The sequence below is a fragment of the Dipteris shenzhenensis genome, chromosome 16, assembly GCF_047967505.1.
Source record: "Dipteris shenzhenensis isolate YYH24624 ecotype China chromosome 16, Dip_SZ_1.0, whole genome shotgun sequence".
In the NCBI taxonomy this organism is placed as follows: domain Eukaryota; kingdom Viridiplantae; phylum Streptophyta; class Polypodiopsida; order Gleicheniales; family Dipteridaceae; genus Dipteris; species Dipteris shenzhenensis.
In genome coordinates, this window is record NC_141611.1 from 24,826,018 (window position 1) to 24,967,096 (window position 141,079).

A 141,079-nucleotide genomic window follows, 5' to 3' on the forward strand; every position below is an offset into this window, starting at 1 on the left:
CTAGCTACTCCAAAAGTGTGCTGAGATGTTCAAAGTGGACGTTTCCTTCATGTTGCAGTGTGCATAGAAGATTGGCATAGACCACCTTGGTATGTCGTTGCACAGACGACTCACCCTCCATAGCCCCCTCAAAGTCACAAAAGGTAGTTTTTCTAGAACAGGAACCCACCCATAGGCGAACTTTGTTTCTAGTTTCCTCGTCCTCATGAGATGGGCCATAGTGAGTTGGAATGTGCATGGGCTCCATGACCGTACACGTAGCCAACCACAGTACCTGATCCTTCGGTAAGAGTTGAAGAGGGCAATGGTAGGGCAAGTAGTGGACTTTCTTTTGATAAGGAGCACATGTTCTCAGCATTAGACATCAGACGGCGACACCACCTTCTTCTTGGCAGAGGATCAGAGGTGTGGTCTCATGCCATAGGACAGAGTGGAGGGGTTTGCATCTTGGTCTCCACGTAGGTGGACCCAAAGGTCTGGTGAGCTTATCCCAAGGCAAGTAGTTTGGATGGGTGAGTCCAAGATTGGGTGAGTAAATGTGTATGCCCCAGCTTGCAGACAACACTATCTGGCCTTTTAAAGGAGTCTGATAGAGTGTCTGCCAGATGTTGATGCTTGGGTTGTTGGAGGAGGATTCAACAACCTAGAGTTTGGGGAGGACAAGCAAGGTGGTGCCTCCTTTTTTGAGATGCCAATAGTAGAGCAGAGCATGTGAGAGTAGTTCATCTTCACGATCAGTGGCAGTGACCCGTGGTAAGAGCTAGAGTTCAGCAGGATACCTAGCAGCCTCCTCTTTGCATTAGGCCATAGGACACATGATGGACAGCTTGAGAGGCTGGATCACTTCTACATTGGGGACTGGGCACCCCACAAAGGCGGCTCCATAGGGATTCTACCAAGCACCACGATGTTAGACCACTCTCTAGCAGTACTCTACCTAGAGCAGTCTCACTAGGGTCTTTCTTGAAAGCTATTCTACATTCCAGAGGACCTCCTGTAGGATGAGGAGGTTCAATAGTTTATGGTAGAGATTTGGTAACAACCACAACCAGCACCCTGCGAGGGTTGGGCTTCATGGGTGGCAGATGAGATTCAGAGGAGTAGTGAGAAGTTGCAGTCTCATGCCCTTAGACGGAGGAGGGCTATTCAAGAGCACAAGAGTGCACTACGATGAGACCTTGCCTCCATTGAGAGGCCCAAGGAGTAGGACCCATGATCCCAGTGGCTTAGTGACAGACATGAGAGCGCGTGCCTTGAGCTCTAGAACAAGGAGGCTCGACGAATTGAGTTTTCCTAGCACTCCACCCGGGGCTATTGGTACAATAGGGGGACAAGATAACTTTCATGCCACTAGGCTTACCCATAGGCCCATGGTTGGAGCAGATGTGGATGGAGGGGTAGTGTCATTGTTGTTATGCTGGATTTTTGAATATGATCTCTCACTGCCTCTGGAGCTGTCATAGTGCAGTGAGGCTGGATGGGAGCCCTCAGGATTATGACCCGCATGCAAAGCCTTAAGAGGGACTACACCTAGGGGATGGTGGCTTGGTTGACTGAGGGAGGTCACACATTCCAGATTGATGAGGTCTCTCCAGCTTATCAGATACAGGTTCAGCACATTCAGAGGACAGAGCTCCATGAGGCAGCCCCTACTGATATCCCAGGTCCTCATTCCCCTCTAGAAGATAGCATGTGGGAGGTAGTAGCTAGTATCATGGCATGGAACATTTGGGTTGCTTGCTGTAGTCTAGTGTTAAGTGAGCATCCGGCTCCACCCTCGGTTACCTTGGTCACCATCTGGCAGGATATCATCTACACACTATGCTCCACCTGGGAGCGGGGGACCCCTAGCTCTAGGGCAATTGTCGCCAGGCACGTTTCTACAAGGCTTGGCTTGCAAGAGTTTTCTACATATTCACTCCGCGAGGGATTTGCTAGTTGTATAGTCCCCCCACCTGGCTGTTAGCCCCTGTACTAGAGATTCCCTAGGTAGTGAGTTGGGTTGCTCTTGAATAGGCGGGTTTTCTTCTTTCAACCTTTATCCCAAAATTTTTCCATACTTGCCACCTTCGGGGCTGCTATTTTGTATGAAAGTTTTTCAAGCATTTATAGAAGTTTCCTTTCTTTGCAAAAAAAAAAAAAAAACATGGAGGTTCATTACAAAGACAACACAAACCAAAAAACAGATGCATTTTCTACAAGTCAAAATTCCAGCATGTAATTCAAAACATGATGCAACATGCCTATACTATAAAGTAAGGAATGTCACAAGCACCATAAACTTTGCTTTTTCCCACACACTTTTCAAATATTCATGTGTTCCATATTCAACAAAACATGAAACACCAACAACCACAAGCCCTTAAAGATCCACTTGAATGTTGTGCTATGAATCACATGTACAATCATAAAAAACAAAGTCAAAGTAGCATCTCACTATGAGTCATATGGGTGCAACCGCATACTCATCTCCTCGTTTAAAGCATCCACTCGATCTCTCTTTGCAATAGCACTTTGCACAAGAGGCTCCACAATAGTCTTGATAATAGAAGTGTCACTATCAAGAGAGAAGGATGTGGACCCTCTGGTCAAGCATGCTCTCATGAGTGGTGCCACACCATAGCCCATCTCCATAGCTAAGCCACTTGTAGGACACAAGAGGCAAAAAATAGCCTCAACAAAATAGGATGAGCTTTCCATTGAACTTCATAGTGCTTGTGTCGAAGAAGGTCCCATTGCACTCTTGGCCATTGGGATGTAGCGATTCCAATGATCACACACGGGCTGAATTTTCAACCTTTGGAAGAGAGTTTTACTCTCTACATAAAATAATGGTGGTCTATGGCCCACCCGTCTACAATACACAAGCATACATGACCGCATCTACAAGAACATGACAAACATATTATAAGCATTTTAATCACTCACGTGAATTGAATGAATGGAAATATATCTTAATGCAACGCACCATGATATCATCCCCATCTTTTTTCTGGTAACTGTAAATGAAGTTTATTAAGTAATAATATATGACATGCCACCTCCAAATCTTGCGATGTGAATAGGCCACTCCATCCAAGAAATACACGGTTCTTCATTAACAAATCAAATATTTATATTTTATTCATTTGAAGGACCCAACAGCAAATACACCGTCCTTCATTAACAAGTCAAATATTTATATTTTATTCATTTGAAGGACCCAAAGGCAAATAGTAAAGTTGCATATAAATTCATGCAACAAGGACAAAATTAAAAAGAAAAGCTTGTGTTGCATACCTGCTAATGGACAAACAAGAGCTAGCCACCCATCACCTAGCGTGGCTATAGCCATAGCTATACCGTATCTCACATGCTGCTTTGTGAGCTTGTTCCATGTAGGGACCCCAACTTCCCCCTCCAACTCAAAGCCCGTTGGAAAGTCAAGTAGCACAAAGTTTGGCCACCCACTTGACATTCTTGCCCATCCTCTTATGGAGCCTGTCTTTTTTAGCTACCTTCAAAAAGAACTCATGTGCCTATGGTAAGCATCATTCTTCTTTCCAGCTAAAGTCCATGCCCATAGAGATATAGTCCCCAACAGTGCAAGCACACAATAAGCTATCTCGATGGCTAACCTCATCCATAGGAGAAGGAGGAGTGAATTGCTCCTTAATAGCAATTTCTGTTCCTATGTTTTCAACAATTACAATCAATGAAGCTATTTAGTATTACTCACACACTTGAAATGACATGCATTAAAAGTGTAACACAACAACTATGGAGGAGATCTTACCATGACCTATCTCAGTAGCATCCTCATCCTTATCCAATGGGGGCAACTCATCTTTTTGTTCGTCTTTAATGGGTTGAGTCAAATGAATGACTGATAGAAGCATGCCATATAAACTTTTATGATATTACCTTCTTTTTCTTTGCCCGAGACGTCCATTTGTTTCATTATTCTTCTCATAGGCCTGGGACTCTCTTTCTCCACAAGTTTATTAGATGTTGCAAACTGCATGTAGTTGTCCCTCTTTCTAGTCAACACCTACCCCTTACTGAAGTCAACCCACCAAGGACAATGTGCAAGCTCCCACTGTGATAACCTATGCATGGATTTGTTATACATGCATGTCATAGGGTTACCAATCTCTAGCCACCCCTTACATTACCTTGGCATGTCATGCAGTCTGACAAAATATGAAGAGTGGAGAGGAGAAGAGTGGAGATGAGGAGAGAGGGCACAGCTAGAGAGCACACCACAAATGACTAACTGTACACTAGAATTAGTTGAAAAAATAGAATATATACAAACCCTTTTAGGGTTAGGGTTAGGGGATCTAACCCTTTCCTTTATAGCACTCTATAAGGTTAGTGCTATGCACATATGATCACGTGATGGTGCTATGCACACATGATCACATGATGTTGAGCGTGAACTCTCAACACCTTCCCTCAAGATCAACATCATGAAGTAGGCCTTCCCTCAAGATGATGATTCTGGGGAATCGAAGAAGGACTGAGCATTACATTCCATCACACCCCTTTAATGGGAATGTCCTTCCTCTGCATCAAACCAAGAGCTAGTCGGTGTTTCTTGAATAGCTCTTTATCGAGTGGTTTGGTAAAGATGTCTGCAACATTTTCTTTGTTATCAGAATGCTGCAGTGTGATGTCACCAAGTAACACTCTTTCTCTGATGAAGTGCTCTCTGACATCAATGTGCTTTGTCCTGGAGTGATATACTGGATTTTTGGCCAATGCTTGAGCCGATTGATTATCACAGTATATTGTTGTTGGCTTTGACTCATCAAAGTAATCTGTTTCTGACAATAGTCTTCTGAGCCATATAGCCTCACATGCACCTGTAGTGAGTGCTCTATATTCTGCTTCAGTCGAAGACAAAGAAACAGTTGGCTGTTTGTTTGACAACCATGATATAGCACCTTGACCAAGGAAAAATGCATATCCCTGTGTCGATCTCCTGGTCTCATGATCTCCAGCATAGTCACTGTCACAGTATCCATGCAACCGTGGATGACTTCCTCTGTATTCTATCCCAAATTGTCTTGTACCTCTGATGTATCTCAAGACTCTTTTGGCTGCATTCTAGTGAGACTGTTTTGGATGTAGTATCTGTCATTGACTGTAGGCTTTTCTGAATCTTTAGTAAGTTTCAAACTCTGTTCCATGGGAGTGGCTGCAATCTTGCAATCTGCCATATGAAACTTCTTCAGGAGACTGTCAACATATTGAGCTGACTCATGAATGTGCTATCTGAATCTCTCCAAAACTCAATTCTAAGACAATAGTGCATAAGTCCAAGATCTTTCATGTCGAACTCTGCAGATAAGTCTTGTTTTAGTTTTCTGATGAAGCTATCCTTGCTTCCTGTCACAATCAGATCATCTACGTACAAAAGTGCAATAGTAATATCTTCCCCTTGAACTTTGTAGTAGAGAGTATGATCTGCATTGGACTTCATGTATCCCAGATCAGCAAAATATTTGTCAATTCTGCTGTACCAACTTCTAGGGGCTTGCTTTAAGCCATAGAGACTTTTCTTGAGATGGCAAACCTTGTTCTCTTTTCCTGGTTCAACATAACCGGCTGGTTGTTGCATGTAGACATCCTCGTCTAGATAACCATTGAGAAATGCATTCTTGACATCGAGCTGATACACATTCCATTTACTGAGTGTAGCTAGTGATATCAAGAACTGTATGGAATCCATCTTTGCTACTGGAGCATAAGTCTCATCATAATCTTGGCCATATTGTTGTGCAAATCCTTTTGCAACTAATCTGGCTTTGTATTGCTGAATAGTGCCATCTGGATTGTACTTCACTTTGTATACCCATTTGTTGGCTATGGCCTTCTTGCCTGGTGAAAGGTCGCATAATTCCCAAGTGTTATTTTTATACAAAGCATCCATTTCTTCATTCATAGCAGTTTGCCATTCTGGCTTATCTACTGCGTCTTCGAAGTACACTGGCTCTTCTGTAGCCATGATGGTAGTCATAAGAGCATAGTTGGTGGTTTCCACCTGAATTGCTTTGCCTTTCTGAGCATATGTCAATCTTGCTGGTGGTCTGCTTTCCCTAGTAGACCGTCTGAGCTGCTGTGGCACTGCTTGGGGTGTTGCTGGCAATTCTTGCTCTTCTTCATCAACCTGTTCTGTAGATGACTGTGAAGTCGATGCTTCTATCTCCGGTGTAGGTGAGGTTTTCCATTCTGAATTCTCATCGAAGATTACATCTCTGGAGATAATGACTTTGCAGTTGATGGGATCATACAATTTGTATGCTTTGCTTTCTTCACTATAGCCAACCATGATGCATTTGCGTGACTTCGCATCCAATTTCCTGCGATGATCATCATGTATGTGGGCATATGCTATGCAACCAAATATGCGGAGATGCCCAATGCATGGCTTGTGTCCAGTGAATGCTTCATAAGGAGTCATACCTTGTATCGGTTCGGTAGGAAGCCGATTAAGCAAGTAGTTAGCTGTAGCTATTGCTTCTGCCCAATACTGATTTGGAAGATGCTTTTCACTAAGCATTGCTCTAGCACTATCTGCTAAAGTCCCATTCTTCCTTTCAGCTCATGCATTCTGCTGAGGAGTATCTGCACATGTGAATTGTCTTCGAATGCCGTGAGTTTTGCAAAAGTTCATGAATGCTGAAGACATGTATTCACCTCCTCTGTCTGATCTCATGACCTTGATCTTTCTTGCTGTCTGGTTTTCTACCATGGCTTTGAATTCTTGAAATCTGGCAAACACTTCAGATTTCTCTTTCAGGAAGTAGACCCAACAATATCTGCTGTAGTCATCGATGAAGGTCAAGTAATAAAGTGAACCATTGATGCTGCGGGTCTGGGCATAACCCCATACATCTGTATGAATCAAATCAAGAATACCTCGTGCACGAGAGGTACTTCTGACAAAGTTGGTTCGCTTTTGTTTGCCGAAGCAGCATGCTTCACAAACCTTTCCAAGAAACTGTAGCTTTGGAATCCCAATTGCCATATTTTGATTCCTTAGATCTAACAAGTACTTGAAGTTGACATGACCATATCTCTTATGCCATTTTGCAGATAGTGGCATCTGTTGCATTTGAGCTGACATGGCATGCTTATCTGGTACTGTAGCTAGCATCCTGTATAAGCGTCCTTCCTTGACACCTTTTGCTACTAGCTGACCTCTTTTGGATTTGTCTCTGATAGTGCATTCATCACCGTCGAAGATGACTTTGTAGTTGTGTTCCGTCATTTGACCTACTGACAAAAGGTTCTTGCTGAGCTTCAGAACATAGAGCACATCTTTGACCAATCCTTTTGTACAAGTGAAATTATTCATAGGGATAACACCTGTCCCTTGAACCGGATTCGGTGTATTGTCTGCTGCGTAGATGACATTCTTTTGACCTTCTAATGGCTTCATTTCTGTGAACCATTCCTGATGATTTGTCATATGAGATGATGCACCACTGTCGATGTACCAAGGATCCTGTTCCACTTGGTCGACTTGATAGCTGAAATCCTCTTTGGGATTGAAATCAGTGTCTAGGTGCATTGTATCAGTCTGATGCAATTCCTCACTTGCAAGAAACATATTTCCATGTTCATTTGCAAAATGACTGTGACTAGAATGTCCACCACGATGATTTCCTCTTCCTCGGCGATTACTGCTGGATTGACCGCCTTGGTCATACTGCTTCTTGCGGTAATCTCTTTCATAGTGTCCAAACTTGTGACAGTAGTTGCATTGAATGTTTGACACATTGGTGGATGCATTCCCTCGTCCTTGGAATCTTCCTCGGTTGGAATGATTTCCTCTTTGCTGATTTTGATGTTGCTGAGGATGCTGCTAATGCTGATGCTGATTTTGACTTTGTTGATGATGACCACTTTTCTGATATGATCTACCTCTGTTTTTGCCTTTGCCTCTGCTTCTATCTGAAGCTGTGAATGCCTGATCATTAGAATGACCTTTACGTGCTTGAATGGCCTGAGTCCTAAGTTCTTCACCAAGTAGAACTGACTGAAGTTCTTCTAGTGTTGGAATTTGCCGTTGGATGGCAATACTCTGGACTAGATTCTCATATCCTTCTCCTAGTCCATTCGAGATTACTTGAACCATTTCTGCGGGATTCATAGTCTCTCCTGCTGCTGCAAGTTGATTGTTATAGTCTTTGATGCGGAGTACATAAGCATGACCGGTTTCACTGCTGTTGTGGAAACTCTGGTTGATCTGGTTTCTCAGGGTGAGAATCCTGGATGTGTTCTTGGACTCGTAGAGAGCTGTGAACATATCCCATGCTTCTTTTGATGTCTTGACTGTGTTGAGCTGTCCTAGCATGACATCTTGCACATTTTGCTTGATCAGGTGATAGGCATACTTGTCTTTCTTATCCCATTCTGCTTGAGCTCGGGCAATGGCAGGATCTGCTATTGGTGCGGAAACTGTTTGTGTAGATGTAGATCCCGATGTAGATCTTGTTGCTGGTGCTGTGACAACAGATGGAGTAGAGCTACTGGTGGCTGGATCGGCCAATGGTCTAGGTATGGATCCATCGACATACTCCCATTTGTCCTGAAGCACAAGAATGGTCTCCATTCGGTATTTCCATGTACCGTAATTGGAGTTGTCTAACTTAGCAGATGCCTCCAGATTGAGGTTGCTAGTCGACATGGTGCAAACAATGTACTCAAAAGTGTCCTGAAAAAACTCTGTATGAATCAACTGCAAATACACTTTCATTTTAAGCGATTCAAAAGTTCCACAAATTCAATTAATTCCACCTAAAAACTCTTGGAAGAAATGAGAAAATAAACTTCAAGGACTAAGTAATGCCCATGCTCTAGCATGAGCCTCTTATTCTCTTGCAAGGTCATCAATGAGATCTTTTCCATGTCCATGTGAGATTTAGAATATGCTCATAGTTGAGCATACCCCTTTCACTCACATACCTACACCTGACAAATGAGATAAATTTTTGAAAATTCTGAAAGGTCCACAAAGCTAGATAATTCCTCTTAAAGAACCCATTGAAGAGTTTAGGAAAAAGAGTTCAACGAATAATTGAAGTCCATGCTTGAACATAAGCCTCTTATTCTCTTCCAAGACCATCCAATAGATCCATTTCCATGTACTTGAGATCTTACACATGCTCATAAATCTACACAACCCTCCCACTCACATACATACATTAGATAATCAAGAGGTTTACTTTTAAACAATTCAAAAGTTCCACAATAAAATCATTGAAGGGATTAGGAAAAATAGTTAAATGAACAAACAAAGCCCAAGCTTAAGTCTCTTATTCTTTTGCAAGACCATCTAGAGATCCTTTTCCATGTTCATGTGATTTTTATTATCCGCATATCCCTCAAACTCACATACACACCAACCAAAATTGATATTGATTTTTTATTAAACTACAAGTTCCACAAAGCTAGATAACCTCAATGATGAAGATCAACCCATGCTTGACCATAAGCCTCTTATTCTTTTGCCAGACCATAAAGGGGATCTTCTACCTATCCATGTAAATTTTATTCATCTCCATAAATGAGATTAACCCTCTCACATAAATACATACAATTACAAACACACAATATCTAAAAGTAAAAGCAAAAACCAAAATTATAGATAGATTATATACTCAAAGTTCTATACATAGAGCCTCTTTCAAAAGGCATGCTCAAAAGAATAGAGAGATGATAACTAAAAAAGAAATGGCAAAGAAGAGGACCTACTTTGGATGCTACCGGGGGTGTAGCCAAGAACCTGAAGTAGTAAGCAGAGAGCATGTATTAGCCCTAAGTAGAAAATTCTAGATATGATTGTCTAGAACTCAAAGTTCACCAAAATGAATAGAGATAACTTAGCCAAAACTATAACCCAAAGATTGTTGTCTACATATACAAAAAGGCTCTTTCTTTATCTATGCATAGCATAAGGCCTTCTATGTAGCCCTACATTTTGAGATGACTGCATATCTCTAGAAACATAACAACTTGGAGAATATCTTTACAAATGTCAATAAGAGCACCAAAAAATATATATATATCCTTACATAAAGAATAAAGTGTTCTATTTTTTTGGCTGATTGGGGCCATCATTTCATGGTTCATTCACATCGCTTTGAATTTTCCAAGGTGTCCATAAATTTGTCCAAATTACCTCACAAAATTTCCCAAAAGTGGCGGTTTATTTACAGGAGGGATGCCTTGGCTGAACCCCCCCAAAAATGGGTCATTTGTACACTTCTACTAAGCATTTTAAAATGCTTAGTAGAAGTGTACAAATGACCTGTTCTTTGGGTGTCCTACTAGGGCATCCTCCCTGTGAAAATTTTCTATTTTTTTGGCACATTAGGACCCTTATTTCATGGTTTCATTCACAAGGCTTAGAATTTTCCAAGTTGTCCATAAATTGGTCTAAATTACCTCATAAAATTCCCAAAAGTGGTGGTTCATTTGCAAGGGGGATGCCCTGGTTGGACCCCCAAAAAATAGGTCATTTGCAGACTTCTACTAAGCATTTTAAAACGCTTAGTAGAAATGTGCAAATGACCCATTTTTGGGGGGTTAGCTAGGGCAACTCCCTACAAATGACCCCCATTCTTTTGGGAATTTTAGCATCCTTGTAGGGCTTGAACTGCCCAAGGATAGTTTTTTCATGCATTTCTATACAAATTTGAAAAGTAAAAGTTATGACTAACCCACTTAATGTGTGTGTGTGTGTGTGTTTAAAATATACAGCCTTTCGACAACACGGCACACAAAGCTCAGATAAGGGTGGATAAAAAATTATTTATTACATGGGTGTTCATAAAGTAAAAGTTGGTACAAAAGTGTAAACAAAAATAATAGCGCCGGTGAAGTCCTAACAAGCATCTTTTTAACTGAAGAGGGAAATCTGCATACCTGCCACCATCCAACAAGAAAACATGATAAGAACTAGGTTAACTTAAGTTGGGAAGATAGGTGTCATAAACACTCCTTCCTTGTTATTAGGGTATAAGGGTCATAATAAATTAGAAGCTTAGCCAAGAACTTAACCAACATTATGTAAAAAAATTCCTACGTGTAAAAGATGGGTATCTTTGAGTGTGGATTTGGTAAAGTATATTAGGTACAAGCTTAGGTTGAGGGGTTAGGTAGAAGGTAAAAGAAAAAAAAGGGGTGTATACAAAGAGAAGAGCGAGGGGAGAGAAAATTAAGAAGGGGAATTTTTTTGAAGGTAGTTAGAAAGAAGGGGTAGTGTAAAAGATTGGAAGGAGGTAGTTTGATGAGTAAAGAATTAGTGGGCAGGCTATTTTATTTGGGAAAGTAAGGGAACCGATAGCTTAGGAACAAATAGGTAGAGATGCATAATAGAGAAAATAGAGGTGGAATTTGTAGAAAAAAATAAGGGTGAGGAGGGAGCAAAATTAGCGTAATGGCATAAGCTATTTTGTAAAAAAAGATACTTAGGACTAGTGGGGGGAAGGTAGATAATTAAGAAAAGAAATAAGAGGGGGAATTTTAAGTAAAAATGAGGGGGAGAGGGGTTGGAAAAATTAGAGTGAAAATTTTATAAGGGAGACTATAAAAAAAAGGGGGGGCAGGGGGTTAAGAGAGGTGTATAAATTTAAAAAAATTAAGGGGGGAAGGAAAAAGGGGTTAAAAATGAGTAAAAAGCAAAAAGAAAAAAAGGGGGTAAAGAATAATCCAAATAAAAGAACCGGAGAGTAAAGCATTGTTGATGGAGGAAGGTACGGAGAGAGATAGTCATGGGTGTCATGTCGGGAGGCTGGAGCTATACCATAATACCACGGTGATGCCCATGTGTGTGCATTATAAGGAGGCGTTACTTAGGTGTAGTGAGGGGACCGGGTATTTCGAGGGCAACGCAGTAGCCGACGGCTTGGTTGGAGCAACAGAGATCAGCCTCAGGTCATAGCCAAGCGAGGGTGCAACGGTGTAGTCGAGGGAGAGGTAGCAAGTGCAGCAGGGTGGGGGACATTGGGGGTTTGGATGATACTATAGGTTATGGAGGCATACATCTTGCACGAGCGGGTGGCAAGGACAAGGTCACCTAGACTGCGGGTAGAAGATGCTGACTGAAACGATGCAATGGGAGAGGAGATGGGGAGCTAGGTCCTTTAAATAGGGGAAGGGGGGGTTAGTCAGGGGAGTTCGGATAGAATGATAGGGCGGGTTTAAGATCTTTAGAAAAATAAGGAGAGGTCTAGAAAAATAGATTTAAGAAAAAATTGGAAAACATAAAACGAAAAATTAGAATAGGAAAGAATGAGGGGAAAATAAGAAATGAAACTTAAAAAATTAGAATAGGAAAGAATGAGGGGAAAATAAGAATGAGGGAAAATAGGTAAAATAGGGGAATAATTAGGAAAAGTTTTAGAAAAAATAGGAAAAAATAGGGAGAAATAGGAAAAAATTAGGAAATAAATAGGGAAAAACTTAGGAAAAAAAAGGAAAATTTATGAAATAATTAGAGAGAAATAGGGAAAACTTAAGGAAATTTGGTAACATTTTTTAGAAAGGCGAAGTACTAATAAAAAGTAGAGGAAATTAGAAAGGAAATTAAATGAGAAAAAGGAATTGTAATGAAATTAGGCTAGAATAAGAAAAAATTAAAGGAAAAAAGAAAATACTTAGAAAAAAGTTAGGAATTTAGGAGAAAATATTAAAAATTAGGGACAAAAGGAAAAATTAGGGGGAATAGGAAAATTGGAAAAGAGGGAATTTAATAGGAAAGTAAAATTAAAAGATAGAAAAATAAAATTAAATAGTAAAACGAATAAGAACACAAGGGATATGGAAAAAAATATTAAACAAGAAAAGTGAGGGGAGTTTAATGAAAAAAATAAAAAATACAAATACAAATAAAACATTAAAAAAATAAATGGAAACTAAAAAATAGGAGAGAGAGAGAGAGAGAGAGAGAGAGAGAGAGAGAGAGAGAGAGAGAGAGAGGGGCCAGGGTCTAACCAAAAGAGAGGAAGGTATAGGAAGTGTGTGTACTAAAATAAATATTAAAACAAATAAATAAAACACCTATAGATAACAAAAAACATAAATAAATTAATAAATATTATGACTATTAATAACATATTTCATTCCATGTTAATATATAGTAATTGAGTATATTAATAAATTTATTGTATATTTCATCAAATAGAGAAGTGTATGTGAAATATATTATTAACTATACACCAATCCTTTTTTTATAAATTAATTTCAAGGAATTGAGATTGTCCTTTTTTGGGCCCCTCAATTTTGCATAGGCAAATATGGCATAATCTTACCCCATAGTTTAGGAAACATATTTTAGGAATGATGCATTTGTTATAAGATGCAATTCAAGTCGAGCACTATGGAGGAGAATTATTTAAAACTTTCTTATTTGGAAATATTGCATGCATATCTTATTTGGAATCAAGTTTCTTGTACTTTGGGACTATTTTGTAAATATATTAATTAATTAAAACAAAATTTGGACATTACACCAATCTCAAATAAAAGTTATTAAGAATGAAAATTTACATTAGATAATAATCAAAGAAAGGGAGACAGCAAGCGATGAAAATTTGTATTCTTGTCTACTAGGCAGGTATTTATTTGAACATTTTTTACGTTTTAAATCAATTTAAATTGGTTTAAAGGATTAAGATAATTAGTTGACCAAAAAATTTTAAATAATTAAGATGTGATAATTAGTTGACCAAAAATATACAATATCTCTTTTTTTTGCGTGGCGTATATTTATCACATGGTACTAAGAAAACCAGGATTTGATGAACACTTACCAATCCACCAACTACCAAGGGAAAAAAAAGCCTTGATAATCATTTTGTAAACTGATTTTATTTTAAAAATATGCATTAAATTGATTTAAATAACCATTTAAAATCAAACGATTTAAATCCCTTGAAATTCAAAATCGTTACAATGTCTAGTATCATTTACAAGTTCATTTCTACAATAAATTATCTACCAAATGGCCACTTCTATGTGCAAAAAAAGCCAAAAAGAAAGATTAGTAGAAGGAAAGAAAGAAACCAAATAAGAGAGCACGAATGCTCAAGTGCATGCCTCTATTATGGGTTAAGCATATATGGCTAAGACGGAAACTAACTAAATTTATTTAATTAATATTTATTCTCACTCTCTTTCTCTCTCTCTCTCAGACATACATCATAGCATAAGTGATCATTGTTTAAGCATCAAGTGCAAATATAACATAGGAGCACGTCCTATTGAGGATACTATAGGACTTGATGTTGATTTTATGATCAACCATAAATGAAAAAGTAAATTCATATGAAATATAGCATAATACAAGCTGTAATTCATGTTGGCATTTGTTGCTAGACTACTAAGCCATGTGATGTTGTGTCCCTCACAAGGCTTTAGGGTGTGATTTGGACACTTGTCAAAAGTGCATGCAAACATGCAAGTTGCAACGTCTATACAATAGGTGGATTTTCAATGGATACTTTCCTTTCTACCTCTTGTGCCTTTAGATTGGCTCGTGGACGTTCCATGAGAGTCGCCTCCTAGTGACATCCTTCAGCCACCTCATGGTAGCGTTATGTTGTTGGCTAGGTGACTAGTGTTGCTAAAATGACAACTTTTGTTACGGTGGTTCTCATCCTCATAAAAGGGGCGATGCAACAATTAATAAGTGTGCAATCTACAATAAGTATGAGATTATGAAGCTTGAGTGGACATCTTTAGTTATATTCTAGATATCAGGTCATGTGTAGGGAGTGTGTAGGTCTTTGTGACCATGGGTTCTTGTCCATTGTAAGTCACAAAAAGCCTTGTAAGGATGATCAGCGTGTCGCCTTGATTCTTTCCATAATAGAGTGTTCTTTTGTGAAGTTTTCTCTCTTTCCATATCATACAAATGTCATTTTATGTGATATTTTATGTGAGAAACCAAATTGTGATCATGATTGAAAGGAATAAGAAATTTAGGCGAGCAATTGTACTCTAGGTGAGCAGAACAGAGTAGTCTGAGTTCTTTTTTTGTATTAGAGCTCTAAGTATAGGGTTCAATGTTATCATTTATACACACAATTTATGAAAACTCCACAGTGACCATCTTCTTCATCACCATCTTCTTCTTGACACATAGAGCTTGGAGCTTGCCAGCTCAAGCCCCTCCCCTCCATCACCTCAAGCCCCACCCCTCCCCTCCATCACCTCTGCCTAGCTCGCCTCCCATTACTAAGCAGGAATTGAGAAGGCCTTGAAATCTTGTTGGTAGATGCAATCATCTTGACTGTGAAATTTCGGCAACAAATAGGCACATGGTGTCACCTGTCTCACATAAATCTATCTCCCTTAATGCACCCCCCTTGAGATGATTCTATGGTTGCAAGTGGTAGTTGCTCGAGAAATTCAGCAGCTCATCAGATTCATCACCAAGCTCTCCATCATAAGCAAGTTACGATAAGCAACACTCCCCTTCTAGACCCACAGTACCACCACCCGTAACCCTGTGGATGCAAAAATTCAAGCTCACGAATCGATGACACCCCATGGATCCCATGTCATTCCTCCCTCGGGATTCTCCTGGGTGCAGTAGCTGTTGCTATGATGATGGAGCTTGTTTTTGAGAGGATGGATCATGGCATTCGCACACAACGTCAGCGAGCAGATGAAGAGCTTGCATGTTGTGCTAGGATTTACATAGTAGGGAGCATTGAATCATGCCATGGAGTCCTCCTGGAGGAGGGGTAGACATTGATGGCAAGCAACAGCAACAGGAGGAAAAGCAACTGCTACTGGTAGTGATGATCGACCGAGGGATCATCTCCAAGGGGAAAAATTCATGGATTTGCTGCTATAGCAGCAGAGATCGGGTGCTAAACAAAAAATTTGGTTGAAGGCAAGGCCATTTGTGCCCGATGCAAATGGTAGGGCCCATAGCATATTTATTTATTTGGCTTTTTTTTTGCTTCTTTTTTTGCGGGGCTGGTCAGGCCGCCAAAAAAGGAAGGGACCAAGGGAGTACCAAAAAAAGGGGAGGGGGGTCGATCATGGGCTCACGCCCTTGACCAAAACACTAAGAGAGCAAAAACTGGCTAAGGCCAGGTACACATCTCTTTTAAGGAAGATCTCACCATCGGGGACCTCTTTGCATGAAGGTAGTTTCCTTCCTCTATGCTCCCTTCTTGCTGGACTTCATTTAATGTGGTGGATCAAGAGTACATTTGGAGCAAGGATCATCACTTGGGTGGAGGCAACATAGTTATGCAACTATGTCCTGTCCGAAATACACTTTCCAAAAGCTTGTTGATTGTATGGCGTTGGGTTCACAAACTCCATAGCTCATTCAAGCCCACCTAGGAGAGAAAGGAGCACACATACATGGCAAGAGGTGGAGATTCTATAGCTTGTTGCATGGAGAGTAAGGCCCCCATGGTGGGGAGAGGCATTTCATTGCATGCGTTCGCATAGAGTATGACTGCTCACCTAAACAGTACCCGCTCGCTTGGGTCCGCTCGCCTAAAAAATTTTACCTGATTGAAAGAATAGAGCTATCTAGCCTCTTTTCTAACAATTCGTATCAGAGCCAGGTTCCTTCCTTTTTGTGAGCTTGTGAAGCGAGTTGTGAGGGTCCTTAGGTGACGTCATTATGGAAAGTTAGGCTAAGACATCCACATCAATGTTTGGACTGCCAAAGACTTCCGTCGTGAAGTTTGATGGAAAGAATCTTCTATCTTGGCAATTGTTTGTACGGTTGTTACTTATGGAGAAAGGCCTCTAGGGGTCATTTCAAAAATAGAAAAGAAATATGCAAATAATTAGGGAGCAAAACAAATACATTGATTGGGAGTTGAAGAATGAGAGGGGTCTAGGGATGTTGGGAATAGCACTAGGAGTTGACTATTTTCATCCTATAGATGTGTCCAAGATAGCTACACAAAATTAACATATACTAGAGACTCTATTTGGGTCCAAATTAAAAAATTCAAAGGTTGTCTTAAAGCAAGAATTGTTTGGGCTCCATGCAGTGGTGGGCAATGATTCACTAGTACTCATGCAATCATTGTTAAAGCAGTTAAAAGCATTGGGAGCATGTGTTAAAGATGACGATGCAAAAGCTATCTTGCTAGCTAGTCTTCCACTTAAAATTTTAGACATGCCTACAATTTTGAGAATGAATTCAGATTCTCTTGACTTTAATGATGTGGTATAAATGCTAATGAGTGAAGAAAGAAGAATTGAGCTAGTATGGCCTAGAGGAGAGCCTGCATATACGATCCAGGACAAAGGGAAAGGAAAGAAGAAAGGTCTAGTTTGTGACTTCTGTGGGAGAGAAGGGCATGTGGAGAAATTCTACTACAAGTGTGCCTTTGACATCAAGCAGTAGGACTCGAGCAAGAAAGTTTCACTTATGAAGGATAACATGAAGAAGACTTAGTTGCACTTGCACAGACTGAGGTTGATACTCTAATCATTGATTGGAGAAAGGTGGCAATTATGCATTCTAATGATTTTTTTCCTACCTTTGAATTTGTAGTGATAGTTTTGAAGCTTGAGGTGCGGTCACAATTTTGTGTTTGTTTATTTTGTTCATGTGTTTTTTTCCCCTCCACAATTTATGGAGGGATTGTTGGCATTTCATGCGAGAGTATTAAATCATATGGGGGAGTGTCCCTCACAAGGCTCTAAGGTGTGGTTTGGACAATTGTCACAAGTGCATGTAGAATGCAACAGCTATACAATGGAGACTTTTCTTTCTACCTCCCATGCTTGTAGATTGGACCCTAGATGCTTCCATGAGAGTTGCCTCTTGGTGGCATCCTTCAGCCACCTCATGGTATCGTTAGTTGTTGCTAGGAGGGTGATCTTGATAGGTGGATAAGTGTTGGTAGGACGGCTCTTGTTAAGGTGGTTCTCATCTCCATAAAAGAGGCAATGCAACACTTGATATGTGTATAGCCTACGGTGTATATGAGCTTATAAAGGTTGAGTGGAAATCTTTATGATATTTTGGATATTAGGTCATTTGTAGGTCTTTGAGGATGTGGGTTTTTGTCCATTGTAAGCTCCCTGTAAGCTACAAAAAGCCCCATAGGGATGAGTAGCGCGTCTCCTTGGGTCTTTCCATAATGGAGTGTTCTTTTGTAAATTTTTCTCCCTTTCCATATCAGACGAATGTCATTTTATGTGAGAAACCAAACTATGAAATCATAGAGTTATCTAGCCTCTTTTCTAACCATTTGAAAGATCAAATTGCTAAATCCTGAATTCCTACTCTAGTGCATAGAACAAATGTAGTACAATCACAACTTTTAGAGCTATCTAGCCTATTTTGTATCATTTATGAGTGAAAGCATAGAGTTATCTAGCCTCTTTTCTAACAATTTGAAAGATCAAATTGATAAATCCTTAAGATTCCTACTTTAGTGCATAGAACAAATGTAGTACAATCACAATTTTTAGCTAATGAATAATATCCATAGTTTTCTAGAAAAATTTAATATATGGTTTCAAAAGACATATTTTCTAGCTCTCAAAAAAGTTTAGCGACTACAAAACTCTTTTAAAGTGTGTATCTTGAATATTTCTTGTCTTTTCCTATATTTTGTAGCTTGAGAACACTTTTTCTAGCTTTAGAATACTTTTTCAAAACTTGGGAAAGGCCTCCCTTACTGTTGCTACCCTGCATTAGTCTTGTTAGAGCAATCGTTGTTTCAATCTCCTACTATTGCTGCCAGCACCTCAACTTGCTATTTTTGGTATATCAAAGGCATTTTTCACCATTATAGATTCTTGTAAAAGGCTTGGAAATTTATATATATGTATTTTGGAACTTGCCCTATTATTTGCCCACAAGAATCATACAATATATGCTCATTTTGAGCTTTATATGGATGCTTTGATAATGAAATATGGTTAGATCTATAGTGCTAGGGTCAATTTGGGTCAACTCTATATGGACATTTTTTCTTTCATGGGCTACTAGGAAGAGATGTGCTGCCATGTGATGTTTTGGTCGATGCCAAATGTGATATGCTTGCTCTTTGGAATGTGGTCTCTTAAAATGTAGACAGGGTGTTCAGAGGACCTTTCTCTAACGCGATGACCTGTAACTGAAACTGAAAATCTTGGGGCATGAAAATTGTTGGATAAATAGGGTCAATGTCCACCTATTAGTGTTGGGTGTGAGGAGTAGGGAGAACGAAGAGTGCTTGCAAATGGATAATAAGAAAGTACATGTGGTGGCCTATCTAAGCCCCAAATTCAACCATAAGAGTTGTCTTATGAGTTCAACTTGAGGGTTGATTAAATCCTAAGTGGCATACAAGGCCAAATCATGGGGTAAGTGCTAACAAACCCCCCTCCATGGAATGGCTGAAGTATGCTAGATACATCTTAGGTATACCTGGGAACTATATCAAGGTTGCACATATTCATCCAAGATGGATATAAGACCTATGATAGTATAGGGAGATCAATATCATGTAACAAATGGTGCCATGTGGTAAGGCATGTCAAAAAGCCTCCAAGGTGGGTCATGGTAGAGCCTTTGTGAAGAGATCTGCTAAGTTATCCTCCATGGGAATGTAGGACAATTGTATATCTCTAGCTAACAAGCACTGTTGAACATAATGATAGTGCACCATAATGTGCTTGGTACACACATGAAAGATAGAATTACACGCAGTGGCCAAAGCACTCTGGGCTCTAAGTGTAGATCATAGTAGAGGAGGTCTGGCAGGCATTAAGATCTGCAAGTAACTTATGAATCATGTCCTACATTGTTAGCATGTTTAGCCTCATGTGTAGAACCCTGAATGTAAGTTGCATCCTGAAAAAAAATATATATCATTTTAATTTTATGAATCCTATTTGTCTCCACACTAAAAAATGGTCTTCACACATACATGTTCTAGAGCGTCCAATGTACTCCATAGTTCTGGAAGCTAGGATGGTTCTAGAGGTGGCATCACAAAGTGTCTAGCATCTTGGATTAAATCATTACAAGTGCTATGTTGCATTTGAAGCATCTATCCTTAACAATATAGGATGCATCAATTTATTCAAAGATATCAAAACATTCTATAGTGGCTCTAGGCTGCCCTATACTCAGCTTCACAACTCAAAGTAACAATTGTAGGCTACTTCTTACTGATCTAAGAAATGCATGAAGAGCCAAGCATGAAATAATTGCCACTATGAGACACCCTCATGTCGTAATACCTTGCCTAACCACTATTTGTGAATGCGTGCAATTCCAATGAAGATTGATCACTATAGAAAGTCCCAAATGTTGTGTGGCCTTCTACTAACGGGAGACCCACTTCACTGCTTGCCAATGCTACATGCTAGGGTTTGCATGTACCTACTTAATTAAAATATGACATACTATCTGCAAGTCAAGTCGGGTATGGCATTAGTAAATCACATAGCCCATAGCCTACTGATAAATAAAGAGTGGCATCACATGGGGCATTCCCATCTTTGGACTAGAAACAAATGCAAGTTCCAATGCAGTAGAAACAAGCTTACAATGCTCGAATTGGAAGTGTTTGCAAGAGTTGTCGAATATATTTGGATTGACTCATCATTGCGCCCCTCTCAACATTAGCAAATTGGATGTTCAAATAGTAGTCCAACAAGCCCATATTTGACATTGCAAATGATTTCTACCTTGAAATATGCAAGTTTTTGCATGTTATCCACATAAAGAATCAAAATCACAAATTATGGTTCACTCTTTTAGACATAAAGTGCCTCTATAGGGCTATTCTAAACCCACAAGCATAGCAAAAAAGAATGTATCTTGGCATACCATGCCCATGGAAATCCTGGAGGCTGAGTGACATAGAGCTCTTCCATTAAATCCGCATGAAGGAAAGCATCCTTAATGTCCAATTGATGGACCTCCCAATGGCTGTGACAATAACATGACAAATTGTCATAATGTGTGAACTGGGGGGAAATATCACCTCGAAGTCAATGGCTATTGTTGGGCACAAACTTTTGCAACAAGATGGCTTTGTAGCAGGCAACAGTTCCATAATATTTCTGCTTCAATTTGTAGATGCGCTTAGTGCCTATGGCACGCTTGCCTATTGGCAAGCCATACAACTACCATGTGCCATTTGCATGAATGGAATCAAGTTTAGTTTTCATGGCATCCATCCATTCTCTACTCTCAAATGCATCCCTATGATAGAGAGAGGTTTCCTTATTACAAGTAGTATCAATCAAAGCAACATGAAGATAATTTCCCTACATTTGTTTTTGTGCACCTCTGGTGCCCTCAACCAAGGGCTCAACTTGCTTACTGTCTTTAGAGTATCCAAGAGCCACCTTGGAACTCTTCTCTGTTATCTAATGACAGTCTACTCCTCATCAACTAGCTGATCAAGTGTCATCTGAATCTGCAAAGGGTGGTATAGAATTAAATACATCAAAGGATTCCATTGATGGCTATTTCTTATAGTCCAAACAAGATAGTGCCGCATGCTCAATGAAGTCACGTCTCTACTGAGACAATTACCTTGCTTGTGCTAGGCTAAAACAATTTGTATCCTTTGCTTTATGAGTTGTAGCCAATGAAAATACATTTGATGGCCTTATCACATCATCAATCTTATTCCTCAACTGAGGGGGTACATGTGCACATCCAAACACGCCTGCCCATGCTTTATAAGGGGTCATGGTCTTCAAAGCTCAAGTGGGTGCTGAGCAAATAGTTGGCACTCATAACACATCAAAATAGAATTTATTGTGGGAAAAGACTTTCCCTTAAGCATGCACCTACCCATTTCCATTTTTGTTTGAGTTTTAAGCTCTACAAGTCCATTTTCGTGTGGAGTGCATCACACTATGCACTGATGTATGATACCTCGGACTACTAAAAATTTAAAAAACTCCTCGAACAAGTACTCAATTTCTCCTATCAGTGTGCAGGGTAGATATTTTTCCCCCAATCTCATTCTTTGCTAAGGCAAGAAAATACTTGAAGATAGAGAAGCTATCCCGCTTCAATTTCATGGGATAAATCCAAGTCAATCTGTTGAAGTCATTTACAAAAAGGAATAAAGTAGAAGTAGCCTCCAAGTGATGCTATCCGCATTAGCCCGCATACATAACTATGTATTAGGTGCAACTTCCTAGATGCACAAAGGGTCCCATATTTTGGATATTGGAACTGACATGTTTTGCCCAACATCTCTCACATACATGTTTTGTAATTGCATGCATGGGTGGGAGATCTACCACCATGTCCTTTGAATGCATTTTCACCAACCTATTAAAGTTTAGGTTCCCCAATCTCTCATCCCATAAGTGAGTATCAAAAATCATAGATTCAGCAATGGCATTGCCTTCTATAATAGCCTGATTTCAAAGATATCAAGGTGATGCAACCCACTGTCAAGTGTCCCAGTGAGTACAATACAATTATCATACATGACACAATGATGATTGTCAAACATGACCTTGAAGCCATGTGTGGAGATGGTTGAAATAGAAATCAGGTTCTTCCTAATGTGGCTTACACTTGACTAATCCCTTCCTCAGAATAAGCTGCATTGTTTGCACAAGTGACAATTCCCTTGTGTGGAGCATCACGTAAGGATTAGAATAGAGATTTACTGGAGGTAAGGTACTTAGAAGCACCACTGTAAAAATACTAGGTTGACTTAGGATCTAAAATAGAGAAAGTTGAAGCATGCATCTTTGGATTGTAGTGGCTGGTCATAACACATGCCCACCCATCTTGAGCCAAGTTTGCTGCCTCATGAGGATGATCATGGTAGCTAGCAAAAGCATGTCTGACTATAAGTCCTTTTTGCGAATTTTTATTCTCCAAAGCAATGTTCTTTTGACATTTGAAGATGTAATGGCTACCTTCTAGCAATGATTACAACGGTTCCCCCCCCCCCCCCCATCAGTATAGGAGGAAGATGTCATGGCTAGGCGTCTTGCAATAATTACAACGGTTCCCCCCCCTTTTAGTATAGGAGGAAGATGATGAGGTACCAGATGAAGGTTTGGGTCATAGTAAGAATTTCCCCCCTTTTCTTTGCTCCTATGATTGGTGGCCAATGCCTGATCTACATGAGTAGAAGTAGTCTTGTTTCTATTTTGATGACTCTGCTCCTCTTGCAAAAGTAGAGAAATAAGCCGATCAAAAGAATAATGGTTGGGGTTACCCATGGACACTAGCCTTAATGTCGCAGTAGCAAATCCCTAGTATGAGTCAGAGAACCCACCAAGTGCCATACAGCTACCTCTAAATTTGGGACAATCTCTTCAAAATTGATGCACTATTCTCTAAAGTCCTTAATCTTTGTAAGGTAGGCATTCATGCTATCCCCTTTGTTCATCTTAACACCATCAAGCTACTTGCATAAATAGGCAACCCTAGCCTCATTCTAAATCTAATAAAGATTGGACAAAATATCCATGCATCCTTGGTTGTCTTGCAAGACCAAATGTGAGCAATAACTCCCTTTTATTATTCATAACAATCACTACATGTGCCTGTGCATGTCTCTAATCCCAACCAATCGATTCAGGTATAAGAAGCACTATGATAGGCAATGGTACGTGAACCAAAAGTGGTAGTTGTAGCCATAGCACCACTTGTAGTGGCTGTAATAGTAGCAGGTGCCTCTACTAGAGAGACAATTCTAGTCTCTAATCCAGATAGAATTCCCTAAAGATTCATGGATATCAACAAGTGGTGCACCAAGTTCGACCACATAGGATAGTTGGTATCATCAAATCTATCCTCAATAGCAAGCATTCCAAATTACTTATGGTCATCCGTTGCAAATGAAAATTCCCCAAAAGAAATTGCCCTACAAATGTCAAAGCCTTAAGGCTACAATGCAATGAGCTGGTTGCGAGTGTACTCCAAATTTGCAAGTGCCAACTCAAAAATATAATAGCAAGGTTCTACAAGTGTAAATTCTACAAAGGGCTGCTCGAACATGCAAAAGGCTGGCTCCAAAAAAGGTCCTACAAATATGGACTACAAAAGTGCAAATGCTTATCCAAGGAAAACACCCCCTGCAAAGATCTATCTTGCAAAAGTATGTCCTACAAAAGGCTTCTAAAAGAACACTAGCATGCAAAAGTGACTAGCCCAAACTAAAGGGTAAATATATGCAAATCTGTCCAATGCAAATGTGAGTACAATGTGCCCACAAATCATGGCAAAATGTCTCTGCAAAGAAACTTCTGGTGCACGAGAGTCAAGTGGAGTGCACGAGGCAAAAGGCCCCAAAATGTGAAAGAAAAACGCATAGCGCTTTGTGACCAAGGAATGTGCCCTTCCTTGGGTTCATAGAGCACATAGCACTTTGAAAAGTAGTGGAGGCCCACACAGAGGGTAAAATATGGTCATTGCATTACTTGAATATGTGAAGAAGCTACTGCAGCTCAATGTCTTTTGGGAAAAGAGGCTGCTTGTGATTGTAATTGATCAAGATGAAAATTCATCAAGATGTGGGAAGTGTCTATCGATGACCAAAAATGCATCCAATAGACCAAAGAGGAACAATGTATAGCTCCCACCCACATCCCGATACAATACATTCATAAACTGTAGGAGTAAAGAATGAATAAACATTACAACTTAACAATGAATTGGTGGAGTGTAGCATGGGAATTCGAGAAGTAGCTTCACCTTATGAGTGTAACTCTTCCAAGGGCACTATAAAGGCTCTACCAAGTCCAAGGTCAACAATCTTCAAAATCCTTTTTTCCTTGTCTACCAACAGATTTTGAGGTTTTTGCAGAAAATCATCAAAATGTGGAAACATGATTTAGGAGAAAAATCCCCTCCATAACCTCCACTTGCACATGCCTTGCATAGATGGCACATGAAACTCTGTTGTTTTGGCCAAAACGAAAGTCAAAAATAGCTATTTGAGAATCTAGGCTTGTACCCTAACACATTTATACTTGCCTAGACCTGCCATATCTAAGAACGTGGGGTTGGGGGGGCAAGCCTCTCCCCTATATAAGGCCCCATGGGGGGCTGGCTAAGGCACGTACACAAAGGTTACTAAAGCTCACAAGCTCACGCAGCCTTAAAAAGTGCAAGTCAGAGATTGAAAGCAGAAGTAGTGCTCCCCACAAGTCATCATGGCAGCTCCTTACCACCACAAGTAGAAGTAGCTATCTTGTATTAGGTTTTGGCCCACTTTGGCACAATATGTAGAGTTGTTTAGGCTATTCTCCATTGCTAAATAAGAGTTATTTTGGGTGTGCTCTAATGATGTCTTTTGCTCTAGATTGGATTGTTTGTGAGCTGGATTTTATGTATACATATTCTTTAAGTTGGATCTACATCTATGTTCCCCTTTTGTTTAACATTCTTGTATTGGTTCACCGTTCCCCTGTTATGCCTTGAATAGAGTTAATGACTAAAAATGTCATGGTCAATGAGAAGTCAAATTTGACTAGTATTCTATGTTCAAACACATTGAAGTGACTTAAATATCTTAGTCCTTTAATTTAGCACTTGCCATAAACTCAACTCAAGATGTATGTCAAATGATACATGGCATGACACATGGAAGGAGTAGCAACATGCTATGCTATATGACACATGGCAGCATATGACTAGAGGCAACACACACATGGCAGCATGCCACATAGGCCCCAAAAATTTTGATCGATCACATCACCTTTTGCGAGTTCATCTTTGACGCATAGCATCCATGTCACCTCATGAGCCAGGTGTCCATCCAACCCACTAGTTTTCATGAGAAATCTTCACAACTCTTCATTTGGGAAAGGAAAGTTTTCTTGAGGCCACAACCCACCAAAACAGGTCAACATGCTTTGCTAAGGACACCCATTTGCACTTTCTTTCTATGGAAAACTTGCCCCTTATTTTGGGGGGATACCCAACCCATATAAAGGGAGGGAGGGAGGCCCTACATCCCTTTACAACTCTCCTCCCTATTTCATGGAAATACCCTTTCTTGGAGCCCCCTTTGCTATGAGCAATCTCCCCTATGTTGCTGATGCTGCCTACTGCAAAGTCTGGCTACGTCTACCCTCTTTTCTTCTATTTCTTGAGCAAAATACAACCACTAATTGCCACCCTTTCATGGTCAAATATATGGCGACCATGGCATTCAAAAATAGAGGAAAATTTGAATCGATCACCAAAAAATAGCCAAACTTTGGTAGCCCATATCTTTTGATTACCAAACCAAAATGGGGTCGTGTTGCATATGAAATAAATGGCAAGGCATGATATACATGAATATTGTATTTGTTGCACCATTTAGCAATTCTATAATTATAAAAATACGCATTTTATGAGGTTATGGCTAATTTTCTCCATCAAATCTAGGGCAAGGTTGCTCATTTTAGGATATCATTTCTCAAGGGTTGGGATGGTGGGTGGATAGCCCACTTAGGTTATCCTTTTTCAAGGGGGTCCTCCCAAGAAAAAAGAAATGGTGGACTCCCTTGTTAAACTTTTTAATCCTTGTCATGTCATGACAAAACAAGGTGGTGGAATCATTAAACCTTGTTATGCATAGGTATCTATAATATGCGTAGCATTGGGTAGCTACTATGCGACAACAAGTCTCGTGTAACGAATAAGTGTATGAAGGCAAGATAGGTCTTAAATTTAGTCCAAGTGTTAGTATGAAAAACTTAGAAGGCAAGCTTGACCAATAAAAGGTTAAGTCCAAATGCAATATCTCACATACCATAATAAAAATCAATAATTCAAGGAAAAAAATAGCATCATCCCAAATTCCCAATATTGTGTTAATTATGACATTGCCTTAATTCTTTGTTAGGTCTAGTGCTCAAGAAAAATGTTTTTTGCAAAAACACAAACATCTTCAAGTCCACATGACATAAGCTTGAAGCATACTCCCCTAATGGCTCTCATCTAATTCCTCCATTAGTTTGCTCATCCATTGATTAATCCAAAAGGCCCTCAATCTCAACAAATCCCGTACGTATAACTTGACTTAAGGAGAATTTTTTATTAGACTTCATTTTTCAAGGGGGAAATCTAATTGATTTGTTAGGTGAAAAGGTGGAGATAAGCCAATTAAGCTAAGGTAAAAGAGAGAGCTTCACAATTTCATGCAAAGGAGAAACCTGACTCAAGACATCCTTTACCCACTCATTAGTCTTTCCCCTACATGAAGATGTTGCGAAAGAAGTGTACTAAAAGGGTGGTTTTTTTGTTTTTTTATTTTTGGCCTGCCCATAGGAAGGACTTAGTGAAGATGTGTGAAGAAAGGAAAAATAGGTTTTTTTTTTTTACATTTCTTTTTATTTTAAGGTGATTGGTCCATGTATGCTCCATTGAATTGTTTATAAGTTATTGTAAGGGGCTTTCAATGCATGCATTCAGTGACTCCATCTTCTTTGGCCTGGCCTCTGCCCCCCCCCTCCCTCCCCCGGCCCGTCTCTCTCTCTCTCTCTCTCTCTCTCTCTCTCTCGGCAGGCCACATGAATGAAATTCATATTGTTTTAATGAGGGGAGGGTTTTTCGGTCGGAAAAAAAAAGGAGGGGAGGGGCCCCTCCCTTATTAACAGAGGGACTCTTTAGTGTGCTTTTCCCACCCCACCCCTCCTTCCGCTTCCACTAATCATCAATACATTTTTGAATTCGAGGAACCTATTTGGATGTTTTAAAGTAAGTTTGCAAGGTTTTGGCAAATGTAACTAGGATAATACAAAATGTAAAGGTTTCGTGACCTCCAATAAATAAGCTCAAAGTACCCCTGGTGAACAATAGTTAGGTCACACTTGAATTGTGTTTTTGACTGCATCACTCAGTGTCTTTGGAACACTTAATAGCGTCTTTGGAACACTTAATAGCCATTGAAAGCTGCATTTAAGTGGCAATTCTGTACTCATCAGCAGGGCACCCCCCTTGTTCATTTTTCACCTTGCGCGCTGCTCATCTTTAATTGTAAACATCTGTTACTTCTCTACATCGTACTGAGGTAGGTTTCATTGTTGTCACAGTTTGACTTAGTCACAACAGAATACGATTGTATACACTTGAAAAATTAAATTGTTGAGATGTACGCTATGGAAATTGAAATCTTGATTTTTGTAAAAGTTTTTTTCTCGTGGGTTTTCAATGATCGGAAATAAAAAATATGCTTGAAGCTTTGCATTTGGAACTCAAACCTTCGTTTTTATTCCCACAGGAGTAGAGCATGGAGGTGGTAGAGGACAACGGTGATCAGGCCACTCATTCTTGTCCTCCTGACTGTTCTCTTTCGGCCATCTTCCTACTCCATCTCGCCCCTGCAACGGCTCTGGTGGCTGGTATCTGGGCATTACCCGGCCTACGCGGCCTTAATCTTGTTGAACACACTGTGGAGACGCTCAGGATAGCTCTGGTATTTCGTGTGTGTGTATGAGAGAGAGAGAGAGAGAGAGAGAGAGAGATGACGTTAATGATTGGAGACAAAATGGGGACTTATGAGACTGGTATTTTGTGTGTGTGTGTGTGTGTGGGTCTGTGGGGGGGGGGGACTGGTTGTGGGGAGAGAGAGAGAGAGAGAGAGAGAGAGAGATGATATGATATGATTGTATTACAGTTCTCTAAAGACCCTTCAGGATCTATGGGATTGGTGACCACTCTCAGAATGATTTTGTTACATCCAAAATTCTGAGTAAAGTTTATGTATCGCTTGCTATGCTATGCTGCAAACAAGTAGTTAGCTAACTGCTGCGCCCGACCGCAGACTTTGTTGCGGCGTCCTAGGATTTTCTTCATTTACCTAGCTGTTGCGCTGGCATCTCCAGGAGGGTTTTCAGGCTGGTGGAATTGCTACTGTATTTTTCCCTGCTGTGTGTGTACACTTGGCAATGGAGGAGCGTATGTTCCTTATTTTCAATCTCTCCTTTGGGACAAATTTTGCATGTTCCTGCATTCCAGGGGGTTTTGGGTCTTGTCCACTTACCCTTCTCCACCTCTAGTTCATGAGAGCTGGTCCTCAGTCTCCAAATTAAATGCCATTTGTACCCTGATATGTCCTCCCTGGGATTTCGATACCTGTCCATTTGATGGATTGCCCATTTGTATAAGTCCATTTTCGGCCCTGGGTCTTGCCATAGTTTCTGTAGCATTTTTTGCATGATCAGACTTCTGATTTCTTCTCCACTCTCTGGGATATCGGCAGCCAAAGCACCCCTCCCACCAATTCAAGACTGAGGGTCTTTGGTTTTGATTTAAACTCCTTGACGAGGCCAGGCCCTCACGATATACTGCCCATTTTCCATCCTTCCTAGCAACCTTGACCTTGGCTAATTCTATTGCCTTTTGGCTCAGTTGAGCTCGTGTGAGTGCTGCGGCTATCCATATCTTGGTCCCTTTCAAGTTTCAACTTGTAGGATTGGGCACTTTGGAACAATGTGACTAAATGGATATCGGAGGGGTAGAAAGGACCCCCCTTGGTGCACGCTTTGACACGTGGCAGAATAGGGACATGATTATCCCATATGCAATTGTGGTGTGAGATGAACCCTTGCACCTGTTGCACCCGATCTCGACAGATGGCACTCTTCCACGTTTTGTGACATGGTATCAGAGCAGGCACGGCCCAACAGACAATGTGATTGAACCACGCGGATCTTCGGCAGTGCATTGTGTGGACTTTGCAAGTTAACTGCTTGTTCGTGGTGGCTACTGGATCCTGATTAACAAAAAGGAAAGTAACAACGCGTACATGTGGGCAATGATGACCCGCACTTATGCTCTAACTATGGTTGTGTGCTGAGTTTGCAGCAGCCGGCTGCTCTATGGATTGGGCAGAGGTGGCAGCTTGTGTGTGCTTCGGCTGTAGTGCCTGTCCAGACTTTGATGGCGGTACTTTGAGTATTTTGTGGATTTGGTGGTGGCCTGGCTCTAGTGAGTGGTTGCATGTTGCTGTTGATTGTGACCTGTCGTGCGGCACCTGTTTGACTGGCCTTGCTGTTAGAAAATACCCAACAGAGGGTACACGCAGCGGAAGACTTATAGTAATGCCCAGGAGCTCACACAGTGTGCGGTGTGGGTGTGGAATCACAAACTTCTTTACTTATGTGCATTCAATAGATGTGCAGACTCATCAATAGACAATGAACCAGCCAGATAGAGAAACCACCAAAATATATATATTTCTGTCCAAAACTATGGACACAATACAAGAGAGACAGATCCAAAGTCCCACCAATGATGTGGTCCTCTGATCTTACCACAAGGTCCTTCTTCTATCTGCTGGCTATCTCTAGACTCGAGCCCACGTGCTCCACCTCGAGCGTCTGTAGACTTTCCGTCTAGTGTGTTCTTCTCCACCTTACTGCCTGTGAATCAGCCTAGGTAGGCAGCCCCTGCCAAGCTTTGTCTGCAGCATACAGGTCCCTGTTCCACTGCTCCAACCTGCTTGTGAATGGCTGCTCCAGAAGGTATGATGATCTGAGCACCTTGCTGCCCTAGGAGACAGCCAAGGTCCAGCCTCTCCCTAGAGCTAAGTCTGCAGCACCTGTTGCACTCTCTCACCTCATGTAGAACGGCCCAGAGAGTAGGCTTCCTGTTGCTCCTTTCTGCCCTGGAACTGCTGGCTGCTGGATGCTGAAATGAGGCAAGAGCCTCTCCTTTTATAGGCCTAGGGCCTTGCTGAAAAAACCGACCAGTCTGCCCTGACTGGGCCGACTGGACAGACTAGGTTGGCTGGCCCAACCGACCTGGTTGGCTCAGCCCAACCAGCCCTATATAAGGGCCCTAGCCAGGCCCTTTTGGGCTGCTGCTAGGCTCCCCTTTTCTGCTGCTGGAGACCCTGCTGCAGGCTGTATACCCGCCCATAGACCCCCACTATACTGCTCCTTTTATAGGCCTAGGGCCTTGCTGAAAAAACCGACCAGTCTGCCCTGACTGGGCCGACTGGACAGACTAGGTTGGCTGGCCCAACCGACCTGGTTGGCTCAGCCCAACCAGCCCTATATAAGGGCCCTAGCCAGGCCCTTTTGGGCTGCTGCTAGGCTCCCCTTTTCTGCTGCTGGAGACCCTGCTGCAGGCTGTATACCTGCCACTATACTGCGCCTTGCTGCAGCCTTTTGCCGGCGCCTTGTCCTGGCCGTACCTCTTCTGTACACTGCCCTGCAGCAGCCCGTACAGCTTTGTACCCTGCTCCGTACACATGCTGATGTCAGCGTGCCTTTCATAGGGTCCTGCTGCAGTCCACTGAGTGCCTCATGCCAGGCCTGATCCAAGACACTGTGTCCCCGCCATCTTCCTGCACATGAGCTGCTCCTGATGCAATCTTTCATCCTTGGGATACCCCACCAACCATGAATGCTCCAGATCTGTCCCAGATCCACACATCTAGGTAATATCTCTTTGGGCACATCTTGCCCTAGGTCTCCCTCCCCCACGCTCTCCTCATTTGGGGGCTTATAGATGGGGAGGTGACCTTTCCAACACTCGCTTTGTGTGTGAAGTATGGTTAGTGTTGATTGGTTGATCTGGTCCTTAGTTGGATGTTCAGCATTGGTTGGTGCCTTGGTTAGTCTAGCTCAACTTGTGGTGTTTGGACCATGGGGGGGTGCTGGAATGTGGGCCTTTGTGTGGTCCTAACCCAACTCGTGGCATCTTGGAACAATGTGACTAAATGGATATTGGAGGGACAGACAGGCCCCTTGGTGCACGCATTGACACGTGGCAGAATGGGGGATTTAATAATTTCATATGCCATTGTGGTGTGAGATGAACCTTGGATACATGAAGCATTGAGACCCTCCAGAATCTATCCTGTCCCGGGACCTTTTGATGACTCCTGTCAATGTTGCAAAATGTTTGAGCTTTGGTTAAGATACCTTATAATGCATTCAAAACTGTTACACACTCATTTTGTGTTGTAATTATAAAGTTGAAAGTGCCATCCTGAAGCTATTAACTATTCCTGAATACCAAGGGGGTAAGCTTTGTAGCAAAATAGCTTTACAATCACCATCTTCAACTTTGGAGCCAAGGGCATTCAACTGGTTAAGTAAAGCTTGCATTCTATTTAAATAAGTTCCCAAGCTTTCATCTTTCTTCATTTCAAGACTAAAAAGCTCATACTTCAAATTTTCTTTTGAATGTTTCAACTTGACTAATGTTACCCAGTTGTCAGCTGCAAATTTCATCATGTCGAGATGATGAAAGTAATGAGGTCTGAGTGTGTGTCCGATGATGCCCAGCGGTCTCTCATTCTTGCCTTCCCAGACTGGCACCTTGTCAGCTTCATGACTGCCAGACTTTGGTTTCTTTTCCGTCCCTGCCATCAGACCCCAAAGCCCACTTTGCATAAGGTATAGCCTTGTTGCTAATTGCCAGGAAGTGAAATTGCACCCATCGTACTTCAGAACAGGTCTTCTCCTGACTTTTCGTTCTTCAGGTAATCCATGTTGGCTCTCTCTCAATCGTTGAACTTCTCAAGCTCGCACACAAGCACCTAAGAAATCTTTGACAAGTCTCGTATTGCTCTGATACCAATTGTGAAAGTTGCAGGGCTTAACACTCATAAAGTTCATACACAGCCAAAGCGCATATATGTCGCAATAACAAATCAAATCAAATCCCCTAGATTCTAACTGCATGAAGTGTCAATGATATTGCATGTGATATGGATCAAATTCTCACGTCAAACAGCAGAACGTAATTAGCTGAAGATATGCAAAGCCAATGATCATAAAAGTCACTATATATTGCAACTGACAAACTCACAGCAAGACTATGGACTTCGTGCGCACCCCTATCGGGTTTGTTGCAGGTATACAAAGACTCGAATGACAAACGAGTCTCTACCGACCCTAATGAGCAGCTGCTCATACTACATACTACAGTATGTGGACGAGGACTCACAAAGCCTCAAGGGTTGAACAAAAGACCAAATTCCATGCCATGATGCGTATTTGTAAAATGATTGCTGCCGCATCAGTTTGCCACCTCAAACACTTGCTGCCGCCTCAGGTCTCTAGAAGCCAAGCCGCCGCATGTTTGTGCCACCTCAATGAGCTACACTTGGCAGCGATGTACCCTCTGCCAACAATATGAGCCCATGCATTCGATTCAGCGGCAAATGACCAATAACATTCAAGCAGTGACAGCGAATCAGCAAATAACTGACTTTGGATTTATCACCCTACCAATAACTTAATCTCCCCATGAGGATTACTGCCGCCATCTTATCTGTAGTTCAAGGTGGATAATGCCAATTGATGCTGTTTCTCCTTCTAGAACAGACGAGGTGTTAAGTGGGCACTCGGCACATCCAGGTCAATTGTCTTTGGATCTTTGGTTCTTTAGAATTTGACAATTTTGTCTTTCCGTTCATGTTCTTCTCTCCTTTTGAGGGACGCAGATCACAGGCCTTTTCTAAGGTGGTAGCATGGGCGTTGAATTGAGTGGTTGTGTTCCATTGAGAGGACCATATGAGCTATAGGGTGAGGATTTTAAGGGTTGGGAAGTATCATAAAGATACAAAGCTACCTGATTTCTTTAATGTTGAAATTCGAAGGTTGTAAAGCTTAGAGCTAATTCAATAATTCTATATCTCGATAAATTTTGGAATGTTCAAGTTGCAAAATGTTTAGGCTTTGTTAAAAATTATGCGTCCATTTGTGTGGCAACTATGAAAAGGGTGTATTGGACCTTTCAAAGCACCTTTTCTGTAGTTAAATGATCTCATTGAAGTGTTTTTATATTACAGATTTTAGAGCTCTCAACTGTCCTTATGGCCTACACCTTTGTGTCAGTGAAACAAAGGATTTGCTCATCGGTAAGGTGCAGTTGACTTGGATAAGCTCACTCCTTGCTTCTTTTGATGGTTTGTGGGCTTTTGTTTGCAAAAGCTTTTATTTTAAAAAAATCTTTTATTTTTATCAAGATCAATATTTTGATTGCCTTCTATCATGTGGCAGGTGCGGGAAGCTGTTGTGAGGGGTCTTCTTAGCCTTCCTATTGGTCGTTCCTATTATTGTACTTGCCTGTTTTCCATTCGCTTGAACCAATAGTATCTGCTGAGCAGTAGTGATTTGCTTCATATAAAAGCCAGCAAATAGTATTAATTTGCGTTACTACCCTGCATATCTAGCCCATGTATCAATTAACTGTGATACAAGGAAACTGTTTATGGTCGTGCTATCATTTCACTTTCGTAGTATGCATCATCTTAGCTGGGAAGTAAAACAAAGTAATAGTTGAATTGCTTGGTTGATTAACTGAATGCAGTCTCTCTTCTTAGTTCAGTCTATTATATGTGCTTTTGTTTATCATAAATAGGGCGCATTTTTGTTGTACTGCATGAAAAATAGTCAATTTTGAAGGCCTTGGTGTGTATGCATCTTAGCTAAAATCATTATTATATCGTTCTTGGTTTTGAATGCAAGGAACGATATTATCAGTATGTTTTAGAACATTTTGTTCTGGCAAATAAAGTGTATCAGAAGCTATTTATGTTGCTAAATATCATTGGAAGTGTAGGATGTGTGTAATGTTGAATCTGCCTTTTACTTGATTAATGTCTGTAGGTGTGTTTCTGTATAAGTGTCTTTGAATTAGTTCTTCTTCGACTTGCATGCTACATTTGTTAGGGATTCAGGTGGCCTTGTTAAAAGTTTGAGCAGCATTCATGTGAGCTCAATTTTTATAGACTGGTTGACTGGTTATGAATGATTGCAGGAACTTCTGTTGCAGCCTTTGGAGCAATTATTTTTGGGGCACCTTTGGCATTCAAGTAAGCATGCACATGCATGATACTGGCTTTGGAATTGTTAATTTTTAACGTATCTGCAATTCTGGTTCCTTGTAGGATGTGCGTTTGAGCAAGTGATGTAAGAAGCAAACTTCAAACTAAAAAAGAAAGACTGTTATGTTTGGACCCTGTAGGCCGAAAGAATCATGACTCTATTTATCTGAATGAAATATGGTGATTGGGTGATACATCCGTTAATATCCAGTAATGTCTTTTTAAAGGAAAAAGCGCTTTGCCTTTTAATTTTGCAGGTATAGTTTGAGGACCTTATATTGGGCTCAACTCTTGTCTGTTGTTTCGGTACAAAACACTACACTTTCTAGTAATCATTTTAGATTTTTGATACAATAAATTTGTGATTAGCTTTGTTGCTCAACGGGAAAACTGAAAAACTTGTATGCCGATTTGGATCAAATTAATGATAATTGTTATTCCTGTTGTATTTGTTGCTTTGATTCTGGAGATCAGGAGTAGATCTTGTCTGGTGAAATGCTCATTGTCATGCAAATAGTTTAAGTGTTACTATCTAAAATCCTGTTCTTGCATATCAGGTCTTGCCAGCTGCTATTATTTTGGGTGGTTCCTGGGCTGATTGGCAGCGGCTTTTTGCTTTCACCAAGTAAGTTGCAAATATCTCGCAGATGATTATTAGTGGATTGAAGCTTTGTATCTTTTGGAGTCTTGATGAGTGCTCTTTTATGCAAAAGGCTCATTTAGAAGAAATATATTGGGATTTTCTGATGATGAAAGTTCTAATAATATCCTTGAGGGTATGTTGCTTATATATGAGCAGAAGGACATGAGACTTTGAAAAGCCTTAGTGTGATTGATTGAGGCTTACATCTCTTCCCATAAATTGTCAATGTTCAGCTACAATTTTGAGTTGTGTTTTGTCCATCTAACCAAATTTCCCTCCGCCTTAAGCTTGCTTAGCCATTGTAAATGGGATTGGGACATTCCCATAGGTTCATTTCAATTGCAATTATTTTGGTGGAAACGTCGTTTCGTCAAGAAAAGGCCATATGTTTGTACTTTCTCCTTATTTTTGAATAGACACCCTGATGTGGTTTCTCCTATTGTCCCCTTCTCTCTCACTCATGCCTACACTATGTGGGCCTGTTTGGCTCTTAAGTTAAACCTCATTTGGGACATTCCCACAGGTTCATTTCACTTGCAATTATTCTGGTGGAAACGTCCTTTCATCAGGAAAAGGCCATATGTTTGTATTTTCTCCTCATTTTGGAATAGACACCTGATGTCGTTTCTTCTATTGTCGCCTTCGCTCTCAAAATTGTCTACACTATGTGGGCCTAAACGTCTTATGTTGCTTTCTCTTATCTTGTTCCCATGTCTTTTGGGGCACACCTTTTCTGGTGGAGCTTCCTTCGTGTTGAGGATAGCCTGTGGTGGCAGCAGTTGAAGCTAAAGGTAGAAGCCTTACATCCATTGCAGCTGCTGACCCACGTAATGTCAATACAACACAAAACAAGGTGACTTTGTCTCCATTCTTGCATTGAACTAGGTTGTTCTTGGAGTGTTGATTCGGAGAAAATTTGGTTGGTTGCTTGGCAGCAATGATTAATTTCCTTGTGGGATTTGGGTCTTGGAGTGTGGATAAACTCATTGAATAAAAGAGTAAGCTTCATTTGTAGTCGAACACAGCATCATGGGAAGATAGTACCAAAGTCAACTCGGACTTGCTGCTACCATGTAGAAAAGTGATTGACACCAAATCTGTCTTTCTTGGTGCAGTGGCCAAATTTAGAATGAGTCAATATGCAAGGATGATGCTTATTGAGAGCTAAGACAGACTTGCAAGGTATGATTTTGACCTCTCATACAAAGGGGCCTTAATGACAACACCCTTTGGACCTTGTTGGTCGTCTTATCCTTCACTACTTGCTTTAACCTTGAGCAAAACTCATGCCTTGCCTTTCCTTTCCTTTTCCTTTCCCACCCCCCCCTTCCTCTCCTTTCGTGGTGCAGCATTCTTGCACTATTTTCTATCCTCTGAAGTGTGGAGTCAAAATTGCATAACACATCATGAAAGCATGTGCACATGACATAACTATACGAAATGAAATATAAGGATACCATTTGTTAGCAGGTTGTGAGAGGATACATGCCATTTGTAAGTTAAAGATGCTATGCACTTGATAGCTTGTTTGATTCCATTAATACTGGCAATTGAGAGGTTGATTTTCAAAAGGATGAGGATGGATCTGTGGAGTGTATCACTTGCAGGTAATTATAGGGCTGTCCAAGAGTGTCATGCAGTTATTTATAAGAGAAAATATTGGTGCACTGGTATAGACTTCATCATTATACATAAAGGTTGTGGAAACTGGTTCTTGTACATCTGTGCCATTCCATGAAATAGTACATTGAAAGTGCCACACCTAGGCGAATCTCAAGTTTCGAATAGCATAAATATGAAGCAGGATGATACAGGCCTAGAAACATGAGTTGTTCAAATAAGATGGCTAATGTGTTTTTATTAATGTGTTTCTTCTGGTCATCTTTGAATAACTGAAGGCCAAGAGGAGCGCTAGAGTATTCAGTCTGTATACCTGCCCATGGAGCAGTCATAGGAGCATGGTTTGGTGCATGGCCAATGCCTCTGGACTGGGAGAGACCTTGGCAAGTAAGGCTTGAATCCATCTTTTGACTTTTGTAGTGAACAGAAACATTTACCAACGTATGGAAGCTTACAAGTCTCCACATACTGAGCAGGAACATGATTATTTTGTGATCATATTATACTTTGTGTGTTCCCAGGAATGGCCAGTATGTGTCACTTATGGAATGGCAGGAGGTTACATTCTGGGATCAATTTTATCCCTTGTACTAATATTGTTAAACACAAGGCTGGCTAGGAGCAAACAGGATTGAACATCCACGCACAAAGCTGCTTGACAGTCTCCTCCTCTGGCTTATGTTCTAAACATCTGCAGTTTCCAATGTGATACATGAAAACTGCAAGAAAATTTTGAAAGGGTGGCTTAAAGGCAGACTGCTTGGTTATGACGCTGCAGCACTTTACATGTATACTGTGTAGCTAGATTTGAAGGTTTTTGTAGGAATGTTTGCCATGTAAACCTGCACAACCAAATGAGATTATTTTGAACACAAGTGACCACCTACAAATTTCGTTTCTATCTACGATTTTTGGGAAGCTGACTTTTGTCTAGAGCGGCTTGAAATAAACACAACTAGTGACGGGTGGTGGCTGGGGTTGGGTTTGGATACTGTCGGAGGTCTGATGTCACCTAGAAAGAGAGGGCCTTGCTTGTGGGTGTCCCCGCCCAGTGTGATGCTAGGGTAGGATGAGCGAGGGCCTTGTGGGTGTGCCCGCCCCCGTGAGGTTAGAGAAGAGTAGATCTAACCATGCTGGCAGGAGCCTAGGCCCCAGCAGCCCCTTCTTATAGGCTGCTGGGTCGGCCCTATCACCAGGCCAGGTCGGCCATAGGCCGTGGGGGGGGGAGGGGGAGGCAGCTCCCTTGTAGGGCCCTTATAGAGGGCCCAGGGATCGGCCCTAGAGGAGGGCCAGTTGGCCCATATGGCGCAGGGGACCAGCCCCTTGGAGGGCTGCTACCAGGCCCTTATGTAGGGTAGAGGTGGGTCGGTCCACCCTCCTTGCTGGTCGGCCATCTAGGGCAAGGGGTCGGCCACATGCCCCCTGCTGGTCGGCTCTTTAGGGAGGGGCTCGGGGCTATATATAGGCCCCCCCTCAGCCCTCATTCCTTATCAGCTGGAGCAGTCCTTCCAGCCCCGGTTATGCATCTTGTGGAGCAGGTTGTGGAGCAGTTCTTCCACACCAGTGTGCATCTCCTCGTGGAGGTTGTTGAGCGGTTGTGTTCAGCTCTAGAGCAGCCTCTTGCGCATAGGTTTTTCCCCACATGTAGCGGGACTTTTTCTAGAGATTACTTGCAGTTCTCTTGTTTCCTTCTCTCCCTCTCAGTGTGGTGTGTGTGTGAGGCGTGCTCTCTCTCTCTCTTTTCTATTCATTTCCGCTGCACTTCTCACAGATACAAGCTATATTTCTTGCCTATCGTCAAAAAGACCTGTACATAAATTAGACAAAACATTACCATTTTGTACTGGTTAGAATCCTTAACAGCAGCAAACTTAAATCCCAAGCCTAGCTTCTCAATTCTGTTGCATTATGCCCTGATTTCCATGCAATGGGGACTCTTGAATCCTTCTCATATTGAAGCTGTTGCACACCCCACGAAGAAAGGAAGCCCCTAGTTGGTGGCAAGGCGTCTGTGATCTCTAAGCATATAGATTAACATCCAAGCAATTTTAGAGGCCATGTGACGTGTTCTTTACTATTAGTAGTTGAACGAATCATAGATCCCTGAGTGAGCAAGTTCAGATGAACACTACATCCATTCTTGAAGTTGTGCACTCCTTGTATGGGTCAATAATTGTAAGTGGGGCGGGTTGCTTGCTAGGCTCTTTTGGGAGGCCAAATTCACTTTGTAGAAGTTAATTGTAACTATGCTAATGTTTTGTCCTTTGTCGTCCATAGTTTCATGAAAGGAACTCATCTTTCCGAATCAAGTTTCAATTGAGACCTAACATATATTTGTAGAAGGATCCAATCAAATTCGACAACCCTTTCATATAGGAAAGTGTTTGTTGGGTTTAAATTTTCTTGAGAGAGATGGTTAGGGATATGTTGAGGGCATAATGGATGCTTCAATGCATTTGTTCATCTGTTGCATGTATGAAGCTTTATTCTTTTGGAATCTTTTTTTCGGGCTTTTGACAATAGCAATCCTTTCCGATCATTGAAGCATTTGTTCATCTGTTGCATGTATGAAGCTTTCTTCTTTTGGAATCTTTCTTTCGGGCTTTTGACAATAGCAATCCTTTCCAATCAAGGTATTGTGCGCCGTGTCCAAGTTCAATGTGGGAAGCAATTATTTAAATATCTAGGAACATGTCATCCTATGGAGTCTAATGTAGGGTTATTCAAAGTATCCTATGCATGTTGCTTTGCTCAAAACAATAGTTGTGTACATATCCTTCTTCCCTTATTTTTTCTAGCTTTGCATAGATATAATTGCTTTGGGATTTGAATCTATGGTAGGGAGCCTTAGAAGTCTCTTAGGGTGGCTTCCCACTGAGCCCTACTAGTTCTAAAAGGTTGGCTACTTTTAAGATAGTCATAGACTTGAGGCCTTACGGAATTAATAGAGACGTAGGTGCTTTAGGATATTGGATGAGACCAACCTTATGCAAAGAGTTAGGAATAATCAATAGTAGGTAAGGATGCCAGTAATGTTGCACCAATTGAAATTTCCAATTGTGGGGGCACAAAATTGGTAGGGATTTTGGGCTATAGCCTTAGGAGGCCACATAATCCTCTTATATCAATTTTGGGCCTTTTTGATTGGACACATGCATTATTGGGGTTTGGCATTCTAGGTCCCACTCCTTGCATCTGTGGCATATTCCAAGTATTGCCCATTGTCCCAGGCATTCCTGTCTACATTCCAAATTGCATCCCAATGTTTGAGTGCATCATATTGGCATTTGCTGGGGGCTTTTCACCCATCATAGGTTGCTGGAAATTTTGAATTCCTAGCTGCGTGCCGCCCATAAAGCTACCTGGCATTCCGGGTGCCTCTGCGGATGATGCCACCATTGCCTGAAAAATTGATCCCCGTCCGAAATATCATGGATGCATCGTGGGCTGAGGAAGGGCTTGCTATCCCTGATTGATTGAATGAAAGTTATTGGAATTACCTGCTACAGGGGTGATCGAGGGCATCTCTTACGGCTGTCCACCGAAGGAAACATGTTTAGGAATCTTCTTATGTTTCTTCAGAGATGACTTTTTGCTTCCAGGGGAAGCAACCATAGGAGAAGGAGCTTGCATAATCTCCGTGACAGCATGTTGCAACTGTGATAAGCCTCCCACGACACTTTGCATTTGAAGTAGCTGAAAAGGTGCATTGGGATCAAGCTAGCCTTGGAATAGTCAAAACAGACTTAAAACGGCTTAAAACAATTGAAAATAGACTTGAAACAGCTCAAACAGCTCAAAAACTGCACAAGAACAACTGAAAACGTCCTACACCTCTGGGAGAGTGACGGGAGAGAGATGGAAGGTGGGGGAAGGGCATGCATACACATGCATGACAAATGGCACCTCCTCCTTGCCATTTGCCCCTTCAATAAAGTCGTAACTCCCATACCAAGGACAACGTTGGTTGTCCTTGGGCCTAACTTTTAGACCCCTCTTTTAAAGCCTTTGCCTTGCCCCTAGGACCTAGTGATGCACCTAGACTTTGCCCTTAGGAACTTCTAGAAAGTGTGCATGTCCTCTAGCCAGTCCCTCACGGCTAAACCATTACAACACTTAACCATGGTTAACCCCAGGTTAAGTGCAGGTTGAGTTACGAAGATACTTTACATCACTTTTCACATCCTCGTGACACTAACACATGTAGGAGAGGAAGGGTGCCACATGTCACACTCTCGTATGGTTGGAATGGCTCAGAATGCGGGAGTAGTAATGCCCCCACCGTTTTTGCAGCCCCCCATTTATGACAATCTCACCCCTAAAGGCAAATTGAAAGATTACAAGGAGGGAGGGGCAACTGTCAAGTTTGAGACTTTCAATGAGATGCAAGACAAATTGAAGGCTTTGACATTCGTGCAACAGTTGATGCTCCCTACTCAGGTAGACACTTCACAGAATCCTCCAAAGTCCGAAAGGCAGCCACCTTTTTGAAGGGCAATGCGCTCCAATGGTGGACCAACCTCCTCTTGCAAGGCAGAGCACCTACCACTTGGGTCGAATTCAAGCAAGTTTTCTCTCAGCAGCATGGCTCACTGCCACTTTTGAGGTGGATATCATGACCGCTTGGTACAGGTTGGATGCTGCGAATTGCAGAAATTTGGAGGACTACAATAAGAAGTTTTGGGAAGCCCTACTACCACAGTGAATCTCATGAATGGTGGGATGGTGTGGTAATGGTAGATTCCTTGAGTTTTGTAACTATTTTCATGTTTTCATATTTCCACCTAATAGTTTATGACTTATCGGGCCAAAAAAAGGCTTTACAAAAGTAGAAAATGATTAGTGATGTGAAATGGGACCTAGTGCTCAGTGGTAGCTGCTTATGTGATGGCATTGTTGGTCAAGGATTCCTTTTCTAGTCTCGTGGCTTGCCCTAGAGCATTTGTAACACTTGTTGCTAGAGGAGGTGGGTAATGGCACCGTGTTATGCCTATTTGCAAAAATTGTGAGTGTACATGTAAGAAGGATGTGTTGTTTTGTCTACATCAATTATTGATTATAGAGAAGATGAACTAATTATCCAATGATATTTACTCCACCGCTCCATGTGCCGATGGTTTGTCTCACATTGTTGGCATTAGATTGTCTACATTTAAGGATGTTTTATGGGGAAAGGTATCAATGGTTATGTTGTGTAAGGTACGTTTGAAATGTGAATCGTAACCAAACTTATAGATTTACAACAAAATCATTCATTCATGCATATCGATATTAATGTCACATATGCAACTTTGCCACCTTGTAATTAAGGTCATTCAATACATTGCCAAATTAATTCTCAAATAGTTTAGTTAATGTATTATGGAATGAAGGAAATCTTCCCCCTTTTCTTAGCTCCTTCACGATAAGGAACTAGAATTGAGACAAATTCCATAAATTGGATTGATGAATTTGATTGCAAGTTTGATCAAAACTGTTGCAGGGTTGCCAAAACAAATATGTTGCACCTCTATTGATTGGTTGTCACAAAGAACTTCTATTGGATCCTTACTTCAACAAGATGCATCATAAACATATGTACTATATAAGTGATAATGATGCAATAGAAGTAATGTCTCTATGGATATATATGCATTATGTTTTCAAGTAAAATAGTTAAGAAATTTAATGATCGTGTATCAAAATAGAAATACACTAGAGTAAACAAATGCAAACAAAAATTTCTTCTATAATAAGTCTTCCACCAATCATTTATACAAAGAAAATGTATGGTATGGCACCACCCAAAATTTTAAACCACTTTGGTATGTAGTTTCTACCATTGCAAGTAGGAGAGGTGTAGTTTTTCTACTACCCACAATGAAAAGGGACCTTCTACTAGTATATGATGTGAGCAAGTAGGATTACCATTATAGGAAAAACCAAATTCAATATGAACCATCTCTTCTTCTTCTTTTTTGACAACACTTTTTGATGTATTTTAATCTTTAGCAAGTTTCATCTTTGAGCTCTAAAGATCAAGTGTTTTCCAAATTTAAAATTTCCTTTGAAATTTTTTGCCATTAGTCTTTATTTTGATTGATGCTTTGTTTTCCTTGATTCACTAGAACCGCTTAATCTTTCAAAACTATGTAGTCTTCCCATTCCACTTATTGAATTTACCATTCTTTCCTTTCTTGCTTGGCCTACCTCTCCTGATCCCTTTTCTTATGTTTCTTGTCAACCACTACATCTCTCCTTTGCCTTCAATGGCTTGTCCCAGTTTTTACTTTCAAGGTCTCAATGTATACTCACTTGTCAAAAGAAAACTATTGGTGTAATCAACATAAGTTTCTCTCAATGCTCTTTGAATTGGATGTCTTCTCTTGGAAACAAGGAAACGTCAACAATGCAATCATTCTCCTCTCCATTTCCCACTATGGGAAACATACACTAATGCCATAGTTGTTGTACTATTGATACATTGGGGATCAATTACAGTACCCTCCATCTATTAGGAATCTGCCTTCAAGGCTACATGGCACTTGAATCTCACAACCAACCAAAAACTCTTCCGATCGGGGCATCCTCCCCTTTAGTGTGTTTCTATGTTGTAAACTCAAAATGATGCATGTCCATGTGATGATGCAACTGCTACTCAAAATAATATTATGGTTCAATGGCCATATGCTTTTAGTACCATGTGGATATGGCTTATGCAATCATACTCTCACAATAGAAGTCCAACCATGTGGATGTGGCTAAAGTTATCAGGCCCTTGCACTTTTGCATAAGGCAATCCCATTTTTTGCATCCTCTAATTCATGTGCCATGTCCATCTTTATCTAAGTCCTTTATACTCTTCCCTTAGGGGAAGGTTTGGACAATTGTATTTGTAAAGTATGGCCACTACTTTAGACCCTCATACTCCACTTGTATCCCTTGTATCATCTCTGAAGGCTGACTCCCATGTGTAACCCGTTGACCAATCGTTAGTGGGCACTCTAGACTCTAATGTGTCTCTATGTAAAAGACTATGTCGTCCTGTGTATGACTATAAGAAATTCCTTGGATCTGACCATAAGGTACCGTTACAGTTTCAAATAGTACACGATAGGGTCTCGAGATCCTGAGTCTCATAGACCTAGCCCCCTTATGTGGCACAAAGGGCAGGAGCCTAATGGGGGTGGTCAAGAGTCTACCATCACGAAAAATAGCCCACTACCCCTCCTTGCAGGCCACATCTTGTTGTTGCATAAGGGCAGGTCGCTCCTCAATCTATAGGAGAGTCAGGTCCTCATCCATAGATATCTCTGGATGGTCTTATAGGGCCGATCTATGTCAAAGCATTGCTAGTCTTGCCTATGTGTCATGGAAGCAAATGACAAGTGGCTACTCCCGATTGGTATATCTCCCCACTCGCCAAGCTCCATCAATTGGATGTTGTGAGACCCCCAAAGTGGTGGTCACAAACGCATTCGCATCCTCCATGACATGTTGTCTGTGTAGGGGGGCCCTGTACTATGATGTTTAGGGCCTTATTGACCCTGTAGTTTTGCTCGAAGATAGTGGCCAAGATGGTTGCCTTTGCAGGTGCCTGCTTTGCCACATCCACCCACCTAGATGTCTCCTCGATAGCTGACTGCATTGTGGCTATTTGAGATCTCTTGGTGCTATCCTCACTGTGGTCACCTCCCCTCTGAGTTGCATAATATCAGAGATCTTGCATTGCCAACTTTGCAATATATTGAGAGGTGAATGAAGCTACTTTCTCTCCTCTTATGTAAGGGTGGATTGTATGCATCACTATATGGAGGAGGACCTATTTGCATGTATGCGCACATCAATAACAAAAGTATTTTGTTCCACTTTTTTCATGACCGCAGGTGATGACATCAATATTGCCAAAATATTTTGAGTGGTTGCATTTCAATGTCCTCATTCTTAGGTCTGCAAAGTCCCATAATTCTCTTTCCCACCAAGGAAATCTCATCAAACAATGAGTTGAACTTGTTCATATAGCGAGGTTAGTATGTCCAGTTTTTCTCTAGGAAGAGAAGTAAGGTTTTTTGTATGGGTGGGTAAGTACAACGCAGAGTGTATTGTGTTGCCATTGATGTTTCATGCTGCTTTTCTGGCATATGCTAGCATCAATACCTTTGGCAAGTTGAGATTGATATCCGGTATGTGTAGGTTGCAATAGCGAAGTAGTCCTTGCACTAGTGGAAGGAGCAAATATGTTTTCCCTGCTCCTGCCCCTCTTGCGAGGAACAAATTTATTTTATTAGAAAGGTGCAACCTTTTGTGTAGCATGATATCATCAAATAGTGATCTTTGCTCTTTATTCAAAGAGCAGAGCTTTTGGAAGTAATCATTGTTGTCTAGTAAAATTTGTTATTTTATGCTTATTACAAAATGGTCTTTTTTTGTTTAATTTTGCAATGTAGGCATGTCCAATCCAATGTCATAGTATTGTCTGTTACTTTCATTTTGCATCATGTATGGGATGCTATCACTATCTTCATTTTGTTCTATGTCATTTGTGATTTTCTCTTCTTCGATTTTTTCATTGTATTGATAGTTATATGTCTCTCTATTTTCTTCAATAGTTTGTAGGTTTGCGTAGTATGCTATTTGCCAGCTTTCATGTATTAGCATTTATTGGTTTTCATTTTCTTTGAAAGGGTAGTATAATAGTAATTGCTCTCGGTAGTAATTGTCTGGGTCCTTGAATTTATTAAACTTCACAAACCTTATTATCTTTGATTTCTTCCTTTTTTTGTAGGTGTGTTGTGAGTGGTTGTACTTTGCTGCTGTGAATGTTGCCAAACATATGTCGTCCATGTAAGATCTTCTTAAATATTTGTCAATTATTAACTTGTATGATATGTTTGTTGACTCGTTGGGTAGTTTTTGAAGAATGTCTTTTCGTTTTAGTAAAAAAGCTCTCCTTTGTTTCTCGTTTGTGTTGATGAATTGGAAATCTCATGTGGATCTATGCAATGGCAAAGATAAAGTAATGAGAAGGAAGCCAGTTGTGCACTCATTTGTTGTGAGTGAAGGAATGCATTTTTTGCATGCGTTCTTGTGTTAATGAGTTTTCTTGCATGCATACTCTCATTGTGTCTTTTAATTCTTATGTTATTGTGTTGTCCATTTTAGTCATGTATGATGTGCAATAGGATGTTGCTGCATAGGGATCCATAATGAATTGTATGTCCATGTATTGCCATAAGTATATTTTTTTGTTGTTGAAGGCATTAGTGAATTGTCTTTAGGGTCACGTTTCAGAAACAAAGTTGTTTTTGTAATGTTTGATTGCAAAGATTGAATATATGCTTGCAAGTCTATGTCCAAGAGCTCCAACCATTTGTTGAACGTCATTGTTGTGTTTGGTTCCAATTTCTGAATTTCGTCTTGTATTTTTTTGTATAAGTGTTGACATTTTCCTCTATTAGTATCAGCTAGAGGTTTGAGGATCATTGTCTCATTCAAGGGTGGTTTTGGATAGCTAAATCTACAATTCTTCTTTCCTTTTCTCATGCATGTTGCCGTGTGTTTATGTGTTTGAGTTTCTTTTATGTTATCATTTAAGAATATCTTATCGCATGTGATGTGTTCATTTATGAAATTTATTAATTCTTCATTGTTATTGGAATTATATGTTGGTGTGTTCTTCACCCATATAATACCATGTTCGTGTTGGCTCCCTCTACTTTGGAATTAAGTTACAGAGAAGTAATTAACAACATTTCCTAGTATTGTGGAGTCTTTCAAGATAAGTGAGAGCATTAGTTGTAGCTTGTGAACATAGTATCTAGCACAAAATGTAGGGTTTCTTCGTACCAACTGGCTAATCTCCCTATTTGTCAATGGTTGTGTTGTATTGCAACTATTGGAATTGTATCTTGTTTGGAGAGAATTCACTAGAGGATCCCATAGGCGTTTTGCACATCAGAACATAATAAAGAATGTGGGTGGTCCCAATTGCCTCATCATTGTTTGCAAATGCATCTTTTCGTAGTTTCTCCTTGTAGTCCGAGGATGTTCACAAGCTCTCAAAGTCTCGATATCCTATTCCTGATTGTAGAATGGATTCTATGTTTGTTTTGTTCTTCACGTCTTTCGCATACAATACTTTGTTTTGCAACATCCCTTTTCTTAATCGTACCCATATAGATTGCATAACCTGATGTATGAGAACCTTGATTGATTTGGAAAACAAGATTGGAATGTTGTGTGAGAATTTCAAAGATTTGTGCATGATTTCCCATTTCACAATGTCTAAATATGACAGTTTCTCATTGTGAACCTCTCTAGGACATCCAAAGAATAGGGTTGGGAAATTTAGCTCTTCGCTATGCTTATCCTAGAAAAGGCCTAAAGGTAGCCAGTTCTCTCTAGGGGCAACATACGTCACTTTTGTTTCGTAGTCAATAATTTGTTTAGCACTCATGATATTGTGAATCAATGTGTTAGTATCAGTATTAGCATTCTCGTCATTCTCTTCATTATTATTTGTACCTTCTACTAAGTTTGTGTTGGAGTCAACTTCTTGCAGGCTAAGTATATGTTTATACCACTCATGGTTAATAGTGACATTGTTTTCAATATACAAAGGTTTATCTATTAGTACATTAAGAGCTCTCATTAGAGTTTTTGGTCAAACATTGCCTATTGCGTAAGTGGTTTTGTATTCTAGTCTCTTCTTAATCCCTATGGTTATTGATGCTTCGTCCTCCAAAAATAGTGGAAGAACTCTTTGAATTTTGTTGGTGTCAGCAACCACATCTACACAATACTCCCAAGGACTCCTAGTTGTCCATTGACACCTAGTTCTCTTATTTGGGTAAATGTGATCCTTGGAGCTACTAGTCATTCCTCAATTTCATTTAGTTGAATGACTGCTACTAATTGTTGGTTCAAGCTTATCTGTGTTGGAACGAAGTACTTTGGAATTGAGTTATGCTTTATCGATTTATTGAAAAAACGGCATATTTTGTATTCTTTGTCTTTGAAGGGCTCATAGACATTATCTTTTTTACTACATATCCAATCAAAATATGTTTTGGAAACATAATTGCTATTCTTTCAAAATACCATTCTTTCGCATGAGAAGCATTCATTTGTTGGTGTGTCCTTTATACGTTTCAAATATTTGGTAACATGTTTTGAACAATGTTAAAACATAGAGATGTAAATAGACTCATTTACATTATCATCAATAGTGATGGAACGGCTGCATTTTCTTTTTTGATGTTGGGCTAAAGGGGATTTTTCACTAATTTGAGTCCTTTCTTGGAGGATTTGATTAGCATCATTATTTTGTGTTCAGTAAAAGTCCTTTTTAATTGGGTAACTTTTCTTATGATGGAAGTGTAAGATATATTTGTTGTAGGATAAATAGTTTTCCTTGTGTTCATCATTTCCTTGATTGACCTTTCTTTATCTTCTAACAAAAGTCCTTTTAAGCTTTCTTCCATTTCAATACTCCAAATTTTCCTTCTATCAAAGTTACTACACATTGTGCAAGGAAATATGTTCATGTCTAGATGTTGTAATGCAATTTGTATTATTGTTTCCTTGCTTGCTACATTAACATTCTCAAAGCATTGGTAGCCAATATCTTCATTTTTGTGAAACAATTCTATTTTGAAAGCGAATGTCTCTATCAAGTTGAGAGCAAGAAGATGTCATAGGGCAAGAAGATGAAATCTTCTTTCTACAAGTAAAAAATATATGCTTCTGCATTGCTGAGTTCAGGATAAATTTTACAAAAGCTTGGGGATTCAAAGAATGTGTTGTTCCCCTTAGTGGTTTCTTCAGTGTTGGAGTCCAACAACTTTGCAAGTCTACATTTGACATTCAATTTAAGAGGTTAAATTTGAAAGTTTAGTAAGATATACAAAGTAAGATGCACTTATTGTTAGGAAATTGGGTTACAAATTCATCATCAATATGCATGTCACACAATGATTTCTGATAATTCATTTTGTGTGTACTAAGCGAAGAAGATTTGTTGCTTCGATAAAAAGAATGCTAGTACATGGAGATCCTTATGTGAGAAATGTTGTGAAAGAGAGAAAGGAATTATTGCAAGTAATTGAGAGTATTTCTTTATGAGAAATGCTTATTGAAAGATTAAGTAAATATATTAAAAATTTGGAATTACAATCACAACAAATTGGAATGTATTAATGTCTCAATTAGCAAAGTTTGTTTAATTGCAAGAATGATAGAAGATGAGAATAACTTTGGAGAAACAACAAAATCAATTCATTGCATATGAAGTTTTAATACAATGGACCATGAAGTTACAAAACTTCTCATTACATTGCCTCTTGGGCTTCTTCCACCTTTGGCACAATATATGCAGCCACCATTCCGAACATGTTGATTAGGAAGTGGCATTCAACTTTCTTGTTGAAAAGATAAGATGAGGGTCGTCTTGAAGGAGATTCACAAATGGATGAGGCAACTACAATACCTTGTCCACAATGCTATCTTTCAATATAACTTCAACCGTAGCTCCCTCTGTACTTCTTACAAGAACCTTGATTTTTGGGGATTTTATAATTGAAGTTATTTTGTTACATGCCAAGCAAATCACTTTTTCACGTTCCCTTGAGATTTTGTTCTCTTTGTCAGTGTAATAGAGCTCCTCTATGTGTAGAGTTATACAACCTATACCTTTTCTATCAGCAAGGTCCACCTTTAGGCACTTGGGATAATTGACATTTGATAGCATGAAAGTACCATATTTGTTAAGAACCTTTCCATCAAAAATGGCATTCTTAACACTCAAGTCAATGTCAAGAACTACAATAGCATTCATGACCGATCCATTGTTTTCTGCTTCCACCCAATTCTCTACTTCATACAAAGCACGGAAAGGAACAATATCCACAGATGGGAAGGGCGAGGAAATCTCCTCCTTTGCGGAAACAATCTTTGGCTTCTTTTCAAGGGAATTAGGTGACTCAAACAAAGCTCTTTTTACAGGACTTTTGTTTGGGACAATAGGGGGAGGGGAAGAAGCTAGAAGGGAGGCAACACCATTGATTAAAGATGGAATAGCAAATTGAGTGTTTGAAGGGGAGGCATCTTGAGTGACAATGTTCTTCCTCTTTGAGTCTGAAACAATATACACCTCTGTTCACAACAACATTATAGTCATAAATTAGCCAGCATTACTAGCTTTCTCTAAATTTCTTAGCATGAGTTAAGTGTATTGATTGCTAAATTATTTGTGGTATGTTGCCACAAATAATGCATATCTAACAGAGACAACACATGTTACAAATCTTTATTTTTGATTCTACAGTTTCCATCACAATACCAACGTATTCTGCTATGCTGAGAAGCAGTGATTTTGCTAGTTGCTGAGAAACACACATGGTTATGCTGAGAAGCAGTGATTTTGCTAGTTGCTGAGAAACACACATAACCATCTACTTAAATATGACTATTACTAAAATGAAAGTAAACAAGTCTATCAATTGTACTTATTTATCTAAAAAAATAGTCGACTTATTCCAAACATTTGCTTTTATTTCTACAATTTCAATCCACATATTAATGTGTTCTGCTCTCTTTAGAGACAGAGATAGGTTGCATCTGCAAGAAATACTGATAATGAAACCTTTTTAATAGAATTATTTATTAAAATGAAAATACTTTTCAGAATGTGACAGTATATAACAATTCAATTTGTTGGTGAATGGCAACTTACGTGTTTTAAGCTAAAGAAAACAATATATTTGATTGTTTTTTTGAAAGATTGGTTCAGAAATTAGCAGCAACAAAACTATTTTTGAAATGAATCACCAAAGCAAGTGATTTAATTTACTACTCCAATTTACAAGACACTTTAAATTACTTCTACAATGGAAACAAGGAAATACAATAGGAAATTATTGCATTTTCAATGTTATCATGCATTCTTCAAAGAATAAACAAATAAGAGTTCACAATTTCATTTACTATGTTCTATGTAATGGACAATATACAAAACATTTTGTATATTGCTGCTTATTACTAACTGAAAATTATAAATGAAGGTTGACAATAGTAAAAATAACAAATACAAAGTTAATACATTTCAATGTATATTACATTTTTCAAATAATGATACATTTTCATAAATATGAAAAACAACTTTGAGCAAAAATGCTCTTTCTTTAATCTTTACTATAATAGTCGATGTGGAATGTTTGGGGCTCCTACTATACCTATCAGACAAGCATAACAAGCATAAACTATACAAGCATAAACTGGACTACATAGTGGTCATCGCCGCAGTGGAACACTTCAACATAAAGAAGACCAAACAAGTATATCAACATAAAGAAGACCAAAAGCATACAAGAAAACCAATAGTGAAGTACTTCTCTCTCAGATTGACAACGTAGCAGACGAGGTACACAGAAAGAACTTCTCACATGCACATAAAACTCAACAAACAGGAAAAGAGATAGTGCAGTCCAGTACATACACTCTCGAACACTCACTATGTAGCAGACGAGGTACACAGAAACTATCCAAGAACCCAAAGAAAAGAGACCTCTATTCCCTCGTTTTAGCCTGTGAAATGAAAAGGACAATAGGTCTCTGCGCTCAAAAGTAGATATGAAAAGAGAACATGTACAGACCAGACCGAACAGATCTATGATGTCGAAATAAGCATGAACCTAGATTCTCTCATGCAGCAGCAGTTAGAAGAGGACCACACCTTCACAATCAGCCATCTCGACATCGAAAGTGAATGAAACACCACCACCAAGACTCATAAGCAGAGACTAAACAACCGTGTACGTTTCAGAAGTATGTTCGCTTAAATAGACACGCACGTATTATTGAAACAAGATAAGCATGGACAAGAAGAAGCACGCACTACTCTATATCATTTCGGTACAGCTATGAGCTGACCAAATCGATAAGCCCCCGTTTATTGACATAATAGACCCCTTAATCATCTGACAGAGAATAGAAATGCTTGTCAGATGTGGGGTCCTTAGAAAACTACACTAATTAGGAATGTTCGTGGAGGATACACCCATCTCTAACGCGATTCGTACCTACAGATCGAATACTTGCAAGAAAGAAAGATCTGCCTCTAATGGCAAATCTGCATGCAAGATCCGCACTGACAAAACAGGGGAATAAGGAATATGCAGGCCAGCTCCAAAGATCAGAGAGAACTACCATGGCCACCATCAAAACAGCTCAACCATCGTCGCCACCATGGCCACAAGATCTGCACTGACAACACGTGGTATAACGAAAACGCAAGCCAATGAAGCGATCAGAGAGAACCACAATGAAAGCCATTAGAAACAGCAAAACCATCGTTGTCGCCAGCAGAAAGATAGCCATGGCCAAGCAGAACAGCGCGTTGGATGTCATCCAATGGAAACTCAAGGCAAAACAAAGGACTGGCTGTCGAGCGGCATATTTGAGCGCATGCAAAGCAGAGAGGATCTATAGGGAGAGGATTCTATCAGCCCACCTGCGAGAGGAGAGCCACAGGCAAGAGAGGAGAGAGGAAAGGCGCCGGCTCAAAGAGGAGAGCAACCACAAGAGCCTCAGCCACCACCTGAAGAGAAAGACAAAATCACTTATGACCTCCATAAGAAAACAAAACATTCAACCCTAAAAAACCCTAACCCACCTATTAAACAAAAAAACCATCCCTAAACAACCACACGAACTCTTGGTCAAATTGACCAACAAACTCATCCCCAAACAATGGCTCTACTTAACATGTCAAGCTATCCAAGATTCTCTCAACCATTAAGAGTGTGGCAATTATTTAAAGCATGACCACCCATGGTCTGAACTGTGACACCTGGCACCCATCTTGCCAGGAGGGTTGGTGTGAACCCGGCCTAAGGAGCACGTAAGACACATCCATGGCTGGGAGGGTTGGTGTGAACCCAGCCTAAGGAGCATGCAGGACACATCCTTCCATAAAAGCTCCTTTGCCGCAAGTTGGTGTGAACCCAGCCTGAGGCTCCTAGCCTCCAGTGTTCACAGAAAACCTGCAAAGTATATACAATGAACCTGTAACATTTTCATTTTCACCCATAACAAATATTTTCTCAATTTTGTAAAATCTACAAAATTTTAGGCAATTTAGTTATATTTACGGCAGGCAACCTAGAGGGGAGTTTGGTTTTCTTGATCCCTCGTGAAGCCACATGTCAAATTGGGTGGCTTTGTTTTGCTTTAGATTAGCTTTATTTGGGTTGCTTGATCTCCCTTAGCTTACTAGTCGCAGAGCGTTGATTTGGGTTGCCCTCTGTGTATATCGAACGCTAACTTGAAGTTGGCTTCCGAAACATATTTAGCAAAGCCTTGAGGTGCAAGATCCGACCCTATTGTAGTGGGATTGTAGTGCAAAAAACTGTTGCTCGAACTATCCCTTATGGATCAAAACCGCCCTAGAAAATGGTGACAAGGACTCGTTGAATTGTGCAGATTGTTCCTCAACATTCTATTTATCACAATGCTAGCCTCAAGTTAGCCACCTGTGATGACGAAGATCTAGACAACAATTGTGAGAGCTGGAAAAGGATTGATCCACATATGAATTAGAATGATTGCTTGCTTCCCAAAATCGAGAAGAGGAGCACAGCACCTCTGTTGATCATCGCTCTCAATTGCCTTGAAGATTATCAGTTCGAGCAGGAAGCTTTCTCAGGTGTGGTTCTCATACAACACATCGGGCTTGCCCAGATCTCTGACGAAAGGATGATGCAACCAACGCAGTTCTTTGCATTCACTCGCCCAACGTTTCTTGCACCCTTGGCATCTAATTTTATGCCTCGTATCGGCGGTTAACAAAGCAACGGATTAGTCTCTTATCGACTGCGCCATCATTCTTCCTATCAAATTCTTTATCTGCATCTTTAGCCGATCAGAGAAATCATTGACGAACCGGTTGCTAGGCACATTTTTGTACTATGTGTGATATTTGGTTGTTTTTGTATTGTAGATCCAAGCATTGGGTGGCTACGGCACTGCTAAAACTGATTCTACAAATGGAGTACAAGCTATTCTACAAGATGATGATGGACTGTAATAGCACTCGTTCTAGGGATATACTCACATCCATATTCTCACAGCGCAAGGCTTCTCCAGCCCAGGGTCGCTTGGTACTATACAGCCAATGTGCTGTGATTTTGGAATCATGGGACGTTCGACGTCTGGGTAGGCTAACGTTACATGAAGTCTTAGTGAAGAATGTGACATTATCTTTGGATTGACCTTTGGGTTCCTCGTCTATCAAGTATATAACAGTGGGTGGTACAACTTTTGAGGGATGCTTTCCAATATGCCGAGCGAGTTCTCTATCGGCAAGACAACACGATCTGCAAGCCAAAGCTCTAGAGATTGGAAAAAGAATTCAAATTGATTGTAGGGAATGGACTCACACTTAGGGCCAGCCTCGCAGCCAAAAACACAATAACCAGGACGAGCAGAATCTGCACCCATTTGTCTTGTGATCTAGTGATTAGACAATACCGGCACTCATACACAATCCACAACTTGTTGGGTTTATTATAGAGGGTCCGACAAGGAGTTGCATGTCCCCGGGGTGAAGGGAATTCAGCTTCATAGGCTAGCGAAAAGATGGAAGAATTACGCAAGGGAGGGTGTGGGAAGGGAACTTGGGACGGTGATGCGTGCATTAAGGATTAAAGATTTTGCCTTTTCAAGCTCATCTACAATATCTGGAACACTTGCATTTCGAATGCTAAATGTGCATAGGTCAAGAGATCGATAAAAAGCACGAGATCAATAAAAATCTTGCTTGACTTGTATGTGGCCAGAGTAGAACGGCATGGGAGCTTTCTCAGAATGCCCTTGCTTGTAGCCTCTTAGGTAGAGCACAAAGCTAGGCTTCCTCTCCACCTGAACAACATGAGCGATTGGTCGAGTAGTAATGCTTGCATTCTGGCAAATTACTGCTTGTTGCGAGATCTGATAAGCCATTGCACACTAAGTCGATCAACTATATGGAGCAAGCTTTTTAGATCTACTCAAAAGGATTGTCAAATAGAATGGATGTCACCTACTTGACTCGGCTTTCACTTGGGCCAAAGTTGACATTAAGGTTAAGGTCCAAAAAAAGACCTTTCAAATATGACCCAAAAGCACAATGCTTTAAGGTAAGAGTTACACCCTAAAAGAGAACTTGTCCAAAAGCAGAGAAGAAATTCCAAATCATTTAAACTCCATGAATCCTAAATGTAGTTTAGGCTTTCCATACCAACGAAACAATGAAAGTGGTTTCCAGGCACAAAGCATCATGCATGTCGTAGTCAGTTTAAAGTGCACTGATTCTCTATTGATTGGCAGGTCAATAGATAACTCAAGAAGCAGTTTAAAAGCTAGGTTTTGCAAGTCCCTTGCCAAATTTGAATTTTAGCACCCTCATGTGCTTTTCTCATTTTCTATTTATGGGCGCAGGTTAACATGGGAGGCATTAGAAAAATGTGGGATTTATGGCCAATATGTAGAAATATGATTATGGCTATTGACATCTAGGTAATATGCCAATATCTTATCCATTCGTGAGACTTATTCTCGGCGCTAATATTCTCGGCGTTTATATTCACGGCACCCAAGGAAGGGCCCGTTCCCTCGGATTATAACTCTTTGGGGAAGGAAGCACGTCGCCTCCCCATCCACACTATGTGTGGTTATAATAATTATATATTATATATTATCATACAAAATTTTCAATTGCTCGCACATTCAAAATTGATTCTTTTCAATTTGAATTCTTACAACCTTCCTCTCTTTTGGTGCATGTTATCGATTCGAGCGAGCAAGGAAATCCAAGATGGATGCAAGATCGAAGGATTCATATGGTTGTAGTCCATGTGACAATATTGTACGGACTGGAACGAGGAGTAGTTATTGTATCGCCTTATTCATGTATTTGTCGAAATTCAGCTTCCAAAATATGGACATCACGAAATCAATAATAAATCACCACCCTTGATATTTGTAGGGAGGATTAGGTCCTAACGGACCTTGTGTCACATTTCATATCCACCATTTTACTCATTTGCTTTTTTACTTGGCCAGCACTAGGACGTTTTTTCAAATTCTGAAATCCTGTGCTTCCACATGGCACAATATACACCCTTAGATTTTTTAAATTCTGAAAGCCCAAAAGCTTTGAAAGCTTTTGAAAAGCTACGTAAAAAGCCAACTGCGTAAAAAGCCAAGGCAAAACCTTTAAATATAGGCGAAACGGACGAACGAAATCCTTGCTCACGCTTTTCTTGAGGCACTAGAAGGCGTCGTGTAGATCCTCACTTTTTTCAATTGGAGCCAGCTGATTTTAGAAAGTAAAGAAGGTATCTTCCGACTCTACGAATCATTCTTTAATCTCACCAAGAAACACCCTTTGCCTGCTTCCTGAAGTTGTAATCCCCAACGTGGATGCAGAAGTATCCCTGAATGTTTGTGTAAGCCGTCTCGTACATGAAGGCTCTGTAACGTAGGCTTTGCCAAATTCAATCAAGGTAGGCTTCCAAATCTTCTTCGAGATATACAGATTGGAATACCCTGCAACGCTCTTGATCGCTTCCGTTCAAACTTGTTACTTCACTTGGTTATGAAGAATTCTCCTTCTTTGGCAAAATTTCAACATCCTGAATGCGTTAGTCGTTTCCCTGTCACCGGTTTCCCTGGACAATTATCTTCCGCATTGCATATTCCAAAGAGTGCCATGGAGTTGTGCAGTCATGATCTAGAGAGGCTTCTCCAAGTAGTGCTTTTGCCTGCGCCAGAAATCCACTCTATTACTAACATTTATTATCACGTCAAGTGCACTCTTTGGCTATTAAGAATTCTTTCTGCAAACGAATCCCCGCTCAAATATATCCCTCACGTTGCCCGCGGTTAAAAAGGCCATTCTATGTCAATGGGTAGTACATAGCAGTTGTCATGCTTGACTGAATCAAACGAATTCATTCAAAGAGTTCCATTAATCCTCCTAAGCAATTTTACACGTACAAACCCAACAGCCATCGTGTTTTGCTGAATCTGACGATGTCTTCTCACTGCTGGTTTCCGGAATTGTGCCATCAAAACGTCCATCGTCAGGCGTCAGTCTTTGTCTTGGAACTGTCTCACGGTTCTTCTACCGGACGAAGTTGGGATTGAGCTCCGACTATTAGACGATGGCATTGCCAGGGATATCTAGGCTCGCTATATTTATTCCCAGATCTTGGGTCTTCTTTTGTAGAAGAAACAACCCACCTCGCGAAGACGCCCCTCGGGTTGTGTCATCGAGGAAATGCCCAGTGGATACTCCAAGGTTGTCGTGGTTGAACTAGACTCCCTTAGTATCGCTTCTCTCTCTCGGATGTTCAATCGCAGCTGGAGATACTTGCCCTGGCAAGAGCCTTGCTCTGAAAGGCAAGCTATTTCCTAACTTCTCAAAGCTTCCTGCGCTAATAAATCCTAACTTGATGAGGGAATCAATCTTGCCAGTCTTGAGAGCCTCTCCAACTTTGTTAAGCTCACCGGGCTTTCTTCGCTTGTCGAATTTGTTGTTGATGGTATCGTGTTAATGATTGGCACTGTCTACAGATATAGGCCTCAATTAGTTATGTCCGTTTTTGTAATTCTCCTTCTCCTCAGGCTTGCGAGAATCCTTGTCTCTAGGAGCTTATGAAGCTCTTTGGATTTGGGGCGATCGGAGGTAGCATTGGAGGAGGCAGCCCGATGGGAGGGAGCAGACGGTGAAGGGGGCATTGCACAGCACCAGTGTCCTTCCACTGGGACGATTTCAATAAACTTACGGGGACAAGCGCAAGCTCCTGGAGCTCCCGATGCTGCAGCACGTCTGGAGGGAGTAGCTAGGGCCATGGAAGCTCCAAGGTGGCGATGCGCCTTTTCTATAGATCTCTTCTTCCAAGAGGGTGTGTCTAGCTTTTGGTCTCTTTCTACTGAATTTTGTTGTCTGCTACTATGACGTAATTGACACTATCACTTCATGTTAGCATTTTGAGATTATCCATGACTTAGCAGCACTCCTTGTGGCTTATGTAACATGGACACTTTGAGTTGCTACCATTGGTAGACTACACAATAAAATAGTTTGGAGGTGGATGGGATGCAAACATCAATAATTGTTGCGATCTGATCAAAGTTTGAAAAAGTGTCAATGATAACTATTGCCAACTCATAAGATCATGGACATAGTGAATCATTTTAGATATAATAAGATGTTATTTATACGCACTTTTATATTTCCATAGTCGTAATTTTTTGGAATCTTGCAAAGGCAAAAATTGTAACTACAACTGCTCGAAGATGTGTGAAGATGATTACCTTGATGGTTTGAACATCTTTGATCGTTGGATTGTGTATAGCTTTTGTGCTTGAATTTATCATCTTTAGGAAATTGCACATATGCTAACCAACATATCCAAACATGCAGAACATGAGGAATGCATATTGACTAATCATGATTGTTTTTCAGATTCCAACATTCCAGCAAAGAAATAGGCGACTTCTCGTCGAGCTGTGGATGTCACAAAGGATACTCCACGTAAGTAGAATGTACGGTCATTTCAATTCTGAAATGTTTCTGCACCGTCTGTTGCTCTGGTCCACATTAATGCGCTACACCTCCAACACTGGAGGTGACTATTCGAAACGGGGGGATGGCACGTTCCCCTATGATATATAATTTTTGGAGAGACATGTGCCGGCTCTCCACCATACATTACGTATGGTTTTTTTTTTAAAACACCTCATCTTGAGCACGCACACTTCTTCGCACATTCTGTTTCTGCAAGGGAACATTACATTTGCTTGGTTCGACCAACATACTAATCATGTCTGCAACACTTCTGTTTTCGAGATGTTTGCAGCCTCCAAACGAGTGTCTTCTCCTAAAGGTACACACAACAAAATGTATTTGCTTGATTCAAGTTATTTTATCAATTCTTTCACCTTCTAAAGATAGAGGTTCAGTCCATTTTGTTTTTCCTGTTGCGTTTAGACAAAACCACGTGAGTGAAATTGTAGCAAAGTTTCGGATGGTTTTTATTATTAATCCCTGTAGGTGTTTAAACCCGAACATAAGACATCTATTCATGTCACGATGTAGAAATGACCACCCGAAACTCCTTCGAACATGACCATTCATCAAGCTCAGAGCAGCCAGAGGTCAAGCTATTCAACTTGATATAACATCAAGAAAGATGTCCTTGAGGCCAGCTACGTCATCGTGGTTGACCATCGCAAATAGATACAAGCAATGGGTTAGTAATTGCATGGCTATTTTCTCTAGCCTTCAAATCTGGCGGTGTCTGTGGCATAACCATGCTATTGTCTGCAAACCAAAGGATCGTTTCTTCGCAAGGCATAGGCATCTCGAGCCACAGTGCCGCACTTGGAAACATGATACTTTTGGATGCCTGCGAGAATATGGGCATGCAAGTGACTTACTGGAAATGCCAAAGCTGCACACGAGATGCCCAGCGGAGCAGATACATTGTGCGGTTGATGCCACAGTACTCTCGGCAGTTGCTTAAAACAAACCACCTCCACACGCAACTGCTAAGCATCATAGATATATCCATTTCAGTTACCACAACTGCAAATGCGATTGCTCGTGGCACACTCGATCGAAGGTCACTTCTAGACAATCCTCTGATATCTTGGCAAAACGTCCCACTAAGCTCGGCTCAAGAAATCGTGACGAACGAGCTGTCAGGTGTGCTCGCATACAACATCGAGAACAATCCAATATTGCGCAAGTACAATTCTTTAGCAGAGCGTGCAGACATCAAGATGGGTATGTGCATCTTGAGTCCTCAAACCATTGCAGGTATCTTGGAACTACACGATGAGACAACTCCCTTCGAGTTAATGTCAATAGCGGAATCTCAGCCTGAGCTCCTGCTTTTGCAAAACATAGTGGACCCCGCGAACCGTCGCGCCTTTGATGCAAGGGACAAGCATGAGTTTTCCTCCATACAGCTACGGGGTACAGAAATGCTTTCAGAGAGGGTCGCTTCATTCCATGTCGACGGAGTAGCAGCAGCTGGCAGTGCGTGCGTTGACATAACCATGGAGTCAGCAGTGTTCCCCTTCCTGTTCCCTTTCGAACGGGGCTACTATGATGGCTGCATACAGTTCAGCAACTATGTGAAAATGAGAATATGCACCTTATTCTCTATCTACGCACTCTACAAGCCGTACTTGTTGATCATGTTCTAGTTAAAACAGGCAGTGATGATTGCCAATTCAAGCAACTCTACATGCTTGCAACGAGACATCGACCAATATAGGAAAGCCAACCCTGCCACGACCGATGAAGACGCAATGAGACACGTGCTTCGCTATAGCATGCCATCAACAATGCTGGGGTCCCCATCGTGGCATCGACGGCAACTGAAGGACCTCATAACGATGGTCGATGCTTGGGGCCTCCCAGATTTCTTTCTGACATTCACTGCAGACGAGGTCACCAATACACGGTGGCAAGAAATTAATGTGATCGAGAGCATCGCAACACATTATAATGCGCAATTCACTTGGAAGGACTGTCCTGTTGAATGCGTGGCACTTTTCCACGCACGCTTCCACATGTTCATGCGCAAGCATTTGCTTTCATCTGACAGTCTGCTTGGCCGAATACAACACCATGTCGTTCGTTATGAGATACAAAACAGGGGCTCCCTACACGCCCATGTCATATTGTGGGTCCATCATGATGACCGTCAGCGAATTGCAAATGAGATTGCGGCTTACGTCCCCAGGGACGAGGCCTTAGATCCTCGAAACACAAGGCTGCGAGAACTAGTTCTCAGGAAGCAGTTGCACGTATGCAGGAAAGCGTGCTACGTCGGACCGTCACACCACAGTTGCAAGCATGGCTTCCCTTTCGCAACACAACCAGAATATGAACCCATCCTCGACCCTCTGACGCAACGTTGGTTGTATTACCGGCCGGGACATAAGCACTGAAACGTCGTCCCTTACCACCCTTTCGTGTTACTGTTGTGGGGTGCACACATGAACATACAGCGGGTGACAAACTCTTTAATCTCTCACTACCTCCTCAAGTATGCGATGAAATCTGAACCAATGGGCAAATTGAACATCTGTTCAGAAGACGCCTCGCGTTTGGGGTTGCAACATCTCGACGAAGTAAAGCTAAAACTCATCGCCGCAAGCCTCCTATTAAAACCAACCTCTCCAACAGAGGCCGCGCTAAACTGCATGCAGATACCAACAATCACAAGGAGCGAGACCGTTCACTATGTCGACTCCTCGCCACCATCTCTAAGACAACGCATCATCTCGCGAAACAACAACGTCACCCTGCACCCGGTCAACATATACTGCGGGAGACCGAGCGTCATCGAGGATAGCAGGTTCTATGATTACCATAGGCAATATGTGATCCGAAAGCCCAAGGAAACGCAACGTGGAACGGTCGATCTTGACCTCTTAGGCAACAAGATCGCAAAATGTGAGCGAGTAGTCAGATTCACTGACTACCACCCTGGGACATCAACCAGAGGGGTACTTCTACAACGTGCTCTTGCGAAAACTCAGCTTCAGGAATGAAACGGAGCTCATATCACCTGCCAACACAGCTAGATCCTACTTTGTCGAATGCCAAATGCGTGGCCTCATATTGAGCAACGAGGACCTCGAGATGTATGTGACCGAATACACACAAAGGAACTTGCTAGCGACTGACCACACAGACCAGTTGATCAATATGATATTGCAAAAGGTTGCGATCATCCGAGACTGCCCGATGGAAGCGCCTAACATCGACCAGCAAACCGTCGAAGGGCCAACACGCGCGAGGATGTTGGAAAAAATGGCCGAGTTTCGCATCGTCGCCAATGCCGCATTGACAGTAGAACAACAAAGAGTCTTCGAAAGCCTGGCTTCAACAAGCTCGGGGCTACACGTTGTCTGTGGAACACCAGGTAGCGGCAAAAGCTTCTTGATATGGTACTATGTTTCGCATCTGGTAGCGCAAAACAAAACGGCAATACTCTGTGCATCAACAGGGGCGGCTGCGACGCGGCTGAGCGGGATTGCAACCATTGTACACTACCAATTCAAGATCCCTGTGCACAGCAGTCAGTACCCACTGAACATCCATGAGACGGATGAGCGACACCTCGCAATCAAGGAAGCCAACGCGATCATCATTGACGAGATGTCCATGCTAACAAGGATGACTTTCGATCTCGTGGTAAGACAAATCGTCAATGTGACTAATGGCACATTGCATGAGCCATTCAGACAAAAAATGCTCATAATTTTTGGTGACCTGGCGCAATTACCGCCAGTCTGCAAACACCGCGAGGATCTCTGCGAGCCGTGCCACATCACGTTCTCCGCGCACTGGGCTCAAGCGAAAATGTACCACATGCAATTCTCGGTGCGACATGCACGAGACATGCCGTTCCTGGCATTCTTGCATACCATAAGACTCAGGACGCCCACAATTGACGAGATTTCCGACTGTTTGGGACAGTGCATTGTCGACAAGGAAGGTGCATGCCACTTCATCGATGCCGAAACAACCATCATTTGCACGCACAGAGTCGATGTCGCTACCTTCAACGATGAGCTTGTGGAGAAATTCAACACTCCCGAGATGATTGTGCATGTTCAAATACACAGTAACGCCGCGAGCGAACCAGCTCTCAAAGAATGGTTGGAGGACAAAAGCTTCAACGAGATAGGAAAAATTTACGTGGGGGCGAAGGCAATGATAACGGAAAACATCGACCTCGCAATAGGTGCCGCAAATGGAGCAATGTGCAAAATCAAGAGCATCAATGCAACTAGCAGGGGAGAAATCAACGGTATCACTGTCGTCGTGGACACAACAGCGACCGTGCTCACATTACGACGCTCGAAGCATCAGCGAAAGGCAATGAATGGAAAATGGTTCCACAAGTCCACATTTCCACTAACCCTAGCATACGCTATCACGGGACACAAATCCCAAGGCGCAACCATATCCAACAAAGCGTTGCTCATATTTCGAGGAGTGTTTGCCCCTGGCCTAGCATACGTGATGTTGTCCAGAGTGACTGAGAGAACGAGGCTGCGCATACTACATTGCCCACATCCAGACATATTCAGACCAATTCCACGAGAGTTCTCACAGCCGACAACACAACCACGTGCATAAAGGTATTCACTACCAGAGATTGAAAAAGGCAGAGACAAGTCATGAATATGTTACGTCAAACATGCGTGCAAGGAAAATGGTTTTAATATCTTGTCTGTTGTCGAGAACAGGTGCAGAGAATCAGAAAGCTCGGGACATTGCAGCATAAGACATGGACACAGACAAGGTAAATTCCACCAGCATGAAAGAATCTTTTTTTCTTGAAGATTTAAAAAGACAGCTCATTTGAAAAGACGGTGTAATAAGTCGTGCCTGCAAGCAGCTATTTGAGCTATACAAAAGCAATGCGAAGGCAACAAAACCTCCACCAGCAAAGAGGAGGTTCTTCCTAACCACAAAGCAATTCCGGCTAGCAAACAATGCAGGAGAATGTCCGGGAGCTTACATCAACGGCTTCAACACGTATGCGGAACTACGCGACTTCATTGACAACTGCAATAGGCGTTTGCCAGCTAAAAGAGAGCCGGGAGGCTTGAGATTCGCAAATGGTACGTAATGCTTCCGAAAATTAAAAAAAACCGCAACAATTGAGAAAAAGAATTAACGAGTTGCAAGAACAACAAACTCATCATGGATTGCACTTTCTCCTGCAGGACTCCTCAAAGAGATCCTTGTCGAGCTTGACATTGAGTTCGATGAGACCGATAGGATGATTGAAAGTTTGGAGGGGCAGAAGCTACTAGACACGAAGACGAAAGGGATCACAGCGTATGCGTGCGAGCTGCTGCATTACGGGTATAACGTATCCTTGGAGTTGCTGAGGGACACGACGCGTGATCAAGGAACGGCTATACTTGAACAATTCATGGAACAATTTGGAGGGACGCACGACGCGATGCACCCGGTGACGACAATGGAGAAGCTTACGTATATTTTCGACAGGGACTTATACGAGGAGCGCTTCAGTATTGGAAACGATCCTTTAACGCCAACAGAGAAAAACCAGGGCAAGTAAATAAATGCATTCTATTATGGACCTCAAACGAAAAAAAAAAGACCGAAAACCTCGATGACTAACGTAATTGTCAATGTTTACGCAGGTACGACATTGAAAGACGCGAGCCTCGAGATGAAGGAGGAGCCTCCACTGAAGCGCCCGCGCAAGGGAATCGTGCGAGCCTCGTCGTCTACTACATCACGTGCAAGCCCAACAACAGAAAATACATAGGGAGCACGACGGACCTGCCGTGGAGGATCAAACACAGCACAATAAAAAACCACCGGCGAAAATGAAAGAGGACTTGCAGCGTTACAAGCCCTTCAAAGAAAATTTCGAAATCAAAGTTTTGGAAACAACAGACACTGTAGACAAAGCACGAACTTTAGAGCAGTACCACATAAGGAGCCACAACACAGTAGGTCCATTAGGTTACAACACGCTCGAGGGCCATCCGACTAGAGCGCGGAAGTACTATTTCCTAAAGCGTAGGAACATAATTTGACCCAAAAAATAAACATTTGTGCCTTCGAAAAAAGGGATCCAATGAAGTTGCAAATGGTGCTGGAACTTTTGTCGTACATGCAATGCAGCTTTGGGTTTGGATTATTCCTGTCACAGTTGCATGCTTCTGTCTCAATTTGGTTTTGATTTATTATTTATACATTTCTGAAATACATCTCCCCGTCGTTCGCTCGAAGTGGAATGACAATAGATTTGCTTACAGTGCAAAGAATAGGAATTTGTCTTCCTCCGAAAAAAAGAAAAACTACGTTTTACTGTCGACATGAACAACATCAAGTGCAAGCAGGACTGGATGATAACGAAATCTCTACAAAAGGTTGCATGCAATTGAACATCAATCTTCTGCATCATTTCTGACAACGTGACTCATGTGAACCTCAACAAGATAGCAAAAGAGAGAAGTATTCATCAAGAGCCCAGCTGGCCAAGCAATCTAGTTCCTTTGAAATTTGATAAAATACTAAGATTCAGGTTCAATTTCGAGTTAGTAGTCACGATTGAAAGCCTACCTGCCGCAAATCTAGTTTAGCTAAAAAGTCTATAAATTCTCAAGAAAAACCTTCAAAATTTGAAACCCCAAGTTTTGTGATTTGTTGAGAAAAATGTTTTCTGTGAACATTGGCTCCGAGATCCTCTTTCATGCACGTGCACCGAGGTGCATGACGACAACCTCCAAGCCACCGGTGGCCAATCCAGCCCATGGAGGCAAAATACGATGGTGCTCTACTATGGTACATACACAGATTCAGAGATCCCATGGCGTGGGAGGGGAACTTGCTGAGCACCATGGCGAGGGGGGAGAGCTGTGCTTCAGTGTTGGAGTTGGCATGATGAGGGTGGCATAGTGGGAGGAGGCATGGGGAGGGAGGAGAGCTGTGCTTTCAGTGTTGGAGTTGGCATGGTGAGAGTGGCATGGTGGGATATGGAGAGAGAGAGAGAGAGATGCTTCAGTGCGGGAGCGGCATGCTGAGAGTGGCAAGGTGGGAGGAGGCAAGGAGAGGAGGAGGGAGAAGAAGTGTGTGCTGGAGTGTTGGAGTTGGATGGTGAGGAGGGTGGAATTGTGGGATGAGTGTGGGAGCTAGATGCTGGGAGGGAGAAGAAGCGTGCTTGCATTGTGGGAGGAGGAATGGCGAGAGTGGAATTGTGGGAGGAGGCATGGCGAGGGAGGAGAAGGAGGAGGCATGGCGAGGGAGTGCTGTGGGAGGAGGAGGCATGGCGAGCTGGATATGGCGTTTGTCGACCGCAGGAAGAAGATGGCACCATATCCTCCTCCTATTTATGAAGAGATCACACAATTCGTAGTGAGAAAGACGGTCCTTGAAGCTCGCCAGCTATGGCGATCCCCTCTCCCTATCCTTCGCTCTTCCAGCTTCTCCTTCTTCAAGCTCCTCCTCCTCCTCCTCGTTCCTTCCTCCCCCCCTCCTTGCCTCTTTGCCGCCCTCCCTTCTCCCTTGCTCTTCTTCCTCCTCCTTCCTCCCTTCGTCCTCACCGTGACATGCCTCTCGCTCCCTCCCTCCCTTCCGCTTCTGACGTCGTCATCGCTTTCTATGACGGCATCAATCGACGTGACCTCGACTCTGTCACGGACCTCATCGCCGAAGATTGCGTCTACGAAGATCTCGTCTTCCCACGCCCCTTCGTGGGCCGACAGGTACTTCCGTTTGTGTCGTCATTGTTTCTGGTTTCTCACACTTTGGAAACGAATGTTGAGTCGGTTTTCCTGTAGTGCACCTTACATTTGCACTACTACTCTTTGTTTCACAATTGAGCGCGTGTGCGTCCCTTATTTCTTCGTTTGTATGCTTCGTGCCAGCGCGGTGGCTATAAATTCAATGAATACTTGCGTCGTCGCCACCATAAATTATACAAATGAGCTTCTTTCGCTAATAATATTACGTCCTTCGAACAATCATTGACACCTGGAGCTGATGCTTTTTTTTTCCCATCAAATCGAACAGGCAACCAGTTTCATGGCATTGTTTTGGCACGAGAAACCGAATCTAAAGCGATATATTTAATCGACGATCGTTCCTGCGACAATATAAAATAACTTTGTACAGGTAATAGCGTACGGCTTAGGCTTCGTAAGAATTATATCCATCTGGATGGAAAGAATCTCAGAACTGATATCTCTTAGCAGGTGTGGGTGAGATTATGTAGGAAAATCGGGGGAGGTTGCTTGCTAAAGGCCAATTCCGACTGGGCGGAAGATTCACCCCAAGATCACAAGATAGTTCACAGGAACACAACTCAAATACATGTGCTTAACTCTAAAGAGGGCAACTCAGATCTGAAAGAGAACACAACCAAGACAGAATAGATATGTAGGTGAAAACCATGTACAAAAAGTTGCCAACACATGTACCAACATCTTTAGAAGCAATCCCCGAGGTAAGGTAATTGCTGCCCCCTCTGAAGAAAACTCCTCTTTTGCGCCTTGCCTCCGTGTAGGCTTCAATAGCTGCTCAAGGCTGAGCACTCCTGCAAAAGTATGCTATGATGTGTACTGTAGACAAAACTTCCATGCAGTCCTGCTCTCCTACACGTGTAGGTAGGCACCTAGGTCTGTTGTAAGTGTCAAGAATCTAGGCTCCTGCTTGTAATGAAGGCCAAGATCAGGCCAAGTTAGTGAGGGTTAGGCCTGCTTTGGCTTAGGGGATTTTTAGGCCTAGAGGGGGGGGGGGCAAAAAGGAGATATAGTAGAGGGAGACTATATAAGTCCACCTCCACACCTTTGTACGTACTTTTGATGTGACATCTAATCTTATCTACTCTCCCTCCTACCTGCTGCCTACACTCACACTCTTTCCCTCTTCCCTCTCTCTATCTCTTTATCCCCTCATCCTTCTCTCTCTTCCTCTCTCCTTCCCCTTCTCTCTTCTCCTCCCTTCCTTCTGCTATTCTCTCCCCATCTCCATATCTGCCCCTTCCCCCTTTTCTACATTGGTATCAGAGCTCCGACCCTGGCACCATTGTTTCTCCCTTTTCACGTTCATCCTTTGCCCTTCGCACAATACAAGCAACCCACAAGCTGAAGCTGACAGCTAGCGCCAAGCAATCTAGATGCTTAGAAAGGATTAGCACCTACCCCACCTACTGCTGTAGGGGCAAGAATCAGTTGCCTAAACGGATAGCTACTAACGTCAACGACAACAACAATCAGTGAATCCCGAATCTGGCCAATGCTCGCCAACATTGACTCAATTGGAGAAGTGCTCAATTCAACTCTTGTCTAGCTGTTCAAGCTGAGAACCCATTCCAATCGGGGGCCACAGCACCTGGTGCACAAGAGCCACCATATTCCAGTCAACCAACTACCTATGCATTTCATCGCCACCAACATTGGCCGACCCATGCTAGCTAAGGCCAAGGCAACCCGTCGTTACGGTTTTAGACACTGCAACAGCTATGCTCGATCCATCACGACGCCATCAAATCAGCCGCCCGTTCCTGGCCGCCCCTGCCATCGCCGTGGATGCCCAGGTCATTAGCTGTCTGTCGCTTGTCTGACCCCACCGTCACCGTTAGTCTTGCACCCGTTGCCAGTGCCATGCACCCTTCGTTGCTCCGCCCACACCACCGTCCACGCACGCGCGTTGCCTCCGCCTCGCATTTCTGCTTTGCAAACCTTAGCCTACAAGGTTTGTTTCCTAGGTTAGTGTAACAGGGGTTAGTTCGTTGGTTAGGTTAGTTGAGTCTAGTTAGGTCTCTAGGTTAGGTGTAGTTAGTTAATCTGGTTAGGGTTAGTTAGGTAGACTTGGTTGGGCTAGGTCAACTAGGGTTAGGTTAAGTAGTAGTTAGGTTAGGTTTAGACTAATTGAGTGTCCTAATTGTCCTAGAGGTCTTAGGTTAGTGCTGCACTAACTGTCCTAGGTGACTTAGGAACACCCCCCCTCACTCAAAAAAAAAAAAAAAAAAGAATTCCAGCCTCTTTTAGGGGCTTTCCACAGCCCTATTTGGGCTCATTTGGACCCCGTTTAGAAGCCTCTTCAACGACCTTCCTCCCGAGCATCTTCATCAACTTTTCTTCCGAGCTTCTCCATCCCCGGAGCATGATGTCTTTGAACTCTTGGAGTAGATCCACCATTGCTTGCCCCATCGGAGGAGCGGCTTGAACTGCAGTGATCTGGCACTGGACATAGACAAGTGCACGCATGGCACCCTTGTGGACGGCACAACCTGCTTGAATATGAGAAATTAATGGAATCCCTGGTATGCTTTGATCACCGCGTATCACGGCGGGCTCAGGTAAACCTTCCACAATCGTGAAGATGTCCTGCCACCAATCAGGCGTTGGAACATGCTCACGGAACCACTGAATCCCGAGGATCATGTCGCACCCCATCAAAGGAGTCAATATAAAATCCCGCGTAAACATGGCCTTCTGAACTGAAAAAGTGAACTGGATGGCCTTATGCGTGATGTGTGTGCGCAAGCCGGGCGTGAACCCGTCCACTGCAAGCTCGTGAGGCACCAAGGTGCACCCCACTGTCTTGGCAAGCTGAGGGGAGAAGGCATCTTCAGAACTCCCCATATCGAATAGGATAAACTGATGCCCGTTAGCTGTGCCATACGCTCGAATGAGCGCCTTCTTTTGATCTGAGAAGTCGTCCTCCTTCTTACCTTGAAAGACCACCGTGGCAACGGCATTCAAAGCAGGGAAGACGGCATTCGTAGCTGAGGATGGAGGTGGATCTGGAAGAGCCAATACATTAGCGACGGACGAAGTAGGTGCTTTCGCATCCTTTTCGGCAAGCCACTTCGGACAATCCTTCTTGCCATGCCCAATGATGTGGTGGCAATGAAAGCAGCGATGTTCTTGGTGGTATCGCTTCTGCTCGTCAGGCTGTAGATAGCCTCCTGTAATACCCGCTTTAGCCTTCTCATCTGGAGTCATCTTTGGCTTGGATTCCCTCTTTTGACCAGATGCCTAGCCGTCTTTCTTTTGGAACTGGTTGTCCTTCTTCTGATCCTTACCCGCTATGTTGTTTGACTGCTGAGGGGCTTTGGAATCTTTCTGGACCTGCTTGGGCTTTCCCCCGTTCAGCATCATCTCCTGATTCTGTGCGAGAGTCAGTGCCCGCTCGTAATCCGGTAAGTCGAAGTTCCGAATGGTAAAACGTATGTTCGTGTCAAAACCTCGAATGAATTGCTTCATCTTGGCGCTCTCCGTCACGCCCAACTGTTGCGCCAGTGTGATGACCTTATTACTGTATGTCAACACAGGCAAACCATTCTGGGAGAGACGAGCGAACTCATCCTCCGGGTTAAGCATATATTGGGGTGGGAGAAAATGGGCTTTGAGGTCGGCCACAAACGTTGCCCAAACGAAATTCGTCTTAAACGTTTTTGGGTCAGTATGCTTACTAGCCCAATGCTGCCACCAAGTCACCGCCTCACTTGTAAGATGAGGGGCTGCAAGGTATACTTTATCTTGCTCATCTTGAATCCACGCTAACGGAAAATGAGCTACAAACTGATGAATAAATTGCAAAATTGCTGAATGATCACACTTACCATCATACTTAACAAAATTTGGAGTGGACCGAGTGAGTGGTGTTACCTTTGTCGATGGCGAAGCTGTGGCGGAGACGGCCGCTGCGCTCAAACTTGCCTGCATAGCGGCTAACATCTGTTTGTGTTGGAGAAGCATCGCCTCTCGGTCTAGCTTTTGTTCCCTCTCTGCCTGGGCGAGCTCTGCGCGTCGCAGTGCCGCCTCATTTTTGCGTTCCTCTCGCATCAACAAGAGCAGTTTTTCAAAATCTGTGGTTCTTCTTTCTTCCAGCGGCTTTTCTACTTCTTTTTCCTCCAGACATTGTTTTGTCTGGTCCAGCTGTCTTCTGCTTTCTTCCAGCTGGGATGAATGTTCTTCGAGTTGCTGCAGCAGGACCCGATTCTGCTCTAGAAGGTTCGCCATCACTTCTTGAGCATTTGGCGGAAGCGTATCTTGTTGGTAGTCTTTCTCCTCTTCAAAGTCTTCACGGTTGAAATCTTTTCCTGACCCTTCCATGGTGCTTGATTGTGTGTCCTTTCCGGATCTCAGCACAACCATACACTCGCGGTAGTCAAGCTGGATACAGACCGAAGCTCTGATAGCGATGTAACATGCAATGGTTATCTGATCGTGTAATTCACAGCAAGACCTTCTTTAAACCTTTAGCGAGGGATGAGCGTTGTTTACCATAGAGAGAGGAAGGAGATGAGGGTAGAGAGAGAGTAGAGTCGACAACCGATTGGGTCCCTGTACCCACTGAGGGCCCCCTTCCCCAATCAGGGGAGAATTTGCTTTATACTTGGAGAACTGAGAAATACAAAGAAAACTCTTCAAGAGAGCACGGAACACGCTTCTGAAGAGCTCACTGTGCACACGTATAGCAGACCCAAAGACCTGAGAGGCAATGCGGACCAATACCGAGACCTTGATGCTGTCCACACTGACGATGTAGGACGCTTCTGCAAGGCAAGGAAGAGGCTTGCGCTGTCTACCAGAATGCAGGGTTACTGCGTGAGTGAGAGAGTGAAAAGCTAGAAGTGATAGATCCTATGAGAGAACTGAGAGATGACGGAAATATAGAGCTGAGAGTGAGCTGTGTAAACTGTAAAAGAGAGCTGAGAAAGCTGAGGAAACAGTGTCCAAACCTCTCTCCGTTCGCTGGTCCAAACCTCCGACTGTTGTGCTGCGTGGTCACCTTCAGATCAGGCTGAACTGATGGCCAAGGGACTGAGGCTAGAGCAGGGCCAGATCTGAGGATCTCAGGGGCTGCACAGGAGGCTGAAGTGGAGCCGTAGGAGGACTGAAGGCAGGAGCAAACTGAATGAGAAAACAGGGCAGCCAAAGGGCCCTTTTATAGGGCTGGACTGAGCCAACCCAGTCTGTAAACAGACTGACTCAGTCTGTATTACAGACTCAGTCTGTTTTACAGACTGGCTGGCCTACAACCAGCCTATAAAAAGCCCTCCCTGGATCATTTGCCAGGGGAGTTTTTGGGCAGCCTTTGTAGGCTGCCTTCCCTGCTTACCTGTCCAGCCTTTGGGGACCCTAAAGGGACTCCTAACCTAGACTATAAGATGGAAACACTTAACCTACTGTTCTCCAGTGGGTACTAGTGAACAAGAACTGACTACTGACTTGACCTAAGCCTGAGAGACTGACCTACGTAGCTTGTGCCTGACTGTCCCTGGACAAGGGCTCACAAAGGGGTCACAGCATACGACAAAATCTCCTATCTGGGAATTATAATACACTTGTCGATGTAGCCAGTGTGTCACCTTGCACCCAAGTGCAGGGGTGCATGTGACATGAAGACATCAACGTACAGGATGACCAGGGTAACTAGGTCGTCCTCTCGGAAGACATCAAAGGTTCGGATCCATGCGGGACTCTGAAAACCCTTCGATAGAAAGAATGTGTCACTCTTCTGATACCCATGCACGCGGGGCTTGCTTGAGACCATACAAAGCCTTCTTCAGTCTGTAGACCATAACTTGGCAACTCTTGGGGGCTGTTCCCCATGGATCTTCTCATGCAGGTCACCATTAAGGAAAGCTGACTTGGCATCCATCTAATGGATTGGCCATGGCTGATGAGCAGCACAACTGCCAAAACTGTCCTGAGAGTATACATCCGGGCGGTGGGGCAAAGGTATCCTCATAAGAAATCCGTGGTTGCTGTGAGTATCCTTTGGCCACAAGTCTGTCCTTGTGCTTGTCCACAGCTCCATGCGAAGTATACTTGATCTTGTAGATCCCCTTAATACTAATGACAGACCGTCGCTTGGGTCGTGGAACCAACTTCCAGTTCTCGTTCTTCTCACTGGCTTGTATCTCCATCTCCATAGCTCTCTTCCAATGCTCCTGAGAGAGAGCTTACTACACAGAAGATGGTTCTTTGTGTCTAATGCTCTGAGACATCATAGAATAATTTACCTGAATAGGGGTAGCCTCTAGAACTTCTCCTTGCCACGCTGGGACCTACATGAACCTTCCACTGTTTTGAGCCATGAAGAAAGGATATCAGTCACTCCAAAATCACAAAGAGTCTCGATCAGCCACTTGGGTACCCTCTAAGAACATGAACCATCCCCTCCCGCCTAAGGGGGTATCTCATCATCTGGTTCACTGTCTAGAACATCTGCTAGCACTTGCGCAGGCGGAAGCACAGGAAAAATGGTATTGTCGCTGCCTCAAAGGCAATGCTTGTGTTTGCAAACTCTCGCAGGATGCCACTCTCTCCACAAAACTCATGAAGTACTTGTGAACAAAACTCACCACCCTTGTTAGCCATGGTCATGAGCACGAACTACTCTCGAAACAGGGAATATGCCAAGGCCTTTAGAGCCAGAAAATACTTATGTGAATCTGCTGAAATCATCGACCAACAGCATGAAATACAATGCACCCCCAAGGCCTGGGACCATCATAGGTCCACAAAGATCCACATGATTCATCTCAAGGGGTTTAGAGGCGGCCTGCCTGGTAGCCTGCCTTTGGAAAGGCCTCTCAATGTTGCTTCCTCATAAGCATGAACTGCAGTGTCCGTGCTTGCTGCACACATCAGGTAACCCAAGAACCATCTACTCCGGAGCAGCTCACCATACCGCATCTATGTTCAAGTGACCAAACTTGAAGTGCGCCAGTGATAGAGGAGAATGCCATCAACTTGTAAATGCCATGATCCACTGTACCAATGCATACTACCTGGCCGATTGCTTTATGCTTGACCTCCACACAGCCTCATAAACTGTTGTGCCAAGTTTGCATGTCTCATAAACTGACACTACACTAAACCCAAGAGACGGAACAAACACTACTTGAGAGGAGTGCTTCCCCCCTCTGCCATTAGAATAATGAGACTGCCTTCACCATGAACCTTAGCTGGCTCCAAATGTCCTCCAGGTCTTAGATCTTCAGCCAAACTTTGGCTCTAATACCATGTGAGAGTGCAGCGGAATATGAACAGAAAATGAAGATCACACAGCACAAGCAAAACTGCGAAATGAGAGAGAGAGAGAGATACTGCACAGGAACTCATGAAAAGGCCTCTACTGCTGGGCAAAACCTCCAAGAGTAGACGATACAACAATGGGGGGAGGAGCCCTATTTATAGGGGGACCCTCAACCAACCTGGCCAACCCAGTCCGTCCGACCTGGCCGACCAGGGTCTGACCAGCAGGTCAGGTCACCCGACGTGGTTGGGGGCCTAGTTGGTCCTCCCAACCCATGCACCTATGCACAGTGCCTCCAATGTGGGACCGAGGGCGGGTGTAAAATGCACCCCTGCACACTGCCACGGACTGGAAGCCTCCATGGCAGGCAGAAAACTAGCCCCGCATCCATCCCCCTACCTGTCTACACCTCACATGGGTGGGCACACCCACAATACAGCTCACACTCATACACTACATATGATACACATCAGGAGATGCTAACTCTAACAGGAAAATCCAAATACCACAGTATTGATCACTAATGTGTTGGAAGTATAGGGTCAATGCCCCACCTGTAAGACCCCAAATGGAGGAGCTCTGGGGCTTGACACCTACATAAGCTTGTAGGTGGATGGTTCAGTAGGGGGAAGGGATGAGGCTGCCATGCAGGCAGCAAGATGGATGCCACATAGGCAGCAGATCAGATTCCTTCTTCATGTTAGTTTGGGCAGCCCAGTGGGCCACCCTGGTCAGCATGAAGAGCTGACTGTATGCCTGCATTTAGGGCAGGCTGTGGGGCTGGAACAGTCCCAGCCATGTGCCCATATGTGGGGCCTTGGGACTGGTGCAGGACCAGCAAAGCAGCAGCAGATAATGGTGGCTGGGGCCATTTATAGGCCTGACCCAAGGTCAGCAGCACAACAGGCCAAGGCTGGTAGAGGAAGGCCCAGGTCGGCAGATGGATAGACTGCAGTCAGTAGTCTGTCAGGCTAGAGAGCAGTCACGGGAGCCAGTTGGTTCGATCAACTGTCAAAAGGATGCATGTTCACGCGCAAATATTTGAGGAAGAAGGTTTGCTTGGCTGAATGCTCATCAATAAGGTCTATATATTGAGGGAAAGGGTAGTTAATAGCTTGCAGCTCCAATTTGATTGGCTCAAGTGCATTAAATATGGGTAGGGAAGCTGCTTCACCCTGGAGCCCCTCCTCTGAAGGAGCGGCGCTGCTTTTCTCATTTTGTAGAACTTGTAAGCAGCTGAGTCAGCAGCCACATCATTGAAGGCCACATCAGCACCTGCCCAATCAATAGTGCCATGTGGCACTGACCCCTGCCAGGCACATTGACCTCCTACCGGGCACTGTGCACACTGCATGTGCACCCTCTTGCCACATCATTCAGTGCTGCTCCACTAGCACACCTCTCCACAGGCACAGTTCTGCATGTGAACCTGACTCCCACATCATCATTTCAACCTTTTGGCCCCTCCACCTAGATCAAGCTGTATCTCTTGATCCACCATTGCCATAACAGCCATCTTCTTTGTGCTGTCCATTGTCTTCATAATTTGGGCTGTCATTTCGAGGTTGTACCATGTACTTGCAGCTTTTGTCATTCCTACTAGTCATGAACGTATGCCATCTGGTAGTATCCCAGAAATCTGCATGCTTGGCTTGGTTTCCATTCCTACCATTAAGTTCAGTCCCATTCCTACTAGTCATGAACGTATGCCATCTATTAGTATCCCAGAAATCTGCATGCTTGGCCTGGTTTCCATTCCTACCATTAAGTTCAGTCCCAGATGAATGCATCTCTATTGTGTGCTTCATAAACATGTCATTTAAGTTGAGCAGCTCAAGTTTTGATTGCCCTTTGAAAACTTTGTTCTCAAATTTTGAAAGTGCCAATACATGGCAGCAATATCTATGACATGCTGCCCTTGCATTTCCAGCACTCATGCGAAATGCCTTCATTCCCATTATGGCCAGTAAGTATTGGAGGCAAAACTCCCAGGTATACTCATTTCGTGAGCAATAGTGAAGGGCATTATTCATGTGGCTATCTTTCCAACTGTACTGCTCCTAAATGTGTGGTGATGCAGCTTCCGGGATAAACTGTCATGCATACCTTGCTCTTACTGCACAATCTGCTTCTTAGTAGATTTGCTTTGACATCCTTTGTTATCATCACCGTGGTCTTCAATATTTTCTTCCTTAATGGAGACCATACAACGCTGGATACTCACCTCCTCCTCAAAAACTTTGTCCTCAAAGTTTGCATGCCTAGACATGTCAAGTGCAAGTGCATCCACAACCTTACCTTGCTGGTCAACATCCGCCTGTTGATTTCTATCACAGATTTGCTCAACATTGTTTTTCTCATCATCTGTCTTTTCAACCATTTGACATGCTTCATTGTCACTGTTATGTAGGCTTCTGCTATCACCATGCATACGTGTATTCCTTCCATTAGTACGCTGAACTGCTAGGGCATTGTCTGGAGCAATGTATCGGTCCTGCAAACTGAAACAACAGCATCCTTGCTGTCCATATTCGTTTCCATCATGTGGGCTGCTGCTTTTATTTGAGCAGCTATCCCAACATAACCCTTGTATATTTGCAGCAGTAATAGACTGGAAACAACCAGATTTTTGTCCTAGATATTGAGGCATCTTCCATGATTTAGCTGCGTACTAGGGAGACGCATAGCATGGCTGGGCTGCATGACAAACATTGGCCTGGCTGCATTGTCCTCAGATGTTGGGTGTCTGCTCTTATAGGCTTGCATAGCCTTTGACATCACTCCCCTCGGAATCATAGTTCCAACAACTTGATCTATGGCATTTGTATCTCGACATTTAGAATGGGACATCACTGTTAAATCTAACAGCTGAATATGTAAGGTACAACCACCATCATATATATCCCGACCTTGCAAGCTGCTTCGTGCTTGCAATGCACTAGCCTGTGAGGCATTGTGTAGTTCAGCTTGCAGACCGCCTGAAATCAGATGCATGACAATCTTATCAATACACCCAAAAGGAGAAAATACTTGATACAACACATCCAATGTAATGGGGTACACTAGATTGTGGATGGTAATAAGAAGGATTCCATTGGGCTGTGAATTTTCCCCATGTTGAGGCTGCCCTAAGCTTTTTGCATGCTGCATAAAGCCCTGCATAACCTGTCCAAAACTAGAGGCATGTCGTCCTATTTTCCCTTCATACGCATGTGGCTGTCCGCATTAAACCTTTGTGGCTGCCCCACTATGCCAAATACATGCACATATGCTCACTTTCTGCCTGTCTCAAAGCTCAAAATGTACGATCTGCCACCCCAACTACCTCCCAACCGACCGGAAGACCATCGCATCGATCTACTTCCGGACTCGATACCTCCAAGTAAGTTCCCTTATCGACTTTCAAAGTCTATGGAGGGGGAGTTAGAGCAACAATTGTCTCAATTAGTGCGCGCAGGGTTTATTAGACCTTCTTCTTCGCCTTTTGCTGCACCCATTTTATTTGTGGCAAAGAAGGATAAGTCCGCACGACTATGTGTCGACTACGGAGCACTCAACAAACTTACGGTAAGCAACAAGTTTCCTATGCCCCGCATCGAGTACATCTTGGAAAGACTCAATGGTGCAATATTTTTTTCAAAGATTGACCTCAAGAGTGGCTACCATCAAGTCCGGATTTTTAAAGCTGACATCCCAAAGACAGCTTTCCGAACTGAGCGAGCTCATTACGAGTTCGTCTTCATGCCCTTTGGTCTGAAGAATGCACCACCAACATTCAACAAGATGATGTCCCGGGTATTCGCAGAGTATATTGGGAAGTGCCTGTTCATCTTTCTCGATGATATCATTGTCTTTTCCGCGACAGCCGAGCAACATATTAAGGATGTGCGATGTGCCCTACAGTTATTACGTGATAACCAGCTATATCTCAACGCAAAGAAAAGTGAATTTGGATTGCTGGAAATTCAGTATTTAGGCTACATCATTAGTGCTTAAGGGATTCGATTGGACCCTGAGAAGATCCAAGCTATCACAAGTTGGGCTGTCCCCACGACGGCCCAGGAGATCCGATCCTTTGTGGGTTTGTGTCAAGCATACAGCTCGCACATGGAGGGTTTCTCAACATACGCAGCCCCTCTTACAGATTTACTCAAGGGGGTAAAGACACGCAGACAAAAAGTTCAAGTCATAGGTAAAGCTTTGCAAGCCTTCCACGACTTGCAACGGTTGGCCATCCATTTCTGGTAATCACAGATGCTAGCAATGTCGCCATAGGGGCAGTTTAACAGCAAGAAGATAGGCCCGTGGCATACTACAGTAGAAAGCTTAACGATGCCGAAAAGAACTATTCAGTGTATGATAGAGAGCTCCTCGGTGTCATGCAGGCATTAAAACATTGGAAGCCTTTCCTATACAGACGGACTTTCACGGTGAAGACAGATCACCAAGCCCTTAAGTGGCTTCAGACAATGCCTAGTACGCAATGGAATGATCGGCAGCAGCGGTGGACTCAAATATTTCAGCAGTTTGGGGGAATGATCAAGTACGTTCCCGGTAAAAACAACCCCGTTGCAGACGCTCTCAGTCAGAAAGGTTCCATCCAGACCATTGAGTAGGCCACTGTGCTCGAAATCAAAGGAAAGGATCTTGATAGCATGAAGGCACAATACGCGGAGTCAGCAGAGTTTGGCACGCAGTTCCATTTAGCCACGACGCTTGCTCCAGGCCATTACTCATTAGAGGGCGGTTGGCTTTTCTATAAGAAAAGGTTATGTGTACTTAAAGACAAACGACAGTTGCTTCTTCATGATGCCCATGACGCCCTTACCGGTGGTCACAGAGGTATCAACGGGACTTTGGAGAAGTTAGAGCGCTATTTCTATTAGCCAAAGATGCGGAAGGATGTATACGGCTATGTGCAGAATTGTCAAATATGCCAAAAGGTCAAGGCTTCCCACAAGAAAGCGGCATGCTTACTTATGCCATTGCCCATCCCCGATGGTCCTTTCCAGGACATAGGTATGGATTTTGTGGGACCACTTCCAGCATCTGCAGGTACGCGTAATACTCAATGTCTTACTATTGTTTGTCGCTTTAGTAAATATTGTATGCTCATTCCCTGCAAACAAACGGCCAGCGCTGAAGATGTAGCTCGTTTGTTTATCAAGTATTGGTATTCCATTGGAGGGTTGCCAAAGACCATCACATCTGACAGGGACTCTAAGTTTACGTCTAGCGAGCCTTGTTTGATAATTTTGGTACTAAGCTGCAGATGTCGAGCACTTTCCATCCGCAATCGAACGGCGAGACGGAAAAGTATAATGGTATGGCATTTGATATTTTGAAATCATATTGTCATGATGCTCAGGGAAAGTGGGAGCAGTTTCTTCCGCTTGTGCAGGCCATTTTGAATGATACCTATTCTTCGAGTATTGGTCGCACACCTTATGAAGCGGCGTTTGGACGGCGATTTACCTCACTCCTCACCCGGATGGTGTCTCCATCTCTTGAAGCCAACAAAACCACCGAATCCATGGCAGAGATTACAGAGTCCGTGAAAAGCCACATCGCCAAAGATCAAGCATCGTATACACGCCAAGCTAACAAATCCAGATGAGATGTCCAGTATAAAGAGGGCCAATGGGTGTATTTACGCATTATCAAGCAACGATTGAAGCAGGTGGGCAAGCGATGCCCTAAGCTGTCTTTCAGGAGCTTCGGACCATTCCCTATTATTCAAAAGATCAACGATGTCTCAATGAAGTTACGCCTACCAGACAGTTGGACTATGCACAACGTGTTCCATGTAGCTTGGTTGAAGCCATATTTTGGGCCTCCTCTTTGAGAGATTTCTGACGAGCAACAACCTGAAGTTCTTGATGAAGCCGAAGTTTTGCAGCCATAACAAATCCTTCTTCATAAATTCAAACATGAGTCAGGACGCAGGATCCGGGAGTTTTACACCAAGTTCCGGGATCGAGGTACCCATGAAGCAGTGTGGTTGGACGAAGATTTTTTCCAGGTGTTCCCCCAGATATTGGCGGACTACTTGGAAGCAATGAACCTACCGCCAAGTTAAGGAGGAGGGAATGTCACATGCACCCCTGCACTTGGGTGCAAGGTGACACACTGGCTGCATCGACAAGTGTATTATAATTCCCAGGTAGGAGATTTTGTCGTATGCTGTGACCCCTTTTCCAGGGACAATCAGGTACAAGCTACGTAGGTCAGTCTCTCAGCCTTAGGTCAAGTCAGTAGTCAGTTCTTGTTCACTAGTACCCACTGGAGAACAGTAGGTTAAGTGTTTCCATCTTATAGTTTAGGTCTTAGCCTAGGTTAGGAGTCCCTTTAGGGTCCCCAAAGGCTGGACAGGTAAGCAGAGAAGGCAGCCTGCAAAGGCTGCCCAAAAACTCCCCTGGCAAATGAGCCAGGGAGGGCTTTTTATAGGCTGGTTGTAGGCCAGCCAGTCTGTAAAACAGACTGAGTCTGTAATACAGACTGAGTCAGTTTGTTTACAGACTGGGTTGGCTCAGTCCAGCCCTATAAAAGGGCCCTTTGGCTGCCCTGTTTTCTCATTCAGTTTGCTCCTGCCTTCAGTCCTCCTACAGCTCCACTTCAGCCTCCTGTGCAGCCCCTGAGATCCTCAGATCTGGCCCTGCTCTAGCCTCAGTCCCTTGGCCATCAGTTCAGCCTGATCTGAAGGTGACCACGCAGCACAACAGTCAGAGGTTTGGACCAGCAAACGGAGAGAGGTTTGGACACTGTTTCCTCAGCTTTCTCAGCTCTCTTTTACAGTTTACACAGCTCACTCTCAGCTCCATATTTCCGTCATCTCTCAGTTCTCTCATAGGATCTATCACTTCTAGCTTTTCACTTTCTCACTCACGCAATAACCCTGCATTCCGCCAGACAGCACAAGCCTCTTCCTTGCCTTGCAGAAGCGTCCTACATCATCAGTGTGGACAGCATCAAGGTCTCGATATTGGTCGGCGTTGCCTCTCAGGTCTTTGGGTCTGCTATACGTGTGCACAGTGAGCTCTTCAGAGGCGTGTTCCGTGCTCTCTTGAAGAGTGTTCTTTGTATTTCTCAGTTCATTAAGTATAAAGCAAATTCTCCCCTGATTGGGGGAGGGGGCCCTCAGTGGGTACAGGGACCCAATCGGTTGTCGACTCTACTCTCTCTCTACCCTCATCTCCTTCCTCTCTCTATGGTAAACAACGCTCATTCCTCGCTAAAGGTTTAAAGGTCTTGCTGTGAATTGCACGATCAGATAACCGTTGCATGTTACACTTCATCACAGGCAGTCATGTGGCACATATTACCAAGACCAAGGCTGCTTTGTCGCAGGCATTCGAGATGACGGATTTGGGGCTACTTAGTTCTTCCTTGGTTTGGAGATCTGGCTAGCTAAGGAAGGCTTCTACGTTTCAAGCGGTATGTGTAGGAGCTTTTGGCAGCCTTCCAGATGGAGGAGTGCAAGTCTATTTATTCCCCCATGGGCCCCTATTCAAGCCGTCAAAGTTTGATCCCAATGAACCGGTGGATGCAGGATGTTGCTCATCTTCTGTAAGATGAGGGACAACACAGTGGACTTGTTTGCCAAGCCACTTTCACAGCAGCTGCTTGGAGCTCATTCCAGCTCTCTGAGGCTAATTCACGATTCAGGAGCTAAGCGGGGGTGTTGTTAGCATCCCCTAATGTGTATCATATGCAATGTATGAGTGAGGGCTGTATTGTGAGAATGGATTCAGAGCTGGTTTTCTGCCCATCATGGAGGCGCACATCTGCAGTAGTGTGCAGGGGCTGTGGGGCAGTTTACACCTGCCATCGGGCCCACATTGAGGCACCACATGGGCACTTGGGTTGGGGGCCAACCAGGCCCCCAACCAGGTCCGGTGACTCAACCTGATGATCAGGTTCCACCCCACCCTGGTGGGCCAGATCAGACAGACTGGGTTGGCAAGGTTGGCTGAGGGGGGCCCCTATATATAGGGCTCCTCCTCCCCATTGTTGTATCATCTACTCTTAGAGGTTTGCCCAGCAATTGAGGGCCTTTTCGTGAGTTCCTGTGCCGTCTTGTCTTTCTCTCACTCCGCAGTTTTGCTTGCGGTGTGTGCTCTCCATTTTTTGTTCATATTCCGCTGCGCTCTCACCTCCGGAGTGCCGACAGAAACTCAGTACGAAGACTTTGTATAAATGGATGCTTAAGTATGCATATTTTTTTACTATGGTCTACACCCACTGTTGGGCACTGATGACGTCAGTGGGGATGCCATAGTAGCTAGTCCCTGCTATGCATGATGGAGTGTATGGTTTTCAACCTTGTGACTATCATGAGATTGAAACTGCACTATGTTGTGTTTTTAAAGGATGAGTTTGGGAATGTTCCTGGATTCATCTAGGTATATCCGCTGCACTCTCACATTTCCATCTCCTCAATTAACACACAGTCATAGGCACATCCTCCAGGCCCCAAATTAGGCCTGTTGAAGGTCCAAACCCAAGGTGAACCAGCCGTAAAGCTAGCCACTTGGATTGCATGCACTACCCATACCTCATGTGGGGGCTCAAAGATGGGGATTGGTGCATAAATTGAACACCGTCCCTCAATGACCAGGTGTGGGACCCACGTTCATGTGTTGTACGAGGTGCTCCATCAGCTCTTTTGGAAGATGCAACCTTCTTCTTACGCCAGCGTCAATTGAAGCACTTGGTCACGCGAACTGCCTCCTAGATGCTTGTTAGGCTCCATAGCGCTTGGGAAAATAATCCTTCTTAGTAGCTGCAACAATTAATTAAAGCGCACCACCATGGCACCCATTAATTGTTAGCGCTTTACATGCAAATAATAGACTGTGGACTAATTTTAGTCACGGTGGGCATCCCCACTGAACACATGTGCACACATAACAAATATATATATATATATATTTATTCTCTAGCTGACCGAAGTCAATGCTCTTGATCATAATTAAGGAGCTTTGACCAAGGGTCGAGGCACCTTAATTATAGTCAAGTCTCTCCAACCGAAGTTGGCACAACTCTCCAACCGAAGTTGGCACATCTTGGTTAACCGCAATTAACCTTCTTGGTATAAACCAAGTCTTCTTGACCGAAGTTAGGCTTATTTGACCGAAGTCAAGTATATTGACCGTAGTCAATTCTTTGACCAATAGAAAAACTCTTTTGACCATAATTAACCCAGATGAAAAACTCTTTAATTATGATCATATAAATGGTCAACTGTACTTTGACTTAGGATATTTACATTGTGGTGACATCCCCTCGGCTTCTATTCAGTTGACCTCAACTGAAAAGCTTCCTTGTAAACATCCAAAAGCTGTGGATGATCGGACAATATGTCTTCATCCTTCCACTTGGCATCTAATGCCGTATAATTCTTGAATTTTACAAGGTACCTGTAAAATTCCTTGCTCTGAGGGCCTTTGCGTACAGTATGGTACACGATCTGCTCTGGCTAAAGGACCTCCTCTAGCTCATCCACTTTTGGTGGATCCTCTGATATTGCCTGTGTAGGTTCTGGCCCATGAAATTTCTTTAGAAGACTCACATGGAATGCATTGTGAATCATCCAATGCTCTGGCAATGCTAACCTGTATGCAACTTCATTTATTATTTCTGTAACCCTGAAAGTGCCATAGTACCTGGGAGATAACTTTGCATACACTTTCTGTTTGCCTGTAAATTTGCGGAGCCTAGCTTTCTCGAACTTTAAAAGTACCCAATCCCCTTCCTTGAGATTTAATAGTCTCCTATGCTTATCTGCAGCTCTTTTATGCTTCTCCTGAGACCTTTCAATTGCTGTCCGGACTTGGCTGTAAGCTGTCTGGAGGTCTCTCACAAACTGATTAGCTGCAAATATTTCGTCCTTGGTCTTCAGGATAGGTGGCAGAATCACCTTCCCATAGATGACCTCAAAGGGGGCTTTCCCTGTAGAGCTGTGTACTGTATTATTGTAAGCAAACTCTAGCAATGGTAGGTACTTTTCCTAGTCTGAACCTTGGTCACCCACGTAGTATTTCAGCATATCCAATGCTGTAGAATTTGCTACTTCACTTTGACCATCTGTCTGAGGATGGAAAGAAGAAGAAAATTTCAGATTCGTCCCTATATTATCAAATAAAGCTCTCGAGAATAGACTGGTCATTCTGGGATCTCGATCACTGACAATGGACTTAGGCATACCATCATGCTTAAAGATCTGTGCCATGAAAAGCTTAGCCATATGATCTACCTTTATGGTTTTGTGAACTAGAATGAAATGAGCTTGCTTGCTAAATCTATCAATGATAGTCCAAATCCCATCATTCCCTGACTTGGATCTTGGCAAATAAAAAATAAAGTCCATTGTAATACTTTTCCATGGTGCGTGAGGCACGGGAAGAGGCATAAGTAGGCTAGGTGCCTTCCGTCTATCACACTTCACTTTCTGACACGTAAGGCATTCAGTAACAAACTGATGTATATCTTTCCGCATCCCTGGCCAAAAGAAATACCTCTCTAGTGCTAGAGTTGTTGCTGTAATTCCTCTATGTCCAGCATGGCATTCTTCCAAAATCTTTTTCCTGTAAAATCTCACCAAAATCTGCATCGTTAGCATATTGCTCCCTCATGCCTTCTAGGTCTTGATGATAAGCAATGGTCACATTGTTGACCTAGGGAGGTAATAGGAATCTAGTGTCACAATGGAGACCCATCACTCTATTGGGCACTTTTTACAAGATTCTGGTGAAAGCCATCAGTCTGCGGCTACAAGTTTTTCTTCCTGACTTGATTCATGACACACAGACAAGGTTTGTGCATGGCAGAAGTATTTTCGATAATATTTTCTCATTTTGGGAGGCCTCAGAATGGGCCATGCAGAGCCGCTAGAAGTTGGCCATTCTACTCTTGGACTTCGAGAGAGGGTACTCTATCTCGCTTTGGTTTTTCAGATGCATGGATTAGAGGAGTATCCTCTCTCTATAGATCAGCCCATAGCTAGGTGCTTATTGGGGGGGTAAGAGGGGACAGATTCCAGATCGGTAGATCAGTCCGCCATGGATGTCCTCTTGCCCCTTTTCTTTTTCTGTTTGTGGCGGAAGCTATGAGTATCTACCTTAGATCTCAAGCTGATATTTATGGGCTGAGGCTTCCTCTCCGCCGGGAGGAAGAGCTCCTAGATAGTGGGTTGGCAGATGACACGGCTGTTTTTTTTAATGCCTCCCCCAGGACACTCACTTCCTTCCGAACAGCCTTGGATTTATTTTGCACGGCTGCAGGTGCACACATTAATTGGCATAAATCCAATGGTTTTTGGATTTGCGATGATGACACCCCGGATTGGGGTAATGATATTGGTTTCACTTGGGTACAGAGGGGTGTCTCCGTCAGAAATTTGGGCTGCCAGGTTGGGGTGGGCATCTCTCCTTCACAACAGTTTGCTCCGGTGTTAGAGAGCATAAGAAGAAAGCTCCTTTTTTGGAGCTCAGCCAAACTTGACTTGGCATCCAGAGTGGTGGTGGTTAACCAGGTTCTTCTAGCCACAGCATGGTTTGTATGCTCTTGTTGGTGCCACTCTAGGGATTGTATCACTCAGCTCAAGAGGTCCGTACGAAACTTTTTATGGAGTGGTCTAGATGGCACAACTGATGTTACAGCCAGGGTGGCTTGGGAGACCTTGATTCTTCCTACAAGAGAAGGGGGTTTGAATATCATCGACTCGGATCTACAATGCAGAGCCTTTCTCTGCAAGGTCGTTGTGAGAGGACTTATGCCAGGGCAAGAGCCTTGGAAGGACTTTTTTATCAAATGTATACAGTCTCGCACACCCACGTTAGGAGATGATTGGATACACAGTACCAGATGGGTTTTCATTACAGCCCACCTCAGATCTCCTTCTTCCCCTCTTATGGTTGCTATCCTGAAAGCATGGGCCAGCTTCCGGAGTACTCTTCGCAGGATTTTCCCGTCCACCCGTGAAGAGATTGAAAGGCAGCCTATCATGTGGAACGACAGTATTTTGGATGAGCATGGCAGACCATTTGGAACTTCTCTTTACATGCAGTGGCCCGGATGGGAGAGGGGCCCTGCATCTACTGTGGGAACATGGAAAGCCTTCAGGAGGCTTCTTGCAGACTGACAGGCCCAGGTGGTTCATAATCTCAGAGGGAGTGCAAGGAGAGTTCAATAGATTGATGCAGCCCTGCCGGTGGATTGGGTGGACACAGATGACATGCCTATTACTTGTTCCACCTGGATGGGTGCATTTTCCAGATCACGCATTCCTTTGCAGGTGATTGCTTTACATAACACACATGAGGATGCCCTAGTCTTTGATGTTTCTTCGGGGGGCAGGCTGTCCAAATCCACCGACGATATATTGTTGGAGGTACCGTTTCAGCCATTCAGGATAGTGGGCTTCATGGAGCATGGCTCTCTTTCACAATGGTACTTGGATCCTGACCCGCTACTCATTGCCCTGGGCTCATGGAGGCTGTGGCTCTATGGAGGTGTCCCAATTAAGTTTTTACAGTGGGACCCTGGGGAATGGGAGTGGATAGATGAAGGGCACCGAGAGAAGGGCATCCCCTTCTTTCATTACACGGTTAGTAATGCCAAGAAATTCCAGCTCAGCTGTAGGGGTTGGAGGCCCACCAGAGCTCCTCATTGGGAGAATTATTAGATTTCTGCAGACTTGTAGAAAATTTTTTGGCAGAGGCTCTGGAAATCCCACCGTAATAGAAAAATCACTCTCTTCTTTTGGCTTTCTATTCATTGGGGAAAGCAGTGAACCATTGGAGATCCAGGTTCGGGGCTGACCCTACTTGCCCTGGTTGCCTTTCTGCTTCGGCAGGTGAGAATCGTATGGAAGGGGATTGCAAGACTTTTCAGCACTTTTGTTCGCCTCCCCTTCTATATGACCTGGGGATCAGTGGCTTGGCTCACTCTTTCAGGGCCCCAGGTTTTCTTTGAGAGACATGACTCGTCTTAGGCTCTACACATCCGACGACACCTTGTGGAGTCGTGCTCTTCAGAGGATGTTTCGGCCACTCTCTTTAGGGCTGCTCATTCCTCGGTTGACTCTCCATGGGAGGTTTTAGCTAGCATTGCAGCATGGCACATTTGGAGAGCCAAATGCAGTGAGGCTATGTAGGGTTCTCAGGTTCACCCTTCTCAGATCTTGGCTAGTACTTGGACAGATACGGTACACACTCTGATGGCCATATGGGCGACCGTGCAGGTATCCTCTCGAGCAGCCTCCTCCAGGAGAGTTACTTTTCTCAGGGATTGGAGAGACTCTCCCTTCCTTGCTGAGACTTCTATAAGGTTGAGTTGGCATTTTCAGCCTCAGCCTTGGATTCTTTCTACCTCATTCTTCTGAGGTGTTTTTTATTACATGCTTAGCATGTTGTATTTCCGCATAGAGCTTGCTCTAGCGAGTTTCTTTCTTACTAAATAGAAGTCTCTTTTTTGCCCAAAAAAAAAAATCTCTTGTAGTAAGAGCAAAGTCCCAAAAAACTATGGACTTCATGCACAGTTTTCAGCTCATGCCATTCTTGGATGGCTCGGATCTTTGCAGGATCCACCATTCTTGGATATTATGTTCCTAGATAATGGATCTCTTCCAAAAAGAATTCACTTTTCTTGCTATTGGCAAAAAGTTGATGATTTTGAAGTTCTTGAAATACCAAAGCAAGATGTTCCCTGTGCTCTTCTTCTGTCTTTGAAAAGACTAGAATATCATCAAAGAAAGTACCCGTGAAGTGCTTGTACTTTCGGAAGATGCGATCCATCATTCGATTGAATGTGGCTGGAGCATTTGTCAACCCAAAAGGCATCACTAAGTATTCATACAACTCGAATGTAGTGCGAAAAACTGTCTTATGCACATCTTGTGGTTGTATTTTGACTTTATGATAGCCACTCTTCAAGTCTATCCTGCTGAAAACTGTTGCTCCTCTGAGCTGGTCAAGCACATCATCTATGCGTGGTATCGGAAATCTATTTTTGATGGTCATCTTATTCAATGCACAGTAATCAATGCACATTCGAAAAGAACCATCTTTCTTCTTTACTAAAAGTACTGGTGAGCAAAAAGGAGATGAACTGGGCTGAATCAACCCTTTGGACAGCAAGTCCTGCACCTGAGCCATAATCTCCTCTCTCTAAGTCGCACTGACTCTATAAGGTGGTCTATTTGGTGGCTCACTACCAGGCATTAACTCTATCTAATGATCCTCTGGTCTCTCTGGGGGTAACTCCCCCGGCAAAGCATTTGAAAAACAATCTTTAAAGTTTACAAGAAACTGAAATTTATCTTTGTCTGCATCATTCATTTCAGCATGCATATCATTCTCTTTTTCTTTTACAAAAACCATGACACGGAAATTGCAGACTTTATTGCTTTACCACATGTAACATCCGATACAATGGGGATAGTTTCCCCTTTATTCCTGGCAACTAAACGCTGGTTTTTTCCCCTATGGATAAAACTCAGCACCCTCTCAGGGTTTCCTATCATTACTTCCTTTCGATAGAACCACGGTGTACCAAGTACAACATCATATTACTTGAGAGGAGAAATTAAGAAGTCCTGATCTACGTAACTCTGCACATGGACACGAAGCTTTCCAATCAAAGGAGTAACTTGCATTGGATTTCCCTGGAACATTTGATCAGCATCAAGAGCTCTGCCTAGCTCTTGAGTTTTAATCCCTAATCTCAGGGCTAAATCTTCGGATATGAAATTGTCTGTAGACCCTGGATCAAATAGGATTAATGCTTGCTGATCTCTTATCTTTCCCCATGATAGCAAAAGCTCTTTTTCCTTTGGGTCTGAGGTACTATCCAAAACATCTAGGACTGCTCCCACCATTGGCCTCGGTGGTTGTTGTGGCTTTTTCTGCTCCTTAGAACCTGAAAGGCTTCTCAGGGCATTGGGCAGCCATATGCCCCTCTTTCCCACACGTAGAGCATTTCCCATCTCTGCGGAATTCAGCTATTTGTTCAGGAGTGAATGGGGATTTGCCTTTATATGACTTTGAAAACTGAGTACCCCTCGACTTCTGAGGGTGAAACCCTTTCTTTTCAACCTTGGGATACTCTTTCTTTTCTAATTTTGAAAAATCAGTTTTCTTCCTTTCAACACCTCCTGCATGCAAGGATAGGACTGTGGATGAATCTTGTAACGGCACGAGACTAGCTACTGAAGCTGAATGCATAATGTCTGCCCCCAAATCATTCACCACTGCCTGAATTTTTGGACTGAGACCTGCTCTGTACTTTCTCATTTGGGTTCTTTTGGAGATCTTTTTGAAAGGTGCAACCTGCAAATAAGCATCCCAAAACTTTTGGTTGTACATGTCCACTGTATCTCCTGCATTCGTATGCAAATTGTCCCAATCTTGAAGAACATGATCTCTAAACTGTTTAGGCATGAACTATTGGTAGAAGGCTTTCTTGAAGCCCTTCCATCTCTTTGGGGCTGACCCATCTGTGGTATGTACACTCCACCATGCACTAGCTGTCGCTGTCAAGTGCAAACTGACCATTCTCAACTTGGAGGATTCTGAAATTTTTATGTACCCAATGCAACATCAATCTATCTAATGAACTGCAGTGCTTTGTCTGTATGACCATATTGTCCATTATAGGTCATAAACTTGACAGATTTACCTCCATCTTTGAATTCCTTGGTCTCTCTAGAAGACTTGCTCTTCCTAGACTTCTTGTGTTTCCTTCTTTTCCTGGATGGTTTATTTGATGAAGAAGAAGATACAGAAGTCGAGCTCGAGGTAGACGGTGAAAGGCTTGGAGATCGGTGATGATGCCTCGATCTCTTCCTGCTATGAGACCGTCCTCTATGAGATCCCTCTCTCTCGGGCTGTACAGGAGAGTGTGCCTCTGGCATTGGCACATCGTAAGCTACATTAGGCATAGTTTCTTCTTGAAACAAATGCTGAGCTCTTGGATCCCTTTTGAGATTTTCCATCTCTTGCATACGAATGTGTACCATTTTTGTTGAGTTTGCTGCACACTTCTCTGTCTTGGATGTGCATCCCTATCTTGTGAATCCCACTGGATAGGTGATTGAGCCATTCTCCTACAACTTGTCTGAGATCTGCAAGTTTCTCACACACACTGTGTATGCAACTGATGCACGCAAACCGGACGTCACAACAGTGTTGGCGCCAAAACATGAGCCCAAACGCTGGTGCACGACTCAGTCGAGTTAATCTCCTTGTTGGTCTCTGGCTATTCGGGTACGATGTGCGTCTCGGGCTTCTCCGTCACACATGGACTCCAATTGATTAGCCTTCATCATAAGCGTCCTGTTATTTCCATCGTCAAATTAAACCCGAAAATTCCCTGCGTGGTCACAAGAACTACGTTGGCTCTTCGTATCACATTTGTGTGGAAGCGTCGGTTCTTTTCCCCAGAGCTAACAGCAGTACTCCGTCTGCATCAAGCAAAAAAAAGGGGCATTCGAAGACCAAGGCCACTGGGCTCTTTGTCTCATGACCTCGCTCTAATCAACTGGATTCAGAATTCCTGCTAGCCCTTGCTATTGGCGCATCTTGAAGGCAGCCAAATTAAAACTTCGACAGGTGCCAATCACCTAGGGACTTCACGTCCACAAATCCTCTTGGATCGTCACAGTCTGAAGAAGCTAAGTCTGAAGAAGCTATGAGACCATGCTCTGATACCAATGCAACCTACTTCTTAGGCTAGCATCAAAATCCTGCGTTCAATTTACTTTTTCAAACTCTCTCTCATTCCCTCACTCTGCAAACAACTAGGGCCCAAGACAACCTATCGGGTTGGACCCCCTGAAGGTTTTTTATTACTTGAGAGAAAAACTCAGTACAAGAGTTCAGCATGAAGCTGCTCATACCATAAATCCAAAATGTGAATGAATTACATGAGCTCTCAGGCTCTCTTTCTTGGCAACAAGCCACTTGTCAATTTCTACACTACTTTCCTAATTACATGCCACTAAGGGCAACTCTGGAGTCTTCGAAGCACTTGGTCACGCGAACCGCCTCCTAAATGCTTGTTAGGCTCCATAGCGCTTGGGAAAATAACCCTTCTTAGTACCATGGCACCCATTAATTATCAGCGCTTTGCATGCAAATAATACACTGTGGACTAATTTTAGTCACGGTGGGCGTCCCCACTGAACACATGTGCACACATAACAAATATATATAAATATATTTATTCTCTGGTTGAGCGGAGGTAGACACACACACCCACCCACTCCCCCATCCAGGACAACCTTGGAAAAACAACAGTTAGTAGACACTCAAAACGCTCTTGATCATAATTAAGGGGCTTTGACCAAGGGTCGAGGCGCCTTAATTATAGTAAAGTCTCTCCAACTGAAGTTGGCACATCTTGGTTAACCGCAATTAACCTTCTTGGTATAAACCAAGTCTTCCTGACTGAAATCAAGCTTACTTGACCGAAGTCAAGTATCTTTGACCATAGTCAATTCTTTGACGAATAGAAAAACTCTTTTGACCATAATTAACCCAGATGGAAAACTCTTTAATTATGATCAAATAAATGGTCAACTGTACTTTGACTTAGGATATTTATATTGTGGTGACAGAAGAGATCTTGTAAGTTGTAAGCACATCGAAGACGCTCACTGATATCAAGCAAAAAAAGTGTTCATCCTGACAAAGCTCACTGAAGAAGTGGCGTGGCACCTCCGTTTGGGATGGCCTCTAATTCTAGCAAGATACCAAACATTGAAGGCCGATTGTTTGTCTCCAGCCCATTCAGAATCACAATATCCACTAGATGTACTAAATTAAATTATGAGTGATCCAGTATCTGCATGTGTCTTTAGATTGCTTCGATATTTTTGTGCTGTCAATTCTTTGTCCAAGGTGCGATCTCCATTGAAGACCAAATCATCCTTTTGAGTGAATAATGCCCATCCACATAGTGAAACTAGAAACAGTATGTTAGAGTGATGCAGATCCTCATGATGTACTCATCGTTCATGTGATACCAAGCTCTTTGGGCCTTTTGCAGTATATACGTTGTCTGCAAATTATACACACCCTCTCCCCATGTGCCTGTCTTGAGGGTTGTCTCCCTCCCTTCTCCAAAGACCTGAGACTATCTAGACATACCTTGTACCCAAAATATGCTATTGAAATTACCAATGAAAGTGTAGAAGAATGCCAACCTTGATGTCACCCCTCACTACTACCGGAGTCCACCAACGTAGTGAGGTACACATTAAAGTGCCCATTGTCGGTGGAAGTCCATCCATTTGATCAATTCTGTGTATCTTTGAAGCATTGCAGTAGTTGATGTGCCCAAGGTCATAATGCTTAGATGCAATGTGATCTGCATGAATGCTTGTGACCTTTCACACGTCTCTCTTTTCTGCCCCTCGTTTGTATCTTTCGACTTGATGGCAACCTGTTGGTTATTAGACTCTACCTTCATCGTTTGCTTAGTCAAAGCACTCATAGAAAGCATGTTCTTACAAAGGCTTGGTACATAAAGGAATTTGAGAGTACCTCTTTGTCACCTTGATAGGTCATTGTCCATTCACCGACTGAGTAACTCTGGATGTCCCCCACTGTAATTGTTGTGTTTAAATGTGTTGGCTCTAATGATTTGGACTAGTTATTTTGTGGGACGAGTAACTCTGGATGTCCCACTGTCATTGTTGTGTTCGAATGTGTTGGCTCTAATGATTTGGACTAGTTATTTTGTTGGACATGTGCTTGGAAGTACCACTGTCTGAGTTCCACTCTCCCCGCCCACATGTGGCTGAGGGGACCAAGAGACAATTGAGAATGGCACACATTCCAACAAAATGTGGTAGTAGATTGGAATTGTGGAGATGAGCTTGAGCATGCTGAGGGGGGAAGAATCTTGCACAATCCTTTTGGCGGGAATGACGAGACCAGACCGAAAATGATTAGAGTGATCAGTGGGCACACTCACATAACACACCTGTCATTGCGTATTTAAGATCTTTTGGTTTTAAGGCATTCATGCATAATGATATCTATTTTATGTTTGTAGAAGAAGATCATGGTAGAAGTCATCAAGCAGTAGCTTGATGGCTATCACTCTATTTTCATTTAAAAGGTATAATATTATAAGGGATTGAGAGGATGAGTGGGATGGATTATTGTAAATACCATGCATATGAATTATAAATAGGTTGGTATGGATTCAGTCCAAATAGATCTGTGGCAAGAGGTGAGCGAAGTTTTAGTACCCCAACTTCATGTCACAGTAGGCAGCAGCGTATAGTTTAGAGTATTTGAATACCACGTCTCACAAGTTTGCATGTATGTTTCCTCGTTCAGATCTCCACCATAGACAGTTTGAGTCAATCTTTTATGCATTCATTATTGGATTTTCTGAATTGCCTAAGATGAATCTTGAGTGGATCGGAGCTTATGCTGTGCTGAATATCAGGGGTGTAACCTTGTTAGAAATAGACCAACAGAGGGTATGCACAGCGGAAGACTGATAGAATAGCCCAGGAGCTCCACAGTGTGTGGGGTGTGGAATCACAAACTTCTTAAACTCATGTGCTTCAAATCGATGTGCAGACTCATAAATAGACAATGATCCAGCCAGATGTAGAAGCTACCAAAAGAATATATTTCCGTCCAAAACTATGGACACGATACAAAGAGAGAGATCCGAAGTCCCACCAGAGCATGGTCCTTTGATCTTACCAGCACGTACTTCTACTATCTGCCAGGTATCTCTAGAACTTGAGCCCGCATGCTCCACTTGAGGCTCGAGCGTATGTAGACTCTCAGTCCTTTGACCTCAGCACCTTGCTGCCCTAGAAGACAGCCAATGCTCCAGCCCTAGAAGAGCTCAGTCTGCAGCAACTCTTCCCTTGCTTTGCCTCCTGGATGTAGGCCCAAAGGTGAGGGTGGTGCTGCTCCTTCTGTTCCCAAAACCTGCTGGCTGCTGGACGATGTGAATGAGGCACTAGGCCTCCCTTTTATAGGCCCAAAGGCCTGGGAAAAGTGGCTGATTGGAGCAGGCCTCCTGGCCGACTTTTGCTGTTATAAAACCCGCCCCCACCAGCCCTTTGTTTTGGGCTGTGGGCAGCTTCTCTTGGGCTGTGTGCCCCCTCCTCTGCCTTGTGCCAGCCGACTGGCTGGGTCCCTTCCCCACCCCCAGGGCTGTGTGTTGGGCCTTATGGCCAACCAGCCAGCCCCTTTGCCGTATAAAGGGCAGGGTGCTGCCCACTGCAGCCCCTCCCTTTCCTTGCCATCTGCTGTTGCCAGGCCCTCCACCCTAGCTTCTTTGCTGCTGCTCTTCCGTCACCTTGTGCCAGGCCAGATCCAAGGCTCAATGCCCCGTCATCTCTCCCGCACATCAGCTCCTTTGATGCACCCTCTGAAGCTCTGGTTTGCTGTGAGGTGCTGCCCATGTGGCAGCCCCCTCTTTCTTTCTCTTTTCTGGGCATCTTCTGCCCTAGATGTCCCTCCCCCACGCTCTCCTCATTTGGGGGCTTACAGATAGGGAGGTGACCTTTCCAACAAACCTGTCATTCAGGTCTCCACCATATACCAAGTTGAATTAACTGTATGGCCATTTATTTTCGAACTATGTCCTTTGTTGGATGTTGAAGGTTCATGCTATGCCCAATATGAGGGGGTGAAAATAATACCTGTATGTACAGATGAATTTGTCATCTTGATGTAGGATTTTTTTGAATGTTATACTGTAGTAATAAATAGTTTTACAATGAGTACATAGATATTCTAAACTCACAGTAAAAATGTTGTGGAGACATGAATCAGAGCTTTTGGAGAACATCACAACTGTGGATGTCCTTTGCAGAAACTTGAATTTCAAAACATTTGTGACTGTGGTTAAAGTTTGGCATGCTGGGTCAGCCTGGAAAAAGCAATATTTGAAATATTTATCTGTAAAGGATGGAATAGTAGGTACCTAGCCACTTACATGGATTTTAACCTATTTGGCAGGGAATCCTTGAGTTCTTCAGTAAGTTCACAGGTGCTGTAGGTTCAGACTTGCAGTTTGTCATTGATGACATCAGCAAAGCTGATCCTGTCTGTGTCGGAGTGACTTGGCATCTTGGTAAGAAAGTATATTATCAACCTTTAAGTTGGAAAATTGAGGATTTTGTGGTTCGACAAGTTGCTCTTTATGCTCACTTCTTACCAATTTTGGCTGTTGCACTTAATAAATCTTCTTGCAGTTAAATTTTTCCTCAAGGACTGTTTTTTCCATATATTTGATCTCTTCTAAGTTCTCTTGTACAGCAAATAAGGCATCCTAAACTGGTGATATACATGACATCTGACTACTGCATAGATGATGTGTATATTTTAACGTGTATATGGTCAAAATATGGATTGGAAGAAAGATAGCTTTGTCTGTCCATTGTACATGGCTTCTGATTTTGTTGATGTCTGAAGGCTAGGAATGAGTTCTTCGGTCTTATTAGTGAGGAGATCTCAACCATTCTCTCTATTCCCATGGTCCCAACTTCACAAAGAAAAATAAATTTAACATTTCAAATAACTCAGAATACACATATCAGCTGGGGTGATAACAACTGCGTAAGAGCAGCAGGCACATGTATATCATATACATGTTGAAATGAGGACATTCTGATTTATAGTCCTTATCTAATGAGCACGAGGGGTCCTTCACTAAAAATTGCGAGTCAATGCCTAATGCTGGCTGGGCGGCAATATGTTGCATCTCAGAAACACAAATACAGTTTATGTGGCAATCAGAATATGGAGTTGTTAGCCAGGTAATTGATCACCACAGGCTGGCTGAGATGGAAGTGCACTAGGTTATCAGTCAAGGTAAATAAACTAGGAAACCATAAAGTTTTTCTCTCTAGATAATGCTCCAATATCACGGTACCTTGGTGAGCCTTTTTATTTAGAACATTGATTTGGTAGGCCCCAGAACTTGAGTAAGAGGACCTCACATCTCCAACTCAACCTTACTAATTGCCACCATGCCTGATCATGGTGATTTCTTGTCAATTGTTATGATGCTAGCTAGTTTTCGGAGTGGGTGTGCATCTTGCATGTGTGTCCAGGAAAAATGTTGCAGCATAGGCTAGGATTGTAGTAATTATAAGCTTAAGGATTGAAAGTACGCTTTTCAAGCTCTTGGACTGGATAAGATCTGTAGAGGGTGCTCATATGGTCAACTGCCAACTATGCTGGCTAATAACAGTCAGAATGAAACTTCTGAGAGATATTAAAGTCAAATTCTTGACTTCTGTTAACGACTGTTGTCAAATGCACCGGTGCACTTGGGTGCAAGGTGACAACTGGCTACATCGACAAGTGCAATTAGACCCCTATTGTAGGTGATTTTGTAGACTACATTGTGAGCCCTAGTCCAGGGACAGTCAAGGCATGAGCTACGTAGGTCAGTCTCTTAGCCTTACGTCAAGTCAGAAATCAAGTCCATGTTCACTAGTACCCATTGGAGAAAGTAGGTTAGTGTTTCCATATTAGGGTTTAGCTAGGTCTAGGTCTCAGCCTGGGGTAGGAGCCCAGAAAGGCCCCCAAGGGATGGACCAAATAAAGGGGACAGGTTCAGCCAAGGTAGGAGCCCCAAAAGGGCCCCCTGAGGCGGCTCCAAGCAAAGGAAATGGGCTGGGGGAAGGCAGCTTTTACAGGCTGCCTTCTGCCCCTCCCTAGGCAGCCTGGAAGGGTGGATTTGAGGGCTAACCAGCCAGCCGACTGGCTGGTCGGCTATTTTTGGCTGGAATGGGCCAGCCAACCAACCCACTCCAGTCCCCTATATAAAGGGGGCTTTGCTGCCTTCATTTCTCATCCAGCTCTGACACATTCCAGCACTCCTAAAACCTCTGATCTGCAAGCAAACGCAAGAACACACACAACGTGAGAAAACTGAGCAGGCTGCTCACCACCCAACCATGACATCTACGGGATGTGATCCCGAATCAGGAGATGTCCCCTCCGAGCCATGAGCTGAGCTACTGGCACGAACCCCCAACCAGATCCAAACCAGCCTGGTGTCCCATACCACCAGGTGGCGCTGCGAAGCCTGGGATCTGCTACTGGGCCTTGGGCTACGCTATGATGCAGGCGCGCATCCGCGACTCAATCCAAGATCAGAGCTAGCATCTGGAAACGAAACTTGCTCCCATCGGCTCATTGAGAACTGAACCCGTGGGCCCCTTATATAGACTCGGGCCCCAAGCGCCTCTAATTGGTTCGTACCCTTGCCACTCAACCCGAGAATCAAGCCTGCCTAGCTCTAAGCCTCCCCAGGCTACCTGAGCTAGTCTTGTGTACCCAGTACACGTCAGATATCAATCCGTGCACATGACATACTTCCTCTCCTCTAAGAACTCACTCCTGAGTTGGCTAAACAACCCGGAAATGTTCTCTGGAGGTTTTGTAATGTCTCCCATGTTGCATCCTCCTCAACACGATCCTTCCACTTGATCTTGTATTCCATGATAGTTCTATTTCGAATCTGTCTTTCACGAAATTCAAGAATACACTCAGGTTCGTGTGGAATAAAAGTCAAATCTGTTATCTCGTGAGGAGAAACAAGTTGATCATCCGCACCCAAGACTTCTTTCAGTCTACTGACATGAAAGACTGGATGTACTTTAACATCAGGAGGCAATTCTAGTCGATATGCAACTGGTCCAATTCTTTTAATGACCTTGAACGGACCACAGTATCTGGGGGATAATTTTGGAACCAAACCAGTACTAAGGCTTTTGGATTCCTTGGGAATTCGCAAATATACCATCGTTCCTTCAGAGAACTCTCTAGGTGAACGATGTCTATTAGCATAAAATCTGTCCCGATCTTGGGCACTTCTAATAGACTCCTTGGCAAACTACAACATTTCCTACATGTCTTGCAAGAAGGTCTTTGCAGCATCATTTTGAATCCCTTTTAACCCAACCATAACTGGTGACTTAGGTTGAAACCCATACATAAGCATAAAAGGACTGTAACCAGTACTCGAATGCTTTGCACTGTTATAAGCAAATTCTATCATAGGTAGATAATCTTCCCATGAAGACTGTCTCTTAGATACATATGCCCGAAGCATATCTTCAACCAATTGGTTAACCTTCTCTGTACTGCCATCGGATTGTGCATGATTTGAGGAACTCATACTTAAAGTAGTTTCTAACTTCTCAAAAACAAGTGTCCAAAAGTTACTTGTAAACTTTGAGTCCCTGTCACTGACTATGTCAGAGGGTAAACCATACAGCTTAAACAAGTTGTCCACAAACTCGTGAGCCAGCTGAACAGCTGAAATAGTTGTTCTAGTAGGTAAGAATCTAGCCATTTTTGTCAGACGGCCGACTATGACCCAAATGGAGTCATGACCCTTGCGCGTTCGAGGCAAACCAGTAATAAAATCCATGGAAATACTTTCCCATTTATTACCTGGAATCTGTAATGGCTGTAATAAACCTGCGCTTCTAAGGCGTTCTGCCTTAGTAACCTGACAAACCCGGCAACTTACTAGTTCTCAATAAATGCACGCATCTTAGGCCAATAAAAGGTATGCTTCACAAGAGACAAAGTCCGATGTATACCCGGATGTCCAGCACTAGGAGCATCATGACACTCCCAGAGAATCTTGGATCTAAGTTCCAGAACATCTGGCACACAAATCTTTCCATTCCGGAACAGCAAGCGGTTCCTAATCATCCACTGACCTCCCGCCGTCTGTACTGTAGGTGGCACAATCCGTGAGTCCTGGTCAACCATGGAGCTCCCATCCTGGAATCTCTGCCAATAAGAACTGAAATGACTATCAGTTGTGTAAAGCCCTCTCAAGGATTGAAATAGGTCTGAGGATATTTTCGTAAATGACATAGCATTTACAAACTTGACTCGACTTAAGGCATCCGCCACACTATTCAACGAATTCTTTCGATAACGTATTTCAAAATCAAAATCTTGCATTAATTCTGCCCATCTAGCTTTCCGTCCCCTCAATTCAGACCCATCACACACATACTTAATTGATTGATGATCAGTCAATACAAGAAACTTCGAACCATACAAGTAGTGTCTCCAAACCTTAAGGGCATACACTACAGCATAGAGTTCCTTTTCTAGTGTGGGCCAACGATATTGAGTGTCGTCTAGCTTCTTACTCTCAAAAGCTACAAGTCTGCCCTCTTGGAAAAGAGCTGCCCCAATCACGAAATCACTCGCATCGGCCTCTAAAACATAAGGCCGGGTAGGATCGGGTAATGCAAGAATGGGTGCTTCCTTGATAGAAAACTTCAAGGTTTCAAAAGCCTTGTTCAACGCATCATTCCAAGAAATCGGCTGGTTAGACCTCCGGCCACGACCTTTCAATATGTTTGTCAGGGGTGCCGTGATATGTGAATAATCACGCACAGACTTCCGTAGAAATACCGTAAATCCTAGGAAAGAATGAAGTTGTTTCACAGTCTGAGGGATAGGCCATTCTAAAACCTTCTGGATACGATCCAGATCAATGCTAATACCTTCAGAAGAAATCTTGTGTCCTAAGTAAATGATCTCCTTCATAAAGAAGTCACATTTACTCATCTTGGCATAGAGCTTATGCTGTCTTAGAATAACTAAGACAATCCGGAGGTGTCCTATGTGATCCTCAAGCGTTCGGCTATATGCCAAGATGTCATCTAAGAACACTACAACGAATTTGCCGAGAAAATCTCGGAACAAATCGCTCATCATTTGCTGGAAGGTGGCAGGAGCATTGGTCAAACCAAAAGGTAATACAAGAAACTCGTAGTGGCCATACCTAGTTCGGAATGCGGTTCTATCTATGTGTTTAGCATAGATACGGATTTGGTGATAACCCGTACGCAAATCAATCTTAGTGAAATACTTTGCTCCGGCCAAACGGTCTATCAGATCATAGGAACGAGGTAGAGGGTATCGATTCTTAATTGTCACTTTATTCAATCGTTTATAATCCATACACATTCTCCATGTAGAATCTTTCTTCTTCCTTAAGAGGACAGGTGCTCCCCAAGGTGATTTACTTAGGCGAATATAGCCCATATTCAGGTAATCCTGTAGCTGTGAAGCTAGCTCATCCTCCTCAAGCTGGCTCATCCTATAAGGTGGTACACTAATAGGTTGAGCCCCAGGTACTAAGTCTATGCGATGATCTACTGCCCGTACTGGAGGTAAACCTTCCGGCAGTTGAGCAGGGAATACATCCTTGAAACCGTCTAGCAACATTCTCAATTCACGGTGTTCAAACACACTTAAATCATTCTTGTTATTTACAGAGACTAACAACATTCTCAATTCACGGTGTTCAAACACACTTAAATCATTCTTGTTATTTACAGAGACAACAAATGAAGAAAGCGGAATCAAAACACACTGATAGACATCATAATGAGAAGTGTTTAATATATTCCGAAGCTGCATCGCAGATACAATAGGTCCCTGAGAAGAGGGAATATTATCACACTGAATACAAAATTGGGTGTCCTTATCCACAAAAGAAAGGGTATGTTCCCTTTATCCAATCCGAATATCGTGGGTTTTAAACCACTCTATTCCGATTAACAAGTCCACATGCTCCAAGTGCATAACATAGCACGTTAGAGCCCCTGTGTATTCTTGAATCCGGATAGAAAGCGCTTCAATCTTGCGATCCCAAAACTGCTTCCTAGCTGGAAGCTGCACCTCATAGGTGTGATCGCTAGGTATCGTGGACAGCCCCATCTTCTACACAAGTTTGTAATTAACAAAGTTGTGAGAGCTGCTCGGGTCAAAGAGAATATGAACTCTTTGGTCCCTAACTTCTCCATAAACTCGGAAAAGATCATGGGAACCAAATAACGAAGTATTAAAAGTGCAATTACAAGAAAGTGGGCAGGTAATGACATTTACAGAAATACCTGTCATCAAAACTTGGTTCGCTCCCTTGGCTTTGGTACCCGGACCCGCCTGGAGCTTCGGTCCCAGCGCTTGCTTTTGGTTCTTGCGCTTAGGACAATCATTCTTAGTGTGGCCCCGTTCCTTGCAGAAGAAGCAACGTCCTTCCTTCTTTAGCTTCAAGGTATGAAGGAAACGGGCACGACCATTCTTCGCCTGAGTCAAGTGTTTCTTGGCGGCGTTGTCTATAGACTTCGTCTCCCCGGTACCAGTGGTAGACTGGAAGAACTTCCGTTTGTTCTTCCCACTCGTGTCGGAAACTATGGTTCGCTTTGCACTGGCCATGGTATCACCATAAATACGTGCGTAATTCATGGCCTCTTGCAACGTGGTACACTTCTTGTTCTTGATTTGCAACTTGTACGAGTCAGGCAAACCATCCACAAAGAAACCTAACAAGGTCACTGGATCCATCTTTGTAGCTCTAGTCTGTAAATCCCGAAACCTCTGAAGATAAACCTCAAAAGTCAAGTTCAACTTGGACATATGGAGGGCTTTGAGCTTGCCTACGATATCATAATCTTCCTCCGTCTTCAAAAACTCTTTCTTGAAGACCCCTTCGAAATCTATACATGTTGCAGGCTTGGGTTGGAGTTCCTTCCACCATAATAAAGCCTTTCCTGACATGAACCCAGCTGCAAGCTGTATTTTCTTGTCATCTGGGTACGGGTGAAACTGGAAGTGTACTTGCCACTTGTGCAACCAAGTGTCAACAACCTCCTTGGTACGGGACTTCTGATCTCCGGGAAAAGGATCTGGAGTGATGTTTGGACCTAACACTGAAGCCATGGCATCCACATGCGTGAGCGCCTGAACAGTGCTAGTCAGAAGTGTGAGGGTAGTCTGAATCCCTTGGAGTTGCTGTGTCAACCCTGTTTGATTCGCATTAACTTGCTCAAACTTTCCATCAAGAGCAGTGGTGAATTCACTGAGGGCTTTCTTCGTAATTAGATCGTCATAGAGACCCTGGTCTTCCTCCGCAGGGTAGTCCAAATCCTGGTCACCCATCGCAAACTCAAGATTTACAGAATCAGTCATGTCTGAAATCTGATCTGAAAAGAGTAGTGAACTGAGAGAAGTGACTGGTGGAATCGAAGCTTGAAGGAGAGTGGAGCAGAGAGAAAAATTGTCCCAAGAGGAGGTGACGGAAGAAGAGAAGCTGGCCGAGAAGAAGGGGTACAAAGCTGATGATCAGCTCGAGTAGGTGAACCCAGAGACTCCCCCTGCTGGTTCCACTGCTGGCTGTACCGTACGGTAATCTGCTGCGAACCGTACCTAGGTGACGAAAATCTGCTAGAGGTGTAGAGGGATCTTCTTGCGCACACTAGCATAAGCTGTGGCTGAGCTTGGGATCTCGCCAGGCTATAAAGGAGACGGTGCAGCTATTCTAGGACGCTATGCTTTCTAGAAAAGCCCACCCTCCCAAACTTGGAGGGTTGATGCTTTTTTTAGCATGCACACCCTCCCAAACTTGGAGGGTCTCTGCTTTTCTCGCCCCACCCTCCCAACTTGGAGGGTGGTGCTTTTTTCTCGCATCAGTCTCCCCGAGCAGCCTGGCTGCACCCTGCTCCAGCCTATGGCGCACCCCCCCTGCCTGGCCGAATCACGCTCCAGCCTATGGCGCACCTACCTGCGTCACCTAACCCACTGCGCAGCCCTGACCAAAACACGGAATCCCCTAGGGTTCCCCTCAACCCTTCGCCTACCCAACAGCCCCTCTCACGCCTCTCCTCCAATCCTCTCCACTCTCTCCTAGCTACACCTCACACCCTCTCTCACCTAAACCTTCAGCAATCTCGAATTCATCCTCACTCTCTTCTTCCTACCTTTGCCCTAAATTCTGACCACTTCCCATAACCGATGAACCAAACAAGAACTTGCAGCACAAATTTCGAAATTAGGGCATACCTGGAGGAACAAATCGTCCAAAATTCTTGGAACAGAAGTTCCTACCTCAGGAGCTGGCGCTGATACCAACTGACACGTCCCAGCACTCCTGAAACCTCTGATTTGCAAGCAAACGCAAGAACACACACAACGTGAGAAAACTGAGCAGGCTGCTCACCACCCAACCATGACATCTACGGGATGTGGTCCCGAATCAAGAGATGTCCCCTCCGAGCCACGAGCTGAGCTATTGGCACGAACTCCCAACCAGATCCAAACCAGCGTGGTGTCCCATACCACCAGGTGGCGCTGTGAAGCCTGGGATCTGCTACTGGGCCTTGGGCTACGCTATGATGCAAGCGCGTGTCCGCGACTCAATCCAAGATCAGACCTAGTACCTGGGAACGAAACTTGCTCCCATCGGCTCACTGAGAACTGAACCCCTGGGCCCCTTATATAGGCTCGGGCCCCAAGCGCCAAAAATAGCGAAGACCTCTAACTGGTTCGTACCCTTGCCACTCAACCCGAGAATCAAGCCTGTCTAGCTCTAAGCCTCCCCAGGCTACCTGAGCTAGTCTTGTGTACCCAGTACACGTCAGATACCAATCCGTGCACATGACAAGCTCCCCCTCAGCTCAGCCTCCTACACCAGCCCCAGAGCAGCCTCTAGCCCCTCCAAAGATCCCCTGCAGGACAGCAGCAAACTCAGGAGCCCTTTGGTGATTCTTGGAGGGTGCCTACACAGCTCCATAGTCCGGGCTCGGAATAGAGGTTTGGGGTTCTGTTTCAATAGCTTTCTTTTCTGATTTTCGGCTCTTTCTCAGCTCTATCCTCAGCTCTCTTTAGCTCCACGTCACACAGTATTCTCAAGCTCCATATCTCTCAGATTTCCATCTACCCTTCCAACTCTCTCACTCGCGCAGCTCACTGCATGCCCAAGGACAGCACAAACCTCTTCTATAGCCTTGCACAGTGGTCTACATTTGATGGTGTGGGCAGCATTGGCCTTGACGGAGATTGGATTGTTTCTCATGCATTTGTGGGTCAGCTCTCAGTGTCAAAGGGTCATCCTCGGAGTTGCATTCCGTGCTCTCTGAAGGATTGTTATTTGTATTTTTGCAGTTCTCCAAGTATAAAGCAAATTCTTCACCATTTGGGGAAGGGGGCCCTTAGTGGGTATAGGGACCCAATCTAGTGTCGTCTACATTCTCTCTAACCCTAAAACTCTTTCTCTTCCTCTCTGTGCTGCATACGCATACACCGGTTTAAAGAAGGTCTTGCTGCGATTACACGATCATTAACCGTTGCATGCTACAACAGTCCAGCAATGAGAGTCATTGTGTGGTTAACACAATTTTAATGAAGTTGAAGGGTTGTTGACGTGCATGTTATGTAAGCGAAAGGAATGAAGTGTAGTTTTGAAAATGTAGCTTTGCATGAACTGACACCACAGTACTCCTTGGGGCTGGGGCTGCTAGAATCATCCTCTCGTCCTTATAGGGGTGGACTTTAGACAGAGGTCGTAACGTAGTCCATTAGCACAAACAAATGGATGTGTTCTACATCTGTCTGGTAGAGTCAATTTGTAAGGAAGTTCTTCAAGTCTCTTATATACTATGGGTGGTTCATGCTACCTAATCGATAACATTGGGCATCTACTCTTTTGGAGCCCATTGCTATTGGTGCTAAAATCCATACATTACCATGAATTGACTGAAACCCGTTGCATCATGTTTGGTACAATTACATGCAGGCTCTAATACAAGCAAATTCGTTTGTTCTTTACTAATACATGTCGATAACATATCTCCTATGATCTAATTAACCCATTCAGTTTTACTAGTGCTCTATGAATGATTTGTAGTATTCATATTTATAGTAATATCCAACATTATGAATGATTTGTAGTATTCATGTTTATAGAAATATCCAACCTTTTAAATATTGGAATCCAAAGAAGGATTGTTAAATTTTCTATCCTAATGGCTAACAAGTATGTCCCACAACTCATTGAAAAATCAAAACTCAATTAACATTAGTGTGTGTGAGTGGGGAAGGGGTGAAAAGGAAGGGCCAAGAGCACTATTAATGTAAGGTGGGAAAGGGGGGAGGGGGTGGGCATTAAGCGTTGACAAGAAAGAGGGGGGACATGGATGTTGGATGCGAGAAGCAATGGAATGGGAGTGGAGTGCAAGGGAGCAAACAACAAGATGAAGGAAATTGAGAGTACTTGCAAACGGATAATGAAAGCAATGTATAAGAATGGGCTATGTAGGTCTCCAAGTCAACCAAAGTGATGACAAGATAAGTCAACCAAGGTGTTGGCTGTGTCCTAACTAGCCTACAGGGGCATACTAGGGCGTATGTGCCAACAAACCTCCCTCCATGGGATGGCTAAAGTATATACAAGTAGAAAAAGTATATACACTACAGATCATGGTTGCACATGTTCATCCAATAAGGGATATAGCAACTTATGATTATGTAGAGAGTCAAGGACTAAAAGAAGACTGGCAAGACGCATCATACTCAATTGGAGGAGAATGACTAGTCACAGCAAGTGCCCAATCATCATGAGCAATGTGGGCTGCCTCCGGAGAATGCTTTGGAGCAGCAAAGGCATGTGGAACTATATGACTCTTCTATTGTTTTCTCTTTTTCGAAGCAATGCGCTTCTGACATTCAGTTATGTCGTGGTCGGGTTTCCTGCCGTCATTACAACACTTCTTCTCTTCCTGCTAGAGTGAGGCCAGATGAAGGTTTGGGCTTGTTGTAATTGTTCCCCCTTTGCTCCTATGGTCGGTAGCAAAGGCTTGATTTGCATGAGTAGAAGCAGCCCGGTTTTGATGACTTTGCTCCTCCTGCAGGAGTAGGGCAACAAGCTGATTATATCTATAGTGGTTTGGGTTACCCATGGCCACTAGCCTCAATGTTGTAGCAAATCCTTGGTATGAGTTAGGGAGCCCATCCAGTGTCGTAGACACTACCTATGAATTTGGCACATTCTCATCAACATTGATGAGTTGCTCTCGAAAGTCCTTGATTTTTGTGAGGTAGGCATCCATGCTGTCCCCTTGGTTCATCTTAACATTATCCAATTGCCTGTGTAAATAGGCAAACCAAGCCTCATTGCGAATCTGATAAAGACTAGCCAAACTATCCCATGCATCCTTGGCTGTCTTGCAAGACCGGCACACTAATGACTGCAATGGCTGCAAATGTCAAAGCATCAGAAGCATAAAGCTGCCCTGCAAATTTCAAAGCCTCAAGGCTACAATGCAATGAGCCGGCTGCTCAAGAGTGGACTGCAAGTTTGCAAATGTCAACTCAAAAAATACAAGCAATGTTGTGCAAGCGTAAATGCCACAAGGGCTGCTCAAACACTGAGCAAGAAAAATTCTCTGGAAGACCGATGGGTCTATGAGACTGTGAAAATCCTGATACAACAAGCTGTGGTAGTGGAGCTACTAAATGAGCATCCATACCAATGCAAAATGCAAAAATGCAGAATAACAGTACTAAGTCCTAAGTACAACATAGTGACCTCAATGTCAATGCAAAAGCTCAAAAAACCTCAAAGTACACCCTGAATTCTACAAAATCACTTCTGCAACAGCAAATGGTGGCTCTATTGCAAGAAAAATAGGCTGTTTGGAGTTGTACGGAGGTCCAAATTCACCAAAAACTGTACATATGGATATCCAGGGGTTGAACAAACTGTGCGCAGTCAAAATCGCCGATTTCATACAATTGTACAGACATCCGAACGGGCAGGTGTGGAATGGTGTCATTTTTGCAGAACCAAGTCAAAAACTGCAAAAATTTTCAAAATCAGACTTGAAAACGTCAAAAAACAGTTCTTGGACTGTTTTAGGTTCAAAAACGATCTGTACTGTTGGCTGGAAGTTGAGCTGAACTCAAGGTGAGCACACGGGGAGGCAAGGAGGAGCAAAAGAACGTGCTCTGATACCACTGTTGGGTGCGGAAAGCAATGGAATGGGAGTGGAGTGCAAGGGCGCAAACAACAAGCTGAAGGAAACTGAGAGTACTTGCAAATGGATAATGAAGCAATGTACAAGAATGGCCTATGTAGGCCTCCAAGTCAACCAAAGTGTTGATTAGATATGTCAACCAAGGTGTTGACTGTGTCCTTACCAGCCTATAGGGGCATACCAGGGCCTAATTGCCAACAGTGGAAGCGAGGGCTCCCTCTCGTATCGAGATCAAGGATGTCTGGCTGCCTTAATCCATGAGGCAATTAGGCACAGAGTGCGCTTATTAAGATTGTAGAGACAAGGGCAAGGGCACATAGACAAACTCATCTTAGAGTATGATTACGGAGTTCTTCAAGCTAGATCACATAGAGCACCAGACCATGGGTGAATGGCGAGGTAGAGACCCAAAGCCAGCGACACAACACACTTGACAAAGAGTGCACACGGATCATGGTTGGTGACATCCCATCCATGTCCAAGACCGGAGCACGACCGATAGGGGTACTGTGGCCCTTGTCAGATGCAAAGCCATTGCCACGAGGCCACCATGGACCACACCCACAGATAGCCGCCAGTGCTCTATCTCTAACCTCATGCCGGTACAGCCCCACCCACCACTGGGTATCCCACTCCTTCCGATGTATTTGACCAGACTTGACATGGGATTTGATTTGATATGATGATGATGATCATGGTGGTGGTGGTGATGATATTATGACCATGTAGTACTTAGCATTTAGCATGGGTGATGATGCTTGTTTAGTAGCTCCACTCCCCTCCCCTCCCTTTATTGTATAGAATACAATAAAATAAAAAGTTTGAAATTTAAAAAAAAAATCCTTGGTGGTGCTAGTGTTTCATTTGTTTTCTTGCATTTATGTGGGTTTGTCTTTTGTTTCCTTGTGTTTGAATTAAGGTTCTTTGTTTTTAATAAACTCTCTGTCTGGATCCCTCTTGCATTTTTTCTTCTTTGTTATCTTTCTTTTTGCTGTCCTAAATTTTGTTGTTTTGGGTTTGGTTTTTATAGCAAAGTAAGCACTAGGTTTATCCAAGAGATTCCAGAAATTTTTGAAACCGAGATGGAAGCTTTTGCTCGCATACTAATAAGAACATAGGGTATTTTTGCATGCTAAATTATTTTTATGTTGTTTTTTTGGTTCATTTTACAAAGGAAGATTAATTTGTAAGATTTGACCTATTTTAGTCTTACGAAAGTATATATATAGAAGATTGAAAAACTATTGAATTGAATTATGAGGAAAAAAGTATAGTTTTTGCAATTTGTGCACTTATACATGGAAGCATTGTCATAGTCATAGACGTACCTTTGACTATTTCTTACGAGATGAGATTGCTGTCCTTAAGGATTCATACCAGGCTGATATGGGTTTTACGGTAATTTGGGAGAAATTACAGCAAGGAGGCAGATATAAGGATTACGACATTGATCATGGGTACTTGTACATGCAGGATAAGTTATGTGTTGCTCAAAATCTGTGAGCTTAGATGTCCAAAGAATGCCATAACCCTCCATATGCTGGTCAATGAGAGTCCTAGCCAAGAGCTTATGCAACTCTTGACATGATTTTCTTTTGGCTATCAGAGGAAAGATACCATAGATTATGTTTCAACTTGTGTGCTTTGTGAGAAAGCTAAGTATGAATGTGGAAAGCTTAAATGTGTTTTGCAGGCCCTTACCTATTCCAGAGATAGAACATGGGAATACATCGCCATGGATTTCATCATAGGTATACCTAGAGTGATTTATGGTCATGATTGGATGATTATGGATCGTTCCACGGATGCATTTCATACTCTAAAAACACAACACATAGTGCAGTTTCAATCTCATGATGTAAGAAGAACTGGAAAGCTCCTAAAGCAGCTTGACATGTCATGGGATTCCAAAGTCGTGTGTGAAAAACAGAGACAATAAGTTCACTAGTACCTGTGTCAACTTTAATTTTGTAGAATTCCCTTCATTCCTTGCTACTTTCTCTTTTTTGAGGTTTTAAAAAGTAAACTGTAGTTGCAGGTGTATCCACATTTTCGAGCTTCAAAATAAGAAATGTAGAAATTCTTACTAATGTTGCGACAGAGGCAAAGTTTTTTTTTTCCCGTGTTTCTTGTGATGGTTCCCATCTTGACAATGTCTCTATTAGAATCTGGTAAATAGTCTGCCAAGCTGTTTGGTTTTTTTGTGCAATTATTGGCCATATGATTTTGTAGTTTTAAGTATTGTTAACCATGTGAGCTCTAGTAGGATATTCGATTCCTCCACGCACTTCCTTTTACCATGTGATTAATGTTCTTATTGATGACACATTCAAAGTTGATTATGCTTTGTAATGACAGTAATGGTCTTTTCAGAATGGAGAGGGAAGCCGTTCCCGTTCAGCAAAGGCTGCAGTTTTTATCGGCTTACGGACTCTAGCGGGAAACAGCAAATCATGTATGCTTTGAATCAGTTTTTAATTATATTTTATACCTTTTTGGAGAAAGAAAAGAAAGAAAGAAAGATTTATCAACGTCTGCTGAAGGTTAAAAAAAGCCTATGAGACCAAAGAAACTGAATTCAACATGGGAATATGGCACCATGGAACTGGGGGCGTCCTCCCGGAAACTAGTGATGATGAAATGAAACTAGGACCAACATAAATGAGAGAAACATGCAAATTTTCTCTGTTTGCATTGCATATGTAGGTTCCAGGCTGAGGGTTCAGATGTGGAAACAACAGGGTGACCACTGACATATAATTTTTTAGGCATTTGTGGTTAGTCCTTTCTATGAAGTCACACCAAAAGGGTTGATGTTCATATCAGCCAACACGAGTCTTCAAGAGACGTTCTTTCAAGCACTGTCTTTTTGCACCAGTAAAGAGACAGGACCTTAGGATTGCTACATTTCCAGGCTCCTTTGTTAATTGACTACTTGAGAATTTTCTAGGTTGCTCATGGGCACATAAACAAGAGGCTTTTCCTAGGAACAATGTAGCACTTCACGTATACTCAGAATAGGGATCTTAGGAAAATTCAAGAATGTTGGATTCCTCGGTGGCTTTGGTCCCCCATAGAAAAGGAGAGATTTAAAAAATCTATGAGAATTCTTCTAATATAAGATTCCTTTTAATAGAATCCTTGTATCAAAAGAGATAAAGCTCCACAAACATTCAAGGGGTCTAGGGGATGCAATAATTTCAAGCTGCTGCCAATCAAGGATTCGAAAGGCTAAATATGTTCATTCCCTTGAGTGACTGTCATGAAATTGAAACCACACTGTGTTATGTTTTTAGAGGATGAGTTTGGGCATGTTCCTGGATTCATCTAGATATATATATCATTCCCTTGGGTGCAGAGCTCAAAGATTTTCAATTCTTATTGGAGGCTTATGGGTGTGGAAAGGTAGGCAAGACAAAAAGCAAGTGATAGCATGGGCATAGGTTGTTCTGCTCATGCGATCATGCCCTCTTATTACATGCCCATCTAAAGCTCCCCCAAAAACATCTTTGATCAAAGTTACAATGGCATCCAATGACCATGCATTTATTTGATAGCTATCGAGGATTCTCATATAAAGGATATGGAACATTGCGAATCAATTGTTCTTTATTGTGCCTTACATCTCATTAGAGCTGAACTCACTTTCGTCAGATTTTACTCTAGGTAACGTGTAGGCTCATAAAGTTCTTACTCATAACTCCTTTCACCTCGAGGTGTGATCTCCACAACTAGATCAAGGGGGGTTGAGCTGTAAAATCTTCCTTTCTGTTCTCTTTTCAAGAAGGGTCAACTGATATTGTGTTCAACTTTCAATATTTATACAAATTGTGTGTATTCTAGTTTTAAATATATTCGTTGAATATTTTGTAGCAGATATGGGCGCGATGTTGTGGAGCCTGCAATAAAGCCGGGTGACGCTGCATTGGTTTGTGTTTGACTCGAGAACTGCTCTGATCTCTACTTTTTATTCTTCATGTTTTTAGTATGTCCATCATGAGAATAGGCATACATCTTAGCATGCTAAATTGAGAACTCATTTGTTTAACAACTTTGTACAGGTTATCATCAAAGCTGTAGCTGCACTTTTTAGAAAATTTCCACAACTGGCTGACCGGCTTTAAGATGTAAAAAATGAGTAGTTGATGTAGTTGCCTCAAGGCATTGGCATGAGACTCTGTATAGGAACACTGATTAAATGGAATGAAAAAGATTGTGCATATGATAAGGATCGTAGTAGTTTTTGAACTTGTATGCTGAGCATCTGGGTTGTCCCCTCATTTAATCTATTCTCTATTTTCGTGTGACATGTAAGTTCGACCATGCTCATTTCTTTCTCATCTCTCTATATGCAATTACCTCTTACGGGACTTTATTGAGAGAGAGAGAGAGAGAGAGAGAGGCCATAAAGACTACAAGACCATGGAACTAAAAATCATAGAGAGACAACACCCCCCTGGGGGCTGATCTAGTACCCTTCAATAGCAAAATCACTAGCATTTGTTTCAACTTTGATTGGTTCGTTGGGATCCACTACTTTTAAGACAACTATTGTGAATATAGCTACTTTTAGAGTTTCAAAACTTTTCCTTTGCAGGTCATTTCAGGTGAAGGTATTTTCCTTTTCCTTAAGCTAATTTGTCATCAACATAACTGTTTTAGCACGTTTTTGGATGAATCTTTCATAAAATCAAGACAAACCTATAATTCTTCCAAGTTAGTAGGATATGATTATCTAATATGTCCCTTACCTTTTGAGGAGTATGAATCTCTTTTTGGGACATGATATAACCCAAGGATCTTACTTCTTCTGCAAAGAATTCACACTTGGATTCTTTAGAAAAAGAGAATGAAAGAAAGAAAGAGAAATTTTATTAAAGTCTTCGAAGACCGATGGGTCTATGAGACTGAAAAACTTGATATAATGAGCTGTGGTAGTGGAGCTACTAAACGAGCATCCATACCAATGCAGAAGGCAAAAAAGCAAAATGGTAGTACTAAATCCTAAGTACAACATAGTTATATCTCGATTGTATATATCAATTAATCAATCTCAGCATCATCGTCGACATCATCATAACCATCATCATCATCAGCAATAGCAGCAGGACATCAGGATGGGTGAGGTTGTGGAAGTGGAGGCATGAGGTCAACAATAGAGCGCTGACGCCCTCCCAAGGGTGCAGTTCTGGTACGTCTCCTAGTCGTAGCTCTGCGTCTAACCAGAGCCATTGTGACCCCCCTCGGTCGGGCTCCGATCCTAAACAAGGAGGGGATGTCCCCAAGTATGATCTGTGAGTCAACCCTGTATCTGAGCTGTCGGGTCACAGGTTTAGGGTCACGGTCACGTCGAGGTCTCGTCTCGTGGGGGTCTATGTGATTTGGTTGAAAGAACTTGGTGATAGAGTTTTCAGAGGTATCAGTTGGGGGAGAAGTCTGCTCCTGTCTCCGTGCTCGGAGTATCCTATCTTGATGTCTGAGTACCTCATGAAAGAAACCAGCCAAACATCGCTAGTCTGGGTAGGAGAGAAAATGGGCCAAAATCCCATAATTGTCTCTAAAGAGGCAGTAGAAACGCCCTCGGATCTCATAGTAAACAAGACATTTGAATATAAAATGCTCCTCTATCTCAACCTCCTACATGTCACATAGTGTGCATATGCGCCTCTCCCTAGGTAACCGCTGTGCTCTGTCACTCTCGATACAAAGTTTGTGAGAAGAGAGCCCAAGAGAGATCCTCAGTGAGTGGGGTAGGTGAATCTGTGTGCATCCTAGTGAATCAATGAAACTCTCCGCTGTGATATGTAAGAAGTGATCTCTGTAGAAGCCTAGCTTCACTGGAAGGTCAATCGAGCCCCAACCAAGTCCGGAATGTGTGTAGCTGTAGGAGATCCTCTCGGATAACCTGGTTGACCTCATGTGATAGAGGTAACGTGGTTGACCTCATGTGATAGAGGTAGTTTGTCCATGTGGAGCCGTAGTCCTACAAACCATCTCTCTGTACGCGCATACCAACACCTCTAGTCTCCCCCTGTTGCAAGTGCCATAGAAGAGAACAGTGCTAGCCATGGTATCTTGCTATGTCCGGATGTGTAATCCCCATACTCCCTGACTCGGTACTGATACGTAATGACCTAAAATGTAGCATCTAGCTATAATGGGGGTGACACAAACTCTGCCCGGATGATCTGGTGAGGGACTGATGGCTTACCATTGATCATCCGTGATAACATGAGAACCTGTAGTCGCTCCACCTTGGCCCACTCTGCATCCGACAAGTCTGGCCTCCAGCATGGACTGCCATACATCCCTGCTAGGCGGACCAAGGAGTCCAAAAGCAACCCTTTGGTCAGTGGATCGTGAAAGTGAGAGCGGAAGCACTACCTCTCTAGTCTAGCCAATGAAGCATATCCTCTGCTCAAGCGTGCATGCATCGAAAACAAATATAAGCTTTGACAATGATACTTTGTTTCTTGTTATTTCTTTTTGTTGTTGTCATGTAAACTTGGCATTGTTTTCTTAACAAAATGTTGTATTTTCTTATATTCAATCTTGGTAGAGCAATTGCCAAGAAGAGTATATGGGACATCTTGAGACTCTTGCTATATTTATGGCGATACAAGATCATATTGTATAGACTCTCCATAGAATGTCCTAAGGAATGGTCTCTGATGGTACTTAAATAGAGTTTATTTAGTCCCACATTTTTCTTTCAAGAATATATATTTGGTAGATATGCATAGTTATCCCTTGGTAAGGTAAATTGGTATGGGAAAGCCTCATGACAAGGTAAAACATAGCTTTTATTGGCAAAAGTCGGGGCAGGATGTGCTAAACTATGTTAAAAGTTTCGTGTTTTGTCAGCAAAACAAGACTACCGATACTCAAGTGGTAGGTCTATTACATCCCCTGGCCATTCTAAAGGGCAAGTGCACTTATATTGGCATGGAATTTATTACTGGTTTGCCCACCATGACAAAGGGTGTAGTAGTATCATGGTGGTTGTGGATAGGCTGACAAAGAAAACACATTTTGTGCCAACTAAAACCATGTATACTTCTTCTTAGGTAGCCAGTCAATTCATAGAATATATATTTAGGCTGCATGATCTCCCTCAAGACTCGATAATTAGTGACAGAGATGTCAAATTCATGACTGGGTTTTGAAAGGATTTGTTTTCTCAAATGGGTACCAAGTTGGCCCCAAGTACAACTTACCATCCCTCAATCTAATAGTCAAACTGAGAGGGTAAACGAGTGGCTGGAAGGCATTTCTATTCTAACACACAAAATTCATGGTATATGTAGTCATGTATGGCAATATTCATGGTATATGTAGTCATGTATGGTAAAATTTTGTCATAATTCTACAAGGCACACTTCCATTGGGATGGATGTACCTCTGACCTCTATCCTTATATCTTCTCCTATGTGGACCAATAGACTAAGGCTCTTGCCATCTACAAACTTCGATTCTTCCAATTGCCATTTAAGTTTGCCTTGGGTGCAAGCAAGTCTTGGGGGACTCAGGACAGCCAATAGCTACACCCTGACTGACACCGGTAAAGCATCAGTATATACCGACAAAATCCAAAATCTTTTTTAAAAAATTGTGAGGCCAAATAGGGCTTGTTTCAGCCCCACAATTGTATGTGTTCTATTAGAATGTAAGAGATACAACATGCCATCCGAGGTAGGAATGTGCAAATTTGCCTAAAACTCGCAAATCATGTCTTATTACAAAATTTCCTTTCTAAAGAGGGTAGTACAAAATTTGAAGATAAGATACAAAATGGCAAATTTGTCAAAGGTATGCTAAATACAAGGTAAACTACTACATATCCTCCTCTGAACCACGCAACACATCATCTGAATCACTTGACTCCGTCTCTGCCTCTGTGCCTGATCCCTCGGCCTCCCCACCTCTACTTGATCCATGGCCCTCCTCTCTTTCCCCCACATCCCCACTTGCAAGTTCCTCCTCTTCTGTGTTGCTTGGGGTTTCCACATGGCCACCTAGAAGGAAACAATTTAAAATTTGAGATTATAGCTTAATTGTAAAATCAATGGTACGATCAAACATGTTGAGAACAACGATGATTGGAGTAGACTTACATGACAAGTGGCCATCGCAGCCTAATAGATGTCGTATCCCTGATGCGTTGTCTCTTCGAAAAATGCCCTCACTCCTACTTTTTGTGCGTATCTGTACTCTTCATCTGTAGGATAAACATGAGTCACATATTTCTATTGACCCAAATTAAGAGAGTTAGATGAAGTGCCATATATAAGTAATGAAACAAATAGAACAATAAATTATAATAGAAATAGACTTACAACCCATGCCTCATAGATTGCCCTTCCGCCACTCCCGAGGTGCAAAGCATCTACAGCATCGAGATGCCTCCTCGTCGCCCGTTTGATTCAAAAACTTGTCAAACATTTCTTTGAGCTCTTTCTTAGTGCCCAATCCTTTTTGTATGCCCACGAAGGCCTACTCTGTCCAGCCTTCAGCCTATCTCTTATCTTCAACCTACAATGTCAGTGTATGAGTCCCATGCGAGTTTTCATGTAATCATCATTAAACTCGTATCCAAGGGTTTGGAAATCTCTCCTCAGGTATCACTATGTCAACATTCTTCATTGTCTCATCCTGCATGTGTTAGTCTACGAATACACCCCTGGGAAAATATGTGGTCATTAGGCACCTCATATAAGTGATGACTTTTTTTCCCTTTGTATCCTCAATAATCTCTCGCATCTCATTAATCTGGTATGAAAGGTCCTCAGGTGCGAGAAACTACAGTATGAAAGGAATGCTAGAGGGGGTGGGTGTGGTGGCAGTAGCAAGCTGTGTCTCATAGTGGGTGGGGAGGCAAGAATGTGTAGACTCATCTACATCTGCACTCATACCCCACTACAACAAGAGCCCCTACTACTCTTCCTAGGACAAGTGGTGTAGCCAGGGGTGATGGAGCAATGGGTAGTGGAGCGAGGTGTGGCAAAGTGCTCTGCGAGACAAGGTGGCGAAGGGGCTAGCAGCAAATTGTACCGTCTCATCCACATCTACGACTTCACCTCCACCACAACAACTACCCTTCTTACTCTTCCTAAAGGAGAGTTGTCGGCCCCTAGGCAACAATGCCTCACTAAATGTAGCAGGTGTCCCCTGTCAGGTAGGCAATGCTGATGCTCCTACACTAGGGAGACCCGATGCACTAGGAGAGGCATGAGATGAGGTAATATGAGACTGAATAAGAGATTGATATCTCTCCAAGTTGGCTAGGCTCATCTACACTACGAAGTCCTCTAGACTCATCAATCCATGGCCTCCCCTTCGATGACTGGATTGCTCTGAAGTGGAAGACGTGTGTTGTGAATCCACGCTGAATAAATAAAACACAAACACAAATTAAAAAAAATTAAAACTGAAGAAATGGGAAAGTACTAATGCAGAAATAATAAGAGAGGAAGGATGAAAAGAAAAGAGGAGAGGAGAAGAGAACAATGTAGAAAAGAATGGAAAAGAATACGAAAATGCAAAAAATCAATGCAAATGTCACGAAAAGGTATAAGTACCAAAAACATTTATGCATCTGCAATGGCCCTCCAATGGGGGAGAGTGCCCATGTGTGTGACACATGTACTTTTGCTATGGACTCTTCTACATGCATACAATGTTGGGAATTGAAGGGAGAATTGAGAGAATGCAAGGGAAGGGACAATGAATGTAAGACATGAAAGGGTACCACCCCTTCCATAGTGGCCCTTGGAATCGAAGGCCCACATACCCCATTTCACAATCCTTAGCCTGCAACTCATGAATGCCTACCATTTAAATGCACTCATGCATCCTACCCCTTCCTATCTCCTCGGACCTAGCATGTGTGAGTGCTCATCTTTATACAAATTTTAGTCAATTACACAATCCATGGCTTTCTGCCATTTAACCTACCTACTTGGGAATCAATTGCCCTCAATTGAGAGGTCTTCATTCGGCATGTCTTTTTGGTCAATTTCATGCTTCATAGTCCTGCATTAAGCTTCATTAGCTCATTTCCTTTCTCCATGATATAGCTACCAAGAAATTCAACCATTAGTATGTCTCCAAGCAATCAAGTTTCAAAAAGAAAATGAAAAGCATAGAGTACTTATCTGTGATGCAGCATAATATGATGCATCCCTTTTCATCTTCATGAGCTTATCTGGCTACTGCAAAACTTATTCATGTTTTGCAAATTAGGATAAGTACCATCAATCTCTTCTTCTCACATGCACTGGTCAAAGCTCCAAGTGACAAGCTTGAAACTCTTAGTCTTGGGTTGATCGGACCCAAGATTGTTAAGATCACCAGATCTTATTGAGATATCTCACAAATCCACAACCTGCAACAACAAGTAGCACACCATGTTCCAAGTGGATCCCCATAGTGACCATGCACACATGAATCACTAGATTCCTAGGAACACGTCCTTTCCTCAGAAAGGATCCTACACACACATCAACCATCCATACGAGGTCTTGGGCCCCCTCTTGCTTCCCTAGCAATGTCCAACAAATCTTCAACTAATCACTAACTCGCTTGCTTCACTAGCATGACTATATTAACGTCAACTACTCATTATCTTCTCTTTCTTGGGAAAAGCCAAACTAGTACAATGGCTTTACCCATCTGAAGACTTATTTCTCAAGAACTATCTATCTCATTAGCATCTGAACTCGTCAGAGTTTCAACATACCACTTGCCTTGGCAATTTGATATTAATTCTTCACCGACCATGAATTGAGTTTAATGCCATGTTTTTTGTCAAAACATAAGATGCGTGTCTTTTTATTACTCCATACTCCCTGACTTTGAAGCTTTTTCATAACTCTCGGAATGATTTTGGGGCTTTTGGAGATCTCTCCTTGCCATTTTGAACTGGTCTTAGGTAGTATTGTGCAAGGAGAGAAAATATCTTGAGTTATAGGTGTATTTTCAGTCTATTTAGTGGGGGACTTGCTGTTTTTTTCAAAATAGAGAAAAAAATCAATCATTTTATTGTTTGCTAAGGCAAGCATACTCGGAGCAAAGCACGTATAGCTTGTGGGAGATCATTTTCATATCATCTTAAGCTCGTTTTGGAGGCATTTTTCAGCCCATTGTTTGGGTTTTGGTCTGGTAAACCTTAAATTTTTCATTGCTTGCATTCGGAGTCCTTTTCTCTCTCCATTGCTTGCATTTGTTGGCCCTCGTGCCACTGGGGCTTGCCTTTGCAGATACAATCAAGCATTCAATTGGGTGTATGCATTGTTGAGCCAAGCTTTGACTAGTTATTGAGAGAGAACTCGAAGATTGCAAGACATATCCCAACACAAGATTATTCTGCATATTTGAGGTGCATCCTCAAAACGAGTATAGGCTTTGGCAGTTATACTTGAGTAGGGTGTTAACAGCATGTGAAATTTGTTAAGATTTATTTGCCTCTTTTTTTTTGCTCAAATAGCAAAGCAAAATCTGAATGATGTCTTTCAGTTGCTTGACCAAAAGTTCAATTGGATGGCACCAACTATCCTCTTTGGAGTTTTTTCGATTTGTAATCTCTTAGTTGGCAAGGACGTGTAGGATTATGTTACAGGTGATGAGGCCCGTCCCGGTCGTATACCGTTGGGTACTCCTCCACAGTAAGGGGGGGTCATGGTGGTGGTGCAAGTCATGGGCAACAAGGACAATATCTATCCTTGTTGTCGGCAAGAGGTGGGATACACGTAATGCTCAAGCCTTGTCTTTGATTTCACTAATATCAAGAGGTTTATTGTCCCTCATATAAAGTCCTACCAGACTACTAAAGGTGCATAGGACATTTTGGAAAATCTGTATCAAGCTCATAATGAGGCAAGAGTCTCATATTTGCAAGGAGGGTGCACATGGACGAGGGTGACTCTATGCAAGAACATGTCATCAGGATTGAAGACTTTTTAGAGCAACTCTGCTAAAGATGCCTCAGATATTTTGAAAATCTGTATCAAGCTTGTAATGAGGCAAGACTCTCATATTTGCATAGAAAAGAAGGAAAAGAATGTAGAAATGCAGAAAACAATGTGGAGATGAAAAAAACAATGCGAAAAAGAAGGTGGAAATACGGAAAAGAGTGCAAAAATATGGAAAGAATGCAAAAATACAGAAAAAAGTGTGGAAGTGTGGAAATGCAAAAAGAATGCAAAAATATGAAACAAAGTGCAAAAATGTGAACAAAATGCAAAAATATGGAAAAGAGTACAAAAATGTGGAAAGAATGCGAAAACGTGGAAAGAACGCAAAAATATGGAAAAGAATGCAAAAAGACGAAAAACAATGCAAAAATGCAAAAATGCAAAAAGAGTGCGGAAATACGGAAAAGAATGCAGAAAGCTCTACACAAATTAGTAAAATATAGGAAAAGAATGCATAAAAGGAAGGAAATTAGGGGAGAGGAGGGGGAAAAGAGATGAAGGGAAGGAGGAATGAGGGGAAAGGAGGCAAAAAAGAGAGGAAGGTAGGGGAATGAAAGAGAGGAAAAAGAAGAAGAGAGAATTAAAAGAGAAAGAAAGAAGAGTAAAGGAGAGGAAAAGGAAAGGGAAGGAAAGGAGAGGAAAAGAGAGAAAGAGAGAAATAGGGAAAAAGGAAGAGAGAAAGAGGAAGAGAGAAAAGAGGGAAAAAGATGGAAAGAAAAAGAAAGAGAGAAAGAGAGAGAGAGATGGAAAGAAAAAGGAAGAGAGAAAGAGATGGAAAGAAGGGAAGTAGAAGAAAGAAGAAAGAATGGAAGAAAGGAAGAAAGAAAGAAAGAATGAAGGAGGAAAGAAAGAAGAAAGAAAGAATGAAGGAGGAAAGAAAGAAGAAAGAGACGTAGAAGAAGAGAAGAGAAGGAGTAGAAGAGAATGGTTGAAAGGAAGAGAGTAGAAAGAAAGAAGAAAGAATAGAAGGATTAAAGAAAAGGAGAGAAAAATAGAAGAAACAGTACAAGAGAGAAGAGTGTAAGAAAAGAGAAAGAGAGTACAAAAGAGAGAAGAAGAGAGGGGAAGAAGAAAGATTGAGAGTAAGAAGAGATAGAAAGAATTATCTGGAGTTGAAGAATGAGAGAAACCTCAGAGCCCAAGATTGATTGAGGTTTTGATCGGCTCCCCTATAAAACAAAGCAAACACATCATTTAAAAAAAAAAACAATGGGTGAAGCAAGAACTAGTGGGAGCAACAAAACGAAGGAACATAGCAGTTTGCAAGGGAAAGCCCTACTACAAGCAAGAAACTAGAGCAAAGGAGAAAGCAAACAACCAAAAGAAGAGGTATGGTTCTCTAGCACATCTTGCTATTCCTTATGGTTCTTTTTATAGGAAAAAGAAAGGGAAAGTAGAGGAAAGCTTGAGGGAAAGTCGAGGGAAGACATAGCAAAACAATAACTAAGAAATGAAAGAAAGAGAAGAGAAACACATACCTTGAAGAAAAGGGAGGAAGAAGTTTGTTGCAAGACTTGGATGTAGAAAGAGAGATTTGTGGAGAGGATGGAGAAGTGGGAGATGGGGAGGGAGCTTTGTTTGTAGGAATTGCAAGGGGGATGGAAAATGAAGTCGAATGGAGGGCGAAACGATGAAAATAGAGTATGAGGCATCGTGGGAGAAAAAGCGCATGGGTTTTGGTCTTTTTTTGCTAGATAACCATTGGTATATATCGATGGTTCTAAAAGCGCAATGTCGGTATATACCAATACTTATCCATCGGTATATACTGACAAAAATGGGATTTGTCATCAGTATATACCAACAAATAGGGGGTTTGGCAATATATTGATGAAAATAGGGTCTGAAATCGGTATATACCGACAGACCAAGGGACTTTCCTAAATTTGATGGATGCTTGGGTGATTTCTGAATTTTTTGGGTCTTGACTTGGTTTTGTGTTGTGGTTTTGGAGGTGTGCAGATGGAGAAGATGAGTGGAAGGTCATCCGATGAGGAATGCGAAGAGCACAGAGTGGCTTAAGGAGAGGTTGTCTTGTCCTTGCACATGTTGCAAGTGAGAAGTTCAACATCAATGTCATATTGTCATACGCCATGTGCAAGCATATGGGGAGTCACCAAAAGATCGATTGTTGGTGGTGCTAGTGGATCATCGGTAAGTCGATTGTATTTGAGTTTGTGGTTAATATTGCATGTGTATTGGACACACTAACCTTGTATTTACATAAAACTATTATATAGGATGAGGAGGGCAACGAGGGAGCACATGCATAGGCACACTTAGAGCCTGTGGGATAGTGCCTAATATGCCAGATGATGATGAGGATATGGTGGACATGATGGATTCTATTTTTAGCGGCACAACATCACATGTACACATGATGTTCGAGTCTGAGAACATGGTGTGAGAGTTGCAATCGATTCAACCCTCTTGTATGATGGTGCTCAGATGTCAAAACTACGAGCTTGCATCTCAATCTTGAATTTGCAAGCAAAGTATGGTTGGTCACAGACAAGTTTCTTTGCCTTAATGAGGCTAGCGCATAATTTATATCAATTGATGTTTGGATCTTAAATGTTTTTACAGTTATTAGTATCTCGTTCTTAAAGTTTCTAGCATATGTAAATTGCAATAGGTTACTCTAGAAGATGTTGTTTGCCCCAAATACCATGCCCACATTAAGAGATGAAGTGAAAAAGATGTTATCAATCATTGGGATGGATTATGACACCATCCGCTCTTGCCTTAATGATTGTATTCTCTTTCTTCATGAGCATGGGGATTTGGTTAATTGTCTGGAGTATGGGGCACAGTGTTATAGAGAAGACTTGTAGGGTGAGAAGATCGGTTTTGAGACACTTTCCTGTCATCACCAGAATATAGCACATGTTCAGATGCAAGTCCATAGCAAAGTTGATGACATGGCATGCTACACACTGGTCCATTGATGACACTCTGAGGATTCCTCCAGATTGTGATGCTTGAAAGCATATAGAAAACATGTGGCCATACTTTGCAAGGGAGACACGCATCTTACATCTTGGGTTCGAATGGACGATGGGAACTCTTTCGAAACATGGCCCGTAGTCTTCGTGAATTACAAAAATCCTACCATGGCTAGCAATAAACAAGGGACACCTCATGCTTGCCCTACTTGTGCCAGAGAAGTACAAGGCTAAGAATATGGGCGTGTACATGGCACCTTTAATAAAGGAGCTCCAGACCCTATGGAGAGGCATACGTGTCTTTGATATTTCTAGAGCTCCGAGGCTTATCCATGATGTTCTCATTAGGGGAATTTTGATGTGGACCATGAATGAATTTCTAGGATATAAGGAGTACTCAGGTACGTGCTTGTAGATCTAGGCATCTAATTATACTTTTATGCTTTGTGATGTGATCTATGCATGCCTTATAATGACCTTTTTATGCATGCATGTAGGACTTGTTCTATAAGTGGGTACCATGCATATCCTATTTGTGGTGGCGGTCTAATGAGCTTGCACGACACTTCAAACATATGATGAAAATGGTTTATGAAGGTCATGCTCGATACCTTTCACTTGACCATCCTGCATGTGAAGGTCATCTTGATCCCCTCTTGATCCACCATCACGCTCTTTGATGGTGGCAAGTGACTGGATTACCTCTTGGAGGGAGAATGGAGAGGAGCCTCCTCATGGTATGAAGAGGCTATCAATATTCCATGAGCTTTCATATTGGGGTTAGTTGCAAATCAATTATCTCTTGGATCCCATGCATACCTTCAAGAATGTGGGGGCTTTGATTTGGGCACACTTGATTTGGGACAATGACACAAGAGGAATGCGAGAAGACTTGCAAGCCATGGATAGGATTCCTGACTTGTGGCCCTGAATGCGTGGTCCAAAAGTGGTTCTCCCAAAAGCACCATGGATCCTCTCCAAGAGAGAGGAGGCAATGGTTAAGGCAGACATTGCCTCCTTTCAAACACCGGAGAGACATATGCGTTGCTTGAAAGGAGCATTTTCAAAGGACAATAAGCTTAGTGGCCTCAAGTCCCATGATTGGCATAGATTCTTACAGGTATTCTACATGCTTCAATGCTTACTAGAACTACAATTGTTCGCATGCATAGTATAACTATGATTGTGATACATTGTTATAATTCCTTTGTTGCTTAGATAGTTTATCCCCCCAATTATAGTGAAAGTATGCTTATGAGAAGATGTTAGAATAGCCATCTACAAGATCAATGGCATTGTGAGGTATGATTACTATCATATCACCTTGACTATATTTCATTCAATTTTGAATGATCAATACAAAATTGTGAATCTTACAGGGGCATGTGAAATAGTTGGATCTCACAAAGAGATCTCTATATTGAGCATCTAGGGTGCTGTGTGCTTGCTTGAGAAGCACTTTCCCTCAAGCATTATGACGACTCATGTGCACTTGCTTGTACCTGTAGTTGATGAGGTTGCCATTGTACCATTCATAGTCATTGGATGTTTTTTCTTGAACAGTTTATGAAAACTTTGAAGGATTTATAAGGCAAAGAGCAAGACCCAAAGCAAGCATGCATCCCAATGCTACAGTAAGAAAAGATAGTAGTGGTTTCTTTGCCATACACTCCACTAAATTTTGTTCTTCCAGAGCATTGTGAGCAAGTACATAATAATGAATTACTTAAGCTAATGCCTTCATTTTTAAAGAATTAGTACACGTTCATATATAATTAAGCATAAATTAATGTAATTGATGGCATTAAATTTGCATCTTGAAGATAGGTAGTCTTCCGTCTAGATCATTCTGATCCAAGATGGTGGTATGCGGTCCAAGTTGCTCCTTGAAGTAAACATACTTTTGAAGATAGGTATGTGGATATGGAGATGCTGCAACGGACCTAGTTGATCCTAATTGATCTAGGAAAGAAGATGAAGATCATGATATGGGCCAAGAAGAAAGTGCATATATTGACATCGTAATGGAGGAAGGTGGAGATCATGGCATTGGGGAAGAAGATGGCGATCATGTATCAGCTGATATTATTAAAGACGATGAATTAAAGGACCAAGTCTTAGGTAGATGTACAATAAACAATGATGATACAAGTGATCAATTAACTATATAGTTAAATATAGACTTATGACATGGCTCAAGATGCAACCATTGATGTAAATCTTACTGATTTACTCTTTTGCCACCATCGGCAAGGCTTTTTATCTTTGCCCCTTTCACTTTTATAGTGGCATTATGTACATTTGTATATGGAATTCACCATGAATACATGAGTATTTTGATCTCAAACCTAATGTACATACTCTTATATTTTTTATCTTTCAAATGACAAAACTTGTAGCAAAATTTTTTTGGGGGTCTATTACAAACCATGCTTTGTAATTATGTAGGTATAGAAATTGTTTACCAGTGTCGGTATATACCAACACTAGTAAATCAACTAACCTACCCACATGCCATACCGACAGTTTTCGTACCCATACGCACCAAACATCAGTAGAAAAACATCAGAAGCAGTGGTTCTTATGGTATGATGGTTGTGCCATGTCACATTTTGATGTGACCTTTTCTTCTTCCCTTCAATCGATGCAACATTGTCATAAGTGAGCGTATATTTATTTGCAATATTGCTTGCATGATGCAGATAAACATGGCCATATCCAAGAAACTTGCCTTTTTGAATTATGTATGCATATGCTTTGTTGTTGTGATGGCCAAATTGATGGAGACAAGCTATGACCACAATGAGGCCACTTTACAAACGTGGATGCATATGGTTCAATGCATTGGTCAATCACTAAAATGCAAAAAGAAATAAATCGCCGATGAAGGGGGCATGGCAAACGCGTATGCTGGGCTTTCCAATGGCCACAACGTTTTCTAAAGCATTACTTCACAGGCTCATATTTAGCACAAATGTTCAAGGAGCAGGGAGATGTTTCATTACATTTGTGGAAGGTTGGTTTCACGTATCCGCCGACCAGATACCATAGTAAACCATCTTGGAGCAACAGTGGGTCTAGAGAACCAAGTTAGACTTTCCTTACATAGGCTTGCTTCCCGTACATCACAGGAGGTTCTTGCACATATGTATGGATGTGCCAAGAGTGCAGCTTGTAAAATTGGTTTGGAGTTCTACAAGGCAATGAAAGAGTTAGGATTACAAGATTTATATACGGTGGCCTACCAAATCCCATCGAGTGACACTTGCAATAGAATTTGAGGCACTCTGAGGCATACCCTTTGTAATTGGTGCCATTGATGGTCGAGATACACCCATCATTGCACCGAAGGCAAATCATGTGGACTACTTCAATCACAAGGGATTCCACTCTATCCTATTGCAATTGACTGTGTCTGCTAATTGTTTGCTTTGGAACTATGATGTGGGGTGGGCTGGCTCAATTAATGGCTCTGTGAACTTCTCAAGAAGTGAGATTGGTTGTAAATGTGAGAGAGATGAACTTGGAAATTACTATCTCGTGGGGGATTGTGCTTATTCCTCTCAGATTTATATGTTGATACCATTGAAGGGAAGCAATGAGGGATTGTCACCATTGAAGCACCATGGGAACTTCATATGATTGAGCATGAGAATGCCAGTTGAGTGAGCATTCAAAAATTTTTAAGCTAGATTTTAAATGCTACTCAATAGAACTCCAGCAATGGTGGAATTATGAGCTATGAGGCCATTCCCAATAGATGAAGCAATGGTGGAATTACGAGCTATGAGGCCATTCCCAATAGATGAAGCAATTGAATGTGGCCAAAGAGCTGGGGATCTCAACTAGGGGGAAATGATTTTGGTTAGGGCGTCAATCGTCTTGATAATCTAGAAAGAACAATGTATAGAGAATATTCCAAAAAGATGGTGCACGTCGTCTTTGGTGAAGAAAATGAAGCAACATCCTCCTCATTGGACTTGGCATAGATTGGTTTGGTTTTTATATTGTATCAGATTTGGCATAGATTGGTTTGGTTTTAACATTGTAGTGCAACTTCTCTATGTCACATTATACTGTAACATGCCCACTTTGTTTTTTGACTATTGTGATTGCAATGTTAAAAGGAGATTAATAAAACTGGAGATGAGGTTAATATTTCAAGTTGACAATCAACATTTTAGGAGATTAAATTTGTTTTCTTTGTAAGAAAACAATACAACATCTGCGCTCAACAGATAACAGGATCTCGTACGCAAGAGAGAAAAACAGATAGTATGGAGAATCAAAAATTTGATTACTGTAGAACTGATACAATAGATGGCGCTGCCTCCCAGCCGTGCACTCCTGTGAGAAAAGCTTCGATGGCATGCCAGAAACAATAGAGGACGGAGGCTGAATGCTAAGGAATCAGGGTTGCTGTAGCCAGTGATGAAATGGGCTTCACGGGCTCACTCTTATATAGCCACCAGTCGTAGTCAGTTAGACCCAATTTGGTGACTGACCCAATCCGCCCAAAATGGTCGACTGGGGGTCGGTCCCGAAATACGCCACCGACCACATGATAGAACCAGTGCGCAAAATAGAGCAACTAACCTATGGTCACCGTTTAGCCCATAGCCATCCGAGATCATCTGGGACTCCAAACGGGCCCTGCAACCCGAGAGTGGGCTGCCCCGAAAAATGCTCTGTCTACCCTCAGTGCGGTCAATCATGGGATGCCTTCCTGCACTTGCATGTAGCCTAATTGGAAATGTGCTAACTCTGTCCAGCCATCAGGCCACACATGGCCCCCATCTGGGGTTTGAAATCAAGGGAAAGTAAAAGGCAAAACTAGGACCTACCGGATAACCGAGCTACTCAAATGCCTTCTCCTCATATGGGGGGCTTACAAGTAGAGTTAGCTAGTTCCCACGTAGTTATACGAGAGTGGAGCATTGATATCTAATACCCCTCCTCAATGTCCACCAAGTCGACCTCTCCATCCATGATGAGCTTGCATACAAAGTGATATTGAATCTCAATGTGTTTTGTGCGAGCGTGGAACACAAGGTTCTTTGCAATCGCCATGCAACTCTGATTGTCACATGATAATTGCATAGGCTTGTTTTGCACTGCACCCATGTCCTCAAAAATCCTCCTCAACCACACTGCCGCGCAAGAAGCAAAGCATGCTGATTTGTACTCAGCCTCGGTAGCTTGCTGACCCATGACACAACTCCAGATCCAAGTGAGAAATAGTAACCTGTCACTGATCTCCTGTTGTCCACGTCTCCTACCCAATCCGAGTCACAGAATCCGGTCAAGATGTTGCCCTTGGTATAGGTGATGCCATAATCAAGTGTGCCTTTGATGTATTTCAGCACCCGCATCCCTGCCCTCCAATGGTTCTCCCGGGGCTTATTGGAAAACCTGCTTAGTACACCAGTCGCAAAACTGATGTTCGGCCGCATGTTGACAAAGCAAATCAAACTGCCCACAAGTCTTCTGTACTTCGCTTCGTCCACCAGTGGTGATGAATCCTCATTTGAGAGCTTCATGTCAACCTCCATAGGGGTACCAATTGTCTTGCACTCCGCCATGCCAAATGCCTTCAGTATCTCTCCAGCATACTTTAGTTGTGAAATGAAGATCTGTTCGACTCTTGCCAAACTTCAATCCCCAAACAGAAATGTATCAGTCCGCTGTCATTTCAAACTCTCTTCCTAGCAAATGCTTTGTCTGCGAGATCTTCTATTCATGGTTCCCTGTTATGACAAGGTCACCCACATAAATGACCACGATCATACACTTGCCTCCTTCTCTGAAAATATACAAATTTGCATCAGATGGGCTCCTCCTAAACCCATTTTGTAGAAAGTAGGCATCAATCCACTGGTACCATGCTCGTGGGGCCTGTTTCAGCCCATAAAGTGCCTTCTTCAGTTTACAGACTTTACCTTCTGAACCAGGGATCTCAAAACCTGGTGGTTGTTTCACGTATACCTCCTCCTTGAGATCTCCATTCACAAAGGCAGATTTTACATCCATCTGAAACACGGGCCAACTTTCCTAGGCAGCTAAAGCCAAAACACTACGAATTGTGGGTAGTCGAGCTATGGGAGCAAAAGTATCCTGATAATCAAAACCATGTACCTATGCGAATCCTTTTGCCATGAACCAAGCCTTGTACTTATCGAACGTGCCATCGGACTTGTACTTGGTCTTGTACACCCACTTGGTGCCGATTACCTTGCGTTTTGGTGGTCGATCCACAAGGTCCCAAGTGTTGTTTTTTATTATGGAGCCATACTCTAACTGCATAGCCTCCATCCACTTATCATCACCCTGTGCCTCTTCAAGACACTTGGGTTCATCAGCACGGATCACCTCTATCATCAAAGCGTAGTTGACCAAGTGTTCCTGCGCCCTTCTTTGCTCCTCTAATCTCTTGGACCAACGGTGTTCGGATGGTTCCTCCTCAATGGCTGGAGGTTCTCTGCCGTCCAAAAGCTACTTTACCCACTTCAGGAATGGCCATTGCCGTTGTGGTTCTGCAGGCTCTTCTTCCTCTTCTTTATCTTGAATCCTCCCAAGCACCATTGGGGGAGTTCGGTCTGTTGTTGGTGGTTGTACTGGGTGGATATCCTGGTCCTGGTTGTCTGAGAAGGAAGCATCTCCTCCAATCGATGCGGCTGTTCTGAGAAGACCACATCGTGACTTACTATTACCTTCTTGGTAACAAGGTTATAGAGACGATAACCCTTTGCCTCTTCACTGTAGCCCAAGAAAATACACTTCCGGCTCTTCGGTTCCCATGGTCCTATTAGCATCAGGGACATGCACAAAACAGTCACATCCAAAAACTCTGAAATATGCAGCTGAAGGTTTCTTACCAGAAAAGCAGTGGAGTCATCCCGTTCACAGCCTTCGTGCAGCTACGATTGAGAATGTAAACCGCCATGTTACAGGCTTCAGCCCAGAAAGTCTTTGGCAAATCTTTCCCTTTCATCATACTCCTGCCCATTTTGCAGATGACGCGCATCTTGCATTCTGCTACTCCATTTTGCTATGATGTATGTGGCGGGGGTTTTTGCCTCTTGATCCCGTGACTTTTGCAGTAACTTTCGAATTCAGTTGATGTGAACTCTTCACCTCTGTCTGATCTCAACTTCTTCACCTTCTTCCCCGATTCTTTCTCGACCATTACATGCCATTCCTTGAACTTACTAAAAGCCTCATCTTTAGTCTTCAGGAAGTATATCCATATCCTTCTACTATAGTCGTCGATTAGCGTCATGAAGTAGTAGAAACCACCCAAAGCTTCCATCTCCATCTTTCCGTAGAGGTCCGTGGGAACGAGCTCTAGAGGAGCCTTTGCCCTGCTAGCCTCTTTAGGAAAGGAATGCCGATGCTACTTGCCCATCATGCAAGCTTCACATATATCGGGCAGATCTGCAATTTCTGGTAGGTCTGCAATTATTCCACTTTTATGCATCTCCTTTAAAGAACTAAGGTTTAGATGACCAAACCTCTCATGCCACAGCTTAGTGTTCTTCACATCTGCTCCAGCACTGAAAGCTGAGAGTTCGTAGATGTTGCGCCGTGTACCTTTACCAACGACCTTCCCTTGAAGATCCAAAATCTGTGCGCCATTCTTATCGAAGTGAACTTTGAGGTCTCGATCCGTGATCGCAGAAACGGACAAGTTCCTCTTGATATCTGGTACATAAAGAACATCGGACAACTGTTTTACAACTCCATCTGACTTGAGAGCAATCATGTCCATATTCTGAATCCGCGTCTAATTCGTGGTCTCGTACTGATTTTTCAAGACCGTCCATGCCTCCTCCACTGTGGTGACATATTGAATTAATGCCATGACAGAATCACTTACACTGCAAACAATAGAACACAGCGCATCTGCATTTCTTCTTGTCCATGCGAGAATCTCATCCGCAGTTAGTACTATCTGTTGTGCTGCATTGGCCGGATTCGGTCTCGGAACCGATTTCAGGTCCACCCCAGTAGCAGTATCCCAAAGCTCGTATGCGCTTAGGATGGTCTTCATCTTGAACTTCCAGAGTGGATAGTTAGAGCCGTCCAACTTTTCGCTTTCGCTGAATGGTGGGATTCGCAGTCTTGCGAGCTGGGCCATCTCTCACAATCTGCTCGCAAACAGAAACACACTACCAAATTTTCTTGCTAGAGTCCAAGCTCTGATACCATGTAAGAAAACAATACAACGTCTGTGCTCAACAGATAACAGGATCTCGTACTCAAGAGAGAAAAACAGATTGTATGGAGAATCAAAAATTTGATTACTGTAGAACTGATACAATAGATGGCGCTGTCTCCCAGCCATGTGCTCCTGTGAGAGAAGCTTCGATGGCATGCCAGAAATAGTAGAGGACGGAGGCTAGATGCTAAGGAATCAGGGTTGCTGTAGCCAGTGATGAAATGGGCTTCACGGGCTCGCTCTTATATAGCCACCAATCATAGTCGGATAGACCCAATTTGGTGACTGACCCAATCCGCCCAAAACGGTCAACTGGGGGTCGGTTCCAAAATATGCCACCGACCACACGATAGAACCGGTGTGCAAAATACAGCCATCCGGGATCATCTGGGACTCCAAACGGGCCCCGCAACCCGAGAGTGGGCTGCCTCGGGAAATGCTCCGTCTACCCTCAATGCGGTCAGCCATGGGATGCCTTCTCGCACTTGCATGTAGCCTAGTTGGCAGTGTGCCAACTCCGTCCAGCCATCAGGCCACACATGGCCCCAATCTGGTGTCCAAACCAGGACCTACCGGATAACCGAGCTACTCAAATGCCTTCTCCTCATATGGGGGGCTTACAAGTAGAGTTAGTTGGTTCTCGCGTAGTTACACGAGAGTGGAGCATTGATATCTAACATTCTTAACCTGCCAAGTAAGTTATAAAGTTTAAGAAATTACAAAGTAATTATGCTTTACTAGTTACACAAAGTAGCCTATAGAAGGTTTTCGGGTTTTCTCAACCCTCATGAAGCCACTTGGCAGCCTTGCATGAAGCCACTTGACACGTTCACCTTCAAATAAAGCCTAGGATCCAAATTTGGAAACCTCATAGCAATGGTGGCTTCAATTAAACCACTATAGGATTTTGGTTCATTTTCTAGCCTTGCTTTTTGGAAGAGGTACTCTAACTTTCTCACAAGACCACAATCGTAGGGTTTAGTTTCTTGGCATTTTGATAGCTATTGCAGCTAAGCTTCATATGATCTCTAATGGACCGTCCACTTGATCCAATAGCCTTGAGGTTTTTTAGGTCATGTTCAGGTTCTCTTTCAGCCAATGGAATCACTTTACTGAACATCAAAACAACCGTCGAGTCACATCCAATGAAACTTCTTTCTAGTGGGAAAGACGATGGCGCAGACCCATGTACTTAAAATGGAGTTGGCTATGATTTTTCTTTGTGAGTTGTCTCTTTGAATATCACGGGAAGTGCTTTGTGTGGTCGGGAAGGAATTCCTGTTGACAACACTCGAAATTCTTGTGTGTGCCGGATTCTTGTCACAAATTTCAAAAGATTGTCAACAAGGATACCGAATCTTCCTTACAATCGTTGAAGCTTATGTGCAAGGAACTCACGATCGACATCAGAGAATCGATCGAGCAAAATGTGCAAGGTGGAGTACGATTTCTACAGTATAAATCTTGCCATACTGGAGGAACTAGGGCTTGGTTGGGCTCTAATAGCAAGGGAATGATCGGAAGTTTGCAAATCATATTCTAAGTTTTAGGATGATGCCACTAAAATTGTTGCATCCCTACAACTAAACAACTTCTACCTTTTCAGCTGCCACCTGAGGCTAGTGCCACACGACATTACATCCACAAAAAGAGAGACAGACAGACAGACAGACAGACAGAGATAGAGACACAGAGAGAGAGAGAGAGAGAGAGAGAGAGAGAGAGAGAGAGCCTAGAGGGAGAGAATCTGCAACACACTCAGTTAATTGAGATCATATTCAACAGACCTTTGCATTGTTATTCAGACAAATTTATGATGATCCACATACTATGTCATAGTTTCTTACAACTCTTCGAAATATAAGCATGAGCTCATAAGCCTCTAAAGGATAGTACACAGGATGTGCTAAATATAACTATATATGAGACCATAGTCTCCTAGGAGAATCAAAAAAATTCAAATGAGATGCAATTCATCGTTTGGGCGGATAATGCAGCCTAAATTCGTGCTTATTATACCCTAGTTCCTCCCCGAGAACTGCACTTGCAGTTCTTTCTGCATCTGAACAGTAACCGTCGTTGAGTGTCTCCATTCCAATCATAGTAGAAGAAATTTCATGTTATAATCGGGGAGAGCATCTCGACTACAGCCAAGGCAAAAGAAATCTCACAAACCTATAGGGGAAGGACCACAAATCCATTGTTGAACGAAAATGTTGTACCCATGCATTGAGCATAATTTCACATTCAAAAAATCCCAAATCGTTGGATGGATCAACAAAAGCTGTACATGGAATTGGACAAAAGATTCGCCTCTTCTCACGGCTCGATTGAAATACAAACGATAATGTTCTCCATAATAGAAGGTCTGGCATCAGAGGCTTACCACAATCCCTATGTCCATGATAGCTAACGTGGCTTCACCCTGCTCAAAACTCCAAATACTACTTACGTTCTCAAAAGCTCCGCATAGAAGGGCCCAAATAAAGGGATTCCTAGGGGAACATCTCTGAACGTTCACAGAGAATGAACTCGTGAAAGACTGTATACGTCCCATACCTCCTGAAAAACTTTGCATTGAAGAGCGGTAAGAGAGGGAACTTGCCAGGCATACTTATCCAAACTTTAGTACTGGTAGGAATACTTCATGCAGGCATTGCCCATTCTCAAAAGCTCTACAACCGATATAGTAGTCCTTGTTGTTCTTGTAAATGTGGTGAAATGAACAAATGAAGCTTGAGGAGCTGTCGGCTTTGTGAAATGGAGGGTATGATAGAGTGCAATAATTACACAGTAACGCAAGAATTCCAAAAGGGAGAGTGATAGGAATACCTGATAAGAAGAAGGGGCTAGCTTCCTCGCTCACTTGCTAGCTCAAATCAAAAGCTTTAATATAATTGAGAAGAAGGAACTCTCTACATGCTAGCCTGCTATGTCACATCACGCAAGAGATCACAGTCTATCCGACCATCTGCATGGCATTCGCTACTGCTGCTGCTCAATTATTGGGCTCCGAGAACCATCTGCATGGCATTCGCTGCTACTGCTGTTCAAATTATTGGGCGATCTCCCTCAAAAGTTGACAGGCATGTATTGCTATTTATTGCGCCAATGAACCGACTAAAGAATTTCGAAGCCCACCTTTCAATTGACATACGGGAGGGTGAGACAGGAGGAGAGAGAAGGTTGATAGACAGAGAGGAGGAGATGAGAGATGGGAGGGGGCGTGTTCAGAAAGCAACCAATTTGGAAGGAGGGGGCACCTTGAGCATGCTTAGAGAGGCTTAGGAGGGGACACGTGGATAGCCCCTTGAGTCACACTCAAACTTATTAATAAGGAATATAAGAAGATAAGAAGAAAGATAAGAAGAAGAAGATAAGATAAGATAAACTCACATTAATTTAGATATATTTACTCGAATCTCAACTCTATCTTAATGTTGATTACTTTTTTCAAATTTTATATGGAGCAAGGGTTTTTTTTTTGCTTGAGCAAGGACCATCGCAAGGATTGCATCTCTCTTCAAGAAGCGTCTAATGGCCTCATAATCATTTGGTTACTTGCGACATACTAGTTCAAGCTTTTTGGGATTGGTGTTTCGATTTCAGCAAGGGAATGAACTGCTATCATGCAAAGGCTTTCGCTTTGTCCATTTGTGAATCTCTAGATTATGTCGAAGTGCAGCGTCAGTCAAATCTCAGGGGGAATTGGAGTTCAGCGTCAATTCTCAGGCGCTTGCTCTAAACGATTTGTAATTGAGTGTTAATTGATGTAATTGAGTGTTCGTCAATTGACAGATGAACAAAAGATTTGCTGACAATCGAATCAGGAATGTATGAACTCGCTGGATTTTTCAATCGAATGAAATGTAAAGCGGGCGCTGAATCCTTCAATTGAGTGAAATGTATGCGGAACTGTATGAACTCATGGGCAATCTGGTTTTCTCCACTGTGAATTTCTCGCCTTGAATCCCAGCAGACTTCCAACTGGGAATTGACTTGAGAATCTACTTCGCTTTGACGCTCGTTTCCACACCAGGAAAGAAATGACGCTGGAATTGACAGGAAAGAATGAAAGATATGAAAGAAGAGGTGGATTGTGTAAACTTTACTGGAATTGACATGAAACAATGAAAACAAGTTGAATGACATTCAAATGGCCTGCCCAAACGGAATATGGAGTTGTGAGCCAACGTAAAAGGTGGAAAGGGCGTCTGAGAATGATTACGTTGTCAACAATAAATTTGAGTATCACAAAGAAGGTGACGAAAATATATGCTGGGATGAAGTCCCATGTTCTCAAGAAAACGTAATGGTGAGCTTGGACTTGTAAATGCATAATTTCATGTCTACTATAGCAAACAGATTACAAAATGGTGCTGCAAAGTGCTTGGCATGGGGTTGGCATCAATCTCCCTCAGCAATTCTAATCTCTCTCTTAAGCACCTTTTATCCTTCATCTTTAGATACTAAGCATGTACGTTGAGAGTATGGAGACATATGTATCCACCAAGTCTCTAACCAATGCCTACAAGAGTTGTGGTTTGAGGCTTCTAAAGGCCAAGAGTAGCCATTGTAGGGATCTTTATAAGCCATCCCCTTCTAGCTCCTTCAGAGGACATGGAACTATGTTTGGGTCGTGCCCTCCTTCCCACAAAATTGAAGGCATTCTAAGTTATATTCATGCTACTGTTGCTCTTTGTTGGCTTTTCTTGGCTCTTTTGTAAACCTCATGGGGAGGGCTCTCTTGTTCCTAAGGTGTGCTCATTGGATATTTGGCATTCATGCATGGAGTTTGGATAGGGCGTGTTAAGCGTCTCCAACATGCTCTCTCTCTCCAGTCAGTTCGAGGTTGGCTCCATGAGAGTCGAGAGCTGCTAACTCTTGAAATCTATAAGGAGATGGTGATGCCTTTCTCTGATAGGTGTTTGTTGCTAGCAAAGACGAGCTGAAAGGCAGTGCTGCTAGCAAGATTTAGTGTATCTTGGGTAGCTCTATATATCCTGGAGCTGTGGAATAAATCAATTGACTGAGCTTCGAGCTTGGTGGCAGTTCGTGAAGCATCTTGTGGCTGTAATCCATGTTGGTTTATGCTGATGTTGTCTACCATAAGTTCTATGCTTGCGTAGTCATTATAGTCAGTCATGAAGGTCCGACTGTGAGTCACTCCTATTCATCAAGTTATATGCAAACCTTTGTGGCATACCATATTGTCTTGTAAGCTACAACAAGCCAGTGAGACTGAGCAGCAAGTCATCTTTTTCCAAGTCATGTAGGTGATGCTTTTAGTCTTCTATACAAGTCACCATCTCTTAGTCATACAACTGCAGGTGTTATTTCATGTGAAGAAGTCTTATATTTTATGTGTTGCAAATATTTTACTCTTCAACATTGTCTGTAAACATATCCAACATTTGGTATCAAAGCAGGTTGGTGAGAATCTGTGAGTCATCAAGAAGGTTGTGATTAGTCGTTTGTCAATCGAGATGGAGAGTGGTTTGAAGTCTTGGTTTGGTCTAAATCCAGCCTACCAGCTACTTCTGTATAGTTAAATTTGAAGGACAAAACTTTTCGTCATGGCAGTTGTTTGTACAACTTCTCTTCGTGGTGGAGAAAGACCCTTGGGGGGTCGTGTTAAGAACGAAGAAGAAGCCTGCCAATAATTAAGGGCTTGAGAAGATGTAGGCCTAGGATATTAAAAATGAAAGAGCTTTTCTTAAAGATTATCTACGAACATATCCAACACTCTCATTCTTGTCATGCCACCCTTGCATTTTTTACATTCTTTCACTTCCTCCACTCCTCATTGGCTACTTGTTGTGCCTCCATCTTTCATCGCTTCCTCTCCTTTTAGTCATCTCCTTTGTCTTCAATAACTACTACTTTTCTCTCTACTAGCATTTTTCGATCATCCCCTTTTCTTTAGTAGCTACTACTTTTTTATGTACTTGGCCTTCATTTTGGACAGTAAAAATAGCCGACGGAGAATACTAAAGCCAATAAATAATAATGGTCCTCCTTCAACAAAAATGACAAACTTGTAATGAAGCTTATAATTGCTAAAATAACACCCAGAGGTTACTGACAAATAGTCCTCTAAACCATCTTGCGATCAATTGGCTTGAGCAAGGAAGTGCTCCACCAAGCAAAAATAACCAGAGAATCTTTAAAAAAAACTAGCGATAATTAGCTGAGAAACTCTTTCACCTCCATATGAGAAATCATTCTAAAATATGGTGGTGACTAACGCACTTAACAAAACCTCCTTTAATATAAGAGCCTTATGAGATAAACAACTTCACACTTTGTAAAGACTAGTTGCCCACCTGCACATCTTCTCCTCCAATGTTAAAGACATCTTGCACTCTTGTATTGGCTATCACATTCGTGAAAGGGAAGGTTAGAAGTGGTCCACCCCAAACAAAAGGGGGGTGACACCCACTAAATAGGATTTAACCATCCCAATCACTCTAATGTAGAAAACTCAACAAATTTTGTATCGAAACCTTTAAATACTTTGCAAACCTTTGAAAATTTTGTATATCTATTTGAAAGATTTGATACAAACTTTCAGATATACGCACGTACGAGTGTGCACACATGCACACACACCCGCAAAAAACAAAAAGCAGATGCAATCAACTAAAGGAAATGATGACAACTATCAACAGACAACTCTGATATGGCATGATTGTGACTCAATTGTGATAGCACGCACACACACACATGCGCGCATGCACAAGACAACTATCAACAAACAACTTTGATGGGTGCATGCACACACACACACACACACAAAGAGTACATGAAATTAACTAAAGGCATTGATGACAAGTGTCAACAGATAGTTCTTACGTGACAACTGTCAACAAACATCTCTAATGTGGCATGATTGTGTCTATTCCTTGTAGCACCTGGTCTAGGCTATACATTACTATGTTGTGGACTAGCAAACAACTTGCCTTCTATATGTACATTCGCATGAGTTTTATAGATTAAAGCCCATTTTGTGGTTACATATTTCTTAGTTGCACCCTCAAGGGTGGTGGCCTTGGATGGTCATTGCAAGGAAACCAAGCTTTTCGTGCAAAAATCTACACCTACAAACCTTCCTATCAGTGGAGTCTACCAATATGGATGTGCAAAGTGTGGTGTCTCTTTAGCAACCACCTTCTGCACTCAAGCCATGCTATCTATGATTGCAATGGTACAATGCCTTGGAAAATGAACGGATTGCTTTATGGCATAGATGTAATAGGTGAGGATGTGTTGTGATTGGTATTATGTGCTTTGGAAATTGGTGTGGATCAAGTAGCTAGGTTGGTAGTTTGGGTCATGCATTAGTAGTGGTGTGCTTGCAAATCATTGGTCTTTTGTGGCTATTTGTTTTTAAATCCTTAGCAAACCAATTGTGTGATTCAACTATTAATTTAGATGTGTTTTGCATTCAATTGTATGCTCTCTCTCTCAGTTCATTCTATGTTGAAGGGGACCCTATATTTACACTTGGGTGTTACCTTTTCATTATAGTTCGAATCATAATGTGGAGGATGAGTAATGATATCTACAAGGAGAATGTATTACAAGGTCACTGAGCATAAAATAGGCATGATAGAAGGTGATGAACACAAGTGGTCATCATTTTGCAAGGCCAAGTGTATGCTTTCCATAAAACTATTGAGACCAATTGCTTATTGGCCTCTTTACCCTATAATGGGATAACAGAAGAGTTTAACATAATTATGAGGGCATGGGGGAATTAAAATGGAATTTTTGGAACATATAGAGAGATAAGAAAGGAAAAGTAACCCTAAAAGAACGTTATGAAAGAGAATTTAGTGTATGAAGAGAAGAGGGAGAGTATTTAAAATATTAGTGGGAAAATTTTGGGGGAAAAAGGAGAGAGAGAGAGAGAGGGAGAAGAAACAAGGAAAAGAGGGGGTTTTTTCAACTAGTTTATATTGGAAAAAGAAAGCAGGTAGAATAAAGATTTACAAGGGGGGGGCAAGAAAAGTGGGGGAGAAGGGGGTTGTTGTTTTTTTAAAGGAGAGGGAAAAATTAAACAAGAGAAAGAGTAGGGGGTTTTGGGTTTAAAAATATTAAAAAACCTCATACTCCAAGGAGAGCCTCATACTCCAAGGGATGGTATAGAAGATCGAGGAAGTCAATGGTCCTAGGAGTTGTGACATGGGTCACATGTACCCAAGGATAGGAAGATACACGCCATGAGGCACTCCAGGCTCTAAGATAGTCTTGTCATAGAGACACTCCATCAGTTGCATGCTTGCACCTATGAAGCGAAGGCGGCAGCCCGCGATCTAGGATGAAGGAGCAAGGGGCCAGACAATGTAGAGGCTGTGGGTAAAGTACGAACTTCGATGCGGGGTACTGCAGACTCAGTGCAGAGGTGAAAGGACGAGAAAGGACGTGGGCAGGTTATGGACCGCGAGGCAAAAGAATAGTGAGCTGCATAGAGGCAAGTGCCAGCATAGTGATGCTGTAGACTGTCAATGCAGCGTCTTAGGATATGTAGCAGAGTAAGGGTAGAGTGTGGGCATAGGGTATAGACTGTGAGCAGTGTGGGAAATGGGCTAACAGCGGGCTAGAGAGAGGTTAGTTGGAGGCGGGGAAGGTTTAGTAATAGGCTTATTATATAGGAGAGGGGAGGGGTAGTCGGGGAAGCGAGAGTCGGGGTTTTTTTGGGAGGGAACGTTTTTTTTGGGAGGTGGGGGGGATGTTTTTTGGGGAGGTGGGGGGGAAAGAAACTAAGAAAATAGAGAAGGGGGAGGGACAATAGATAAGTAGAAAAGGGGGAAGAAAATAAAAAGTTGGGGGGGGTGTTGTAGAAAGCAAATTTTAGAGAGAGAGAGAGAGAGAGAGAAGGGGGGAAGGAGAGAGAGGAAGTTTGGTTAGTTTGTTAGTTAGTGTAGTCAGTTTGGAGGGGGAAGTTAGGGAGTCAAGGGTGGTTTGAAGATTAGGTTAGGTTAGGTAGTTAGTGTAGTTAGGTAGATAAGTGTAGAAAAAACAAGAATTAAGGGACATATAGGGAAAAGTAGGGGAAAAAGGGGGTAAGGAAAAATTAGAGGGAGATAGGGGAGAGTAGGGAAAATTAAGGGGAGATTAGGGGGAATAAGGGGGGGGGGGTGTTTAGAAAATTGAGTAGAATAAAAAGAAAAAGAAAAATTAGGACAAAATTAGAGTAATAATATACAAAAAAAAGGGGAAAAATAGGGGAAATAAGGAGTGTTAGAGAGATAAAAAAGGGGGAAAATTAGGGACAAGATAGGGAGATAATTAGGAAAAAATATTTAGAAAATTTTAAGGAAGAAAATTAGAAAAAATGGTAGGAAAAATATGGGGAAAATTAGGGAAAAAAGGGGGAAGAAGGGGGGAGGGGGAAATTTTAAGAAGGGAAATGCGAGGGAAATGAAAGGAGAGTGGGTGAAAAGAGGGAAATACTAGGGAGAGAATTGAAATAGGGGTTTGGCAAGAGGGGTTGTTGGGGGGAGAACTAATGAGCAAGTGACCAACAAATGGAGGAAGGGATAGTAAGTGTGTGTGTGTGTGTGTGTGTGTGTGTGTGGGCACACACGTGTGTGTGCGTGTGTAGGATGAGGTTTTAAATAAATGGGGGGTAACCCACTCCCAACACTTAGAAAAAATGTTCAACCAATTTGCCACAAAGTTAAATGTTTTAAAAGAGGGGGTACATCACATTTTCTTTTAATAAGCCAAATTATTAAAAAATATACTAGAAATATGTTTACACCAAATGTTTTAACATTCCTCTAAAATTTTTAGCAATACATTAAAAACAATAATTAAAAAATAACTAAAATAGGAAAACTAAAGTTCTTATAGAATTAAAAGATCAATCATTAAGAGCATCCTTCATACAAAAATAAGTTCTAGAAAGAACACACACACCGAGATAGAGATGGCAAGTGCAGAGCCAAGGGAAGAACCAAGAACCAGAAGAAGAGAAACACCGACGTGGAGCTCATAAGAGGCATAGGACACACTATCAATGAGGTACCTTTACGTAAGTAATTTTTTGTCTATACTACTATGTAGCAGGGATGTTTTTATCGAAGCTATGCTTATATATTAATATAAAATCTTGGTAAAATTTCCCTGAATCATTTTTTTAGTTTCACAGTATTGGTAGAATATATAGTACTTTTTCATATATTTTATTTTGAATTTTGAAGGAATAAATGTAAATGCTGGCAAAACTTTAAATTTTTCTGCATAAAAGTTGCAAATTTGGCGAATGTTTCAAACATTTATTTTTATTAAAGCATACAAACTTTTGAAGCCAATATAAAATTTTAGCTTCTTAACAAAACTAACTTTAAAAAATCAAATTAAATGGCAGGGAGGGAGCCAGGCAAGAAAGGGAAGCTTGTAGCCACAAGCAAAGAGAGAGCCGCAAACTTGAGAAGAGGAGGAAAGCAACCACGTTGAAGGTAGAAAAGAGATCTTGAGGAGCTTCACATCACAGAGAGGAGCGTATGTAGAGCATGCTTTTAAGCAAGAAGGTCGCAAACTCAATGAGCGAATGGAAAGGAGACTATCGGGTTGTTAGGAGAAAGAATGTAACGTATAAATAGTGGTGGTGAAAAACAAGAAGTGCGTTAGAGTACTTTTTAATGTGAGCGCCATATAAAACTAAGCCATTAAAACAAAATTAAAAAACACTATTGGATTATAGTGCAAATAAACATATATATATATATATATAGAGAGAGAGAGAGAGAGAGAGAGAAAGAAAGAAAGAAAGAAATTCTATTAGAGTCTTCAGAAGACCGATGGGTCTATGAGACTGAAAGAAAATCTGATACAAATCAAATGGGTGCGTCAATTTTACGAGCAAAAACCTATGAGCAGGTTTATCTGAGCGTGTTTTTTAAGAGATTTAAAAAATTGTTTTTACACTTTTATTTTCACTAGAATTAGATCCCTTTATCATAAAAATATACAGAATTGTCACTCATTCAATCTTACATAACATAAATTTTCTTCGTCATAGACATCCTTTGTACCCGTGTCATTACCTTTAAAAAGTGTTGAAAAATAATTCCTTTAAGGAACATCCCTCATAATCACTCTCAATGTAATAATATTATACATATATAATCACTTATTAAACACATTTATATCAATATGATAAGAGCTTTCTAGTGTTTTAATAGCATAAATAATAAGATATTTATGGATATGTTTCTAAAGAAGTTTAAATTACTATAAATAAGTATTAACTTGGGCTTATATATCACTCTTATAAAATAGATTTAATATTTAATACTATATATGCAATATTTTTCAAAATATAACAACATAGATGTTCTTAAATGGGGTCTTCCGATCAATTTGAGTGGCTAAATGACTATATTTGGACATTCAATGTGAAAGTTATGCCACTTTTAAAAGTGTTGTCCATGGTAGTTTCGCCAATGAAACTACCTTGGAAGACCTACTTCA

The 141,079-nt window shown here is 42.5% G+C and overlaps 2 protein-coding genes across 6 annotated transcripts; both read left to right on the forward strand.

Moving 5' to 3' along the window:
• Window positions 1–27,785: 27,785 nt before the first annotated feature.
• LOC147892735 (phosphatidylinositol-glycan biosynthesis class F-like protein) lies at window positions 27,786–37,965 on the forward strand. Of its 2 annotated transcripts, XM_087387640.1 has the most exons (9): window positions 27,786–27,980; window positions 28,191–28,385; window positions 33,720–33,788; window positions 33,931–33,973; window positions 34,691–34,745; window positions 35,015–35,063; window positions 35,315–35,382; window positions 37,299–37,407; window positions 37,542–37,965. In XM_087387640.1, the coding sequence occupies exons 2-9, from the start codon at window positions 28,200–28,202 to the stop codon at window positions 37,653–37,655; spliced, it is 693 nt and encodes a 230-aa protein (XP_087243766.1). In that variant the 5' UTR covers window positions 27,786–27,980; window positions 28,191–28,199; the 3' UTR covers window positions 37,656–37,965. The 2 variants fall into 2 exon arrangements, with proteins under 2 accessions (XP_087243766.1, XP_087243765.1); XM_087387639.1 differs by lacking the exon at window positions 27,786–27,980 and having other exon boundaries at window positions 28,070–28,385.
• A 27,475-nt stretch (window positions 37,966–65,440) lies between these two features.
• Window positions 65,441–110,757, forward strand: LOC147892736 (Nuclear transport factor 2 (NTF2) family protein). 4 transcript variants are annotated; one of them, XM_087387306.1, is made up of 5 exons: window positions 65,441–66,321; window positions 94,615–94,729; window positions 108,819–108,915; window positions 110,334–110,388; window positions 110,522–110,757. In XM_087387306.1, exons 1-5 carry the CDS (start codon window positions 66,004–66,006, stop codon window positions 110,582–110,584), a joined length of 648 nt encoding a protein of 215 aa, XP_087243432.1. In that variant the 5' UTR covers window positions 65,441–66,003; the 3' UTR covers window positions 110,585–110,757. The 4 variants fall into 4 exon arrangements, with proteins under 4 accessions (XP_087243432.1, XP_087243433.1, XP_087243434.1 ...); XM_087387307.1 differs by having other exon boundaries at window positions 65,448–66,321; window positions 110,337–110,388; window positions 110,522–110,756; XM_087387308.1 differs by having other exon boundaries at window positions 65,452–66,321; window positions 108,834–108,915; window positions 110,522–110,756.
• The last annotated feature ends 30,322 nt before the right edge of the window (window positions 110,758–141,079 follow it).

Excerpts from the sequence above, each read along its gene's own strand:
- LOC147892736 (XM_087387306.1), top strand. The coding sequence starts at position 66,004 with ATGGCGATCCCCTCTCCCTATCCTTCGCTCTTCCAGCTTCTCCTTCTT. Across the intron at positions 94,730-108,818 it reads CGGAGTGACTTGGCATCTTG|TAATGGTCTTTTCAGAATGG; the intron begins GTAAGAAAGTAT and ends TTGTAATGACAG. Across the intron at positions 108,916-110,333 it reads AGCGGGAAACAGCAAATCAT|CAGATATGGGCGCGATGTTG; the intron begins GTATGCTTTGAA and ends AATATTTTGTAG.
- LOC147892735 (XM_087387640.1), top strand. The coding sequence starts at position 28,200 with ATGGAGGTGGTAGAGGACAACGGTGATCAGGCCACTCATTCTTGTCCT. Across the intron at positions 35,383-37,298 it reads CGGCTTTTTGCTTTCACCAA|GCCAAGAGGAGCGCTAGAGT; the intron begins GTAAGTTGCAAA and ends GAATAACTGAAG. Across the intron at positions 37,408-37,541 it reads ACTGGGAGAGACCTTGGCAA|GAATGGCCAGTATGTGTCAC; the intron begins GTAAGGCTTGAA and ends GTGTGTTCCCAG.